This window comes from Neovison vison, chromosome 8, assembly GCF_020171115.1.
Source record: "Neovison vison isolate M4711 chromosome 8, ASM_NN_V1, whole genome shotgun sequence".
NCBI lineage: Eukaryota > Metazoa > Chordata > Mammalia > Carnivora > Mustelidae > Neogale > Neogale vison.
The window spans coordinates 129,285,953-129,429,006 of NC_058098.1; the positions used below are offsets into that span (position 1 = coordinate 129,285,953).

Below are 143,054 nucleotides of genomic sequence, written 5' to 3' on the forward strand. Positions count from 1 at the left end.
TAGAATCGGGATTGCACCCCAGCCCTTCCAACAGGGGAGCTGCCTGAACTCTCTGAGGAAGCCTTTGCATTTGGTGATCTGAGTGTTAGTGACTGCTCTTGAGAAGTGTGACGGAGGAGAGAGAGTTGTCCCCGGCCCAAGTTGTCTTCTGACCACACAGGCAGTCCCTCAAAGGCCTTCTGTGTTGGGTGACCACTTCCTTGCAGCTGCCCTTGCATTGGATCCTGCCCCGGGGCCTATTGTCGAGACCATCAGAACCCAGACATTGCAAATGCCCTCACGTGTCAGCTGCCTAGAGAGATTGCTGAGTGCAGGTTCCTAGGCCCAGTCCCCAACCATCTGCATGAGAGTATCTGGGTACCTGCCTTTTAATTCCCGAGCATCAGGAAGCTGCCTTGTAATAAGCCCCCGGAATGATTCTCAGACTCAGGTCACAGAACCTTGGCATTCGGATCTGCGCAATAGGCAGATCTGGCATGCGGAGTCAGAACTGAATCTGGGAGTTTCTATAAATTAGCACAACTAGGTGTTTTGGTTATGAATCAGTAAGTCCAGGATGTGAGAAAATAGCTCTTGGAATCCAAGCCTTGCATGTGTCCCGGGAGACTTTTGGAGCTGGGCAGCACCCCACAACCAGGAGGTAAGAGTGGGCATGGCTTTGGGGGGTGACTACTGGTCTGAAGGGGCTTCCATGGACATTTCCCAGTGGGTCTGCGCTGAAGGCTAGTGCAGCTCCTCTATCACGGGACGCCAAGCAGCAGGAACAAAAAACAGTCCACTGAGGCTCTCCCACCTGTGCAGCTGGAAAGCTGTTAGTGGTCAGGATTAAGGGCGCCTAGCTGGATCAGTCTGGGGAACATATGGCTCTTGATCTCGGGGCTGTGGTTTTGAGCCCCACCTTGAGGGTAGCAAGTACTTAAAAATAAATTCTAAAAAAAGAAAGAAAGAAAAAAAAAAGTTGGAATTGGATGGCCCAGAGGGAGGGGCCTCTGAAAAGCCGATCAGGATTCAGAGACCAAAGATTCTTACTGAATCTAGAGAGGAGACCTCAGAGCGCACCCATTCATCCCATTATAAAAGGTGTATAAATAAATTGTGCTAGGTTGTATTATGGTTTGCAGCAATTTGCTATAAAAGCCTTCTACTCCCCACCCTCGGACCTGGCTTGCTTCGGCCAATCACATATGAGTGGTTTTGAGGAAGGCCACTTCCTTACAGAAATGGTAAGATCTGTCATGTGGTTCTTTCATCTTTCATTTACTTCCTTTGGCACAAGACCACAATGTCTCAGATTGGGTCTGCCCCTTGTATAGGTTCCAGAATGAAGATGAGGTGGGGAAGAATTGCAGCCACCCTAGGAAGGACACAGAACAGAGCAAGAAATACATTTTTCCTGTTAGGAGCCCCTGAGATTTTAGGATCATTATTACCACAGCCCAACCTAGCCAGAGCTGACCAGTAAAGATGTACTTTTTTTTTTTTTTTTTTTAATAATTGTAAAAACAAAGTAGTAGTATTATAATGAATTTTTAGGGAAAACTACAATTATTTCCTTAGTCTAAATAGTTTTAATCTTTACATATGCCTACATGCAAATGTGCTGAAACAGACTATTACACTTTCTGTTGCTTGTCCCCCGGAATTTTCTTCAGAGAGGGAGCCGGGTGGTAGAGAAGGACCAACTCCCCACTAGAGGAGGCCAGTGGAAAGGACTGTCTCTGGAGCCAGTGTCCGGCCTAGAGCCATCTGTTGTCAGGTAGTGAAGTGAAACTGAGCAAAGCCATTTCCTCAGCATCCTTGGGCTCTTGGAAAAAGTGATGCCAGGTAATTTCTTTTCTCACAGTCTCTTGTGCCTGTTACTGTCCTGCCAAGACAGATTTCAATTCCAGCCCTGTTCTATGATCTTTCCTTTCCTAAGTTTTCAGCCCCATTGCAGACCTACATGCGTACAGACGCATGCCGTGCAGGCACTAGCTCTTCCCTTCTGGAGCCTACAGTCTAGTGGGAGGGATATAAACATAAATAAATGGAATATAAATGGAATCATTACAAACTAAGGAAGTCCCCCAAATGAAACACACAGGATGCTATAATAGATCAGAAGGCAGAGACAGTAGGAAAGAATCTATTTAAAACACAATTTTTTAAACTGCTAACTGGGAAACATTAGTGAACCACAAACTCATGTGCTCGTGATCACATTAAAAACAAATGAAACAGAACTGAATGGAGGTGAATAGAAGAGCATCAAATGCGGTTAAATGTTAGTATTGTTTTGTGGGTATATGTGTTACCTATTTATGTAGCTGCTGGCTCATAATGTAAAATGTAGTTGTTATCAGGGGGCCGTGGTAAAAATAAGCTTGAAAAACTGATTAAAATCTGGCCTCCCGGAAGGCTGCTCTGAGGAAGACATGAAACTGATGACAAGCTCGGTGTCCTCCAGGACACGGAGAAGGCAAGGCTGGCATGGTTGAGGCATGGAGAGCAGGAATATAGGTCTGGATGTTGGTCAGTGCTGCAGGGGGAGGTGGGATGGAATCTCCAGGAGCCTTGTTGGCCCTGAAAAGGAATGTGGATTTTACTGGAAGCAAAGTTGCAAGGAAGTGATTTTTAAGGTTACTGCGTGGAGTGTGCGTTTTAGAAGACTCACAGTCCGGAAGCAGGGAGACCAGGTTGGATCTGTTGGAACTCGCCTGCGTTGTCAGGTTTTAGGATCCAGCTCAAACCTCACCTGTTTCTAGAAGCCTTCCTACTTTCCTCAGGCAGAGACAGTCTGTTTTTCCTAAATTCACTATGTCCCCTGAGACCATTTATGCTTTTCTCCCAGTAGACAGTTCTCCGAGGGTCCCCTCAGGGGCCCCAAGCCCCTTGCTGCCACCATCGCTCTTCCGGAGAGGAAATGGGGTCTCGGGAGCGCCTTCGAAGCCTCTGTTGGTACAGGCGGGCCTCCCAGCTGCCAGGGGGTTCTCTGGGGAATGTATGTTTGACTTTCTATTCCTGGTAATATAAGTTCAAATGTTTACGGATGTTTGAAGCTGGGATGAAAGCGTTCCTATTCATGCTGCTAGAATCTGTGAGGCTTCTTTTTCTTTTACTGAGAACCCACAGCAAAATTTGGGTGACTTGGCTGGGGAAAGGAATGCAGTGTAAGGAGCGAGATGAAACCTCGCCGCAGGCACCGCTGGCGGGAGCGGGAAGACAGAGCCCGGGGGCCCCCTCGGCTGGGGCCGGGGGTCAGGCCTGCTGGGGCAGCGGGAGAGCGCAGGGCGGGCGGACTGGGCCGGGGGCTCGCAGGCCTGAGCGCAAGTCCCAGGAGAGGCGGAGCGCGGCCAGGAGGCGCCCGGCCTTGCCCACCCAGACGAGACCCGGCGGGGGCCTCCGCGCGCCGGACTTCGGGCACCGCGCCGCCGCCGGCCTGCCCCAGACATTCCGTTTCTGCCGCCGGAATGCGCGGACAGGATCCCGCGGGTCCCGGGCGCGGAGCCCGGCGGCTCCACCCGCGCTCCTGCGGTGGGCGGGGCGCGGGGCGGGGCCACGGGTGGGAGGGGCGCGGGGCGGCGGGACCTTTAAATTGGCCGCCTCGGCGCGGGGCCCAGGCTCTTGGCTGCTGGAGCGAGCGAACCTTCGACGACGACACCTGCAGAAGTGCGGAGCCCGCCATGCCGCGCCACCTCTCGGGACTGCTCCTGCTGCTCTGGCCGCTGCTGCTGCTGCTGCCGCCGACCCCCGCCGCCCCCGGCCCCCTGGCCCGCCCGGGTTTGCGGAGGCTGGGCACGCGGGGCCCAGGGGGCAGTCCCGGGCGCCGCCCTGTCTCTGCTGTCCCCACCCGCGCGCCCTATTCCGGGGCCGGCCAGCCCGGCGGGGCCCGAGGCGCAGGTACGCGGGGGAGTGGGACCCCCGCCTGGGAGGGACGCGAGCGGGCACCGGGGAGGGACAGCCGGCAGGAGGGAGGTGGGGAGGACCGGGCGGGAGGGACGGGTGGCAGGGGAAGCGGGGCATCCAACAGAAGCCCCGTGCAGCCGCCAGGTGTTCCCTGCGTCCCAGCCTGAGCCAGACTGCGGTGCAGGAGAAAGAATCCCCTCCCCGATGAGACCTGTGGGGAGACGGATCCAGGCAAGGGAACGGGATGTCCAAAGTCACTCATAGTCGGGACTCGAATTTGGGTCGCCCGAAGCTCAAACTCCAGCCACTTCCCTCTGCAATTTGGGCCTGGAGGATGGGGCGGCCGGGAACACAGACGACCTCCCCGCCTCTGTGCCAACCCCTACCTCTGTGCAGCTGAACGAACCCTTCCTGAGATTCTGCCTTTAGTGTCTGGAAATCACTTCACCTAGAGCCCCAGATCAGGGTGACCCTCCCTCTCCTGGATACACCCTTCAAGCTGTCTCAGTCCAATCTAGGATCTGGACCAGAATTTGGACTGGAATTCACACCAGGGAGTGGGGGTGGGAAGCCAAAAAGGAAACCAGAGGGGGCAGCTGGATGGCCAACGACCTCTCTTGTAACCATCCTGGTCTCCACGTCTTCTGCCGCTGACCAGGTGTTCTGCTTGAACTGACTGGGTCCCAATCCCAACCTGTACTCTCTCAGGTCCTCAAATACCCAAGACACTGAGTCTTTGGCAAACAATTTTCCATTGCCCTTTTGGTCAGTAGTTAGTTCCTGGGGCAGAGGTTCCTAGAGTAGCAGAGCTGGAAGACCACCCGTCACAGTCCCTGAAAGCATGTAAATTGAGGCTTACCAAATGACCCAGCAAATCTGTCAGGGCTCAGAACAGAACTCAGGGCTCCAAAATCCCACACAAGGATCTTCCCACAGCTACAACCTACCAAGCTCTTAAAATGGGTTTACATAAAATTTTATCTTCATTACGAAAATGTCCAGTTTCGGTCTTGCTAAAGAGGAGAGGCTGCACCAAACCATTTTCTGGGTGTCCAGTCTCATTCATGCCTCAGGTTGATTTACTGTGTCTATCCCCTTCTGCACCTTTCTGGATAATGTTGAGAAAGAGCACAAAGGATTCCTTCCTGCATCAGCCCCAAGGGGCTGGATTTGAAAGGTGACAGCATTGTCTTTGAGCCAGGGAGTACCAGGATTCACAAGGGTTAAATTTAGGGGGTAGCCTGCTTTGCTCCAGGCTGGGGTGGTGGGGTTGGGCAGTGTAGGGATGCCTTTCTTCTAAAAGGTAACCTTGCCTCTGGTCTTGACCCACCTCCCTTGGAGATGGGACTGGGAGAGGGAGGAGGGATTCCTTACAGGGTGTTCTGAGTTCCCCCGCATTACTTGGATCCAAGCTGATCTTGAATGATAATCCTTTAATAAACATTACGTTTCACCCTTTCCCAAACTCCCTCCCTTTTCTGCAACCAGAAATGGCTATGCTTTCCTATAGGCTTTTATTTCTAGCAGAACTATTAAAAAAATCAGCATAATTTTAAGTATGGAAGTCTTTTAGGAAATTTAGATTCTCACTTTCTTGCTTTCTGAGAATCAAAGTGCTGCTTTCTAGTATGGGGGAGTGAGACTCCAAAACAGTGACGTTGCAGAGGGAGTCCAAATCAAGAAGTAACAGATGCTCAAGGAATTTCCCATCATCTGAGTTGAGCCCCTGTATTAGTTTTCTATTGCTGCTGTAACAAATTAGCACAAACTCAGTGACTTAAAAACAATACACGTATATTATCTAAGAGTGCTATAGACCAGAAGTCCAACACTAGTCTCAGATGTCTAAAATTGTGTCAGTAGGGCTGTGTTCCTTTGGGAAGGGTCTAGGGGAAACTGTATCTTTGCCTAGTTCAGCATGAAGAGGTTACCTTCACTCCTTGACTCATGGCTTTTTCCCCATTTTCAAAGTCACTGAAAGAAGTTTGAGTCCTTCTCACATCTCATCACAGTGATCTCCTCTCCTGCCTCTCTCTTTTTTTACTTTTAGGGGCCTCTGTAATTAAAATTTAGGATCCACCCCTAAAATTCAGGATAAAATCCCCATCTCAGGGTCATTAACTTAATCCTTCTTCTTCTCCTCCTCCTCCTTCTTCTTCTTGCCATGTAGAGTAACATACGTCCAGGTTCCAGGGATTAGGAGCTGGATATTTTGGGGGGCAAGGGAGCTTTATTCTGCCCACCACACCCCCTGTAGCCTCCATAAAGGATTCCATGTGAGAAGGAAGGAATCATGCACATACACCATAAGAACATAACCTTGACATGAGTCAGGACAAGATTTGGGTATTTGGGTTGTCAAATCTAGGTCTCATATCGACATGTATTTTTCCTTTTATTCTAATTATGTACAAATACCTACATCCATGTCCAGGAAGGATTTTCAATAGGATTCTTCTTCCTTGCTCCTGATGCATGGTAATCAAGGGATGAAACGAGATTTGGGAGGGTTGTTTTTTTTTTTTTTAAGATTTAATTCCTTTTGACTTAACTAAATACATGACATATAGCATACATCAGGGCAGTAGCTCAAAATCAACAAGCAGTATGTTCACTAGGTACATGATATAATGTTGATTTTTTTGTGTGTGGTGGAAAATATGGTTTCAGAGAGAGGCAGCCATCCAGTGGAAAGCCCCTTTAGGCTGGGAGTCAGGAAACCTGGAGTCCCATCCATGACCTGCTGTTTTCTGGCTCACCCACCTTCCAAACCTCAGGCTTCTCACCTGTAAAATGGGTATAAAATCAACTTCTGCACCTCTGACTTCACAGGATTGGTTCTTTTGTGCCCTAAGATCTCTATAACATTATTGAAAGTAAAGTATGATTTATTTTCTTAATTGAATATGTCCAGGAAGCAGGATAAAACCAAGAGGATAGTTTTCTGTTTTTAGAAGAAAACTCTCTAGAGACATCATTCCTGTTCCAGATCATTCCTGTTTTTGGGTCACAAACTGTCTTGTGTAGGAGTTTGTTTTGAAACCATCTTTTTCCCTTAGCCACCGAGTAAACTGCGTTCTTACACTAGTGTTACCTGCCAGCCCCTGTCAGGAAAAGAAAGAAACTGGTTGATGCTTCATGCCCAAGCATCAGTTACATTTCCATTTAGGACTTGGTGTGTGTGACGAGTTGTGTGTGTGTGTGTGTGTGTGTGTGTGTGTGTAGAGGAGGAAGAATGACTTGAAAAAGATGTTTAGTAACTGGCTTTCCTCTCTTTTGGACTTGATTTTGGTGGCTAGGAGAGAGAGTTTAGGACAAGATTGGGGGAAAAGGAAGAAAGAACAAATGAAAATGAAGATGTGCGTGATTTTTTTTTTTTAAAAGATTTTATTTAGGGGCATCTGGGTGGCTCAGTTGGTTAAGCGTCTGCCGTTGGCTCAGGTCATGATCCTGGGGTCCTAGGATGGAGCCTCGTGTTGGGCCCCCTGCTCAGTGGGGAGTCTGCTTTTCCTCCTTCTGCCCCTCCCCCTTGCTCACGCTCTTGCTCTTTCCCTCTGAAATAAATCAGTAAAATCTTAAAAAAAATTTTTTTTTCTTTGAGTGAGAGAGAGAGGGCGTGAGCTGGGAGTAGGGACAGAGGGAGAGGTAAAAATCAGGCTCCACTCAGCAGGGAGCCTGATGCAGAGCTCCATCCCAGGACCCCAGGATCATGAAGGTAGACCCCTAACCGACTGAGTCACCCAGGTGCTCCAAAGATGTGTGGTGGTGTTACAAGGAGCTTGTTTTTTTGTTTTTTTTTTTTTTAAAGATTCATTTATTTATTTTAGAGAAAGAGAGAGAAAGAAAGAGAGGGAGGGACAGAGGGAAAGGGAGAGAGAATCTCAAGCAGCCTCTGCGGTGGGCAGGGAGCCAGCGTGGGGCTTGATCTCACCCCTGAGACCATGAACTGAGCCGAAACCAAGAGTCAGAGCCTTAACCTACTGCACCTTCCAGGGGTCCTGATGCTTGGTACTTTAGAGTAGGAAAGGTACAAGCTTCTTTGCTTTTGTAGCCTCAGGGCTAAATACATGGTAGGTCCCCCCAAATAATTTGGTGAATGAAAAAACGAAAGGGGTGACTACAAGAGTTTGGTGGGGCAGAGGAGAGACACAAGTGGACATCTCTGCTCCTGAAAACCAGACACGCAAAGTTGGATCAGATTGTCATTCCTCTTCTCACGTTTAAGTATCTCAGGCACACGGGGCTCCAGAGTTCACTAAACCTGATGAATGATGAGAAGGAGGGGGCACTTAGGGCTACTCTGGGTGCAGTTTTTGTCCCATTGGTGGAGGAGTAGAAGAAGGAAGCTTCCAGAAAATCACTAGTATGTTTGCCTTGAACTCTGCCATTGCTTGAGGTGTGTGAGGCCTGGACAGGGCAGCGAGGCTATTCAAGGCCACTGTCCCATTGTGCCATGGCTGAGGTGCCCAAGAAAGGTCTGGAAACCATTCATTCCTGGAAGGCCAGCGGAACCTTGGGAGCAATGCTGAAGCAGAGGGATGAGGTTCTAGGGGGAAATTTGGGGTTCAGCCAGCCTTAGCCAGCCTATTGGAGAAACTTCTCCCCTCTGTGTGAATCCTCATTAGGGAATTTGGAAGGACCTTGGTGCTTTTAGCATCTTTTTTTTTTTTTTTTTTAAGATTTATTTATTTATTTGACAGAGATCACAAGTAGACAGAGAGGCAGGCAGAGAGAGAGAGAGAGAGGAGGAAGCATACTCCCCTTTGAGCAGAGAGCCCAATGCAGGGTTCGATCCCAGGACCCTGGGATCATGACCTGAACCAAAGGCAGAGGCTTTAACCTACTGAGCCACCCAGGCACCTGGTGCTTTTAGCATCTTAAGGGAGGATGATGGTCTTGGCGAAAGGTAGCAGACAGTAGGGCCTCCAACTGCAGGGCTCTTCGGGTATGAGGACCGCCCCATTTCCGACTGGGATCACGTCATTGCTCAGCTGTGCCCATCCTCCACACCCTTCTTCGCAGGTGTTTGCAGGAGCAGGCCCTTGGATTTGGTGTTCATCATCGATAGTTCCCGCAGTGTGCGGCCCCTGGAGTTCACCAAAGTGAAGACCTTTGTCTCCCAGATAATTGACACTCTGGACATTGGGGCGGCAGATACACGGGTGGCAGTGGTGAACTATGCTAGCACCGTGAAGATTGAGTTCCATCTCCAGACCCACTCAGATAAACAGTCCTTGAAACAGGCTGTGGCTCGGATCACACCCCTGTCTACAGGCACCATGTCCGGCCTGGCTATCCAGACAGCAATGGATGAGGCCTTCACGGTGGAGGCAGGAGCTCGGGGGCCCACTTCCAACATCCCTAAGGTGGCCATCATCGTGACAGATGGGAGGCCCCAGGACCAGGTGAATGAGGTGGCGGCTCGGGCCCGGGCATCTGGTATTGAACTCTACGCCGTGGGCGTGGACCGGGCAGACATGGAGTCCCTCAAGATGATGGCCAGCGAGCCCCTAGATGAGCACGTTTTCTATGTGGAGACCTACGGGGTCATTGAGAAACTCTCCTCTAGATTCCAGGAAACCTTTTGCGGTAAGTCTTGCTCCCAACTAGAATATTCAAATATTGTGTCTCCCAAGAAAGAGATTTATTCTTTTTTTTTTTTTTTTTTTAATTTTTTTGGTAGAAACTTTATGGAAAACTAAAATATAAGCAGTGCTTTTCTTCAGTTTTTTACCAGCTTAAACACACCTTGTTGGTTTAGGAATATAGAGTTGCTTTATATATAACTTGGTTTGCTCATAAAAATCTTCGTGTTTGCATTAGAAATGTGAAGGTCTAGAAATATCCAGGATAAATGATCCTGCTGTTCCCTGATGGGGTCAGAAAAAAATAAAAATAAAAAACTCAAGACTCCTCTTTTCTCCCCTCCGCCCACAACTCCATCTTCCCCAGATATTTTCTTTAGCTTTACCATCTCCGGCTTTAACAGAACTCTGCTGTTTTCCTGCGGAAGACGGGGAGCAGCATCTGTCTGCCGGTGGAAGGATCTGTGGGCTTTCCAGTGTAACTGGCAGTTAGGGTTTTGCTTATTCTCTGGATCCTCTAGTTTTCAGATTCTGTTCTTCCTCCAATTATTCTTTGTGGAGGGACAGGATTAGGAATGGGCGTTGGGGGAAGGGTTGAGATTTCAGTTCACTTGGGAGATAGCGAGATGCAGATTTTTTAAAAAAGGATGGTTACTGTCCTTCTTTCTTTTTTCCCTTAGGATGCAGTTTGAATATGAGCATGCTAATTTTTTTTTTAAGATTTTATGTATTTATTTGAGACAGAATGAGTGAGAGAGAGCACGAGAGAGGAGAAGGTGTACAAGAGGGAGAAGCAGACTCCCCAAGGAGCTGGGAGCCCAATGCGGGACTCGATCCTGAAAGTCCGGGATCACGACCTGAGCCGAAGGCAGTCGCTCAACCAACTGAGCCACCCAGGCGCCCGAGCATGCTCATTTAATTGGAATTTTTAGCACGAATCAGTCAAACCCATGAATATGAATCCAGTTAAGGCGGGGCTTTAATCTTAGCCACTGATCAGAATTATGAATGTGTGAGACGCATACTTTATTTTTAGGTTTGTTTTTTCTTTTTAAAAAAGATTGTATTTATTTATTTGAGAGAGAGAGCGAGCGAGTGAGTGAGCACAAGCAGTGGGGAGGGGCAGAGGGAGAAGCAGACTCCGGGCTACGCAGAGAGCCTTGATGTAGAACTCGATCCCACGACCCTGGATCATGACCTGAGCTGAAGGCAAACACTTAATGGACTGAGCCACCCAGGCACCCAAGTTCCTTTTTTCCTTTGTATCCACTATGTTTTGTCTTTGTATCTACCCATATTCATGTTTTATTATTACTATTATTTTTTATTTATCATTTAGAGATACAGTCTTTCAAAGCCTTCTGTGGAATTACCCAAACAGGTGTGGGCAAATTTCTAGTTCAGGTGAATTTTAAAATGTAGATACCTACGCTGTGTAACCTATGCCCCATCTCTTTACTCGATACGCATTAATTAATCTGATGCACTGATGATGCATGGATAAAATATTCCCTCCATATAATTAAGCAGTAGTCTGGGGATGGTGACGAGACATGAATTAGTAATTACAGTTGCAAATTTCAAGGAGGCTTTATATTGAAATTAATGTGGAACTCAGCAATCACCCCAGTTTGTCAGGAAATGGGAGATGAAGTCTTGGTCTAGAGCCAACTTTGGCCTCAACTCAGCCAGACCTGGCTGGTGCCCCCTCGTCTTTCCTGTCCCAGGATACTGGGCCTTCACAAGCTGTCCTTGGCATTCATTGGTTTCTCAAAAGAACGTGGCTTTCTTTCTCCCAGGAAAACCCCCTGTGCTTGTGGGTGAGAGCTTTTCCATAAAGACGCCGGTCTGTGGCAGAGTTGGGTCTCAAAGCTAGCACCTGGGGTTGGGCTTGAAGGCCATAAAGTAGCAAGTGGTGAGTGGCAATCTTTTCCTTCTGGTACAAAAGAACTGCTTGTTCTGGGGGGAAAAATGTCCTCTCTATGAAAAGGGACTGAGGGGCAGCTTGTTGTAGTCAACGGGTTGGAAAGATCATTCCGTGAAAAGGCTCTTCTTGGGAAAATATTAACCTTGACCTGTTGCCAAAGCAGTCGAGGCTGGGTTACCTGCCCAGGGGTGCCAGCCTCCTCCAACAGGCCTCCTTGGTTTTCTCAGAAATGACTAAATTCATTGATTCTTCTTTCAAAACATGTTACTAGGAAAAAAAATATCCAACGAGATACAAACACCTCCAGGAGTGAAAAGGTGAGGCTGCGGCTTCGCTGACGTAATCTCGTTTATTCTGTTCTTCCTTTTCTTTTTACCTGCTCGCATGGAGCTTGTGAGTCCACGCTCCTTGCAGATACTAGAGGCCCTGAAGTTGCACACCTGTACGTTTAGGCTCCCACACCCCTGCTGCTCATTTGGAAGGCGGTTACCTGCCTTGTCCTCCACTGTTTGCATGTTCAAGTACGTATTGCCGCCCCACTGAGTTCCAGGCGGAGGGACATGCCTGTGTGTGAATTCGTTTTGACAGACACTATAGAGCCCTTGGAAAGCAGATTCTGGCCCCAGCAGGACAACGATCTCATAGACTTTCCAGAAGTGCACTGTAGTTCTCCCCGTTTCTTGCCGTTGGGAAATAAATTCTTTTTCCTGGGCTAGGTGGAGACATTGAATAAAACATCAAGTTGTGTGACCACGTGAGTGTTTGCCTTCGGCTCCAAATTCAGAATTTCCTTTCTCTTTAAGAAAGCTGAAACAAAAGCTGTAATTTTAAATTAGTAACATCATTTGTGTAAGAGTGGTGTTTCCAAGAAGCCAGAGGCAGAAGACAAAGGGCCGGTTTTTTATGACGAGCTCTCATTGAAAAGGAACGAGAGGGGGATGTCTTTTTGACAGGGAAGGAAGTATCTGGAACATTTCTTATGCGTTGATACTGACGATTGTCTACTTCCGGTGGGCAGCTCTGGACCCGTGTGTGCTTGGCACACACCAGTGCCAGCACGTGTGTGTCAGTGATGGGGAAGGCAAGCACCACTGTGAGTGCAGCCAAGGCTACTCCTTGAACGCCGATCAGAAGACGTGTTCAGGTGAGGCCCGCTTCGGGGAGCTTGCCTGACTGGGACTCAGCTAGAGACCTGCCCTCCGGGTTTGGGACTGGCCTTATGCTGTTCTCTTAACTGCCTTTTGGTTGGTTCATGGTTGCTTATCAATGTTTTTCCTCTAAAATTGTTGGAGAAAAGTGAGGTAATACATGAATCAGCATCTTTATAGTACTTATAATTAGTTTTCAAGAAAAGGGTTAGTAGGGAAATGGGTTAGTCAGGAAGGGAGCCAGAACTCTCAGTGTTTTTGAGGATTTTGGAACTATTCCTGGATTTTACTTAATTAAGTACAAGCTGCTCCTTTGTCTCTGAGACCAGAGCTGCTCGCTGAATTTAGATACAGAAGAAAATTTAGAGAGGTTCTCACTCATCTGGCATATGACTACTCACATCAAGTAAGTAAAGATGGGATCTAGGTCCATTTTTTTTTTTTAAATCCTCAGAAAAAGTCTTGAGAGGAAGGAAACTTAGAGATCATTTAATTCAACCTACTCATTTTATAGATGATGAACTTCAGACCCAGGGAAGGAAGACGACTTACCCATGTCATGGGGTCTGTTAGTGAAAGAGCCAGCACAGAAATCAGTTCCCAACCTCCTGTCCTGTGGCCTTTCTGTTGCGCTAGGCCACCTCCCATTTTAATACCTGTGTGTGTGTGTGTGTGTGTACGTGTGGTGGTGACCCGTAATTAATTTACCACGTTTTCCTGTGTTTCCATTTGTCCTGATGGTCTTTTGACAGCTATCGATAAGTGTGCTCTGAACACTCACGGTTGTGAACACATCTGTGTGAACGACAGAACTGGCTCTTACCACTGTGAGTGCTACGAAGGTTACACCCTGAACCAAGACAGGAAGACTTGTTCGGGTAAGTGGAGGAGGAGGCTTTCCTTTTGCTACCTCCCCGTCTGCATTGCCCCCCAGCCGGTGTTGGAGGGGTAAGGCACACTGACCGGGCACTTGGTTGATTTTTCTCTCTTGGGCCTTGTAGCCAGCCCTGGCAGTGCTTTCCAAATGCTAAACACAGTTTAGTAAGTTAAAATCGAAGAATGCTCCACAAGATACTTATTAACTACAACGGGATAAACAGTTCCTTCCTAGTGGAGAGACCTGGCAGACACCCCTTCAACCAGGTGACCAGAGGGAACCCCACTAGTCGTGACCCGCAGTGACATCATGCCTCTCCTCACGCGATGTCCTGAGGGCACAGTAGCACTTCTGTTGTCTTCTTTAAATATTTAGCCTCAGGAGGAAACTTCAAACAAACCCAAACTGAGAGACATTCTACAAAGTAATTTTCCAAGCTGTCAAGGTCATGAAAGGCAAAGATGGAGGAAGTGTCCCAGAGAAGAGGGGACTAAGGACATGTCACAGTGAAGTACAATGTGGACCCTGGATTGGGTCCTGGACCGGAAAAAGGGCGTTAGTGGTAGAACAAATGACAAAATTTTACTAAGATCTGTGGATTAGTTAATAGCATTGTGTTGGCGCTAATTTCCTGGTTTTGATAATTGTGCTATGGTTATACGGAACGTTAACGCTCAGGGAAATAGGGTGAAGTACAGAACTTTTTGTGCTGTTTTTGGAACTCTTCCATATGCCTGCAGTGATTTCAAAATGAAAAGTTTAAAGACAAAAAAAAATTATCATGTCCATGTACAGAAAAGCGCATTGAGTGACAGTTTGGGTCCTGAGTTCTGATGCTGCTCTCAGTCAGCTGGTCTCTCTAGATTCAGCCTCTTCACTTAGAACAGGGAGGGCTGAATTACAGTTCCTTCCAACTCAAATTTGGCATCTTTCTGAATCTAGTGGAATTAGCCACACAATCGTTGGTACACCCCTGATTCAGTGTAAATACAATAAACCTAAGAGGAATGCTTTAGTAATTACTTATTTATTTAGTATTTATGAGATACTTAGATCATAAAAACTCAGTCTGGATGATTTTGAAAAAGCAGTTGGGAAAAAGGAAGAATAAAAACTGTGTGTAGGATTTCTCTAAACACCGCTAACTTCTGGTATCAGCCCATAGTACGGATGGCTGTGGAAGGTTTCCAATAGGTTTGCCTCTTATATATTTCTAGCCACGGGTAAGAAGATTTCTATATAGGGGTAATAAAAGACGTCTCCACTTTTAATTGCTTTTCTCCTGAAATTTTCTTTGGTAGCTCAAGACCAATGTGCCTTTGGTACACATGGCTGCCAGCACATTTGTGTAAATGACAGAGATGGGTCCCATCACTGTGAATGCTACGAGGGTTATACTCTGAATGCTGACAACAAAACGTGTTCAGGTAAGGTCCACTCAACAAATTCTTTCCTAGCTGGCTCTATCTATGGCAGTGAAACCAACTTGCAATGGACACAGCAAGAGACTCTTAAAGATACTTAACGAATCAGACTCTACACCTTCTATCCTGCTTATAGACCAAGGCACGCATTGCTCAGATGGCAGTGAGCTCACTTGATTTTGCAAATATATCTCACTTCAGAAATGGGTAGGGAGTGAGGGATATGAGAAAAGCTAACTGAATGTAGGATCCTTATCCAGGAAAATGTTATAGCTCTGTACGCTGGGGACTTGTGAAGCAAATGGGAACTTTAGAGGAAGTTGGTTGAAAACAGTAACTATTTGGTGTGATAGGCTGAACTGATCTTTTTCCAATTAAAACTTGCCCTGGAACTTTTCTGTAGCATTAATCTTAAAGCTGGATCGTTTTAGTAAAGGAGACTTTGTCAATGACTGAATTAGACCCACACAGATCTTCCAGTAAATGTGAAGTCAGTTGTTCCCTAACGGTTTCTAGATGATCAGTCTTCTGTGAGTCTGAGCCTTATGTCTTGGCAAATCCTCATTAATTTGATTTAAATTCACTGGCAGAGCAGGGTGATATTTATAATGTAAAAACACTTCTGAGAGAAATTCCTGCCTCTCAAGGCTGTGTTTAATTTTGGCCATTTTATTAGATTTTTATGTATATGCTCCTGTCCCTTGAGGAGAGATATTATGTGACCTTTTCAAGAGAGACTAAGGGAAATGGCACATGACCAATGCCCTTAAAAAAAAAAAAAAGAATTTAAAGAGGACTGAGCACCTATTTTGTTCCCAGGACTGTGCAAAGCCCTGTGGGGATGTAAAGAAGCACATTTTCTGCCCCTGGGCAATTTACGGGCTGGGTGCAAAGAGAACCAACACCTTGGGGAAGCAGAGACTAGGCAGGGAGAGGGATGGACAGTAACGTAGGGCTGTAGAAGCCAGGGAGGCAGGCTGTCGGGGGAAGGGTGCAGACCATGTAGGCAGCAGGTGGGCCTCGAGGGTGGTGGAGGTTTAGACAGAGGACTGCAGAGACGGATGGCCAAGGGGAATGGCTTGTGTTGGTTTGCTCCAGGGGTAGGACCAAGTCAGTTGGGGTGGAGAGGGCACATGGCTGCGCTTCTCAAATTGGTTACAGGTACCCCACTTGGTAGCTTAAGCAGCCAGGGTCATCGAAGACCTTGAAAAAGGACACTAAAATTTACATTTAAACTAACAGATATTGGAGCACCTGGGTGACTCAGTCATTGGGGGTCTGCCTTTGGCTCAGGTCATGATCCCAGGGTCCTGGGATTGAGCCCCGCATTGGGCTCCCTGCTCAGCAGGAAAGCCTGCCTCTACCTCTCCCACTGCCCCTGCTTGTGTTCCCTCTCTACCCCTGTGTTTCTCTCTGTCAAATAAATAAATAAAATCTTAAAAAAAAAAAACCCTAACAAATATTATGGAATAAATGGAACATTTTATTAAAAAAAAAATCCAAGAAAATGTTCAGTTACGGCAGACTATTCCAGGCCTTGCTCCAAGGTCACAGTAACTAACTTCTTCAGTGCCTACTGGATGCCATACATGGTTCTAGGCAGCTCAGACACAGTCACACCTTTATTATTGCTCACAGCACCTGTATGAGGAAGCTGAGGCCCTGATAGGTTAAGTAACTTGCCCATGGTCACACAATTAGTGAGTCACAGAGTGAGGATTGGAACCCCGGCACTTGCTCTGGCGGTTACACATGTGATCGCATGCCAAGCTATCATGTTTCGTGGCTGTTGTATGTGGCTGTTCAGCCCAGGGCAAGACTAGATGGCGGAAAGTTAAAGGATTAGGAAGAAATATATCTATGGAGCCCAGTGCAGAGCAGTGTTTATACATTTTAAAGTAATAACAGCTACTGTTCTGAAGCTGGGGTACATAACATGGGTCACATCTCTGCTAGTGGCCTGCTTTTCCCCCTGCTGGGCAGTACCACAAGGCTTGTAGATTAAATATGGAGCCCTAGAGCAGGTCCAGGGGTGGAGGCATGGCCGTTGTTATCTATAGGGCAGCTTTAGGCTAGGATGAAGGGAAAAGTGGAACAGTCTACTGTTCTTTTTTTTTTTTTTAAATTTTAGAGAGAGAGTGAGCGAGCATGCACCTGTGCAGGGACAGGGGCAGAGGGGTAGGGAGAGGAAGAGAGGGAGAATCTGAAGCAGACTCCACGCTGAGCACAGAGCCCCCTGCAGGGCTGGATCCCATGACCCTGAGAACATGACTTGAGCCAAAACCAACAGACACTCAACCCACTAAGCCACTGAGGCACCCCCGACTATCCGGCATTGTGCTGGAAAAGTCTGGAGTAATGAAGGGGACTATCAGTGTTAGAGTTAGAAAGATACACTATGGAGAGACTTGCCTTTCACTCAAAGCTCTTTCATAGGCAATAGTGGAAGTTTCCTGTGGAAGTTTCCCAAGTGTGGAGGGACAAGCAAACAAGCAAACAAACTTGGTTGGTCCCTGGAATGACAGAGGAAGAACTTGTGTCTCCCGGGAAGAATTTCTGGGTTTATTAAAGGAGACCTGCTGTTTTCACTTATCCTGGGCCCCTCTAAATGTGGAATGAGCTGAGCATGGCACTTTTTTTTTTTTTAAGATTTTATTTATTTATATGACAGAGATCACAGTAGGCAGAGAGGCAGGCAGAGAGAGAGGGGGAAGCAGGCTCCCCATTGAGCAGAGAGCCAGATGCAGGGATCGATCCCAGGACCCTGGGATCATGACCTGAGCCGAAGGCAGACGCTTTAATCCACTGAGCCACCCAGGCGCCCCCCGAGCGTAGCCCTTTGCTCTCCATTCAGATTTGGGCCAGCCATCTTCCTCCTTGTGATAGATTTCTGGGACAGATAATAAGTGCTCCACTCTCCAAACCGACACCTCCCCTCACCGTCATCACTGTTGTCACTACCTCTGTGTGCATGGGTGTGCCGGCTGGTGTCTTCTGTCCTGCTTTGAACCCTTTTGAGGGCAGCCCTTGACCCGCACAACACCCACTTTATGTGCAGCGTCTGAGTTAGCTCCCTGTGCCAATGGGTCCCTAATGCATTGTTTCTGGTGATGGTGAAGATGGTCCCTGTGTGGCTGGAGATGCGGGAGGCACTTGGAAGCATCCAGAGAGGCCAAAGGTTAAGTTCCAGAATGTAATCAGGACTCGGTCCAGCCCCAGCACTGCAGGCAGGAAGAAGAGAGGAGGCACCCCATGTGCCTGCGAGAAATGCGAAGGCGAGCGGGGAGGCAGTCTAAAGGTGGGACCGCAGGGATGTGAGATGTAGGAAGGGACCACGCGGCGTTCTCCTGGAAGGTGGGCGCGGTGGCGCCGGCCGCGGACGGGTTCATTCTCAGCCCCTGTTGTGACTGCGCCGGAGCTTTTCTCTGCCAGAGATCTGGGTCTCCTTCCGCGCTGTGACCTGGGACTATTTTCTTTCCTGCCCCGCGCCCGGGTAGTTCGCAGCGAGTGTGCTGGGGGCTCGCACGGCTGCCAGCACCTGTGTGTGGACGACGGGCCCGCGGCCTATCACTGCGATTGTTTCCCCGGCTACACCCTGACCGAAGACCGGAGGACGTGCGCAGGTACGGACTGTCCCTGCCACCTGTTTGGTTTGCGAGGCTCGTCTTGTAGGAGGCAGCTTTCCTGTCTAAGGCCTAAGCGCCGTCCCGAGGGGTCCGAGGCCCCCGGAGGCTCCCAGCTGTCTTCCCAATGAAGCAGGTGTCGCCGCCAGCCGTTCTTCCCCCTAGGATTCCTTCCTCTTCGTTTTCCTTTGTGATTACAGTCTCTTCCTAAGTGGGATTGTTGCTGCAGTGATGGTATGATACACCTGACGTCCGATTTCCCGCTTTAACCGTTTCGAAGGGTCCAGTTCAGGCCCACTCCCCATCCGCAGAACTTTATCATCCCAGACTGGAGCTCTGCCCCCATCCCCTTCTTTCCCAGCCCCGGGGTCCCCTCTCCTTTTCACCCTGTCACTCCCTTTGCCCCGGGGCTCCCTGCTTCCAGGTCCTGGGCTCCACCGTGTGCACACCTGGCTATGCTAGGAACACGCCCTGCCCGTGTCCACCCTTTGCTGGGACCCCCTTCCCTCACCACTACCGCTTGCCAAAATCCAAGAACCACATCCTTACCAATATTTGGTTTTGTTGGATTAAATTTTTGCCATCCTAGAGGAGGCAAAAAAGTGTCTCCCTACGGTCTTTATTTTTTCATTTCCTGGCTACTTCCTGTATTTATTAGTCATTGGAGTTTTTTTTTTTTTTTTAATTGGGAAATGCTACCTATGCCCTTACTTTTCTCTTGGGTTTATTATATTTTTCTTACTGATACAATGGAACCCTGTGTGTTTCTGGATATAAAGTCTTTGTTGTTTTATGTGTGGCAAATATCTTCTAGTATTTCTATTTTTACTTAAATGATGTCTCTGCAACAGTATTCATGATATTTTAGTTCTTAAGTTGTATGGTAGCTTTATGAGTGTTTATTTTTATTATGCTTCATCACTTGCCTAAGTGTTCTCTAAATTGCTTTGTTTGAATCAAATACTACACAGTTGTGTTGGTATGTTTGTTTCTATAACTAAAGAACATGAATTAATTGAATTAATTAAATTGAATGAATGAATTCAATTAATTAACATAATTAATTGAACAGGTCTAGTTCAATTTTACCCCCTCTACCAGAGCTTCCCTTTTCCTTCCAATGAGCTCGGTTCTCTTTCAGCCCAGGACACCTTGTGCTGGGGTGACTTGTTCCTTCAACTGTTCCATCAACCCTTCCATCAGCAGAGCGCCTACAATTTTCTGGACACTGGGTGTATAATCGTGAACAGAACATGTATGGTCTTTGGTAACAGTCTAAGGGGAAAAGACAAGGAAATAGCTATTTATAAAGAAATGCTGTGAGAAAAGAACAGGGTCCTGAGCCCATGAGGGTTGGGGGACCTCCTTCAGGTTGGGAGGGGCTCTCTGAGGAAGTCACATCTGAGACCTGAGGATCAGCGGTATTTAGGTTGGAATTGGGGAGCTGGAGGAAGAAGGGAGAGCAGTGTCAAGGACTGCCTGGTGACTTCGGGGGAGCGGAGGAAATGGGAGAGGAGAGGAGGGGGAAGGGGGGGAGAGGGAGGGACTCGCCTGGTTGCCAGCGCCTGTGGCAACCACCACCAGCCAGGGTAGTGTGGTGTCACTTTGAAGTGGGACGCAGGGGCTGAGTCATGCTGATCTTCTGGGGCAAGAGGAAGGAGTTTATATTTTGTTTTATAGAAGATGGGAAGTCACTGGAGAGTTTTGAGGAATGGGGCGGTGTGATTCTGTTTACATTTTCACAAGTCCCCCTCGCTGCTGTGTGGGTCTAAGGGGCTGACGAGCTGGGCCGGGGGTGGGGGGCAGTCGGAGACTGTTGCAGTGGTCCCAGGTTGGGTGAGGAGGGGGACAGTGGTGATGAAAGCAAGCTGATTCCAGACACCTTCCTGAGGCAGAATGAACAGGATTTGGTGATAAACCAGATGTGGGGAACAGGCCAGGAGACAAATGAGGATGGCTTTCCTATTTCAGACTTGGTCAGAGTTTGAGGCTCGTGTGTTTATGCTCCTGGAGACAGTAACCTCCAACCCCTGGGGGCGGTCGATGTTGTCTATATTTCTGGCATCTTCCATAGCACCTGACAGTTACTAGTAGATATTTCTTCACTTGAAGTGAAGTATGGAACCTCTTCTTGGGGAGGGTGGGGATAGTAGGGAAGAGCTTGCTTTTAGGACTTGAATGTATCAGGGTACTAATATCTAGGCTACCCTATCTAGGGGTTTAATCCTCAGAGAACTCAGTCTTGGGGCATTTTTCTTCTCTTGGGAGATGGGGATTCCAGCCGCATTTATGTTGGATTACATCCTGACCGCATTGGCCTAGCCGTTCACTTCTTTGCTCAGCAAGCATTCATGGAGCTGCTCTTCTAGATGTAGTACTCTTTCAGGTCTTGAGGAAGGAACTGGGGACATACAAATGCTTTGTAGTTTGTAGTGTACAAGTCTTGCACATCATTTGCTAATTTTAATCCTAAATTTTTATTCTTTTTGATGCTATTGTGAATGGGTTCATCTCCCAACTTTCAATTGTGCTACAACCCAATTTTAAATTTTTCTGTGAGTGTTTTAATTAGACTACCCCGCTGAGCCATTGTCCTCACAGAACTTACAGTTTATCAGGCAAGAAGCACTGGAAAAGCATCATGAGTGCCAATTATATGCTCTGTACAGGGATGATGGGGATGTACTTAATTTCAGTAGATACTTTCTGGCTTACCGACTGACTGATTTGGGCTGCTGTCCCTAAAAGCCAACAGGATTTGGACAGGTAGATAGATTTTATTTGATCAAGTGAATTTACGGTCATCTTTGTTCTATATCCTATCTTTGTAGAATGTGGGAGAAAACATAGGAGTAAAAGACCATTCTCTGTCCTCCGATGACAATGAAAGATTATACATGGGAAATTACTCTTATTTCTGTTAGGCAACTTTAGGGGTTATGATAGTAGGGAGAGCTGCCTCACTGCATTTTAGAAAGAACTAGGAGTTAGCATTATCATTCTCCCAGGTTCTTTGCTTAACTGCTGATACAAACCTAATTTTTACTTCCAAAGTATTTATGGGTAAGAATGAGAACTCTCCATTCAGACCATTCAATAGAATAATTGTATAAGAAATCAGGAATTATCTACTTTTAATTCTTGAAATATTTTGACCAAAGAGAGAATTCTTTTTCTTATTTTCATTTCTTAATAGGGACACAGTACCATAATAAGATTAATTACCTTAGGTCTGCATTCTTGGCTCCCCCCTACGTCAACTTTTTAAAAATTTACTTTGTATCATAGAAAGTTTCCAACACTCACAGAAGTTGAGAGAATATAATGAACTCTCACATAGTCAATACCCAGGATTGATGACTGGAAACGTTTCCCAATATCTAATTCAGTTTCTTCTGTGACATTACTATTTCAGAATATTTCCTCCTCTTTCTGTGTGCTCTTATATCCTCTTACCTTCTTGAAAATGCATTTAGTTAAGTCTTAAAAATGGAAGGACTGAATTACAGATTTCCTGATTTCTACGGTTTCTGCTTAGCTATAACATTTTGTGTTACTGTCGTCATCAGCCATTGAAGAAGCACGAAGACTCGTCTCTACAGAAGATGCTTGTGGGTGTGAAGCCACCCTGGCCTTCCAGGAGAGGGTCAGCTCATATCTGCAGAGACTGAATGCCAAACATATCCTTTCTGGAAAGGTTTCTGCTTTAAGCCATCCTAGGTAGTACAACTGAGCCAAACTTTTTAGGACATTCTGGAGGATAAGGGCCCTATCCATTACATTTTAAGATGCGTGAAAGCAAAACAGTGTTTATTTTTTTAGAGTTCTTTTAAAATGTTTTAATAGACTATTTTGCCCACTCAACATTTACATGCTAAAAGCTGCCTATTTCTTCCTCTAGTGCTTTTCCATAGCAGCTTATGCTGTGTTATTAACAGGTGGAGCTCTTATGCTATGGTTCCTTCATATGGGCTTTCTTAGTTCAGAATTTGTAGGTGTACAGGAGGTAGCTGATTAGTGAGGAGATGGCTCAGACGACACATACTTTACATAGGCTAGCCAGCTGGTCAAAAGCAGATTTCAAAATGTAACACAGTCCCATCCAAGAAACTTTCAAAATCAGTTCTTTTTTTTTTTTTTTTTAAAGATTATTTATTTATTTATTTGACAGAGAGAGCACAAGTAGGCAGAGAGGCAGGGAGAGGGAGAGGCAGACTCCCCATTGAGCCTTGAGCCAGATGTGGGACTTGATCCCAGGACCCTAGAATCATGACCTGAGCTGAAGGCAGCCGCCCAAACACCCCCAAAATCAGTTCTTTAACTAAAGGAGTAATTCAGGAAGAGTACTTTTTCTTAGCTCAAGTTAACAACACTGTCTCTAGGTATCTTAGAGGTGTGGTGTTCAAATTGTGATAGTGGTATGGGGGGAGCACAGAAAGTTTTACAAAAATCAATTTTCAAATCCTTAAATTGGCCTAACAAAAATGCTCCAGGGGGTCAGCCAACATTCTCTTTTCCCATCTCTCACTTTGCATTGTCATTCTTCTAACTTTACAAAAGGAAGGCACACTTTATCTAACCTGAGTCTGGTAGGGTGAATTTCTTGGAAGGGCAAAATCTCTGGAAAGCCAAACAAAGGGATAGTTCAACTGTTTTTTTCATCAAGGTTTCATGAACTCCCCCAATTTCTTTCACTAAAAGACATTTTTCCAATGAAATTTTGCCTTTTATTTTTAGTAATTTTATGTCAAAATTTATAATTTATTTGTTTGATCAATTATGTGCTCATAATAGTTGTAATGATAATTCAACCCAGATGATTAAAAGAACTGGGGCCTTATGGTCAAAGAATATTAATTTAAAGGTAGTTTCAATATAAATGTATATGTGCTTGTTGTTTGTATAAATTTACCTCAGAGATGTCTCAGGGATCAAGAGAAGATTTTCAAGATTCAAAGTAGAATAAAACTCTGTGGAGAAAGTGGAAGGGAAATACAAATTCCTTTATTTTAAATATTTGATTTTTAAAGATGGATAGTATGTGTCCATTTGTATGGTGTTTATATATAGTGTACATTTGAAAGACTAATTTAGATTTTATTTTATTTTATTTTTTAGTTAAATAAAAAAAAGATGTATTTATTTCAGAGCGAGGAAGGGTGCGGGGAGGGATAGCATGAGTGGTGGGGAGGGGAAGAGGAAAATGGAGAGGGGAAGCAGCCTCCCTACCTAGTGCAGAGCCCAACACAGGGCTTGATCTCAGGACCCATGTGATCATGACCCAAGCGGAAACAGAGTCAGATGCTTAACCAACTGAGCCACCCAGGTGTCCCTAGATTTTATCTTAAAAAACCCTCAATACTTATGATATGGCAGAAACGGCATATTTTGTAACAAAATCTTACGATGAAAATTTTCAAATAATTTAAATATGCACAGATATCTCTTATTTGTCAAAATTACTTTAGGGGACAAGAGCAAAAATGTTTGAAGATAGATACTCTGTATCATCATCTCCGAAGACCACTGCTTTATAACATGCTCTCTAAAGAATAGAATTCCCGAGTTTTAGATTAAGGATTTGATGAGAAAATAATTTCACTTTTTCTTTATTTACTATAGAATGTAATTATTTTCTTTTATCTTGTATTGAAGTGTTTGAAAGTGTGTTTATGTTTTCTGATGTCTAAAAATAAAAGGCGTTGGCCTTAACAACTAGCCACTCGATGATATTTTGGGCAAGTTGCAAGCAGATGCGTATGGACAAATACATCGTTGAATTACTCAGATTTTTCACCTGGATATACGGAGAGCTTGGTCTATTTAATATTTTTGCATACTTCAATGTTCCTGCTAATAATTTGCCATTGCAAATGCTTTAATATTACTGGATAAGTAGTATGAGGATCTTCTAGAGAATCAGTAGGACATAAACGTTCACATCCTTAAGAGCAAACTTTAGTGTCTCTAAGCTATGACTGTGAAATGATTCATGGGGAATAGAATGAAAAGTTTGGTATCTCTTTATTTACCAATTGAGCCATTTAATTTTTAAATGTTTATATTAGTAAGATAACCATTCTTACAATGGGAACTTTTTATCTATTTTCTCTTGATAGTATTTATAGTATAAACCAGTTTTATTATTGAGAGTGTAAATTATACAAGTATTTACACATAAAAAAGTTCATATAATTGAGGTAAATATAATTTAGAACTGTTTCTTTAATGCTTTGTTTTTTGCTCACTTTTTGCTGGAATATCACTGAAGCTGTGATCAGGGGATTATAACACATATCAAGATCAAGTGAACACTACATGAAATATTGTAAGAAACACATAACTAAAGACTTTAGTTTTGAATTAAGTGTTATAACTTCTTACCAAGTTTTGGTAAAAAATCCTACATTATCTTTACTGTTTCACTTTAGGATTCAATCAAGAAAATTATATACTTATAAATATTGATCTAAAAAGTTAACAACAAACCCAATGTCGCCATTTTAAAGTTTAAGCTTAACTTTTCTTCACTTACATATTTAGTATATGTATTTTATTTTTCCGCTTGAAAGCTTATAGCTCTTAGGAGAAAACCATCCTTTAAATTGTGACTACTCATTTTTTCTGTTTGTATTGTCTTTAGTATAATAAAAAGTTACTATCTTTATACATTATTGTCATGACTTTTTTTGGTGACCCATATCAATTTCATCTATTAACATATTTCCTTAAACTGAACTAACAAGTATTGAATATATGACGATTTCTGGTCAAAGGACTCAATGTTGTAACTCTTCCTATAATTTATCTCATACTTTTAAGGTTAAAAATGTAAGTTCAGGTTAAATAGGCTTTTATCAAGAATGTTATGGGAGGGGGACTAAAACAAAATTATCTAAATTTGAATAAAATAATGAAGTATAAAAATATAAGCACCTGAAATGTAAATATAACTTACAGAGATAAACCTAAAATCAGTAAAAAATCTAAAGAGAAACTTCAAAGGGAAGAAACAAAAAATAAATATATCAAGGCAGTGTATATTATATGAAACATACACTGTCATTTCTCACCATTTTTGAAAGGTGACTTGAAGTAGTATTATTTTCCAAACTTCAACACAGGATCAGAACGTTGTTACAGAAGGAATAAATGACAGCTCATGTGCAAGCACTAGGGCAAGTTACTTAAAGAGGTGAATAAATGACAGCTCGTGTGCAAGCACTAGGGAAAGTTACTTAAAGAGGTGATTTTTCAAGAGTGTGACCATCTCTAGTTTCATCTCTTATACTTCACCGATTGATTGGAATCCATGGCTTAGGTAATTCTGATCTGTTTCATGAGCCCAGTATAGGGAGCTCATTGTGCACCCGTGCCAACATATCTTGAGAATCTACAGTCTGACCTTGAAAAAAGATACACATTTAAAAACAAATAAATTATCAGAATGGGATGGCCGTTAGGTTTGGAAGTAATTTCTCAGGCAGACCTGATTGGTACATTTGTCTAGGCACAATTGGCAGAGAGGGTAGGAACATCACAGGACATATAAAATGGCCTCTGAGGCACAAAGCATATTGGCTTACTTAGATGTGGGCACCATAGTGAAGACATTTCCCTATCTAAGGAAAATTTGAGCTAAGGTTTAGATTTGATGGGAAAGGCACTGGGACCATTGTCAATTCTTGAGTGTGCTGGGTGAGGCAACAGACTCACTTCAAAGATCTGAATGAACATTATTTGCCTGAAATAGGGAAAGACTAAGTGGGTGGAATTAGCAGCTGCTGCTACATAAAGTACAAGATAGCTTATGCAATTCATGCAATTCAACAGCAGGAGCCGCAGAATATGGTAAAAGGGAAAATCAGATACAAATTAAAAGATAAGTGAGACTAAAATAATTTTCATGGGAGTTTCTGCCCTGTGCCCAAACTGCGGTGCTTTGCAACTCTCCAACCATTCAAAAAGGACAAGGGAGAACTGAAGAATTAAGGTAGGAAAAGAAGAAAATAGAACACAGTCGACCTCAGGCGAGAACATACCAAACTTAACAAACACCAAACTTAATGATTCAAAAATGGAAGGTTATGCCCCAAAGGCAATTATATGCCGCAAAGGCCCAAAGCTCATGAACCACTGGGCTGCAGTAACAGCTTAAAGAACCTGTTTAAAAAGTTCTAAAACAAACAGTGAACACAATCTGGCAAGAGGGTTCTCCAATCCCCAAAGGCGTAGGGGAAGGATTGCTCCTTCATTTGGCAGAAAGCGCCAGTCCACCAAATACTGTAAAATGCCTTTCCTTTTCATAATGCTGGGACTCTGGGGCTTACAAAACACCCAATCATCTTGACCTCATCTGAATGAGCGCCTTTGATACTGAGTTGATACTGACACCTCAGGCAAGTTCCACGGCAACCGTCGGAGGTGTGACCTGTCCTCCGAGCCTATGGAAAGGAGGACCGCTAAGGCGACGAGGCAGGGCGCTGAGGTCACCCACCTGACCGCAAGCGCAGGGCAAAAAGGCCCAGAACCGGAGCGATCAAGCACGAGCACGAGCTCAGCCCCGCGTCTGCGGTACCTCCAGACCCACGACGTCCGCGCAGGCGCACGACGCCCGGCGGGGAGAGAACGGCGCCGGAAGTGTCCCTCCGCGCCCCGGATGCGACCCGGCGGCTGTGGTTGCCAGGGTGACGGGCGCTCCCAAGAGCTGCTGGTACTCGCAACTGGAGAATTAGAACGGGCTTCCTTGGCGGGCCTGGACGGCTGGGCTCGTCCTCTCGGAGTTCCCAGAATGTTCTTTTACCTGAGCAAGAAAGTGAGTTTTCCCGCGGGCGCCATCCCCTCCCCTTCGGCCTTGCGTCCCGCGGGCGATGCCCGCATCCACCGGCGGAATTCGGCGTCTTGATCCCGCTTCGCCTCCGCGCTTCCCACCTTCCTGCCTCGTCCCCCCTCGGACCGTGCCGAACCGCAGATAATTCTCGGCGGAGCCAGCAGCCCTCTCGCACAGCTCTCCCATTCCTGCCCCGGGCTCGGTCTTTTTTGGGAAGCCAGCAAGGCCGATCGTGGCGTGCTTCTCCACCCTTTCCCTCTACCTATTGTTGATCCAGGTGCCTTAAATTCTTTGGATGGTCATGGGCTGCCGGCCAAGAGAAAAGTCACAACAAAAGGGTAGCCCAAGGGTTGTATGTGGAAAGGGAATATGGACTGATGGTCTGGATTTATACCTCCGTTTCCCTCTTCCTCCCTATAAAACATTCATCAGGTGACTCCCCACTGGGTTCCTGCGGAGTCAGTGTCCTCTTGGGTGCACTTTTTTCTCTCTTTCGCAAATGGTAGGGCAGCTCAAGGGATCGTGCCATGCCCATTTTCATCACAGCTCACGCTCTGCAGGAAGGACCATTTTTCTTTTTGGGGGGGATTTTCTTCACCCTTCATGTGTAAGTCACTAACCAAGTCCTCCGTGAAAAGCTGTGAAAATGGTTGTGGTTGCTTTTCAGATTGCCATTCCCAATAACGTGAAGCTGAAATGTGTATCTTGGAACAAGGACCAAGGTTTCATAGCATGTGGTGGTGAAGATGGATTACTGAAAGTTTTGAAGTTAGAGACACAGACAGGTAAATGAGTGCAAGCCCAAATGTTTGAACTTGCTGGAAAATTGGCAAGTATGATTTGTTCAGTGAGATTTGCTCATGGTATTTGTCAGTATGCAATTCTAATTCTTTTAAAACAAACAAACAAACAAACACCCCCCCCCAACTCCCAAACACTTAGTGGTGCTTTTCGTAGAGTATTTTTGCAGTAAAGTTCAGAGAATATTTGCTGAAGTTCTTGATGGAAAAAGAAAAACAATGAAGAATGAGAGCTAAGTCACTATATTGCCTTGTTCTTGTCTGCTTATTGTGCTCTGTTATTTGGTCTAATAAAAACGATGTGAATCTACATTTCAGTAAGGTCGCAAAATCTCACACTTTGTCAGATTATTTGCAGGCTAAATCATCCTCTCTGCTTCTCCTTTCTGCTTAGAAAGAAATTCAGAAAGAAGAAGAATCATCCTTTCTGCTTCTCAGATGTGTTAATAATTACTCACCTAGTTTCCAAGAAGAGAAAACGAGACTTTTTAAACACATTTTTGTCCATAAGTTTCATGTGATAACAGCTTGCTTTCTCTTTTTTTGGTTCTCTGGAATCATAGCAAACAGTTTCACATTTCCTTTACCATCCATAATGTTGCTTTAGAATGGAGAGCTAGACAAGTCCTGGTCGATCGGAGATCTAGATGAGGAGATTGGAATCGGAATCTTAGCCATACTGAGTGACTTTCAGCAAGTTGGTGAACATCTTTGGGTTTTAGTTCAGTCTTCTGTAAGATAAAGGGCTGAACTAAATTCCATTTTGGATTCAAAGGTTCTACACTTCAACCCTGGGGCCTTTGCATTTGCTATTTCTGAGTCTGGACGACTCCCCATTTCCCCCCCCTCTTTTTCCCCACCTCCCTTGCCATCTCTAGTTTATTCCTCAGTCTCAGCTTAAATGTCGTTTCTTCAGAAAGCCTTCCCTGGTTCTCCCTCCCTCTAATCTAAATTAATTTCCCTCTTATTATGGCTTTACTTCCTCAATTTGTAATTTTACATATATGCATCTATATTTATGGGGGTGGGTGAGTGTGTGTTTAGTATCTCTGTCTCCTCAGTAGACAAGCTCTCTGGGGGGACGCCTATAACTATTTCATTTATTAATTTATATTCAGACGCTTCCACAGTGCATGGCACAATGTAGACATATAGTGAATGAATGAATGAATAAAAAATTCTGCAAAATCTGGTAAAAACTGATTTCCAAAGTCTTTGGTTTCTGGTCCCTCTTATACTTTAGAGTTTTCATTCTGTATGTCATAAATATTTCTATTTATGATCTTTTGGGACGGAATAATTAGTAATAATAATTACCAGTATATTTAATATATCGGGTAACCAATTTTTTAAATACATTTTGCTTTATTTTGCCAGAATAATATCTTTACAGGGGGGTACATATTATCCTATGTTTCTAGCATGAGAAAAATAGATCAGAATGAGGCATACTTAAAAAAAATCTTTTATATAGCATTCAGGAATAGAAACTCCTTTTAAAATAAGCAAGAAATGTCAAAGTCTTATGTTACTTTTATGTATTTGCTGTAATGTTTTTTTCCCCTAGATGATGCAAAATTGAGGGGTCTTGCTGCCCCTAGTAACCTTTCTATGAATCAGACTCTCGAAGGCCATAGTGGTGAGTCATGTAATTTTTAAAATCATATTCGAATAGTTTTTAGGCATTTAGAAACCATCTACTTAATGCAGAAGTGTTATCATTTTTAATAATGGTAATATTTAAAGTAATCATTTCTATTGAGCCATAATTAATTAATTGACCCTAGAGTCCTTCAACAACTTTTACATGATTAAGCAAGATCTTCAGTAAATCTAAAACAGAGTCGGTCTTACCTTATATATTAAAAAATACTGTTATTTGTCTATGGATAGAATATAATCCTTTTTTAGAATCTGACCACATGGTTCCGCATTAAAGTAGACTAAAGAGACATGACAACTGAATGTACTCTATGATCCTAGATTGGATCTAGGAATGAGAAAAAGAAGTACCTATAAAGGACATTATTTGGACAATTGATAAAATTTGAATGTGGACTACGGTTAGATAAATAATATTGTATCAATGTTAAATTCACTAATTTATTATGTGGTTATGAAAGAGAATGTCTTCTTAGGAAATAAACACTAAAGTATTTAGGGATTAAAAAGAAAACAACGCAAAAAAACCCCTCAGTTGTTCGTATAACTGAGAGGTTTAAGATACGCTCAAAAGTGTGTTGCTGGGGGGTGGGGGAATGGGGTAACAGGGTGATGGGTGCTAAGGAGGACGTGTGTTGTGATGCGCACTACGCAACTAACGAATCATTGAGCACTACATCAAAACCTAATGATGTACTATACAGTGGCTAACTGATCAAAGCCTAATGATGTACTATACAGTGGCTAACTGAACATAAAAAAAAGAGTGCGGAATGCCTGGGTGGCTGGTTAAGTGGCTGCCTTCGGCTCAGGTCATGATCCCAGCGTCCTAGTATCGAGTCCTACATCGGGCTCCTTGCTCGGCAGGGAGCCTGCGTCTCCCTCTGTCTCTGCCTGCCCCTCTCTCTGCCTGTGCTCGCTCGCTCTCTCTCTCTGACAAATAAATAAATAAAATCTTTAAAAAAAAAAAAAAAGAGTAAATTACAAATAGAATGGAAAACAAGAGGGGGAAATGAGAAATTAGGGCATATACTAACTACAAATAACCCCTTATCCCCCTAAAGAAAAAATCCAATGTCCTTTGGGCATTAGTATCCTTGGGAGTCAGTCCAGTTCGGTAAATCTTACTTACATTTGTTTCTGTCATCAGATAAATGGCAGCTCTTGCATCTGACCGTAATAGGTGCCTTTGCTGGCCCAAGATAGGAACAAACATGAAAATTAGTATCACACGTTGTGGGAAATGAGTGACAATAGCGACTACATCCTATGAATATTTTTGAGTGATTTATCAAAGAGTGGCTAGTTGCGTAGGAACCATGTTGATTTGAATGTGCTGTTGGTGTTTATTATAAAAATACAAATTTGAAGTTACAGGCTTTTTTAAGTTTCTAAATTGTTTTATAAATTTTTATAAAATTTTTTAGGTTCCGTTCAAGTTGTAACATGGAATGAACAGTATCAGAAGTTGACAACCAGTGATCAAAATGGGCTCATCATTGTTTGGATGTTATATAAAGGTATGCTGGGAGAGCTTATGGAACCTTCCAGAGTTTGGAGTCTGGGTTACAGTGTTTGCATGGGGAAACAGCATATTTGAAACAGGTTCCTTTTAACCAGCAGCAGGAATTCATCCCAACCGCACAGGGATTTATTGCTGCCTACTTTTCCTTTTAACTTTATTTTTTGTTTGAACCGTGAACTTGTATGAGGAAAGTGGACTAGGTGACTGTTGGTAATCTCCAAAATGTACTTAGGCCCTTAGTAGGATAGTTTCTATTTGAGATAATTTTTCCTCCCCCAGGTTTCCAGTAAGAATTATTCTTTGTGTGATCAGTGACTAGAGTTAGTCCAGTGGGTGAAAACATTTATTAAGAAGTCAGGAGCAAGAATTCATTCTCTTTATTGAGTCATTTAGCTTCCTTTTCTTTCATGGGTACAGATTTTATCTTAGCTCTGACGGCTGGCTCATGATTTGTACCTTTTGCCTACAAGAGAGAGCAAGAGAAGGATTAATTTAGGTGCATCACTATTACCAGAAAATAATGTGTAATACATGATCTCTGGGGCCTGTAGCCATCATCTTTAAATGAGAAGTCTACCTTAGTTTTTGTGTGTTGTTTTGAAAATATTCAGGGTATGCCATTTAAAAATTCTTATTTAAAAATATACTGTACATGTATTTATTTATGTTTTTCAAAGTTTATGTATGCGTGTGTATGTCTGTGCAGGGAGTAGAACATGAGAGTACAGGGGATTAGGGTAAACTGTCTTTTTCTAAAGTGGGTATTTTCTGGGCCTCAATCCTGACTCTGATAATGCCCTCCTCGACTAGTTATTTCAAATTATGGGATAATTTGGTTAGTTACAGGACCAGAATCCCTAATACCAAAATGGTGTAAAAGTAAAAGCAAAACAAAATAACCTTATGATTTGCCTCACATTCAGTTACATTTTGAGACCTGTCACTCTAGCCCTGTGTGCAAGAATGTTTTTTATCATTCTGCATTAGTGGTGTGAAATCACTGAAGTGATTTGAACTGTTGACATTTTTTTTTCAAACAGGCTTAGAGTTTTACCTAATGTACTTGTATTTAATATGCTTAGAATTAGTCATTAGAGAGTTTATGCATGCATACAAAATTACTGTGGTTATTTTGTTTTTTCCTTGGTTATCATTTAAGTTTTAGGCTTTGATAAAAATCAGTTACTTTGGCCTGTCAAAAGTGAATAAAGTTTTATTTTTTAATGGACAGAAAGGAAGAAAGAAAGAGAAAAAGTGTTTTCTATAATAATCTTTGAAGCAGTTGTTGGTCAAGGCCTCAGCTAACTTTTTATTTTGTTTTTGTTTTTGTTTTTGTTTTTTGGATTTGAAGGTTTTATAGCTTAACGTCTCAGATTGTAGAAAATTTTGCAGTTATTTATCCCACAGTGTGTTTTATGGAATGTTTTCAACTACGTGCAAGTTTTGACTTGTAATTTTTTAAAAATTTGTGCAAAAAGGCTCTTGGTATGAAGAGATGATCAATAATAGAAATAAATCAGTGGTTCGAAGTATGAGCTGGAATGCCGACGGACAGAAGATCTGCATTGTGTATGAAGACGGGGCTGTGATCGTCGGTTCAGTGGATGGTAATGCTTTGTTGTACATAGAGCTAAGATCAAGATTTGGTTGGCATTTTTGTCTTTAGAGGTTTAATTAATTATATGTTAGATTTCTGACAGAAAAATAAACATAAAAAGAGAAAACAGTTGATACACAATTTGATGATGTTCAAGAAACACTTATTTTTTTTTAAGATTAATTTTTTTAAGTAAACTCTCCACCCAACGTGAGTCTTGACCTTACAACCCTATGATCAAGAGTCTCAGTCTTTACCAATGGAACCACCTAGGTGCCTCTAAGAAACATTTATTTTTACATATACTCAAGTAAAAAATCTTTTTTTAAAAAATGTCCTAGAGTGGCATTGAAAAAAGAGTGAATTAATTTTTCAAGATTATTTTAAATATGTCTGCCTAGTTATACTTCATTTTTATACTTGTTAGGCTATTATAAATATGTAGATGTTAGTTTCAAAAAGAATGTAGGGATGTAACAGTCTCTGGTTATTTTTTAAAAATTGAACCATTGTGGGGCGCCTGGATGACTCAGTGGGTTAAAGCCTCTGCCTTCGGCTCAGGTCATGATCCCAGGGTTCTGGGATAGAGCCCCGCATCGGGCTTTCTGCTCTGCAGGGAGACTGCTTCCTCCCCTCTCTCTCTGCCTGCCTCTCTGCCTACTTGTGATCTCTGTCTGTCAAATAAATAAATAAAATCTTAAAAAAAAAAAATAAAACCCAGTTTAAAAAAAATTGAACCATTGAATATTATTGATATATAACGTTATCTTAGATGTACAGCATAATGGTATGGTACTTTTATATGTCATAAACTGATCATTTGGTCATTTTTTAAGAGACTTGAGCATGTTATGGTTACTTGTGTTTTGTAGCTTTAAAACCTGTGTTTTTTCAAATTGTAGTTATTTAGATAACTAAATTTAGATAATTGGAGCTTCTGAGAGGCTGTACCTTCACTTTAATGTGGAGCTCTCTAGAGAAAGAATTTATTTGAAAATGATTTTCATTTTTCCATTTGTTTTTTTCTAGTGTAACTTCATTTATTCCACAAATGCTTCTGAGAGCTTACAAAGTCATAGCTATAGTTCTAGGCACTAGGCACTAGGGATGACAAAAGAGATTTCAGATCTAGAGCAGGAGAAATGGATATGTAACCAGGCATTACAGTGCTTTGTGGTAAGTGCTGAGACTGGGAAAATATAGCAACATACAGTACAAGTATCTAACCCAGGCTTGGAGGGCTCAGGGAAGGCCTTTTTGTCACTACCTGTGACTACCTGCCACTGTCCTAGAAGGTGATGTGTGCTGAGGCATTAGGCACCAGGAAGGTTGGTTTGTAGAGTGTCCTAGGCCTAAGAAGTTGCATTTGAGAAGGTCCTTTGGGGTTGAACTTAGCCATGTTTAGGATATTAAAAAAATTTTGAGAGTCAGTATAGTATATTACTAAAAGGAGAAGAGTTGTGTGTGATGAAATTAGAGACATTAGCAGAAGCCAGATTATGCAGATCATAAACTATGTGAGGAGTTGGGATTTAAATTTAAGGGTACTGGGGAGCCAAAGAAAGGTTTTAAGAATGGGAGCAGGGTGATTGCCTTTGTTCTTTGAAAGCATCTCTGTGACTGCAACATGAAGACTGGAGGGAGGGAAGAAAGATAGGGGGCAGGTGTGTCAGTTAGAAATTACTTTGGTGATTCAGGTGAGAGGTGGTGGTAGATGGTGGCTGAACCAGGGTAGTGACAAAAAGGCTGGAAATAAGTAGACATATGCAGGAGATACTTAGGAGATAGAATAGGTGGGGCCTCATTATTGGTCATTTTGGGGATGAGGGCATGGAAGTGTCTAGAATAACAGCCAGGTTTCTAGCTTTGACAACTGGACAAATGCTGATGCCATTAAAATAAGGGATGTGGGAGGGGTGCCTGGGTGGCTCAGTTGGTTAGGTGTCTGCCTTCTCAGGTCATGATCCCAGGGTCCTGGGATGGAGCCCCATATCAGGCGCCCTTCACAGCGGGGAGCTTGCTTCTCCTTCTCCCACTCCTCCTGCTTATGCTCGCTCTCTTCTTTCTCTCTCTCTCTCTCTGTGTCAAATAAACAAAATCCGAAAAAAAACAAAAACCAAAACAAAAAAAAGGGATGTGGGAGAAAGACTGGTTGTGAGGGAACATTTCATTTTCAGACATGTTGATTTTGTCATGCTGTAGGACAAGTAAAATATGTCAGACCATAGTTACATGTGTGCATCTGGGCTACAGTCATACTTTTGGGAATCACCAGCATGTAGATGGTAATTTAAACCATTGGAATAGATGAAAAACCGAGGAGCCACCTGTGGAATAAGAACCTGCAACATAAGTGTTGGAGATAAGGAGTAAACGAATGCACAGAAACCAAGAAAGAAGGAAGGGGTGGTTAAAGAAAAGCCTGCAGTGGACCTAGCAACAGGCCATTAGGGACCTCATGAAGGTCATCTCAGTGGACGTATGGGGTGGAAGCCGGGTTGGGTTGGGCTCAGGGTTGAGTGGGAGGTGAGGAAGTGGTGACTGCAGGTGTGAACTCTTTCGAGAAGCTATAGGGTAGTGGCTAGAAGGGAACTTGGGGTTGAGGGAGATGTTCTTTGTTTTGTTGTTTGTTTTTATTTGAGGTGGTAGTTCGAAGAAGCATAGATCTGAGTATATTTAAATACTTGTATGAAAAGGCCTGGAGAGAAGAGTAAGAGAAAGTGTGAATAATCAGTGGAGATAGATCTTTGCAAATCTAGGAAGGGCTTGGACCAGTAAGTAGGTGGAGGGATTCACCCTAGATGGGTGTCTAGTTAGAGATACACCCCTTACTTTGTTTTGGGGGGCAAAGCAGAAAGGGTTCTTGAGGATTCAGTTTTGTCCTGAATGTTTGAAGGTGGAAATGAGGGATTTCTTTTTTGAAAGCTTTTATTTTCTTTCCAGGGTTGAAGATGAATTCATCTGCTAATTGCGAGTAAGGTCCTAGATTAGAGTTTTGAAGAGAAGGGGGAAAGTTGGAAACAGCTGCTATTTCAAATATTTAGTAGGGTGTTTGGCACATAATAGGTGCTCAGTAAATATTTATTGACTGCATAAATTGAGCAAATACATTGTGCTGTGAAGAATGTGAGTTCTCTTTAGGAAAACAGATTTTTAGGGCAGTTACTGGAGAATCATGACCTTGAACTTATGTTTTATGTTTTATTTTAGGGAATCGCATTTGGGGAAAAGACTTGAAGGGTATACAGTTATGCCATGTAGCATGGTCTGCAGATAGTAAAATCCTACTTTTTGGAATGGCAAATGGAGAAATACACATTTATGATAATCAGGGGAATTTTATAGTAAGTGCATGTATTTTCATATATTCATTAGTTTTGGTTACACCATTTTATGATTATTTTATGTATCATTCATATATGTAAATGCATTTATTATGATGGTTTGTGTCATCAAGAAGGTCTTCAATTCAGTATTTTTTTGCAGTCATTTAGATTTCTTAATTAAAAGAGTGGGACACTTCAAGGTAAATTAATGCTTTTCGTTTGGAATTCTTGGTAACTGGGAAGGACAAGATTTCAGTGTATTGAAGCTGAGGGGTAATGAGTTGAATGAGGTTCAGTTTAATCTTTGTGTCTTCTAATAGCAGAAGCCTGAGTTTACGTGAGATACCAATGATATATATGTATTTTTTTCCAATGATATTTTTGTAGCAAACTACTCAAGGCTGTTTGTAAAAAGAATGGAAGACTTCAACAGTAAGGGACAAAAAATCAGGTCCTGGGAAGCAGGCAAAAATAGAAGAGACTCACCTAGCATGATCTCAAGAAAAACTCTGGGTTTGTGGGATTTAGCTGTGTTTGATCTCTGATCTTACTTATGGGGCAGTTTTGTTTGTCGTGAAGCTGAGGACATTACATAAATCTATTTATTGGTGGAAGTGATAATAGCCAACTTTTCCATGACGCTTCGCTCTTTTTGAGGTACTTTCATATACCTCTTGTCATTTAGTCTCATAAATTTTCTGTGAATTTTTTTTAATCCTCATTTTGCAAGAGGGAAAAACTGAAACTCAGTTGAAGTGGTTTGTCCCAGGGTTGATAAATCAGTAAGCCGCAGGGCTGGCGCTTGAAATCAGATTTTTAAATCCCACTTTCAGTGTTCTTTATACAATACCCTAAGGTGATGGGTTTTAAAAGATGAACTATTAACCTGATTCTGTTTAGATGAAAATGAAACTGAATTGCTTGGTGAACGTCACTGGAGCCATCAGTATTGCCGGGATTCATTGGTACCACGGCACGGAAGGCTACGTGGAGCCAGACTGCCCCTGCCTGGCGATTTGTTTTGACAATGGGCGGTGCCAAATCATGAGGCACGAGAATGACCAAAGTATGTAATTCTTTTCTTTCTTTCTTTCTTTCTTTCTTTTTTTTAATGTGGAGAACTTAAAAGTATTTAAAAATTGTTCTGAAGATTATACAGTTCTGTAGGCTAAGTTTACCACAATTATTTTTTACTTTTAAAATTATTTATTTAATATTATTTCTTAATTTTTTATTTTTAATTAATTAATTAATTAATTAATATTACTTTAAAAATTATTACCACAATTGTTCTGAAGATTATACAGTTCTGTAGGCTAAGTTTACCACAGTTACCTCATTTTTTTTCTTTCTGAGTAGATCCTGTTTTAATCGACACCGGCATGTATGTGGTGAGTGTCCAGTGGAACCACATCGGCAGCGTGTTGGCTGTGGCGGGCTCCCAGAAGGTCGTCACTCAGGATAAAGATGTAAACACCGTGCAGTTTTACACGCCATTTGGTGAGGTAGACGTCTTTTTCCTTTCCTGTGTAGTGAGGAAGGCAGGGGAAAAAAGAATGGAGGTTGTGGTGTAAACTTGCCATATTTTTGAAAACGGTCTTTTTGAGTAAAAATGATAGAATATCATGCATCTTGTATTTGAATAATATCCTCACTTGTAAGTCTTGATAGTTGTATGTTATCAAATATACTCTGTCATTTCGAAAATGAGCTGTTTCACCTAAGAAATCGCTGTGCAGTAGTTATTTAGAATATTTTCTCTGTGATCTGAATGTGCATCTTTTTTCCAAGCTGGTTTTTCAGTTGTTTTTAATATAATTTCATTGTTTTGGGTTAATATTTTGGATTTTTAATGTGATTTCTAATAAATGTTAAACATACCTATCTGTCTCTTTCTCCTTCAGACTTTTTTTTTTTTTTTTTTAAGATTTTATTTATTTATTTGAGAGAGAGCATGCAAGTTAGTGGAGTGGCAGAGGGAGAGGGAGAGAATTCCAAGCAGACTCCTTTGAGTACAGAGCCTGATGCAGGGCTTGATCCCAGGACCCTTGAGATCATGACCTGAGCCAAAATTACCAGTTAGACACTTAACCAACTGAACCACCCAGGTGCCCCTCCCTCCTTCAGACTTCCAGCAGTTTTAATTTGTTGATAAAGAGCCAGCTATTTTAGGAAAATTTATCTTAATAACTAATCTTAAGTGATGCTGCAAAAATAAAAGGATTATTTTCATAAATGCATGTGTTATCCTTCTCAGTAGTAGTATTACATTTTTTATTTTTTTTAGATTTTATTTATTTATTTATTTATTTGAGAGAGAATGTGCATGGCAGAAAAGGTGGGGCAAAAGGGGAATTAGGGACAGGCTGACTCTGTGCTGACTCCAGAGCCCAAAGCAGAGTTCTCTCTCAGGATGCCGATACCATGACCTGAGCCAAAACCAGTTGCTTTCCCTACTGAGCCACCCAGGGGCACCTAATGAATTTAATTTTTAGGGAGAATTTTATTGAAGAACTACTAGAAAATATCAAATAGGAGAATTAATATATTGTGAATTCTAAAGAATTTGGAAAGTGAGAACTTACTACTAAGCTTAAGTAACTTTTTACCTGTTTTATTTTCTGTTTCTCGACTCTTATTTAGTCCCCATTGGTTTTTATAAATTCACCACAGACTTCATTAATATGTGTTATTGCTACATAAAAACCTTCCCCAGTTGTTTTAATATTTTAAAATACATTTTAGTAATTTCTGTGAGAGTAAGAAATGGTATCAGCTCATGCTTTTGAATTAATATCTCAAAATATCCAGTAGAATGTGATGTAGAGAATAGATTGTATATTGCCAGCTAATTATATTTCTGGTAGCTGTTAAAACCCAAGAGAAAACAGGAGTATAGTTCTCAAGGTTCCTAACTATTAAAAATCTGAATTTGTTCTTAATTCATGCTCTTTATTGGTTATTTTTGTCAGCCATTGGCTTATTTATCATTATATTATTTTGTCTGCTTATTTTTGTTAGTTCAATCTTTTTTTAAAACAGTAAAACATGGATTCTAAGGCCTATTTGTTTTATCTTGCAAAACAGTGTGTTATGTGTCAAATCGAAAACTGTAGGTTGGTTTGGCATGGTTGTAATTAAAAGTATCTAGTATAGTTCCTTAGGGTGTATTAGTCACTTAGTATATATATATATTTTTTTTTGAATGAGTGAATATTTAAGGGGCTTATTTTGGATCTATGTTATTAACATAGGAGAAGTAACGTGGAAGGAAGTTATTATCTAAAGATTTAAACTTAAGGAAATCTCAGGAAAGAATTTGCTTTTGATTCTGAAGGCCTGAGTCTTCTGGTTTTTACACTGTGGTTTTAGCCAGGGAAGGGGGTGACAGAGCTTGTGATTGGTTGTCAGGCTGGCCTGGCTTTGGTTGTGAATTCCATTTCCACAGTGTTGTCTCACTTGGAGAACTTATTTCACCTCTGAGACTCAGTTTACTTATGTTCTGAAATACAGGTTAACCTCATGGCACTGTTGTAATAATTACAGGAGGTAACGATGAGAAAATGCCTACCCCAGTGCTTAGTCAGTACTTACTGCAAGTTGGTTTTCTCTCCCTGTGCTGCCATCACCTGGCTGGCCTTATTCTCCTCCCAGTGAGGCTCATCACTACCATGAGTGCTGCTGGGAGAGCCGGCTCGCTCCTTTTGGTTTCGTGCAGGCAGCAGGACAGATAGAGTGGACCCTCCTAGGTTAAAACATTTTTACCCCCATCAGTTTCCCTGGCAAAATGGAGTTTAATACATTAAACCCTACTTCAGAGCATATCTGCTTAAGAACAAGGGATACCAGTATGATTTATTAAAATTCTTGGGTCTGTCAAAAAAGCATAGATTTACAATATTTTCTTTTCATGGCCACATTAAAATGTCTTTGTATTAATTTATTCATTTGTTAATTTAGCCATAAAAATGGGCTATTATTTTAAATTAAAAACTGTGAGTTGGTTTGATATAATAATTAAAAGTATCTAGCATGTCTTTACATATGAAGATATTAATTTGAATGCATGATACATTTATTTACTTAATAGATATTTATTGTGTACCTGTTTGTCAAGCAGTCCATTAAGGGATAGGGACATAAATGTGAATATGAGTTATGAATATAAGTTAGTGCTCTCTGGTAGCTCGCTTTCTGAATTTTCTGGACCTGTAGAAGGAAAGAGAAGGCAGGAAACAATATTAAAGTTGCATTTTGGAGGATGGAGACCATGTTCCAGGAGGACAAGGGAGAGTAAGGCTGGGAAGGCGTGGGGAGAGGAAAGGAAGATTTCAGACAGAAGGGATATTATCCAGGTCAGAGGTTTGGAGGGACAGTAGCTCTGTCATGAGGGAGAACACAGGAATCGTGGCTAAATAGTGAGGTACTGAGCCAAAGAGTATAGTTTTGAGCCAGATGGGAAGAGGCATTGTATACTCTGCTAAAGAGAGTGATGGTGGGAAGCTATTGATGTTTAAAAATTATTAAACATTTGTTTTGAAGCAGAATAAGATATGATTGGATTTGTGTTCCAGAAAGGTAATTTTGACAATAGAATGACTATTGAATTTGGGATGGTAGAGGCTGGGAATGAGAAAAGAGATAAAAGGCGAAGATCGCAGTTAGACCATTACCATAGTTCATTCAGCAAAGGAGGAAGATGGGAGCGAAAGCAGTAGGAATTGGTGACTGATTGGCTATGGAGCAGGAAAGAGAAAGAGGCCAGACTTAAAGCCTGCATTTACTGCCACAGGGGCGCCTGGGTGTCTCTCTGCCTTAAGTTCAGGTCATGATCCCAGGGTCCTGGGGTTGAGCCCCTATCGGGTCCTGCTCAGTGGCAGCCTGCTTCTCCCTCTCCCCCTCCCCCTTCTTGGATTCCCTCTTTTGCTGTCTCTCTCTGTGTTAAATAAATAAAATCTTAAAAAAAAAAAAAAGATTGCATTTACTACCACAATAATTCATTCATTCTGAGGGCACAATTTTTTAAAAAAGATTTTCTTTTAAAGTAATCTCTACACCCAACATGGGGCTCGAACCCACAGCCACCCACTGAACCAGCCAGGTGACCCCAAGAAGCAAAATTTTTTACAACTCCAGAATCAGAATGTATCTTATAATCAAAGTTATCCTATTTTAATTAGCAATGTGTTTTATTCTTTCCTCAGTTGTACATAAATATGCATATTTAGGTTCTAGCATCTTAGACTTGATGAAATTTAATACTGAATTCTTTCGCTTTTGTTTGTAAATTTCTCCTATCATAAGTACGCTTTTCACTATAAAAATTCAAGGAAAATGATTTTAAAGTGAGTAGTAACCTTTCACAAAATAATTTTTATAGCACCTTTAATTCCTATGAAGTAATTGGTGGTAACTTTTATTTAATTGTGATACTTTAGATTAAACATAATTATTGTTTCAGCATTTAGGCACTTTGAAAGTTCCTGGAAAGCAGATGTCTGCACTATCTTGGGAAGGAGGAGGACTGAAAATTGCACTAGCTGTTGATTCGTTTATATATTTTGCAAACATTCGACCTGATTATAAGGTGAGTATTGTGAGCAGTTGTTAAAAAAAGAGCTTTCTTAGTAAAGAATTTTGTTACAGCTCTAAGTATAATGTATGTTTCTTGCATGTGTTTGCAGCCACTTTATTTTAGACACCAGATGAAAGGAGACGTTTTTAGTGTAAAGATTTTAGAACCTGAAAACTTTCCTAGAATACTATACATAATTAATATAATACTCCTGACAGTCAGGGTCTCAGCAGGAAACAGATGGCACACTCAAAGGAATAACTGAAGAGAGATTGATGGAGGGTTTATTACAGACGTACGGGCATGGCTGATGGGTTCAGTAAGGGATGACAATGCAGGCATCTGGGCATTAGCAACAGTGGGCAAGATAAGAAAGTATTGTTTCTGGAACCCACTAGAGCTGTGGCTATGCAAGAGGAATTATCCTGCAGGAGCACAGCCTCTGCCGGCTGGCTGGGTAGAAACACTTTTGGGGAGGAAATACTTCAGTCCATCTCTCTACCTTCTATTGGCTGGACCCAACTGGAAACTGGAAGTCAACGTAGCCTGAGTGTTGCAGTTCATAGAAATCAGTCTCCAGGGAACAGCAGGATAGAGAAGATCAGAGAGAGGGAATGGATCAGGAGGGGGAAAATGAGAATAAATAGCATAATTCTAATCAATATTTAAAAAAAATATTTTACTTATTTATTTATTTCTGAGAGAGAGAGAAACGGAGGTGGGCGAGGGAGAAGCAGGCTCCCCACTGAGCAGGGAGCCCGATGTAGGGCTCTCAATCCCAGGACCCTGGCATCCTGACCTGAGCCGAAGGCAGATGCTTAATGGACTGAGCCACCCTGTTGCCCCAATACTAATCAGTATCTTATCTTATATTTAACACTTGACCCCAAACAAATTCGGAAGTATAAGGTTAATCAATCTGCTAAACTACTTAAGAATATTTGTTATGGAAAACCTGCTTCATTTTTAAAAGGCAAACCACCCTGGAGAACTGTCTGATTTTAGGACAAGGGGAGGGGAAAAATCCAGGATGAACCTGGAGTCTCTGATAGTGCCAGAGAGTAAGGACGTGCTCAAAACGGCAGGATGGGGCATATCAAAGAGACCAAGAGCCAACCTGGAAGAGCTCCCAATGGCCAAAACCGGAACACCCTGAGCAACAAAATAAATGATGTAACTTTGGATTGTAACCAAATTATAAAACCAAATTATAAAATAAATGTCCATGAGCAAGAGCTGATCTAAAACAAATTATTTAAATAAATAGAGGAGACAGAAGTATTCGAATTACTTAGATACTACTCCCTCCAGTCCCCTGCTTCCCTAACTTGAATGTGAGTTGCATTTAATGACTCACTCCTGAAGAGCAGGCTATGGAAAGGGGAAAAAAGAAAGTCACTGAGCGCCTGGGTGGCTCAGTGGGTTAAGCCGCTGCCTTCGGCTCAGGTCATGATCTCAGGGTCCTGGGATCGAGTCCCGCATCAGGCTCTCTGCTCAGCAGGGAGCCTGCTTCCTCCTCTCTCTCTCTCTGCCTGCCTCTCTGCCCACTTGTAATCTCTCTCTGTCAAATAAATAAATAAAATCTTTAAAAAAAAAAAAAAGAAAGTCACTTAGGGGCACCTGGGTGGCTCAGTGGGTTAAGCCACTGCCTTCGGCTCAGGTCATGATCTCAGGGTCCTGGGATTGAGTCCCGCATCGGGCTCTCTGCTCAGCAGGGAGCCTGCTTCCCTCTCTCTCTGCCTGCCTCTCCATCTACTTGTGATTTCTCTCTGTCAAATAAATAAATAAAATCTTAAAAAAAAAAAAAGAAAAAAGAAAAAAAAAGAAAGTCACTTAGGAGGGACCTAGCGGACACCACCTTGTCTAGGCGATCAAGGCTAGCATTATCAAGCGATGTCACATGGATCTCATGTACCCCGATGTGGCAGATGAGAAGAGCTCTTCGCTTCTGTGATGATCTCGCTTAGAACTGAAAATTCCACTCTAAACAGGAGAAAAACATCAGACAAACCCGAACTGAAGGACATTCTGCAGAATACCTGACCAGTACTCCTTAAAACCGTCTAGGTCATTAAAAAGAAGGAAAGACTGAGAAAGCATCACAGCCCAGGGGAGTCTAAGGAGATCTGACACTACATATAATGCATCCCAAATAGGACTCTGGGACAGAAAAAGGACATTAAGAAAAAAACGAACGAATTCCCAATAAAGTGTGAAGTTTAGTTGATAGGACTGGATCAGCGTTGGTTTCTTAGTTGTGACAAATGTACCACAGTAGTGTAAGATGTTAACAATAGGGAGAGGGGTATAGGGAGCTCTGTATTATCCTTGTAACTTCAAAAAAATTTTTTTTTAGACTGAGAGCATGTGCAAGTAGCGGGGGGCACATAAGGAGAGGGAGAGAGAGAATCTTAAGCACGCTCTACACTCAGTGCAGAGCCTGACACGGGGTTTGATCTCATAACCCTGAGATCATGACCTGAGCTGAAATCCAGAGACAGACACTTAACCAACTGAGCCACGCAGGAGCCCCTTATCCTTGTAACTTCTGTTTAAATCTAAAATTATTTTAAAGTGAAAAGTTTATTTGAAAAAATAATCATGGTATAAAAAGTAAGTGTGCCTTAGTTTTGAATAGTAAACACAGTCATAATAATATCAATTCTGAATGCTGATTAATTAAAAATTAGGTATGAATATATTGGGAGAGTTAGCCAAGAGAAAGAAGTTCCATTATGTTCTGTAAGTTCCACCATCAAACGTGTATGATACGGAGATAAATAACAAAACAGTCAAAGTTCAGAGTTGTAAATGACTACCCCTGGGAGGAAATTAGTCAGCGGGGTCTGCATTTTATTTTTGTTTTAAATTAACTACATAGAATTATTTGACTTTAAACAGTGTGCACATGTTACTCTGGTGAAAACAAATGTAGAAAATATGGATGGGGAAAAAAAAAGCAAAGCATCTGTTTTTGAATTTTGGCTTGGGGACCCAGAATTTGAACTTTTGATAGGGATCATTCTTCCCTGTTATCCCCCATGCAGCTGTTAATGACTATTGAAAAATCTGAAATTTTCGCCACTGAAGCTTAAATTTTACAAATGAAAATAAGGAAAGTTAAATTTATTTTTGTAGTACATTCTTCGTTTGATAACTATATTACTCTTAGATCATTGTTGTTATTTTACTGAGAAAAAGTATTAAGGTGAATGTTCAGTCCTTCTATCTTCTATTCCTGAAGAAGATATTTGGTCAGCATCAAAAAACCACGTATTTACAGTATATAATACGATTTTTTCTTTAACAGTGTTAAATGTTCTTTTTCTCTTTCTCTCCCTCTCTTTTTCCCTCCTGTTCTTTGTTCCTTCCTTTCTTCCTAGTGGGGTTATTGCTCAAACACTGTCGTTTATGCTTATACCAGACCCGATCGTCCAGAGTACTGTGTTATCTTTTGGGATACGAAAAACAATGAGAAATATGTTAAATATGTGAAGAGTCTCATTTCGATTACTACTTGTGGAGATTTCTGCATTTTGGCTACAAAAGCTGATGAAAACCATCCTCAGGTGGGTGTTCGTTTCTACGTTAAAGCTAAGATAGGTTGACCTCTACTTTTTCCAGCATAGCCTCTGTACTGGTAGGTACAGCAGAGTGTTGGGTCTACTGGCCGTGTCTATCTAGACCTCTGTTTTGAAAAATTATGTGGCTCCATTGACTCTCTGTCCCATTTTTTTTTCCCCCTCCAGTCAGCGAATCCATTAGCATTTCATATTGACCACTTCAGTATGGAAGCTTTTTTTCTTTTAAGATATATTTCAAGTGCCATAATCCTCTTCCAAGTTAAAATTCCACAAGAAAAAAATGAATATCCAGATGTCTAGTATAAATGCTCAAGAAATTATGTAACGATGGCCATTATAACATTTTGGGTAGCTTTGACATTGAGAAATATACTTTTATTTGGGATTATAGTGCTTTCAAAATCAATGTCTCAGAGTGTAAAATAAATAATGTAAATAATGCCTTTTTAAAAAGTATGCTAATAATTCAGATATTTGCAGAAGCATATAAATTTTTTTAAAAAGGGTTACCATTGTCTTTGGCTGGATTATAAATTATTTTATCCCATTAAAAAGTATAGAGTTTTTAGTTTAAGGAGGCCGTTTGAACAGCCACCTTTGGCTCTGTTCTCTCCTGAAACTCACAAAACAACAATAACGGTATTTTTTAAAAAGTCATAAGCCCATAGGGACCAGAAAGGGAGAGGAAATGGCAACATAGTTTTGGAGGTTAAAGAGTAGGTGGATTAGTGGTAATGACCTTAGCAGACCTAAGAAAGCTGAATCCTAAGTCATCAATGGAGAAAGCAAAGAAGTAACTGGTTTTCATCCCAGAATCCTGAAGAGACACAGGACAGGACTTAATAGTACCTGGTAGGAGAAAGAAACAAATGGAAAAACAATTTGGAAGTACTAGAGATTATGCAAGAAGAAGAGAGGAAAAAAAAAAAAAGGCATATAAAGAATCCTGTCTGAGGAATCTGACCCATTCAAGAGAAAAGACCTCTTAAAGTTACTCCTATGGGGAGTCCCCAAGGAAAGATCCCTGCCCCGTCACCTTACTGTGAAGACCAGACTCATGGGGCTCACTCATTAACAAATAGATTCCAAACAGCTTTTCAGTGTCTTTCTCTTAAATCGAAGCAGATAGACAAGGATTATCAGACATTTGAGAAAATCATCTCATTGAACAGACACAAAGAAATAAACACAAGGAGAAAAGGATTGGGAGGAAGCAGAGACTCTGCAGGGAGAAGAACAATGCTGAAGAATCATTTCAGATTATCTTCCTAGAGTTAAGAGATGCTACATCCATAAAAAGGAAGGGACTCACCAAAAAAAAAAAAAAAAAAAAAAAAAAAAGGAAGGGACGCTATAGAAAAGGAGGTTTTTGGGTATTACAAATATGATAAGAGCAATGAAAAATTTGGCAGAAGAGTTCGAAGATAAAATGAAGGAAAACTCCTATAAAGTGGAACAAAAAGACAAAGAAATTGAAAACATGAGGGAATAGATAGGAAAGTCAGAGGACCAGACCTGGAAGTTCGGTGAACAGGCAAAGTGGAGGAGAGTGATTCTGAAGAAAATATCCAAGAAAATTTCCCTTGAGTTTCTAGATTGAAAGTGCCTTGCTCAGTGAATGAAAATATTTCCACATCAAAGCACATTGTTGTGAAATTTCAGAAGACTGGGGGTAGAAAGATCCTTCATAAGCTTTCAGAAAGGGGAGCCTGCGTGGCTCAGTGGGTTAAAGCCTCTGCCTTCGGCTCGGGTCATGATCTCAGGGTCCTGGGATCGAGCCTTGCATCCGGCTCTCTGCTCAGCAGGGAGCCTGCTTCCTCCTCTCTCTCTGCCCGTCTCTGCCTACTTGTGATCTCTGTCTAATAAATAAATATCTTAAAAAAAAAAAAGCTTTCAGAAAAACAGACTTCACAGGGTCAGATGTCATCATGGCCTTCAACTTGTCAATAGCGATACTTTGGAGAATTGCTTCCGAAATTTTGAGGGAAAATGATTTCCCATCTTGAATTCTGTATGTTAAGCAAACTATAAATTACAGTGAAGGTGGGAGGCAGATTGTCCTTCTGGCGTGAAGGTTTTGAACGAGATGATGTCGCCCATGCTTGTCTCTCTGCTCATCAAGCTCGGCCACTACTCTGCCTGTTTCTTGGAGTTGCCCGTGGAGCCAAGTTCCAGTTACCTGAAACCTTAGGCAGAAGAGGAAAAGAAGAGAGCGGCTGAGGAGAAAAAGAAACAGGATGAACAGAAACGGACTGAGAGAGAACTGGCAGAAGCCCAAGATGACAGCATACTGAAGTGAGCCTGCCGGTCTGTGGAATGGTGTGGATGAATAAAGCTTTCTGTGTTGTGTGAAAAAAATAAAATAAAATGAAGGTAGGCAAAAGACATTTTTAGATGTACAAGGTCACCAGAAATTTACCTTCCAAGCTTTCTTAGTTACTTTAGGATACGGCCAATCAGAATGAGGAGTAGACCAAGAAAGAGGAAGAAATTGGTAACCTGAGAGCCATGGTGAAGAGTGGCCCGAGCTGACAGAGTGTGGCACGCCTGCGGAGTCACCAGTTGGCCGCGTGTCCCATGGTTCCAGAGGAAACTCAAGATGAAATTAACAGAACACTTAATGTGGTTGAACCCTTAAGAGGGGACTTAAGTTAGTAATCAATACAGAGAACGTAGCAAAGAGAAAAAATAAAGACAATTCCCAATCGCAGGGAAAAGTAAATGCACTTGAAAGGAGAATAAACCGTGACATACGTACAACTCCGTGATGAATAACACTTATATAGTCAAAATGATGTTTTTTAAATGAATTTTTTAATTAAGTGGATTTTTAATTAAATAGAGCCTTTTTATTTGGAGTGTAATGACCAGATTAACCCCTGAAATTCTGATCTAACAAAATGGTAGGTGGAAAGCTGGAGACAAAGGAGTGCGCCCATGTGTTGGGTGCTGGGAAGGGGGCTGAAAGAGAGTCACATACCTGTCGGTGATAGTGGGAAGTCGGAGAATGTCCCAGGTTGAAACTGAACAAAACAAGACCTAGCATCATAAACACATTACTTAGATTTGTGGAGGTAAATATTAAAAGGATGAGTTAAAGGAGCTGAAAGTTGTTACTTCAGGGAGCAGAAAATGGGAAGTTGGGAGGAACTTCTGTTTTTTAGTAAGAAGTCTTATGGAATTACTTCATTCTTTAACCGTGAGCATGTAGATTATATGTGGATTAAAAAATACAAGTTATTTGTAGCACTTTATGGCAGTAAATCAGCTTATTTTAAGTAGTGGAATAATAAATTATATTTCGATATAATTTTTGTCCTTTAGTTTCTTAAAAAGTTTTTGAAACATTCTTCTATTTTTTCATTCAAATTTTAATTTTGTTTATTTTTAAAAGATTTTATTTATTTGTTTTTAGAGAGAGAGAGAGAAGCCTGTGTGCCAGCATGTGAACGGGGCAGGGAGGAGGGTAGTGGGGGGGAGGGGGAAGGGCAGAGAGAGAAGGAGAGAGTCTCAAGCAGACTCTGTTGTCAGCATGGAGCCTGATGCAGGGCTTGATCTCAGGACCCTGAGATCATGACGTGAGCCGAAATCAAGAGTCAGACACTCAACTGACTGAATCACCCGGGTGCCCCTAAATTTTTAACTTGAATCCCAGTATTATTAACACACAATGTTATATTAGTTTCAGGTGGACAATATAGCAATTCAGCAGTTCTACACATGACTCACTGCTCATCTTGACAAGTGTACTCTTAATCTCCTTTACCTCTTTCAGCCGTGTCCCCCCCAGCCTGCCTCCATAGTTAAGAGTCTGTTACTTGGTTTGTCTCTCTCTTCTTTTCTTTGCTCATTAGTTTTGTTTCTTAAGTTCGTATGAGTGAGATCATATGGTCTTTGTCTTTCTCTGACTTATGTCGCTTAGCAATATACTCTGTAGCTCCAAGCACGTTGTTGGAAATGGCAGGATTTCATTCTTTTTTTTTTAATGGCTGAATAGTATTCCATCATCTGTATCAATACACAACATCCTCTTTATCCATTCATCTGTTGATGGAGACTTGGGTTGCTTCCATAGTTTAACTATTGTAAATAAAGCTGCAGTAAGCATAAGAGTGCATTTATCTCTTTGAATTCTTTTTTTTTTTTTTTCTATTCAGGAAGCATTTTACTGCTGCTCCAAGTTTAGGAATTTTTACCGACAGAAAATCAGCATGAATTCTTGTTTTTATATTTTTTGGGTAAATACTCAGTCGTGCGAGTCCCCAATCATGAGCTGGTTCTATTTTTAACTTTTGAAGGAACCTCCGTACTGTTTTCGACAGTGGCTCTGTCGAAAGTGGCTCTAATGGTTTGCATTCCCACCAACAGTTCATAAAGATCCATTTAGTTTATATTTATGAAATTAAAGAAGTCCTACTTGAGAAGCTGAAAAATGAAAGAGAAGGACTGTAAATAGTACATAGAGAATTAGTTTATTTGAAATCATTATTCTTTTCAGGAGAACATCTAAGTAAAACAGTATTCTTAGCACAAGATAATAGAAAAGGTGACTAACAGTAAAAAAAATGAAATTATCACTTTAGAATAATATGGTGTAAAGTGTGCATTATACTTGATTATTTTCCCTAATATTAATTACTGGTAATTGTGTTTGTGCTAACTAGCGGGCATTGTAATCATTTTTTGCTAGATTGGATTATGTTTTTTTCTGAGTTAACTGATTTTTTCTGAATTTTTTATATTGCTTCAAAGGAGGAGAACGAGATGGGGACATTTGGTGCAACGGTAACAAATTAGTTCTTATGTAGGATGAAAATGAGTTTTGAGGTTACAGTTGATCAGGAATTTTAGAAGTATAAATAATGAAAAGTAGTGTACTTGCGTTTCTTAGGTGGCCTCTTAAAAAACACAGTGTTCCATTAGTTGGAACTTGTTTTGAACTGATTTGAGGAATTAGCCTTGTTTTAATTTTAATTCATGTTTCTTTATGTTTAATGCTGTAGATTATGTTCTTTGCACTTAATAGTTTTATCAGTTATTTCCCAATTGTGATACTTTAAAGAGATAAGCATGATATTTTAAGCATTGTTTCCTTTATGGTAAAGAAGCAGAAATTCTGATACTCTGTTTTTTTGTTCACAGTTTGTGCTTGTTCTTTGTAATTCTATTGGCACACCTTTGGATCCCAAATATATTGATATTGGTAAGAAAATGTTAATGTCTATTCCCTCTTTAATCAAATTTTATTTGTAACACTAATTTAAAAACCTAACAATGTATTATTAATTAAAATGCTATTCTCCAAAATAAGGATGACAGTTCTTCCTGGTTTGCCAAGTCCAGCACCAGTTCATGCCTATTATCATGGTAAAATTACTAATAATGCTCCACTTCACTGTCAGAAGTCTCCTGTTTAATAGAATAAATTATAGATTACTGTATCTAAAAGCCACAGTAATCTCATGACCGCTGTACTGCCATCATTTACTTTCAATGGGAAATATAATTGTATAAGAATTGGTATGCAGCATAATGATTAGCATGTAATACATTGAGGATTATAGAAAGAATTTTGCTGTTAAACCACTTTTATTATTAATAAACTGCTTGTAAATACCTCTCTTCCATAAAAACACTTTAGCTGCTTGTAAAAGTGCATTTGCTCTTTCCAGATTTTTCTAATGAAATCGGTCTGTTAATAGGGACAGCTTTCAAAAATTCCTGACTTTTTGTTTTCAGAAGACATTTGTTACTTTAGATTTACAATTCCCTCTAGCCAACAGCTATGAAAGTCACCATTAAAAAATTGCATGTCTTACTCTTAAGTTTTTTCTTAAAAATCATTACCAAATATTTTGTTGCCATTTCACTGCAACTTCCAAAACTAACATTTTTTTTAAAGTGTGATAGTTTATTGGATATGGTATTAGAAAAGTTAATAGATTTCAGAAATTGAAAACCCATTGAATTATTTTCTGAATCTGAGAGCTCGTCTTTTTTTTTTTAGGTTTCATATTCAATCTTAATCAAATGTTATGTATTTTGCTAAACTTTTTGGGTGATACAAGCAAATGTGAGAAATACTGGCTTTAAAGAGTTTATGCTCTCTATTCAGGGTCTTGGTAACTCACTGTTTTATAGTGAAACTTTTCAACTTCATGTCTTATGTTCATTGTTACTTAGCTATATGTTTACATATGTGCGCACATGTATATGTTATTGTTCCTTGTTAAAAGTCTTCCCTGAAATTCTTACAGATTCTTGTTACATGAATGTCTTCTGTTAGAAACATAACAGTCTTTAAGATGTGAATTCTGTCAGTCTTTAGATTATATGCTTTTTCTTTTGATATCAAAAGTTCTAACATAGAATAATCATGATACGTTTAGCCACAAAGTAATTTCGATCACAGGTAGTTTTTTTTTTTTTTTTTCATAAAGCCAGATGTCAATCCCTCACCTTCATAAAACGGCCAATTCTTGAGGGCATGATTATTTGTATTTTTGAGTCTCAAAGCTTTTTTTTTTTTTTTTTGCCGTCTCGCTGGCTGAAATTTTAACAAACAGGTCTTTCATTGGTCTGCAGTAAACCCAGCCAAGGACTCAACATTTTTGTTTCATACATATCCTGTAAAATTCCTTTTTTTTCAGTTTGTATGCCAAATTTTCATGAGGACCAGAGGCTAAAACGAAAGAAGTATGCAACTGATGTTGTTCTGGAAAGTGTAATTTTTCTTGTGCTACCTACTCTTCCTCCTGACAATCTTTATAGAAACTTTTTAAAAGAACTTCATACTTTATTATAGAAACTTAGTCTATGTGTCTCTTGTTCTATACATAAAGGACTTAGGTACCCATTTTTGGTGCTTTTCCTATGCACCCTTAAAATACCTTTGGTGCACTTCTATTGACAGTATTGCTTTTTACTGGGCACTATGATTATCGATTTTCTTGTTTATCTTCCCCACAAGATTTTGAGCTTCTTAAGGATCTATGTCTTACTCATTTATGTATCTCCTCTACCTAACACTATGCTTACCCATAACAAATGTTTATTGAATGTATGGAAAATATTTATTTTCTATCACGAAAATAGAAAATGATAATTCATTTATTTAGCAATAAATAAATTCAGTGAGTTTCAGGTCCTGGTACCAGGGATCTGGAGTTAGAAGACATTGACTATGAAACTTGCTGTAGGATATTTGAATAAATAATGAAATATAGTTACTCCATTGAACACTGGCTTACTGCTTGCTCCCCATCTGTGTGTTCGGTTTTGTGCTGGGTATTGGATGAATGCATGTTGGTGAGTAAGGACACCAGGGACATCTTTCCTACTTAATTTCATTTGACCTGAATTTTGAAGATGAGTATTTCTTCAGGTGACTTTTTAAGGAGAGAAAACAGCATTTGTAGAGGATTGAAGGCATGGAAAGTGCCTGGAAAGTGCCAGGTGCCTGTCCTTCAGCCATTTTGGTGAAACCATGTCAGTGGCTTTCTAGTGATGGTCTCTAACACATGCACTGAGTCCTCCATATAATCTAGAAATAGGCAATTTGATGAAAACATGTCAGTGAAGTTTCAGTTTATCAGCTCTTTAAGGGGCTGAGAAATGAATAAGTAGAAAAGTAGGGGAACATTACAGATGTAGACATTTATTTCAGGCCTCAGCATTAAAATATTACAAGCAGGTTTCACTTATATGTGAATTCCTCGATTGTTTTAAGTTATTTTACATCCTTGCTTGCTTAGTAACTACAGCTTCTTAATGTTACAAAGTTCAGTTAATGGAAGCATTATTTTTTTAATTAGTTCCAGAGGTAGAATTTAGTGATTCATCAGTTGCATATAATACCTGGTGTTCATTATATCAAGTGCCCTCCTTAATGCCTTCCTTAATGCCCGTCACCCAGTTATCTCCCACCCACCTCCCCTCCAGCAACCCTCAGTTTGTTTCCTGGAGTTTACTGTCTCTTATGGCTTGCCTTCCTCTTGGTTTTCATCTTATTTAATTTTTCCTTCCCTTCCCCTGTGTTCGTTTTGTTTCTTAAATTCCACATGAGTGAAATCAGATGGTGTTAGTTTTTCTCTGACTTATCTTGCTTAGTGTAATACCTTCTAGTTCCATTCATTGTTGTTGCAAATGGCAAGATTTCTTTCTTTTTGATGGCTGGATAATGTTCCAGCGTGTGTGTGTGTGTGTGTGTGTGTGTGTGTGTGTGTGTGTGTACGTATATGTATGTACACACCGCATCTTTTTTATCCATTCATCTGTTGATGGACATCTGGGCTGCCCCTTCAAATCACTATGTTTGCATCCTTTGGATAAATACCTAGTACTGCAATTGCTAGCTCCTAAGTTAGCTCTATTTTTAACTTAATGAGAAACCTCCATACTGTTTTCCAGAGTGGCTGCACCGTTTGCATTCCCACCAAGAGTGTAAGAGGGTTCTCCTTTCTCTATATCCTCGCCAATATCTGTTTTTTTCTGACTTGTTAATTTTAGCCATTCTGACTGGTGTGAGGTGGTATCTCATTGTGGTTTTGATTTGTATTTCCCTAATGCCGAGCAATGTTGAGCGTTTTTTCATGTGTCTGTTGGTCATTTGGACTTCTTCTTTGGAGAAATATCTGTTCATGTCTTCTGCCCATTTCTTGACTGGACTTTTTGTTTTTTTGGGTGTTGAGTTTGATAAGTGCTTTATAGATACTAGCACTATACTTTCTGGATACTAGTACTTTATCTGATAAGACATTTGTAAATATCTTCTCCCATTGTGTAGGTTGCTTTTAGTTTTGTTGAGTGTTTGCTTTGTTGTGCAAAGGTTTTTATTTTGATGTCCCAATAGTTCCTTTTTGCTTTTGTTTCTCTTGCCTTTGGAGACATGTCTAGGAAGGAGTTGCTCTGGCTGATGTCAAAGAGGTGCCTGTGTTCTCCTTAGGATTTTGATGGATTCCTGTCTCACATTTAGGTATTTCATTCATTTTGAGTTTACTTTCGTGTATGGTTTCAAAAGAGTGGTCCAGTTTCATTCTTCTGCATGTGGCTGTCCAATTCTCCCAACACCATTTGTTGAAGAGATTGTCGTTTTCTTAAAATTTTTTTCCCCAACATTCTAGATATTTGAAATTTTTTTCCCAGATGATGAATAGTTGAGAAGGACATGGAGTGCTTTTATCCTGGTTGTGTTCTTTTTCTAAAATGGTCTGTTAAAATTTGGATTCTTTTTCCTGGAGGTTTAGTTCTAGGAAACTAAGAACAAATCCACCTGGATGGGGTAGATCTTTTAATGAAGATCTAGCACAATTTTTGTAGATAGGATTATCTACCCATATTAGTTTGCTGTAATTACAACCTGCTGGTTCAAAAGAATGTATGTTTCAGGTACATCTGTATTTGTTTTTTGTACTGATCCGTGGGTTTGTATGTGATTTTATTATAAAAACCTATGTAGGTAATAAAGGTAAAGACAATAATAGTAACCACATCTAATTCTTATTAACCCTTAATGAGAAGCCGTATGGTATAGTGGTTAAGGACATGGCTTCTGGAGACAGATTAACAGGTCTTGTATCCCACCTTCTCCCACTTCCCAGCTGTGTGCTTCAGCAAGTTATGCAATCCCTCCATCTTTCTGTGTCTTCATCTGCTACATGCAGATAATAATGCCTACCTCATGGAGTAGTTGTGTGAGTGAAAATAGATACTATGGAGTATGTTCGTTATATATTAACATAATTATATATTGTATATAGCTAGCAATTATAATTAGTATATTATAATATATACTGGTATATATATTTTATATATATAAAATATTTTATATTATATATAAATATAAATATATATAAATATATAAAATGTATATTATATAAATATTTATATATTTATGTAGATATAAATATATATTATATATAAATAATATTATATAAATATATATTTATATATGAACATATATGAATGTGAATATATATATGAATTATATATATATAAAATTCAATAAATACTGGCTTTGAAGTGATTATTAAGCCTTTATTCTATTCCAGGCACTGTACTGTGCTTTATGTTTACTATCTCTTTTAATCTTCAAACAACTGTATAAGCTTGGTATTATCATCTTCAGTTGCAGTGAAGGAGAATAAGTGATTTAGAGAATAAGTGATTTATCTAAGGCCACAGAGTTAAGCAAGTGCCTGTTGCTTGAATCTCAAAGTCTGACTCTTTCATGGAACCACTAACATTTTACTTTTGAATTAATCAGGCTAACGATTAGTTATTGTGATTATTTAGGATGTATCAAAAAGGAACCGGACTCCTGGGTGGCTCAGTAGGTTAAGTGCCTGCCTTCAGCTCAGGTCATGGTCCCAGGGTCCTGGGATTGAGCTGCATGTCGGGCTCCCTGCTCATCGGGAGCCTGCTTCTCCCTCTCCTTCCCCCTTGTGCTCTTTCTTGCTATCTCTGTTACTACCTCTCTCAAATAAATAAAAAAATCTTAATAAAAGAGAAAGGAACATGAATATAATTTAGTTGTAGGTAAACAGTGGATAGAGGAATAATTTTATATACTTAAGAAAAATTGTATTAGAAAATAGTTTAAGGTAAAAGTTTGTGATCTTCCTTCATACCATACTGAGGGTATAATATTTGGCATTAGAGTGTCTGTGGTAGAATTTACTAAACATTTAACAAATGTGTTAGGATTTAGTGGAGAGCGGGGCTCAGAGAAAGCTGAGCAAAGCCTGGGCCTGGCGTGCAAGTTCATCCCACTCCGCAATCTCCAGGTCTTAGCTACCCTTCTCCAGGACTGCTTTTCAACCCCTTGTCCCCTGTAGGAAAGGCTTCTGGCTCCCTCTAGAGTTCAACAATAGTATCTGTTTTGAATAGAAAAATCTTGACAATTATAATGAAAACAATTTTTTTTTAGTATGATTCAACTATACTGAATTACTTAGCATGTAAAAATTCTTGAATTTGAAACCCAAAGTTGGTAATCTACTCAATTAAGACTTTACCATTAGCTGGTTTCTAATTCTTTGTCCACTTTCTAAGTCTCTTACTGCCTTAAATATCTACTTGGACTGTGGCAAGAGCTCCAGAAATGGTAGCTGCTGTTAACACCAGTCCTTTATTCTGGCCATATGAATACTTTGCTTAGTATTTAGTAAAACGTAAGTTTTACCCTATTCTAATCATTCATGAGTTTAGAAAATAGATATGAAACTGATCTTTATGAAGGATTTTTTTTGTTGTTGTTTTAATATATTTTGTGTGTGCACGTTTAGTTTTATTATGGTGTTTAGTTTGTTTTGTGACCATGGGCAAGTTATTTTACTTATTTATTCCTCCATTTTTAAGTTTTTAAGATAGTCTTCGTAAGACGGTGTCATCAAAGGGCACGCAGTAGGGGGCGCCTGTGTGGCTTAGTGGGTTAGGCCTCTGCTTTCAGCTCAGATCATAATATCAGGGTCCTGGGATCCAGCCCTGTATCAGGCTCTTTGCTCAGCAGGGAGCCTGCTCCGCCCCCCCCTTCTTCTCTGCCTATGTAATCTCTCTCTGTCAAATAAATAAAATCTTTTGGAAAAAAAAAAAGGGTACACAGTAGGAGCTTAATTAAATGTTTTTTAAGAAACAGAACAGAAAGGGGCGCCTGGGTGGTTCAGTTGGTTCAGGGTCCTGGGATCAAGCCCTGTTTAGGGCTCTTTGCTCAGTGGTGAGCCTGCTTCTCCCACTCCCTCTGCCTTCCATGCTCCCTGCTTGTGCACGTGCTCTCTCTCTCTGTCAAATAAATAAATAAAATCTTAAAAGAAAAACAGAACAGATGAAAAAAGTTATATGTTTAGGAGAATATTTTTCAAAATTAGGAAGGGACTTCAGAGAATTTTCTTTTCTAAATTAATGAGGAAATATAAGACGTGAGATCAGAGGGAAGGATACAGGCCCAAACCAAGCAGTAATAGTAGTGGGGACAGGAGGAGGGAGTGGGATTTGATTTCTCTATTCATCAGTTAATGGACATTTGGGCTATTTCTACCTTTTGGCTATTCAAAACAATGCTGTTCTGAACATTTATGTGTGAACTTTTGTGTGGACATGTGTTTTCATTTCTCTTGGTTATGTACCTAGGAGTGGACTTGTTGGGGCATGTGGTAATAACTCTGTATTTAACATTTGGAAAAACTGCCAAACTATTTTTGAAAGTGGATACACCACTTTATTTTCCTACCATTTCTGTACATCCTTGGCAATACTCATTAATGTCTAGCCTTTTGATTCTAGATATTAAAACAGGAGAGTAGTATCTCATTGTGGTTTTGATTTGCGTTTGCTTGATGGCTAGTGCTGTTGAACTTCTTTTCCTTTGCTTGCTGGCTGTTTGTATATCTTCATTGGAGAAATGTCTGTTCAGATTTTTTGCCCATTTTAAAAAATTATTACTTTTTTTTTTATTAACACAGAATGTATTATTTGTTTCAGGGGTACAGGTCTGTGATTCATCAGGTTTACACAATTCACAGCACTCACCATAGCACACACCTTCCCCAATGTCCATCACCCTGCCACCCCACCCCTCCCACATACCTCCCTTCTGGCATCCCTCAGTTTGTTTCCTGAGATTAAGAGTCTCTTATGGTTTGTCTCCCTCTCTTGTTTCGTCTTGTTTCATTTTTCCCTCCCTTCCCCTATCATCCTCTGTCTTGTTTCTTAAATTCTTCATATCAGTGAGATCGTATGATAATTGTCTTTCTCTGATTGGCTTATTTCCCTTAGCATAATACCCTCTAGTTCCATCCATGTCATTGCAAATGGCAAATTTTTTTAATGGCTGCATGATATTCCACTGTATATATACTACATTTTCTTTATCCCTTTATCTGTGGTTGGACATCTCGACTCTATAGTTTGGCTATTGTGGACGTTGCTGCTATAAACGTTCGGGTGCACGTGCCCCTTCATATCACTACGTTTGTATCTTTAGGATAAACAGCCAGTAGTGTGATTGCTGGGTCATAGGGTAGCTCTATTTTCACCTTTTTGAGGAACCTCCATGCTGTTTTCCAGAGTGGCTGCACCAGCTTGCAGTCCCACCAACAGTGGAGGAGGGTCCCCCTTTCTCCGCATCCTTGCCAGCATCTGTCCTTTCCTGACTTGTCAATTTTAGCCATTCTGTCTGGTGTGAGGTGGTATCTCATTGTGGTTTTGATTTGTATTTCCCTGATGCCCAGTGATGTTGAGCACTTCTTCATTTGGAAGTCTTCTTAGAGAGAGTCTTCATTTGGATGTCTTCTTAGAGAAATGTCTGTTCATGTCTTTGGCCCATTTTTTTTTTTAAAGATAACTGTGTTTTTTTGTTTGTTTTGTTTTTAAAAATTTTATTTATTTATTTGACAGACAAATCACAAGTAGGCAGAGAGGCAAGCATAGAGAGAAGAGGAAGCAGGCTCCCTGCAGAGCCGAGAGCCTGATGCGGGGCTCGATCCCAGGACCTTGGGATCTGAGCCGAGGGCAGAGGTTTTAATCCACTGAGCCACCCTTTGGCCCAGGCGCCCCTTTGGCCCATTTCTTGATTGAATTCTTGGTTCTTTGGATGTTGAGTTTGGTAAGTTCTTTATAGATTTTGGATATTAGCTCTTTATCTGAAATGTCATTTGCAAATATCTTTTCCCATTCTGTCAGTTGTCTTTTGGTTTTGTTGACTGTTTGCTTTGCTGTGCAAAAGCTTTTTATCTTGATGAAGTCCCAATAGTTCATTTTTGTCCTTGCTTCCCTTGCCATTTTGTCCTTCATTTTGTCTTTGCTTCCCTTGCCTTTCGTGATGTTTCTAGGAAGAAGTTGCTGTGGCTGAGGTCGAAAAGGTAGCTGCCTGTGTTCTCCTCAAGGATTTTGATGGATTCCTGTCTCACATTGAGGTCTTTCACCCATTTTGAGTCTATTTTTGTGTGTGGTGTAAGGAAATGGTCCAGTTTTATTCTTCTGCATGTGGCTGTCCAATTTTCCCAACACCATTTGTTGAAGAGACTATCTTTTTTCCATTGGACTTTTCTTTCCTGCTTTGTTGAAGAAACTTAGTTGACCATAGAGTTGAGAGTCCATTTATGGGCTCTCTGTTCTGTTCCATTGATCTATGTCTCTTGTTTTTGTGCCAGTACCATATTGTTTTGGTGATTACAGCTTTGTAGAGCTTGAGGTCTGGAATTATGATGCCACCAGCTTTGGTTTTCTTTTTCAACATACCTTTGGCTATTCAGGGTCTTTTCTGGTTCCATATAAATTTTAGGATTATTTGTCCCATTTCTTTGAGAAAAGTTGATGGTATTTTGATAGGGATTGCATTAAATGTGTAGATTGCTCTAGGTGGCATAGATATTTTCACAATATTTGTTGTTCCAGTCCATGAGCATGGAATGTTTTTCCGTTTCTTTGTGTTTTCCTCAATTTCTTTCATGAATGCTTTATAGTTTTCTGAGTACAGATTCTTTGCCTCTTTGGTTAGATTTATTCCTAGGTATCTTATGGTTTTGGGTGCAACTGTAAATAGGATCGACTCCTTAATTTCTCTTTCTTCTGTCTTGTTGTTGGTGTATAGAAGTATAACTGATTTCTGTGCATTGATTTTATATGCTGACACTTTACTGAATTCCTGTATGAGTTCTAGTAGTTTTAGAGCGCAGTCTTTTGGGTTTTCCACAGAGAGTATCATATTATTTGCAAAGAGTGAGTTCTTTGCCTTCTTGACTTCTTTGCCTTGCTGATTTGGATGCCTTTTATTTCTTTTTGTTGTCTGATTGCTGAGGCTACTACTTCTAGTACTATGTTGAATAGCAGTGGTGATAGTGGACATCCCTGCCATGTTCCTGACCTTAGGGGAAGAGCTCTCAGTTTTTCCCCATTGAAAATGATATTCACTGTGGGTTTTTCATAGATTGCCTTTATGATACTGAGATATGTACCCTCTATCCCTACACTGTGATCAAGAAAGTTTTGATCAAGAAAGGATGCTGTACTTTGTCAATTGCTTTTTCAGCATCTGTTGAGAGTATCATATGGTTCTTGTTCTTTTCTTTTGTTAATGTATTATATCACACTGATTTGTGGATGTTGAACCAGCCTTGCAACCCCGGAATACATCCCACTTGGTCATAGTGAATAATCCTTTCAGTGTACTCTTGGATCCTATTGGCTAGTATTTTGGTGAGAGTTTTTGCATCCATGTTCGTCAGGGGTATTGATCTGTAATTCTCCTTTTTGATGGGGTCTTTTTCTGGTTTCAGCCTCATAATATGAGTTTGGAAGTTTTCCTTCCATTTCTATTTTTTGTAACAGTTTCAGGAGAATAGGTATTAATTCTTCTTTCAATGTTTGGTAGAATTTCTCTGGGAAACCATCTGGGCCTGGGCTCTTGTTTGTTGGGAGATTTTTGATTACTGCTTCAATTTCCTTACTGGTTATGGGTCTGTCAGGTTTTCTATTTCTTCCTGGTTCAGTTTTGGTAGTTTATAGTCTCTAGGAATGCATCCATTTCTTCCAGATTGTCTAATTTGCTGGTGTATAGTTGCTCATACTATGTTCTTATAATTGTTTGTATTTCTTGGGTGTTGGTTGTGATTTCTCCTCTTTCAGTCATGATTTTGTTAATTTGGGTCCTTTCTCTTTCCTTTTTGGTAAGTCTGGCCAGGGGTTTATCAATATTTTTTTTCTTAAGATTTTATTTATTTATTTGACAGAGATCACAAGTAGGCAGAGAGGCAGGCAGAGAGAGAGAGAGAGAGAGGAGAGGAAGCGGGCTCCCTGCTGAGCAGAGAGTCCGATGTGGGGCTCCATCCCAGGACTCTGGGACCATGACCTGAGCCAAAGGCAGAGGCTTTAACCCACTGAGCCACCCAGGCACCGTTACTAATTCTTTCAAAGAACCAGCTCCTGGTTTTGTTGACCTGTTCTTTTGTTCTTTTGGTTTCTATTTCATTGATTTCTGCTTTTATCTTTATTATTTCTCTTCTTCTGCTGGGTTTAGGCTTTATTTGCTGTTTTTCTTCCAGCTTTTTTAGGTAGGGTTAGGTTGCATATTTGAGACCTTTCTTGTTTCTTGAGAAAGTCTTGTATTCCTATATACTTTTCTCTTAGGACCGGCTTTGATGCATCCCAAAGATTTTGAAGAGTTGTGTTTTCATTTTCATTTGTTTCCATGAATTTTTAAAATTCTTCTTTAATTTCCTGATTGACCCATTCATTCTTGGTAAGATGCTCTTTAGCCTCCATGTATTTGAGTTCTTTCCAACTTTCCTCTTGTGGTTGAGTTCTAGTTTCAAAACGTTGTGGTCTGAAGATATGTAGGAATGATCCCAGTTTTTTGGTACTGGTTGAAACCTGATTTGTGACCCAGGATGTAATCTATTCTGGAGATTGTTCCATGTGCATTAGAGAGGAATGTGTATTCTGTTGCTTTGGGGTGGAATGTTTTGAATATATCTGTGATATCCATCTAGTCCAGTTTGTCATTTGAAACCTTTATTTCCTTGTTGATCTGCTTAGATGGTCTGTACACTTCATTGGGGGGGGTGTTAAAGTCCCCTACTATTATTGTATTATTGTCAATGTGTTTCTTTGATTTTGTTATTAATTGGCTTATATAATTGGTTGCTCCCATGTTAGGGGCATAGATATTTAAAACCGTTAGATCTTCTTGTTGTACAGACCCTTTAAGTATGATATATTGTCCTTCCTCATCTCTTATTACAGTCTTTGGCTTACAATCTAATTTATCTGATACAAGGATTGCCACCCCATCTTTCTTTGGATGTCCATTAGCATGGTAAATTGTTTTCCACCCCCTCACCTTAAATCTGGAGGTGTCTTTGGGTCTAAAATGAGTCTCTTGCAAACAGCATATTGATGGGTCTTGTTTTTTTAATCCATTCTGATACCCTTTGTCTTTTGATTGGGCATTTAGCCCATTTACACTCAGGCTAACTACTGAACGATAAGAATTTATTGTCATTATATTACCTATAAGGTGACTGTTACTGTGTATTGTCTCTGTTCCTTTTTGGTCTATGTTACTTTTAGGCTCTCTCTTTGCTTAGAGGACCCCTTTCAATATTTCCTATAGAGATGATTTGGTGTTTGCGAATTCTTTCAGTATTTGTTTGTCCTGGAAGCTTTTTATCTCTCCTTCTATTTTCAATGACAGCCTAGCTGAGTATAGTATTTTTGGCTGCATATTTTTCTCATTTAGTGCTCTGACTATGTCATTCCAGTTCTTTCTGGTCTGCCAGTTCTCTGTGGACAGATCTGCTGCCAGTCCAATATTTCTACTGTTTTAGGTTACAGACCTCTTGTCCCCAGCTGCTTTCAGGATTTTCTCTTTGTCTTTGAGACTTGTTAGGTTCACAATTAGATGAGGGGGTGCTGACCTATTTTTATTGTTTTTGAGGGGGGTTCTCTGTGCCTCCTGGATTTTGATGCCTTTTTCCTTCCCCAAATTAGGGACGTTCTCTTCTATAATTTGGTCCAATATACCTTCTGTCCCCCCACCCCTTTTCTGGGATCCCAATTACTCTTCTTTTTTTTTTAACATAAAATTTATTATTAGCCCCAGGGGTACAGGTCTGTGAATTGCCAGGTTTACACTTCACAGCACTCACCATAGCACATACCTTCCCCAATGTCCATAAAGGGATCCCAGTTATTCTAATACTGTTTCATCTGACAGTATCACTTATCTCTTGAATTCTCTCCTTGTGATCCAATAGTTGTTTATATCTGTTTTTCTCAGGTTCTTTATTCTCCATCATTTGGTCTTCTATATCACTAGTTCTCTCTTCTGTCCTAGCAGTAAGAGCCTCCATTTTTTATTGTACCTCATTAATAGCTTTTTTGATTTCAACTTGGTGAGATTTTAGTTCTTTTATTTCTCCAGAAAGGGATTCTCTAGTATCTTCTATGCATTTTTCAAGCCCAGCTAGCATTTTTATAATCATCATTCTGAACTCTAGTTCAGACATCTTATTTATGTCCTAATTGATTAGGTCCCTAGCAGTTGGTACTGCCTCTTGTTCTTTTTTTTGAGGTGAGTTTTTCCACTTTGGTCATTTTGTCCAGAGAAGAATAGGTGAATGAGAGAACAAAATTCTAAAAGGGTAACAACAACCCCAGAAAAATATACACTAAACAAATCGAAGAGACTCAAAACCAGGGGGAAAAGAAAGGAAAAAAAAATGTATGATCAGGCTGGTGAATAGAACAGAGCCACATACTTGATTTTGGGTATATTTTGGTCTGTTAGAAGAAACTGCCTCCTAAAATTTTAAAGAAAGAAAAACATACACACACACACACACATAAGGGTAAACACAATGAATGGATGGAATGTGACTGTGAAGATGAAAATTAAAAGATTCTAAAAAAGAAATTGACAAGCAGTTGGTTCAAAAAAGAAAGGAAAAAACATTAAAAAAAAAGAGAGAGAGAATATGATCAGGTAGGAGACTAGCACAAAGCCATACACTAGATTTAGGATATATTTTGGTCTGTTAGAAGAAACTGTATCCCAAAATTTTAAAGAAAGAGAAACATATATATACAAAAAATGAGATTAAGTACAATGAAGGGATAGAATATGAGTACAAAAATGAAAATTAAGATTTCAAAAAAGGTGTTAAGATGGTTAAAATAGGTAAGAAGATAAATTAAAAAAAATTAAAAAAAAATAAAGAAAATTTAAAAAATTTAACTTTGGAAGACTGAAGTGTCAGGGGAAAAAAGCCATGAATTCTCTGTGCTGTATGTCCCTAGCGCTGGAGTTTTGATGTTCTCATTGATCAGTAACCTTGGTCTTGGCTGGATGTTCTTGCTGATCTTCTGGGGGAGGGGCCCGTTGCCGTGATTCTCAAATGTCTGCCTGAGGCGAATTGTACCACTCTAGTCAGGGCCATGCTAAGTAATCTGCTTTGGAGGAGGGTAATGAGGATAGTGGCCTCCCAATATCCGGCCTGTAGGAGCTGAGAGCTCAGGGCCCACTCCTCAGTGTGCCTTCAGAGAAAAGTAGTCAATCCCTCCCATCTCCCTGGTCTCCGGCCACACTTGTGCTCACTTGGGCTATGACCGAGCGTTTCTATCTCTGGCGCACAGCCCTGTTTGGAGTGTCCAAACCCAGCAGATTCCTGCAGTGCACTCCCGCACTGTTCTTCCTGGTGGAGGAAAGGAGGGGTCTCTCCAGATCTGCCTCTTGTGGGGTCCCTGCTCAAAGAGCAGTGGCCTATGCCTTGGATCATGGTTTATGGCAACCCGTAGCTGAGAGCCCACCCCTTGGCTTCGTCTTTGCAGCCAGCTTTCCTGCTCCAATACCGGGGAGCTCTGTCACACTCAGACACCCCCAGTCTTTCTGTGACCTCCAAGGGTCCTGAGATCACGCTGTCCCAGCGAGGGCTCCACCCCCCGCTTAGCTACTGGAGTGATGTCCCTCCACAGAGCAGACTTCTAAAAGTTCTGATTTCATGCTCCGCTGCTCTCTCACTTGCCTGGAGCCAGCTAATGGAAGCTTCTTCCCCCGGCGGTCTATCTTCTGGAATATCCCCTCGGATTCACTTCTCTGCACTTCCTGCTTTCCAGAAAGTGTCGCTTTTCTTCATAGAATTGCTGCTATCCTTTTCTTTGATATCCTGTTGACTTTGTAGGTGTTCAGAGTAGCTTGATAACTATCTAACTGAATTCCTGGGATCAGACAAAATTAGGTCTTCTACTCCTCTGCCATCTTGATCCTTTTTTTTTTTTTTTTTTGCCCATTTTAAAATTGGGCTATTTATCTTTTTATTATTGAGTTGTAAGAGCTCTTTACATAGTCTAGAAACAATTCCTTATCACAAATACGATTTATACATATTTTCTTCTGTGGGTTATCTTTTCACTTTTTTGATGGTGTCCTTTGAAGCACAAATGTTGGGGTGCTTGGGTGGCTCAGTTAAGCGTCTGCCTTCTGCTCAGGTCATGATCTCAGGGCTCTGGAATTGAGCCCCCTGTTGGGTTTCCTTCTCAGCAGGGACCCTGCTTCTCCCTTTCCCATTGCTCATGCTTTCTCTTACTATCTTTCTCTGTCTCAAATAAATAAAATCTTGAAAAAAAGTCTTTTGAAGCACAAATGTTTTAATTTGATGAAGTCCAGTTTATCTCCTTTTTGTTTCATTGCTTGTGCTTTTAGTGTCATGTCTAAGGAACTCTTGTCTTATCCACCATCACAAAGATTATTCCTAATTTTTTTGTCTCCTCGGACTTCTGTAGTTTTAGCTCTTACATTTAGATCTTTGATCCATTTTGATGTAATGTTTTTGTATAGCTCTATAAGCCTTTGATTCTTTTTTGATTTCAGAGACTGTGTGTGAGGTATATTGTCTGAAATGTGGGGTTGAACGCAGTGCTCACTCAATTCCTTTGTAGCACAAACATTCTGTGTTTCTATGTAACTAACTTAATTGTCTTAATGCTCTTTTTAATAGTACCATTATTTGTTGCAATGACCAAAACCCATGTGATAGCAGCTTCGAAAGAAGCATTTTATACCTGGCAGTATCGTGTGGCAAAGAAGCTCACAGCATTGGAAATTAATCAGATCACGCGGTCTCGAAAAGAAGGGAGAGAAAGGTATATCTTTTGATGCATGGTTTTTAGTAGCTCAACCATATCACATTTAAATCAGACATAGTTAATTATAAATTGTCATGCTTGAGAACTGTAAATTGTTTTGGTTACTAAAAATAATATTTTTCCATTAATTTCAAAACCTTTCAAATTATTTGTTTAAATTTTTAAAAATAAATGAGAGGTAGCGTGGTGTAATAAAAGACAGCCCTTGGAGATAAAGAGTGGAAATCTGTGTTTTTATAAGGAAATAGCTATTCTTACTCATTTACTCTTACCATATTAGGATAAACCATAAATATGATTATTCAGTTGAAAATCTAACCAAAGCTTCATTCTTATGGGTTAGTTGTATGGGTCTTTCCAGAAGGGTGGGGGTGATTCTAGTATCAATCTCCATAGGAGAGGCAGGTTTTTAGGGAGGAAGTCTTCAGGTGGGGCGAAGTGGTCACTTGGCTTCTTTCTCTTGCCCTTGATTCGAGGGGGACTGGGGTTAAGTGATAGAGGGGGCTCTACCACATGGAGAAGTTAGGAGCTAGGATGGGGGGAATTCCCTTTAGTAAGTTTCAAGGTGCAGATGCATTTACTGTGTTTTGTCAGTTAAATTGTCTCTGTTGGTGATACTTTTTTTGGCCTTTTGTTATTACCCTAAGCCTTTAAATAAAGCATTTTGTTGACTGTTCTAAGCTAATAATTCTTTTTTTTTTTTTTTAAAGATTTTATTTATTTATTTGACAGAGAGAAATCACAAGTAGATGGAGAGGCAGGCAGAGAGAGAGGGAAGCAGGCTCCCTGCTGAGCAGAGAGCCCGATGCGGGACTCGATCCCAGGACCCTGAGATCATGACCTGAGCCGAAGGCAGCGGCTTAGCCCACTGAGCCACCCAGGCGCCCCTAATCTAATAATTCTTAATCAGGGCATAGGCCTGTGTTGGTGGGAGTGGGCAGCAGGGGTCATGTCAGATCATCGTCCCTCACACATGCTTGAGATCTTAATGCCATCTTCCCTTCCCTGTAAGACTCACTCTTGTACTAAGATCGGAGAAATGTCCCTAGTAAATATTTTAGATACACGAATTCATGTGGAAGCAAAACAAACAAACTAAAAAACCCCCAAACAAAACAAAACAAAATAAAAAATGTTGAGGTGCAGCTGGGTGGCACAGTTGGTTATGTGTCTGACTCTTGATTATGGCTTAGGTCATGATCTCAGGGTTGGGAGATTGAGGCCCCGCGTCTTTCTCTGTGTTGGGCATGGAGCCAGTTAAATTCTCTCTCTGTCTCCCACCCCCTTGCCTCCCCAACTTCTCCCTCTCTAAATAAAACATAACAAAACTCCCAGAATAGTTGAAAAATACTATATCTTGCTTTCTCAGTAGTTCTGAAAGTCTAACTAGAAAGAATCTTTGGCCTCTTTCCAGGAGAGCATGTGACAGTGGTAGCCATAATAAGTAAGAGAACCACAGTCTGCTGGGAGGTCTTAGGATAAAGTTGGAACTGAAAAGTCTAGTCTCTTCATAGAGTAAGTAGAGTAAGTTCCTCTGAGAGCCAGCTAAAGATATTCTGGTTTTAAGATGGCAGCATCTCCCTTTCTTTCTATCTGAGATACACTTACAAGTTCTAGTGATTGGGCAGGTTCTATCTGGGCCTCAATTTTCTCATCTGTGAAATATGGTGGATGATGGTAAGAAAAGCCATCATTGATTGAATACTTCTAATGAGCTAGATACTACAGTAAGCCTAGTCAGTACTCTTATTAATCCCGTTTCAGAGAGGAAACTAAGACACAGGAGCTTAAATTATTTGCCAAAGATCACCAGCTGATAAGTAGAAATGGGACATAGATCTGGTTGATCTGGTTGATCTGGCTTGATCTGGCTCTGAAACACTCAGATTGGCCTTTCTTGTAGTACTCTACTTGTTTTAAGAGATGGAAGGTGGTCACATGACCTCCTGGGAGACCTCGTATTCTGACCTTTGACTTTTATTTTGTGATAACTAAGTAGAAGTAGTAGCTGCATATACTTAATAGCAATGTATTACAGTGCAGAATCCTGGCACCTCTAAATTTATTTTCTTTTTTAAAATATATTTTCTTTCTGCATTTAATACATTTCTGTTTAACATTTGATCTCATTATACTGACAAAAGTATAATCACGATTTCAATTTAACAGTGATAAAATTTCATGATACTTTAAAGAGAGAAAATGACTTAATTTTGTTGTGGCTATATTCCGTCTATGATTTCTTGATCAGGCTCTGTTCATGTTTTGCTTTACAAACATCATTTTATATATGCCTCTTAAAAACCCTGCAAATGTTGCCCTTATTCTCCACATGGAGAAATTGAGGCTGAGAGGCTTGTCCAGGGCCTCATAGCTACTCTGTGATGTATCTTCCCTATTCGCCATCATTCGTTTTAATATTTTCCCAGCAAACATAGTGCACCTGACAGCGTGTCACACTGTGCTAGGCACATAGTCTTTGCCTCCTCAGCTGGTGGGGGAGACAAGTAAAGTGGAGATGCTGTGGTGTGAATAGTATTATATTGAAGGTATTGAAGGTATCAGATGGGGAAAGTCCAAAAGTAGTTCATCCTCACAACACAGGGAACATAAGAATGATTCTTTATTTCAGAACAAAAATCCCATTAATTAGAGCTTCCCAAATACTTTTAAGCTTTACCTTTATTAAGCACATTGACAGAAGGAAAATTATGGAGAAATGACAGAGAAACTTAGTGTATTGAAGTTATTTCTGAGTGATGTTCATTTGCAGAGTAAGGTAAAATAATCTGTTGGGGCTTAATAAAGTGCATTGGAAATATGTGATTCAATGTCCAAATAAGTTTTTGGCATAACTTTCAGGAACATATCATTTGCATAACTAGTAAACACCTGGCAGGTAGTTTTTACCTTTATGGGATCGAGCTGTGTCAAGGACTCTTTAAAATAATCGGGACATTTATGTTACGTAATAGTATTCATTGGTGTCATCCAGTCCTTTAATTGTTCTAGAGATTGTGAAATGGCATAACCTGTACTTAGACCATCTTTGAAATGATCACCTTTTTTTTTTTCTCCCAGAATTTATCATGTTGATGATACTCCTTCTGGATCAGTGGATGGGGTGCTTGATTATAGTAAAGCAATTCAGGTAGGTGATTGCAGCAAATGTCAATATCTGTAAGTTTTGAAATACTGTAATTTTATTTTGACATCTGACAAAGAATTATTTTTTTACTGAATAGCATGTTATTCTAGTAATTCTTTAAAAAATGTCTATTCTGAAAACCTTTTATCTCAGCCTCCTTTTTTCCCCTTGATTTTTAAAACCATTTTTGAAATAATAATAGGCGCTCGGGAAGTTGCACAAATATAGCGCGTAGAACCTTTTACCCCGCTTCCCTCAGTGGTAACATCTTCTATAACTGTGGGATAATATCAAAGACAGGAAATTGCTATTGGGAATGACACTCTTAACTGGACTGCCACCTGATTCCTTACTCAGTTTCACTAGTTTTGACATGTACATGTATGCACGTAGTTTTATGTAATCTCACCATCGGGCACGGACTTGCCTCATGCTAGTTCTCCATTTTTGCACTTGCTCTCCACCCTGTCCCTGCCCCGCGACAACCATGAATCTGTTTCCGTCTCTGGTTTTGTCACTCTGAGAATTTTTCAAATGAAGAGAATCATATAACGTGTAACCTTTTGAAACTGACTTTTTCGCACTAAGCATCTAAGCCCTTGGGATCCATCCAGGCCGTTGAAGTGCTGTGCCACTACTTCCCCTTCCTCATTCTGGCACGAGCTGTCTGTCCTTCCACCATCTGTACTTTTACGACTGAGCTCAGGGTTTTGCCTCCCTGTGCTTTTCTGTGTATGTGAGATGTTCCTTCCTGTCGCTCTCGTAATTCCCGAGCACATCTCTACTTGTGTCATACCGGACTGTAATAAGGTGTCGGGCTTGCTGTCTTCCCCAGGAGGCTTTTGAGGAATCCCTGAAGGGAAAGATTTTATCTGAGTGTCTCCAGTGCTTAGTTCAGTGTCTAGCACATAGTAGGTGCTCATTAAGTAAATGTTAAGTCAATACATATATTGGAGAATTTTTCTAGGTGAATTGCCTACTACCTTATGTCAGATTAGTCATTCTATATTTGTTACAGAATAACGATTTATTTTAGGGTACCCGGGATCCGATTTGTGCCATAACTGCATCTGATAAGACACTGATTGTGGTAAGTTTGAAGCAAACTGATTTTATGAATAATAATTGTTTAAATTATAAATATAGGTTCCAGTAATATGTTTCGGATTTGAAAATCATCTTGTGGGCACCTGGCTTACTAAGTCCAACATGAGAAGTAAGAAAGTTTTAAAGATTGCTTCACAAATTGTTAAGCATTTGCAAAAATAGCTGTCTTGAAAATTGGCCCGCTGGGGAGAGTTTGACACTGGGTTGAAGGAGCCACACAAGGGTTGGCGGGTGCGGGATGGATTGGACCGTGGTAGCAGGTCTTCGAAAGCTCCCTCTTCTCTGTGGCCTTCTGTTTTGTGTTAGAGAAGGGTTTTGGCTCAGCTGCTTTCATAAAACGTAAAATGAAGAGGTAGTGTGTTTGCTAACCAGTAAAGCGAAGAAGTCTAGGGCAAAATCAAAACAGTGTGAAAATCACTGTTACAGTGTCTTTTCTTGAGCTCTAACATTTGAAAATATTAATTTTAGAACTAAATGTTTACTTTACTTTAGTAATGCTGGTGGAGCCCTTGAATTTGAATTATGTAATCAGAGCCTTAATAGTGTGTATTTAGTTACATTCTTTAGCCATTAGATAATTTTGTGGGGGACAAAGTCCTAAGAAGGTAGTATTTGTTTTTCCTCATCAGGATTTTTATAGCATTTTGTCTTACAGAGCCTTTTCTTTTCTTTTTAGATTTTTTTGTTGTATGGCAGGTTTTGTTGTTATTGCTGTGTTAGCTGTGTTTCTGACATTTGCAGAAATAAATAACACGCAAATCAAACTAATCACAAAAACTGACATAATTCTTAAATGACAGAGTCTACCTAAAGAAACGTACTCAGATAGTTTAATACCAGCCAGAAGTTTAATGGAGAAAATATCTTCTGCACTTTAAACTTCTTTTCGCCATTGAAATGTAGAAGGTTTTAGAACGATTACTTTTTCAAACCTTTGAAACCACAGGACCCCTTTTTTCAAAAACAAAATTTTATTTCATTCTCCAATATGGTAAACCTTCAGAAACCCATACTGCCCTTCTGTACATTAAAAAATATCCCCCTCCCCGTTCCAGGCTTTCTGGTTGGCCCCTCTTGAGAATCATGCTGCAAAAACAATGCCACTCTGATTAAAATGGGGAGCGGGAAAGATTGGCCGAGTGGGGCCCTCTGCTTTCTCCTGTTGTCATGGCCAGAGGCAAGGAAGGGTTTGAAAACCACAGTTCTCTCTTGATTGTTACACCAACTGTTCGTCTGTTAAGGCTTGCACAGAGTTGCTCAGTAATTTATACTGTTTTATTTATTTATTTATTTATTTATTTGAGATTTTATTTATTTATTTGCAATAGAGAAAGAGCATGAACCAGGGGATGGTGGAGAGGGAGAAGCAGACTTCCCACTGAGCAGGGAACCCAATGCAGGGCTCGATCCCAGGATCCTGGAATCATGACCTGAACCGAAGGCAGATATTAAACTAATTGAGCCTCCCAGGCGGCCTTATATTTTATTTTTAGACCCATTTAAACTAATACTCATTGTATCATTGCATTCTGATCATCTCCCTTTGCCACTAACTAGTATCAGATAGGTGGCTATAGATGAAAAATACAGACTTAATTTCAATAACAACTGTTGCATATGGTGATCTTGTATGATTTTATATGAAATTTAATTCAATAAGTGCGTTATATTTTAGCTTTTCATGTACCCTGCATATTAACCTAGACAACAAATGTAAACAGCCCTTGTTATTTCTTTCTTTTGATATAAGCATTTATGTATTATGGAATAGCTAGATTTATGACTTCTTTCTTGAATGCTACATGAAAAAAAATTAGATCACCTTCAGCCACTTTGACAGGGTTTTGATTAAATTAGGAGGTACGTCTGTAATCAGTAATGTGATTTAACATCAGAATTGGGAATTAGTTATGACAGCATCACTTTGGTTTTGGAAACAAATGTATGAACATATAGAGAGACCTGTATTTATAATTTAATTTCATTATGTAAATATACTTTAATAATCAAAAATGATTTCCATAGGGTCGTGAATCTGGCACCATTCAGAGATACAGTCTTCCCAATGTTGGTTTAATTCAAAAATATTCCCTTAATTGTCGAGCCTACCAGTTATCCTTGAACTGCAACTCTAGGTAAGTCTGAAAATTCTCCTTATGTAGTTGTTGGGTTTAGAAGTTATCAACTAGGATTGTTGGATTTATATAAAAATACAAAGATGTGTGTTTGTTTTAAACTTGCTTACAGTTCATGTGATTTTACTATACTATATTTATATTTCAGTAGTTGTATTATACTTTGTTGATGTTTTTCTTTAATTGGGCAAAATATAGAAATTCTGATATAATACTTTAAATTGTTGGCATGTCAGTTGCTTTAATTCCCTTGGATATCTTTTCCTCACAAGGAAGCAAAATGGAGAGTAGTCCAAGTCGTCTATCGAATTTGTAAGAATTTGTTTAAAACCACTTATTTCTTGAAAGCCATTTCTGCCTTCTTCCCAGATTCAGATGAACTGATTTTGCAGAACAGTAATGGGTCATTATATTTGTGATTTCTGATCATCATTTTACAATTTTGTTTCCCTTCTCCAATGCCATTATTTGTAGTCGTCTGGCTATCATAGACATCTCAGGCATTCTAACTTTCTTTGACTTGGATGCTCGGGTAACAGACAGCACAGGACAGCAAGTCATTGGCGAGTTGTTAAAATTGGAGCGGAAAGATGTCTGGGATATGAAGTGGGCCAAAGACAATCCGGATTTGTTCGCAATGATGGAGAAGACAAGAATGTATGTTTTCAGAAACTTGGATCCTGAGGTAAACACAAGAAAGGAGCGTTAGCAGTACATAAATAATAAGCTAGATACCGAAACCGATTTCCCTTTTGCTTCCTTAAGAGGTTGGTGTTGGTTGCATGAATTTCTGAAAATAAATAGAAACATCTCTGTGGAGTTGTATCGTGTTTGGTCTTAAGTGGGAATAATACTGATTCTTTAAATAGTCTCTGCTTTCTCTGAAAGGCACTTCCTAAGCATTTATCTGTTCTTTTTGAAAGATGGAGCCATGGGTCTCTAATATATAGTCTTTATTTTTTCCTTGTCAGAGTTCAGGAAGAAAAGAAAATCAGTAGTAACATTACCAAAATTGCTCAAAACAACCTAACCAAAGAAATGTGGTTTTGAAATGCCTTTGTGCTTTTCTTCTCTTTTGCCTCTCTATCCACCTGAATTTGTGCTGCCTTGGTCTTATTTATATTCATAACCGCTCTCTCAACCATGAATCCTGGCCTTTTTCACCCTGGTAATTTTATGAATATGCAAGTGTGGAGTGATTAAACTGCCCTATCTGGAGTATCAGGAAGCCCCTTGCTCACTAATTTTTAAGTTATTTTTGGATTTTCTACTTGCAGCTCACATCAGCTAATTTTTAAGCTTGGAATTTTCCTGTCACTTGGTCTGCTCTGCATCAGCTGTTAGCATTCGTGTTTAGGAAATTCAGAATAATTTGCGTGGTAGCCTAATCAAAGCATCATTGAAATAAACCTTTTATGTAATTTTTGAATAATTAGTGGATTTTCAGTTTGGAATTTTCTCTATGTTTGCTATACCCAACAGAAGTAAATAATAAGAGATAAGTTGATAAATGCTATATGTCATTAATTGATGTGTGGATTTACAGTTTGATTTTTGGAAAGAAATAGCATGCTTGGGCCCCTGAGGTGCCAAAGATCTTCTAGGGTAATTTATTTAGTGGTAACCTATTTGTCCCTTTAATATCCTAAATTATTTTCACATTTCCCCATTTTGGCTCTACTCATGATCTTTGGGTTGTGAAATGACCTGATATAAATCGCTCCCAAAGGCTTTGTTAAAGCTTTTAGGAGCCTTAAGGATCTTTGTAATTTTTAGTCCCTGCATTTAACCTGTAAGCAGGGGCTTCTGTCAAGGGTCCAAGGGAAATTTGATGCTTGCCACAAAACAAGTGTGAAAATTTGACATGTAACCACAGGATTACCCCGAGGAAGGGAGAGGAATACTTTTTGAATGTGGGGGTCCTTTTTCTGTCGTGGGCCCCATGTGTACTAAGTCAGAAATCATATGCCCGGACAAGTAGAGTGTTACGCCTGGCTTTCACAATGTGTGTGTAGCACACATGCTGAGTCTAGCACCAGGGGAAAAGATATCTTGGCCTCGTGCAAAGTGATTCTTAGTTTTAACTGATCGGCTTTTTTTTTTTTCTTTTTCTTTTTGAGTTTGTTTTCTGGCTTGGCGAGTAGTTCAGTTTCTGTTGGATTTAGAGCTAGATGCATTTCTTTCAACCTTACCACTGACTGGATTTCTTTATAAATCCTGCTGTTCTTTTATTCATGAGGACACTGGCTGACTGTGATGCCTGCTTGGTTAGTTACTGTGCTGTTCATTCCTGTAGCTGCTTATTGACTGATCACGTAAGGACACACTTTTCAAATCTGAATTTACTGGGGCTGCTGTAGGGCATCATATTCTTTTGTTATTCAGGATATAGGCTATCATTTGGCAGATAATAGTTAATGTATTTTTATCCATTTGAGTGTTACTATGAATTCTAGATTCATACTTTTAAGTTGTAGAGTTTTCTTTTATATGCCAAAAAAAGGTGCCATTTGTATGTGAAGTTGTAATTCACTGATAAAGCACATTTTCTTTGAGAATTTGGAAATGAGTATTTGATGTTGATATTCCCTGCTCGATCATTTTTATCTCCAGTGATCCTCTCAAGGTACTAATTCAGCTTTTTAGTCTTTTTCTTGAATCTTCCCTCTCACTGATGCTATTTCATATTCATATTCCTTTCATTTCTCATATTTTTGTCACTCACCCTCTCATTTTTACACACTTCTTTACCAAGCAAGGGGTTTCCAAACTTTTGTATGTATACCTTCATATGTGCATAATTATTTATTTGGAAATTATATACATGATCTACTATTTAATACAAGTAAATTATGAATCACATCCCTGAAATAGAAATTTTAAAAGACTGAGAAAAAAAAAAAAAGAAAGTAAACTTTATTTTAAAATGTCATGGTGTTATGGTTCATGCTACCTTTAGCTAGTTTCTCAAGCATAATGTACACTTTAATAGAGTGTGGAATTATTAACTTAGTGTAGGTCTCAAGTTTTATAGTCTTGTTGATAATTTTCATTTTTTAACCGACTTTTTGTCAGACCTGATTAGACTGTCATTGTTTTCACTTTGTAATGTGGCTAACCTGGAGTCTGGGCGAGAGGTGAGGGAGGTGACGTTCTGCCTTGTCTTGTTTGCTTGTCCTTGCATTATCGCGAGTCTGCTAATCCCCAGATTCTTTGTGGGAGGATTTTTAAACCACATGTCCAATTTATGAGGGTTAGTTAAAAATGAGAAACTATAATCCCTAAATCCACTTAGCTAGGTATGTACAAACTTCAGTATGTCACAATGGGCTAGGATTGAGGGAATCCGCACTTGCCGGGTACCTGTTATATTTTACATGTTATGAGACCTTCTGACTTATGTACTGAATAAGAGGACATAATATAGTATAGATTAGTGAAGCTTTAAATACTTTCTTGATAAAAATAAATTTCTTGCACACTGCCTAGGGCTATGTCCTGCTTTTGTCAGCCAAAAGCTGACAAAACTTCATATTTAGTTGAAATGTGGGTGGATATCTAGTGAATTTTGGAAAATAAAGATAATTAGTTGATATCAAGAAGAAGTTGACGTTTTAAAAAAGATTTTATGTATTTATTTACTTGAGAGAGACAGAGCACAAGTAGGCAGAGCAGCAAGTGGAGGGAGAGGGAGAAGCAGGCTTTCTGCTGAGCAGGGACCCCAACATGAGCCTGAGATCATGACCTGAACCAAAGGCAGCTGCTTAACTGACTGAGCCATCCAGGTGCCCCAGAAGACTTTTTAAAAATCTGAATTACACAAATATTTGCAGATTTGCTTACATGCCAATAGATTATTTTGGAAACTCTTAATTTTCTTATTTCTCCTCCTTCCTGTATTTTCTTCCTTTCTCTTTATTTTTGGTGTAACTTTTTATCCACACATCATCTTTTATGACTTTATTTTTTGGCTACCTTGCTTTGTTTTTTCATATAGCCAAATATAAAACAATTTTGTAGGTATATTTGGATACATATGTATCCAGGTAAGCAAAAGGCCTTTATAATTTACAAGAAATATGTTATTATATTCTTTTTTAAAAAAGATTTTATTTATTTATTTATTTATTTGAGAGAGAGAGAGAGAGAATGACAGTGAGAGAGCATGAGAGGGGGAAAGTCAGAGGGAGAAGCAGACTGCCTGCCGAGCAGGGAGCCCAATGCAGGACTTGATTCCAGGACTCTGGGATCATGATCTGAGCTGAAGGTAGTCGCTTGACTAATTGAGCCACCCAGGTGCCCATATTCTTTCTTTTTGAATTAAATTTTGTTCTGATTCTCTCTATGTGTTCATTGCTCATAAATTATTTGCCTTTACATAGTACAATTTTTTTCAGAAATAAAGGTTTTTTGTAAAAATTTCTCATAATCAACAATTTTTACTTTTCTTTCTTCTTCTTCTTCTTCTTCTTCTTCTTCTTCTTCTTCTTCTTCTTCTTCTTCTTTTTGAGAGAGAGAGGGAGCACAAGCAGGGAAAAGGGTTAGAGGGAGAGGGAAAAGCAGTTGTCCATTGAGCAGGGAGCCTGATGAGGGGCTCAATCCCAGGACCCTGAGATCATGACGAAAGCATATGCCTAACTGACTGAATCACCCAGGCACCCTAACAATTTTTTACTTTTTAAAAGAAAATAATCACTTTAAGACTCAAGAAACACATATAGTATGTATGCAAGAGCCTTATTTTTAAACTTTGACATACTAAAACTAAATTTGATTCAATTTTTACCTGTAATTTTCATTTTTTTAGTATCTTCCTATAATAATTTTTTAGTTTCTATATATAAAGAACTAAGTTTCAGAGTTATAAATTCAATATGTTATTTTCTTTGGATTGTGCTTACTTTCTGTTTCATGATATAGATATATATACATACATTTTTTTTAAAAATTGCATTCTGGTATTACTTCCATTACTAGATATTATCTTATCCTTTTTTGGAGATAGTAAGTATATTGAGAGTTTATTTCTTTTTGTTTACCTAATATTTATACCTACTCTTTCTATAGAGATTTAGGGTAGCTACTTTACATTGTAATATGCATTTACTACACTTTTTTTCTATAAGCCTGTATAACAGTAGAATAAGAGACTTGTGTAACAGACTTGTGTATTTACATATTGGCAAAATAAGTCTTCTTATATAGAAAATCTATCAGGAATGCTCTCTGACTAATATTACAGAGGATGGACTTTTCCGTATGGTACAAGATTTCTTTGATATATGTGCTTACATACAACTATAGTGTTTGTCAGTTTTATTAAGAATTAAATTTAATGTTGCACTGCATGAATAATAATTATCTCATGGTATCGGGCATTTCTGGATTGAGAAAAATTGGACTGATATTAGCTGCTATTAGGGAATTAATATTGATTACATAAGGTATAATAATAGTAATGTGGCCATGTAAAGAGCACCTTTTTTTTTTTAACATCTTTATCTTTTAGAGATATGTACTGAAAATTTAGGGGTGAAAATGTCATGATGTCTATCCATTTACTTGATTTACTTTAAAATACTTCAGTCAAAAAATTGACTGAAGCATATTTAGCAGATTGTTAATAATTATTTAGATGATGGGCATATAGGTGTTAATGACATTCTTTCTACTTTTCTGTTGGTTTGAAAACATCGGTAATAAAATATAAAATCATATATTAAAGGAAGGAAAATTTTGTACAATTTAACATAACATTTGTTTTTATCTTTAAAGGAGCCCATTCAGACTTCTGGATATATTTGTAACTTTGAGGATTTAGAAATTAAATCTGTTCTTTTGGATGAGATAATGAAGGTAATTATTAAAAAGCAACAGTATTCTGTTGCTAGCTTGGCTGGGATTTCCTTTTTCACCAGACAGTGTAGTGTCCCTGTTAGGAATGTGGACTGACCCTCCTCTGTCAGTTGCTCCACTTTTAGACAGGTTCCTTCACCTTTCTGAGCTTCATTTTCCTTTCTTGAATACAAGCCTCATTTTTTTTTTTTTTGCCTCTATAAAATGTGAAAATAGTAATACCTATCTTCCAGGATTATTATTGTATAAGGTAATGTGTAAAAAGCACTCACCACAGTGCTAGGATCATGAGCTCAAACAGTGGTAGCTAGTTGTTGTTGTCATTGTTTCTATATTATTAGCAGAGGAACTGAAGAAATATTGAAATATTTGACAATTTAGTGTTTTGTAGTTCTAGGATACTTCCATAGCTTTGTGTTTGCAGGGCCACTATCCTATTTTTTTTTTAGGCTTTATACAATAATCCATTTCTGATGCCAGATACCCTTTTGAACCTCTACTTTGGCCTTCACTGACCATCTTTTGAGAATTTTTTTCCCTAAGACTGTATTGAAAAGAGTTTTACCTTCATTTTGTGCAAAGCATTTCCTTTGCATTATGCAAAAGGCATTTACTACCATGCTTCGTAGATACTACATAGACTTCACTTTCAGCTGAAGAAGGCTCTTAGTGGGTAAAATGATTTGCCCAAAGTTCATCTGTTCATTGACTCAGGAAATGCTTACTGGCAGTCCGCACGATGCAGTTCCTGGCCTCAAGTAGAGGGACTGGGAGATAGACAAGAAACTCAGCAACCAGACAAGGCATGGGGGTGCTGTAGTCTCTTTGGCAGTTGTATCCCTTCAGAGGTCTGCAGCGAGAGTGCCCTGGGTCCGTTCTGAGTCAGAGTGATGAGAGTAGCACAGTTGGGTGTTGTCCTGAATGTTCGATGTGTGTTATCTCTTCCAATCCTCACAACTCCAAGGAAGTAAGTTTGATTATTATCTTCATTTGTTTGATGAAGAATTTGAGGCTTGGAGAGATAGACTAATTTGCCAATGACATGCAGTTAGCAGTAGACAGAGACATGATTTGACTCCCAAGTCGTCTGGCTTCAAAGCTGGTGTGTGTAATTGGTAGCACTGGCAGAGATCAAGAAGGGGAGCGGTCATGGGGGAGCTTGGCCCCGCTTGTAAGAGGCCTTGTGTGCCTTCTGTGGAGTTTGGACTACATCCTGGAGTCACTGGGGGCGTAAAACAGGAGAGTGACATGATTGGGTTTCTATTTGGGGAAGATGGCCTTGGCTTCCTGGGTGGGCACGGGAGGAGGGGGCACACTGTAACACGTTTTAGAAATACTTGTCACGTAGCCAGTGAACAGTGGCATTGGGATTTAAGCTTAGGTCTGTTTAAATCCAAACCTCATGCTCTTTTCATACTGCTTTCTTTCTGTCTTGTGCCAGGGAGTTCCCGGAGAACTTATTAGCTTCTGAATGCAATAGTTTAGTTGCAGGGTGAGGAGGGGCACACGCAGCTCAGTTCTGGGAACCATTGAGGCGCATGTTTCACTTTTTCTTTTCTTGGAATATGTAGGATATTGGTGAGTTCATTATAACTGTTTGCCCACTAGCTAGCTCTTTCCTGCAAGGCTGGCCTTCAGAAAAATTTGTTTTGGAGGGGCCAGCTTGCAAAATTAAGAAAAGGAAAGAGGTGAGGAAAACGAACCCTTTTTCTTTTATTTGTTTATCTGCTGCCCAGCAGCACAGGGAGCAACAGTTTCATTGCTCCTGGCAAGGAAAGAGTAGATTAATGAGTGAGGACAGGGGGCTGTGGGTAGAGGCCCTGGCACACGTGTTTTCTGCTCTGATGGAAACCACAGGACTCTGGCCGAGAAGAGGATAGTGGTTCCTGGGAACATGACATTTAAGCGAGGGAAACGAGGCTGCGTAATCCTAAGACACCCCTTCTTCCACCACTGCCTTTTCCCCGTGGGCAGCCTCATAGCAGCAGGAGGAACTTCACTTGTGGGTTGTGGGTGTTTTCCAGACAACTTGAAAGACCCACACACTGGAATAGCTTTTCTTCGCATTGTGGTTTACGAGGTGGTGCAGTTTGTGTGTGTGTGTGTGTGTGTGTGTGTGTGTCTGTTTTATTGTAAAAAAAGAAACACATGCTCTAAAGGCAGCCATTTGACTGACTTTCTTCTCATGTTCACTTTTAGAATCCCGAACATCCAAACAAGGATTATATAATTAACTTTGAGATCCGGTCCTTGCGAGATAGTCGAGCATTGATCGAGAAGGTTGGAATTGAAGATGCATCTCAATTCATAGAGGACAATCCACACCCCCGACTTTGGTATTTAAAAATAAAAAATCTTCCCAAATGACTGGTGTATGCTTTTAAAGTCTCAGCTCGATTGTCCCCCACTCTTGTAGTAGCCTTCATGGGGGCAGACGCCCATTCCTGCTCTTCTGTTTAAAATACAGAAGTTCACTTCAGATGTGGAAGTACTCAAAATGAGCATAATATTAAGTGAAACATGTATAAATGTGTTCGCCGCTTCCCACTGTGTTTGACGGGAAACAATAGGGATAGTAATTGAATTCTAGTTCAAGACCCGCTTATCGGTAATTGCAATGAGCTTTTCTGTTTCTTTTTGTAATGAAGGCGCCTACTGGCCGAAGCAGCTCTTCAGAAACTGGATTTGCACACCGCAGAGCAAGCATTTGTGCGCTGCAAAGATTACCAGGGCATCGAGTTTGTGAAGCGTCTGGGCAACCTGCAGAGTGAGTCCATGAAGCAGGCGGAAGTTGCCGCCTACTTCGGCAGGTTTGAAGAGGCGGAAAGAATGTATCTTGATATGGACAGAAGGTAAGTCAGGAAGGTACAGGCACCCTGAATGCTTCGGCATTCGTGATCTTGTGCAAATGAGGAAGGTACTGTAGACTAAATGTCTTTCTTTCTAAATGTCATACCATTTCTTTGGAAAATAATTTCAGTTTGGATGACTGGCTGGAGATTGAACAAGCCCCACATTAATTTACATTTTGTAATTTGGAGGCCGTTTTCCTTTCTATTTTTACATATATTAATGACTGACCATTATTTGGTAGGAAAAACACAAGTAGGTTTTCATTTGGTAGGAAAACATAAGACTACATTGACTGGGGGCTTTTATCCTTTATTACGCAGCCCAATAGTTGGGTTTTCTTTTTTCGTTTAGGCCTTTAAGTTTCTGTCAAGGAGTTAAGTCTGTCAAGGAGCATGAAATAAAAATGAATGGTACTTAGGGATTGGTTTTTATTCCTATGTTTATTTTAGACTTACATAAGATAACATATGAATTTCATTTTAGCTGTAAACATTACGTCTAATGTTTATTAATATTATTTGTACTTCCAGGAGATCCCTAATACAGCACAAGCCCCGAAAAGAAAGATAAAACCAAATGTGTTTAGAAGTGTGGTTTTTATTTTTTTTTTTATTTATTTTTTTTATTTTTAAAGATTTTATTTATTTATTTGACAGAGAGAGATCACAAGTAGGCAGAGAGGCAGGCAGAGAGAGAGGAGGAAGCAGGCTCCCTGCTGAGCAGAGAGCCCGATGTGGGACTCGATCCCAGGACCCTGAGATCATGACCTGAGCCGAAGGCAGCGGCCTAACCCACTGAGCCACCCAGGCGCCCCTAGAAGTGTGGTTTTTAAATAAGCCTCATTATGTCTACGAGATTGATGAAAAGAAACGATTAGTATTTAAATCATTATTTTGCTAGAAAATTGGAATTCTAAGAAAATGCAAGGCAGGAAATCATGCTCTTTACCCTATTTCAGGTTTCCCCCATTGCTTCTTTCCTGGTTAAGTTTCTAAAGTGTTTGGCAACGTACATTGTCTGTCAGTTCACTGCTGTGTATTCTTGTTCCTTGGACTTGAATCTGGACATGGTGAGCAGTTGTTAAATTATTTGTCAAATGAATAGATGTTGTCATTTGTAGAGATCTTGCCATTGGCCTTCGGCTGAAATTGGGAGATTGGTTCAGAGTGCTCCAGCTCCTGAAAACCGGATCTGGTGATGCGGATGACACCCTCCTAGAACAAGCCCACAACGCCATCGGAGACTACTTTGCTGATCGGCAAAAATGGTGGGTAACCTGTGGGGACCACCTGCCCCATTCAGGCGGCACTTAATATGGTAGCTGCCCAGTAGTTCCCCGGATGCTGGGGATATCGAAGGCCGCCCTCCCAGATCCTAAAATTCAAACAGCTTAGGTCCACACTGAGGAGCTAGAGATCCTTTGCAGTTTTCATACTCAAAAAATGTGTGCCTAGCTTCAGGCCGCCTTCTACTATTTAAGACCACAGTGTGCATTTCAGAGACATTATATGATTTACTTCTGAAAAAGGTATAAAAAATATTTTTTATTTGGTTGCTTTATTGTAGATTGTTTTCAGCTATCATTGACTTTGATTCTGAAGTTTTCATTTTAATCAATATGCTTATTTATTTACGTCAGTGTTTGGAACCTGTATATCAGATTACAGCAGTATTTCTTAAGAATAGCCAAAGGATGTTGCAGCTAAAATATGCTTCCCAGTCGTTAGACTTTTTTCCCCTGCACTTTATATGCTTCAAAGACATACAGTAACTGAAAGTGGTCACTAGAGTAATACTAGTAATTCTAATGAAGGAACATTTTTGGTGAAAATGCTTATTTACCAGGAGATTCACATTCATTTTAAAAGTTTTTGCTTTTTAAAATTTTCTGTAGGTTGAATGCTGTACAATATTACGTACAAGGCCGGAACCAGGAACGTCTAGCTGAATGTTATTATATGTTGGAAGATTATGAAGGATTGGAGAATCTTGCCAGTTCACTTCCAGAAAACCACAAGTTGCTTCCAGTAGGTATTACAAATTGTAGTTTTTAGAGTTGTTAGGTTATTTTATAAGGTTTTTATGTTACAGTCAGGAAACATCCCCTGCCACAAAGAAAATTTAAAATGAATCTATAATCTTACAGTTTCTTAGATGTGGAGTGATACTTTTAATTGAATAATATGTCAGTATTACAGAATGCTTGAAAATGGAGGGAAAATTAGTCATATTCCCACAATTTAACATGTTCACAATATTCTCTAGTCTTACCAGTTTTATAAAATTGCTTTTAAAGTTAACTGAACAATGGAGGGCATGTATTGCATGGAGCACCTGGTGTGGTGCATAGACAATTAATTCTGAAACACTGAAAAGAAATAAAATTTTAAAAAAAAGTAAAGTTAGCTGAACACATGAAATATTTCCAGCAAAAATGATTTCTTGTCAGATATTTGCTTCAAAATGATCTGAGCTGTGTATGTATATATTTGAAATTTGCTATAACAAAAGTTAAAAAAGATAGCTTGACTTTTATTAGGTTATATTACCAATAAAGTATTTAATGTTAAAAGAAACAAAAAGCAGAGTTTTGTGGAACTTTGTTTCAAATGTTCTTTTTAAGCATCTTAATTGCTGAATGATGTTAATGAGTTTATATTTTATTTGTTTTATCTAAAATGTAAATTAATGAGTTGTAAAATACCTGTAGAGTTAGCCTCTCTCAGCTGCAGGGTCTAGACATACATCAGTTGTGAGTTCTACCTCAAAAATTTTATCAATTAATAGATGAGTGAGTAGTAGAAATATGATAATTTGGTTTTCTCTATTGTGAATCAGAGCAGTTATCACTGTAATAATGGCATTTTCAGGTACCTTTATTCTCAGTCCTGTGCTTTCTTGAGTAGGAGAGAAACTGAAATTACTTAAAACCCTGGGTATTAGAACAGTGTATCCTACATAAATGTCACCAGTTAGGTGTGTCTGATGATGCAGAAAAGAATGTTGCTATAGAACATCCAGAAAAGTATTCTTACTGAGTAAATACTAAGTAATTATAGCTATAGATAATAATTAAATAATTAAAATGATTAAAAAGTTTTTAGTGCAAATTTTAAAATCATGTTTTTGGAGGAGCTTTTTAATAATATGGTAAAATATGGTATAATTTTTTTTTTTTTAGTATTGTAAACTTTAAATCAAGTTTTTGGAGGAGTTTTTAGTAATATGGTAAAATGTACATACTATTTAAGTGGGGAATTCAGGGTGCAGAACTATGTATAACACGGTCATGATGCTCTTAGAGCAGCTCACACATACATACAGTTTTATAGGACAAAGATGTTAGGAGATGACATCAGACTATTGAGATAGATTTCCTATGGGTAGTAAGATTATGAGTAACTTTACATTTTTGTGCTTTCTAACTTTTTTTTTTTTACTGTGAGAATGTGTAACTTTATAACCAGAAAAATACAAATATTATTTTTAAAAAGATAATTGGATCCAAAATGTACTTTTATGATTTTCCCCATATACTTTTTTTTTTTAGATTTTATTTGTTTATTTGACAGAGATCACAAGTAGGCAGAGAGACAGGCAGAGAGAGAGGAGGAAACAGGCTCCCTGCTGAGCACATGTGGGGCTCGATCCCAGGACCCAGGGATCATGATGTGAGTTGAAGGCAGAGGCTTTAATTTAACCCACTGAGCCACCCAGGCGCCCCATCCCAAATAGTTTAGAAATGAGAGTAGGGAGAGAAAAGCTTTGATTAAGTAGCTATTCAGAAAGAAAAAGAACATTGATTTTCTGAAAATGGAGTGTAAGCCAGATGGGTATGGTCGGCTTTTGTTGTGGTCTCCCTCCTCACCACTGCCTTGCAAGGGAGCTCTGTTTGGGATCTAGCTTCCTGAACTAACGAATGGCCAGCTTGTCTGGGGTGCTTCTTTGGAGAGGTATGTGAAAGCGCTGTGAACGTGAGATTTTCCTGAAGCCTCTAACGACAACCATTGATTATACCATCGGTTGCTCTAAATGTGTTCTTCACACACTGGTATGGAGTTTGTTCCAGAACTTGACATTTCTGTAAAGTTGCTACTATACTGGGAGAAGGAAAGAGTGCGGTAAGTTCAGGACCTGGTTAAAATTCAAATCTGTGGCGTGAGCCAGTGAAACACTGTTTTTTTAGCATCCTTTCTGGTTTGTAGCCTCTGTCCCTTTGTATGTTTCAACGAAGAAATGACTGTAACCACCAGTCAAATTAATAGTCATATGTCCCTGTGGAGTTTTGTAAATGAAAATATAAGTGATTTCCTTGGTCTGTGAAATCTGAGAGTAATGTTCTGTCCTTACAGGAAATAGCACAGATGTTTGTGAGGGTTGGAATGTGTGAACAAGCAGTGACTGCATTTTTGAAGTGCAATCAGCCAAAGGCAGCGGTAGATACCTGTGTACATCTCAACCAAGTAAGGAACTGAAAACTGAAGTCCCTGTTCATCCTCTGAGGCTGTTGCCAGTGTAGGGTTGAGGTGAATTTTGTGAAAGGAGCTAGATACACTCTTACTTGGCTGAGGACCTAGAAAATGTTGGAGTTTGCACTTACCTCTTGAAGTGCTACCATTAAGGGTGACCTGCTCATAACTAACTCAATATGGGGACAAACCCTGTGCTGCTAGTCTGGCAAGTTCTTGTCTGGAAGTAATTTCATAATCTGTATTTTATTAGGGTTTTGTTTCCAAAGAAGGACTAGTTGATGGTCATTGCAAGAGGAAGGAATTGGGTTACCTTATCAGTATTTATTTTGGCAAATCTATTTTCCTGTCTCTTTTTAGAAAACATATATTTGGTATTTTTAAGAGCTGGAATTTAACTAAAGGTGCAGAATTGTGGAAATTGCTGAATATCAGTGTATTCTTTTAAGTATTGAAGTATTTTATAAAGCTCCATTTACTTTTTAAAAATAACTTTTAAATGTTAAATCTGATAGAAGATTTTCTTAACTGATTACCTGTCTTGTTTTACTGTAAGCAAATGTAGTTTTCTTACTCCTTCTTGGTGCAAAACTGAACTATAATATTATGATTATAAACTTCAAAGTTTTCCTTTTCTGATGTATTTCCTATGTAAATCAAAATCTTACATCATTTAATCATTTTGACACACATTAAACTTCTAGAATCTGTAGTTGCTCTGATTTTAATTAAACTTATTTAAAAAAATAGTTTTTAAAAATATTTGATGTAGTATTTTTAATTACTGCAAACTTAAAGCTTTATTATATGAACTTTATGACATCTGTGACTATAAATGTTTGGGTAACTGAATGGTATATTTTTCCCCTCTAGTGGAACAAAGCTGTTGAATTAGCTAAAAATCATAGTATGAAAGAAATTGGATCCCTGTTAGCGAGGTATGCATCTCATTTATTGGAAAAGAATAAAACTCTTGATGCCATAGAACTCTATCGGAAAGCCAATTACTTTTATGATGCTGCTAAACTGATGTTTAAGGTAATATAATAATCTTGGTAAGTCTGTGATATGTTCTAGTTACCAATGTTTTCTTGTGTATTAAAACATTTTCCATTTTCTTTGAAAACAAATACTTGTGATAGTAAAATCCCTCTGGTTTTATTACTGCTATATCTATGTGTTATCTTAGTGTTGTTACCTTTTACTAAAAAGTCTGTTTATTAGTGTTAGCACCTTATTGGTACCTAAACAATTGAATATTAATCTTGAAGTTAACAAAGAATTACAGAATTTTCAAGGAACATAAAGTATAAATTCCCTTAACTAGGAATTAAATCCTGTTGATAATAGAATTTTGAGTCCTTTTAAATGTACACATTTTAAAGACATTACATTTTTTCATAATATGCATTTGGAGGGAAGATGACTAGTATATGGTAATGTATGCAAAATTTACATTGTGTTCTATTTTTTCCCCTTTGAGTTAATGAAAAAGGGAAGAGAAAACTCTCCTCAGTCTTCTAAATAAATCTTCATTTCAGAAGGCTGTACCATGTTAAAGTCCTGTTATTTCAGTATACTTGGAACATCACTTATAAAATCTCATGGAAAATGCTTACCCCTTCCATGAAAACTTTCTTTATTGTGACTTAAGAGCATTTGTAATTTTCTGAGATTGTTATGAGTTGTAACTCCATGGCCAAATGCTAAGGAAAAAATGGAGTCCTTAGTAAGCTAAAGAGAAGAATGTGGGTTTTAAAATATTTATCATAAATGGGTGGTACTTATGTTCCATCCCACTGGTTTTCTCTTTTTATTAAAGATCAAATTTCAGAAATGATTATACAAATATAAGTTGATTAAGGAATGTCTTCCCATATTCTTTAAATGTTTCAAGATTGCAGATGAAGAGGCAAAGAAAAGAACCAAACCATTACGTGTCAAGAAGTTGTATGTCCTATCAGCTTTACTCATAGAACAATACCATGAACAAATGAAAAATGCCCAGAGAGGAAAAGTTAAAGGAAAGAGCTCAGAGGTAAGGTAGAATGTCACAGAACATGAAATCACCTCATGTGTTTAAGGGAAAAAAACAACAATCAATCAAACTTGTCTTTATGGACAGGCCATTTAATTTGCTTGTCTGCATTTATTTTCTTAAATGGGAGGAGAAAAAGGAATGACTGACTTGGAATTAATACTCAAATTTAGAAATTTCCACTTAGGAGTACTGAAAATGTTTTCTGTAAGACTAATCTGTAGCCTTTGCTTTCTAACCAGTGAGTTTTAGAAACTTTCCTAGAATATGTGTATTATTTTAGGTATAATGAATCTCTTATTAAATTAAAGTTTATACTCCATTCTGTTTTCAAATTTGACCACATCATGGGTCATGGTGTATTGTGTGTTGGATCACCACGAGGTACACTTTTACTATCTTACAGTTTTATTTGTCAGCTACACCTGAGTAGAGCTGAAAGAAAAATTTTTTTAAATATATGTTTTATGTATTTATTTGTCAGAGAGAGAGAGAAAGAGAGAGAGAGCGCAAGCACAGGCAGGCAGAGTGGCAGCAGAGGCAGAGGGAGCAGGCAGAGGGAGAAGCAGGCTCCCCGCTGAGCAAGGAGCCTGATGTGGGACTTGATCCCAGGACGCTGGGATCATGACCTGAGCTGAAGGCAGCTGCTTAACCAACTGAGCCACCCAGGCATCCCAAGCTGAAAGAAATTTTTGATGATACTGGCTTAAAAAAGATGAATTCTAATGGGGAAGTTAAATCTGTAATGATAGTTTTGTATTGATAAAATCTGCTTACTTGGGTATTTTAATGTGTAAGCATTTCAGAAGCTGTCTTTATTGGAATGACAGTCATGGTTGTGCTGACAGAAAATGTGGGTCTGCTTGACTCATAGGCCACTTCTGCTTTGGCTGGTTTGCTGGAAGAGGAAGTTCTGTCTACAACTAGTCGTTTCACAGATAATGCTTGGAGAGGGGCCGAGGCTTACCACTTCTATATACTTGCCCAGAGGCAGCTCTACGAGGGATATGTTGACACTGCACTGAAGACAGGTGGGCATATGACTGACGGTATAGAATATGTGTAAAAATGATCACTTGCATATGAAGGGCCGGCTCCTTCAGTTTGCCCGTATGTTAATTTCAATAACACTTTTATCTGTGGATTTATTTTCGTTTTTGAAATTTGCTATCTGTAATTTGTTTTGTGCTTTCCCCTTTTTGAAGCACTTCATAATTTTTTAAATACATAAAAAGTAATAATTATGGTTCACATTAAAATCAGGAGTTTGAGGGGCACCTGGGTGGCACAGTGGGTTAAGCCTCTGCCTTCCGCTCAGGTCATGGTCCCAGGGTCCTGGGATCGAGCCCCACATCGGGCTCTCGCTCAGCAGGGAGCCTGCTTCCTCCTCTCTCTCTGCCTACCTCTGCCTACTTGTGATCTCTGTCTGTTAAAAAAAAAAAAAAAATTAAAAAAAAATCAGGAGTTTGAGATAAGCAAAAAAACTGTAGCGTTCACTATTCTATTCATTTAAAGTTAAACACTTAATAACTCAGTCCATATGCTTTTGAACATATATCTAGTTTTTGTTTGTTTTGCTTTTTAAATAATATTAGGAGTATAACAGGCCATACTTTTATGTCCTTTTTGAAAAACATTGATATATTCTAAGATATTTCCATATTAATAGCTCTCCATAGCATTTGCTTTTTTTTTTATTAAAATGACACTAATGTAAAAAAAAGATGTAACAATTTAAGTCAAAACAGAAAAAAATACAAAGAAAAAGGTAAAATAATCTAATAACTTGTAAAATAATCTTCTAACTTTGACATAATGATTGCTAACATTTAGATGAACTTCCTTTTAGACATTTCTTCATGCCTACAAAATTGTAGATAATTTTCCTTAAAATAATATCATTCATGTTGTTCAGGAGCTTGCTTTATACCCTGTGGTATATGTTGCAGTCATGTTTCCATGTTGACAAGCAGAGATCTGTGTTATCATTTGTATTAGCAAGGGGACTATAAAGCTTTTTTAAATTGGTTATTATACACAGGAGCCATTTTTGTTTTTGTATATTTATAACTGACCTTCACTTAATTTTAACTAATTGCCATGTGGTATAACTTATGCAGTTATGTTTAAAATGGTTGTATTTTATATAACTTATGCACAATTTCTAGACTTATAAGGAAAATTAGAACTTTAGTTTGAGAGTTTTCACCTACTGGATGAAGAAATCCATATACAATCTATTAATTCTGTAATATATTTTAAAGAAAGATTGTATCTCTAGCATAGAAAAGGTGAAAATGAGATATGCCAGCTGTCAAAATAAATTTTCTGAACTGACAACTTAATAGGCTCATTGTCACTTCTTTTTTTCTCAACGTTCGGTTGTTTTGGTAAGATAAGCAAAAAAAAAAAAAAAATCTGTTCAAAGACATGCAAAAAAAAAACACGATTTCATGGTGCTTTGCTTTTTTTCCAAAAGGAAACATGATATTATCTTGAAAATTATGACTAACAGTATAGTATTAATTTACTTTTTCTGGAAGGCCACAGAAATTTCTAATATATTTATATGAAAAAAAGATATGTTTTGACAACAATTTTTATTTTTTTGTCTGCGTGTGTACTTCTAACCAGTACAGCATGTGAGTCATTTGATGGTGTTGAGTTTTGTGGCACCTGAGTTGTTGGCTAGCGTTACAGAACTATGAGATCACATGACTTACTTCCTTCTACCAGTCCTTTCTAGTCCTTTGAACGCCCACCATTTTTTTTTTAGTTCATAAAAGTTCATGTAGGTTAAACTAACACAGCTTAACATAGATTCTTTTTCCATGCATGATCATGATATTATGATTACTTTCCAAAATCTAAATTGTCCTTTTTTATCTAGCCCTTCACCTGAGAGACTATGAAGACATCATCCCGGCCGTTGAGATCTACTCTCTGTTGGCGCTCTGCGCTTGTGCCAGTAGAGCATTTGGTACTTGTTCAAAAGCTTTTATTAAACTGGAATCTTTAGAGACCCTCAGTTCAGAGCAAAAACAGCAATATGAAGATCTTGCTTTAGAAATCTTCACGAAGCATACTCCAAAGGATAATAGAAAATCTGAATTGGACAGCCTTCTTGAAGGGTAGGCTGATTGTAATTAATGTATATCATTCATCCAATTAGAAGCTGGATTTCTGTAAGTTTAATAGTGTGATATAATACTATAAGCACTGAATTTTGAAGTAATTTTCTTAAGATTATACCCTATGTTATTTAGTCTTCTAAGTACATTAATGCTTTATTTTCTCATCGTAAGAAAAGTTTTTAATTGAAACTTGCCTGGAGATGTTTTTTTCATTCCTAAATTTTTTAAGTGTAGTAAGTAGTTTAAGTAATTAGAAGTTTTAAAGTATAATTCATCATTTTTCTCCTTGTTTTTACAGAGGGGAAGGGAAACTGCCAACCTGTGTTGCCACGGGAAGCCCGATCACCGAGTACCAATTCTGGATGTGCAGCGTGTGCAAGCACTGTGTGCTGGCACAGGAAATAAGTAACTACAACTTCTGTCCCTTATGCCATAGTTCAGTGGGATAAAGACATGACAGATTCCTATATCTGTAAAATACATGTAGCATATATCCATAGCTGTGACTGTGTATATAATGATGGGTTTTCATACATTTTATATGAAAACCAGCATCATTATTTCATAGTTGTGTTGTTACACAAAATTATATGTATACATAATACATACACATATATATATATCATACAGATGTTATATATATATATAACATAATTTTGTGTAAATATACTGCTATGAAATATGATGCTGATTTTCATATAAAACATATGGAAATCAGTCTTATTTCCTTTCTATCTGTTATGATTACATGATAACTATGAAAATATTCCAAATAAGAAATTTTTCTCACCGTTTCAGGCTTACTGACTCATCAGAAACCTTGGTGGGGTTGGGTGATGAGAAAGCGGGAGTGGGGCAAAGTTGAATTTAGGGAATTGACATAATCTGTATTAGAAGGTTAAACAATTGTAATATTAAAATGATCTCTATTGTTAGCTGTGTTTCATTAAATAAGTATCAAATGTCTTCTATATTTTATTTTCAGAAGTGAGAAGGCACTTTAAGCTATTTTTTTATAATTTCGATGGTTTCTAATAGCCTTATTTTTTTGTATAGCCTTTCCTTTTTTATCTACCCTTTTGGCCTCATCTGAGAGATGGCATTTAACGTGACTCTATATTATGCAGAAAACTTGGCTCTTTTTATAATGATAAAATTTATACAACAACATCCATTTTGTAGTTACAGTTTTAGTTGAAATGTTGTCTCTAAGCAGGGCCCTTCCTTTAAACAACTCTAGGGTGCGGGGAATGATTCTTTCTGGGTCATGTGTCTTTTATCACTTATCATCATTAATTAAAAAAGAAAAAGTGGTAACCAGCAATGGGTACTTTCTTAACCTGTTTATGTAACTCACAGCGTTCTCTATTTATTTCTCATGAACTTCGTCCTTTCATTTTTGCAGCTGCAGGCTAAACTCTAGCACTGTGTCATCACCATTATTTGCTCAAGTTTGGCTGATGGCTTAGTAGAGGTAATGAATAAAAATATGCCGCATTGCAATTGCAGCTGTGATACGTAGGCTAGTCACCTCTCTCAAAGTGCTATGTGTTGGGTGCTTTAAAGACAAATTAAGCCCGTTGCAGATTGAGAATAGTGAGCTCAGAGAAGAGGTTTAGAGCCTAGATGAGCTTTCGGCAGTGAGCTCATATGCCTAAATAAAACGAGAGGACCAGAAGTCTTAGAAGTCTCTGTGTTCAAGGGCCTTGTGGGAAGTTACCATAATGCAATGTTAGCCTCCAAATATACTACGAAGCAAGCCATTCTAGAAGTCATGGAGCAGAAGAGGGTACAGACCAATGAAGATGCTTTAAATAACATGGTTTATTTTTATTTATTTATTTTTAATAACATGGTTTATTGAATCAATTTGAAATGCACGGTGATGGACAAGGAGAAAGTGACCGGGCAGATTAATACTGGTGTTAGGGTAAGGTGTCAGTGGGGTATAAAGATTATATTACCTGAATCCTGAGTTATGTTCTGTTCTTGTGTCCCGACTCCCATTCTGCCCAGTCAGCTCCCCGCCACCCCCCTGCCCTGCCCAATAGTATGGTTATAAAGAGGAGTGGAGCTGAGGTTTGATCCACGTGACCCAGTCATATGGAATGTGCCTGAAGCTAGTGATGGACACTTGATCTACAGAAGAGGCCATGGGGCAAGTATACCAGGTCACAGCCGCAGGTTGCCAGTCTGCTGAGCAGTCATGGATTTGATTAGATTGTATTTCTTGGGCAGAGGACTGGCCAGAGTAAGTGTCACCAATGGCTAATTATATCAAGATCTCACACATATCGAACACTTTATAGGTCTTATGCATATTAGTGCGTCATGAATAGTATGTTGGTTGTCTTTATATTTTTTAGTGCCTCTTTAATATGAGGTATGGTCATACATTCATAGTCTACTTACTTTGTCTAACACACCCCATAAATTACCTACTTATTTAGTTTAACACAGTTTCATCTAACTGATTTGTTTTCTTCTATGACTAGTACAGGATATTCAAGCAGACTCCACACTGAGTACAAAGCCCTTCGTGGGACTTAATCTCATGACCCTGAGATCGTGATCTGAGTGGAAACTAAGAGTTATATGCTCAATGGACTGTGCCCCTTACTTACATCTTTCTATAAGACTTTCTCTTTTCAGGATAAAACTATTCTCTGCTTCATCAGTGGAAGAGAAAATCTTTTTTTTTTTTTTTTTTTAAAGATTTTATTTATTTATCAGAGAGAGAGAGGGAGAGAGAGTGAGCACAGGCAGACAGAATGGCAGGCAGAGGCAGAAGCAGGCTCCCTGCTGAGCAAGAAGCCCGATGTGGGACTCGATCCCAGGACGCTGGGATCATGACCTGAGCTGAAGGCAGCTGCTTAACCAACTGAGCCACCCAGGCGTCCCGGAAGAGAAAATCTTAAGGATGTAGGGTGAAGGAGTCCTTCATGCAGAAGGACTGCATGTTCAGAGTTCTGATTCTTAGTCCATGGTCTAATTCCTGATATATCTTTCTCTTTTTCCTTTCCCATCCCAGGAATCAGCTGAGCACTTGGTTAGATTATCATTCCTCTAGACCTTACTGTACTTGTTGATTACATTCCCAGTTGCTCCAATTCCAAAATCAGCTGTTGGCTCCTCAGGCCTTTCCTAACATATTTTTGGGAACTCTCTTTTGGAGACTTCTCATTTGCCACGAATTCCATGTTGCTTGAACCCTAGAATTTTTCTTCCAACAAATTATTTCAGATCCTGAGTTGCTGTCACTACCTCTTGTTCAGTTTAATTCAGAAACCACAGTCCCTGAAAACAACTGTTAAACTTTGTATACCTAATTATCATATATGTAGATGTATGTGTACAGACATATCTTTTATATTATTGTGACAGCTTATGCCTGTTTGGTATTTATACCTCTGAAAGTTTTAGTGATCTGCCATAATGTCTTGGGGACTTTTGTCTTGCTTAAAAATAGTACTAGGGAACGACCTCTAGTATGGGTTGACCTAATTCAGTTTGTTCAGCATGAAGGAAATTTCAGGATAACCCACCAACAAACTCTGTCCTGATGAAAGGAGCAAACAGAAGTAAAATTGTCTGTATGTAACAAATAGTTGGGGAGAAGTTGGGCAAAATGAAGCATATATTGAAGACATACAATGAAGCAGTTATATTGTTTCTCTTCCTGTAAGAAGCATGTCTGACTCCATTTAAGTAATGCGGAGTTGTTCTTTATCACAAAACTTGGCCTGAATTATGTGAAGTTCCAAAACAGAATTATATTACATTTCAGAGTTTCAAAATACTTTGATAGGTCAAAGTATTGAGATGATGGGACTAACTGACAAAGTTTATAGTGATAAGCAATGTGTTTATCAAGCAACCGAATAACATTGTTGACCTATCATGCACAAATGCTGATTTTATTACTTTTTTTTTTTTGCTAAAATACATTTTGAAATGATCTTTTTGTATTCTGAAAGCTGAGATTTTAGGTTTTGTGTGGCATTCAGTAAAAAAAAAAAAGAAAAGAAGTATTGAAGGAAAAATGACTTGTATTTATCCCATTTCCTTTATCTATAACTTAAGGATAACATGGTATTTGTTTTGTTTTGATTTAAATGTTCTGGTGGGGGTTGGTTAGGAAAAGTGTTGGGCTTCAGAGTGGACAGGGGAGAAAGGGACAAGGAGGTCCAGTAGATGTATAATGTCATATTTTGCTACCAAACAGAAAAAACAACTTAGAAAGGTAACCGGTAAATGTCAGGTAACTGGAGATTGCAGTGAATTACTCTAGAAGTCATACAGAGTTCTCATTTAGAAATGGGGAGAAATTATTTAGCAGACTTGTAAGAGAACATGGGAAGTACTTATTTGATAATGTTGTAGCTCCAAAATATTGCTACTGAGCTTCTAAAATGAAAATGACAATATTATGTTGCCCCCTACTGTCTATTCTTATGATTATTCTCGTTATTTTTAAAGAAATTATTTTTTGAAAATAAACATTTTTAAAGAAAACATATATCCAACTACAAAAATACATAAAGAGCTTTCATGAGTGATGAGAAGTGAAAATGGCCTTAATAACCTCTTTAAAATTAAAGGCATTAATTTATGTTTTAGTTGAATTTAGAAGAAGGAAAAAACAGGTCAAATTAAATTGCTGTACTGCAAGTTTTCTTCATGACATTAAAAGACTTGGAGTTAATTTTTTATTTACTCATTTCTTATTTGGCATAGCTTAAATTTCTAGTTGGTAAAATCTAGAGAAAAATGGGATACCACTCACACATCCTGTCATAGCTAAAATTAAAATTACTAAGTAGTGAAAAGGATATGGAACAACTGAAACCCTTATACATTGCTGGTGCAAATGCAAAATACTATACCCATTATGAAAAAAGTTGAGTTTTAGTTCTCTATATATTCTGGGGGAAAAAATGTATGTATATGTGTGTGTTTGTGTTTTTTTTCCCCACTGCCGTAGTCAACAAGAGAGAAGCTTTACTGAGGCCATGGGGCTCAGGCAAGTGGTGGCACTATAGGGGAAGGAGGAGCCCAAGAAGGGACTTTATTTGACTTTCTTCTCAGGGCGTGGGTGGTTGGTGTCCCCGCACTTTTTGTAGCAGCTGACAGAATGAGGTTGCAGGCAAACGTAGCACTTCCAGCAGACTGTCTTCTTGTAGCTGTAATTTCTGGGTGAGCTGGCAAAGGGGAGGCTTGTTGATGCCACTTCCCAGGCAAAGCACAACCTGCTGGTGGAGTCTGTGAAGATAGGTGAGAGGGAGGGACAGCAGCTGAGCCTGGCCCCAGCACCGAATCCTACAGTAGGCTCTCGTGTCCTCTCACCAGAGCTTCTCAAGTGTGACAGAGACAGTGTCGGAATCCTTTGTGTGTCTTAGCAATAGGTGGACACGCCAGCCCAGCATCTTTCACATTTCCCATATCAGACTCATGATTTTTGATGTTTTCTCCCATTCTCTGAGTTGTCTCTGTTTTTAGTCTTAATGGCACAAAAGTTTTAAATTTTCATGAAGTCCAATTTGTTTATGTTTTCTGTGTTTGGGGTCATATCCAAGGAGTTGTCAAATGCAGTGTTACAAAGCTGTTGCCTTATATTTTCTTCTAAGAATTTTGTATTTCAGCTCTTACATTTAGGTTTTTGATCTATTTGGAGTTAATTTTTTGATATGATATTTCCATCCAACTTCATTCTTTTTCATGTGGTTATCTAGTTTTTCCAGCAACACTTGTGCTCGCTTCGGCAGCACATATAGTTTTTCCAGCAACACTTAATTGAAAAGATGTCTTTATGCCAATACCACAGTGTTTTGATTGCTGTGGCTTTGTAGTTAAGTTTCAAAATGAAATGGATTCCCTTCAACCTAATAGTCCCTTTATCTTGATCATGGGATGTCTTTCCATTTATTTATGTGTAATTTTTTTCAGCACTGTTTTGTAGTTTACATTATACTAGTCTTTCACTTTCTTTTAATTACTAAATATTTTATTCCTTTTTGATGCTATTTTAAGTAGAATTGTTTTGGTAATCTCCTTCTCTGGATTGTTTTTTTACATAATTATTACTTTAAAATACTGCACTTAATAAATCACTATCTGGGTTTCCCTGTGGCAATAACAGCCAGGGAATGTAAACTAACAGACCGTCAGCACAAAATATTATTTAATGGATCCTTACGCTGTTCCAGAGGACTGAGAAGTGTGCAGTCTAGGCCCTGGGAGCTAATAAATGGTAATCTGAATTCGGACAACTAAGCTCGAGGGATTTCTACAGTGTCTCAGAGTAACCGCAGCCACCCTCTCCCAGAGGTCTTGGTAAGAGCGGACGCTGCAACCCCGAGGGGCGTTAGAATCTGCGGGCCCCGAGCCATTCGTAAGAAGCCAAGCTTGCTCCTGCTTCTCGCATCGTAGGGCTCCCTCCCCCAACAACTCGCTGTGACATAGGACAAGCTCTTCGCAACATCAGTCGACCGACACGGAGACCAGTTTGGGCCCATCAGTCCACTGCTCTTCTGGAAAAGGAAGCATGCAGGACCGGCAGCAATAACGGCGCCGCATTTCAAAAGGGTCCGTCCAGGCTCTCCCCCGCCGCTCGAGTTCCCCGCCGGCGCCGTGAGCTTGATCTCGCGAGATGATGGGTCCTCCGAAGGTACAAACTTCCCCCTTCGCTAAGCGCCGAGGTTTTGCGGTCAAATTAAATTCCGGGAGTGCGGAAGTGGCTCTGTGGTGCCGCCTCTAAACGCCCAGAAGTCAACCCCCTTTCTACACGGAACGCTAGGCCTCCGACCGCTATGGATAGGCAGCAAGGGCAACAAAGCCACGCGACGTTGGCACTCGCCCAAGCTCACTTCGAGAAAGGCGACTACGCGGAGGCCGAGGCGCTGTACTCCGCTTTCATTCGCCAGTACGCCTGTGCGGGCTCCGTGGGAGCGGCGCCCGGCAGGTAACTATCGCGAGAAGTGGGGTCGCGGTGCCTCCGAGACGTGGGTGGCTGGGGATGTCTGGTCCACGGTTCCGCCGCCTGGGCTCCCCTGGACCAGAGATGCGCGGGGCGGAGCGTTTGTCTTTCCAGAGGGCGGCGAGGGGCGCGTGCTGCCCCCCACCCCGGGGGTTCTCCTACGTTACTCACTCTGACCCACGACTTAGAGCGGATAGGGCTTTTCCACCTGACATTTAAACGGGCGGGTGTCTGAGACCTGGAGACGGCGAGGTGACTCGCTAGGACCCGGGACCGCTACTCCGGCCGCCACATCACCGCAAGGGTGTTTCGTTTTTCACGTGTGTGTGTGTGTGTGTGTGTGTGTAGTGGGGGAGGATATCACTCGGCCTAAATATTACCGTTTCACCCCACAGTCATCCATGGATATTTCAAAAAATGCATTTCTAAATATTAAGGATTCTTGCGGAAACAACCACAGTATCATTATTATTACATGATTCCTTACTATGAAATATGCAGTCAGTGTTGGTTCCTGATTGATTAATAACGTTTTTGTTTGGCTGATGTGTTTTTTAGCAGTTGGTTCCAGTCAGGATGCACACCAAGTCTGTAAGGCTCCCCTTCCTTTTTTCCCCCCTTGAACTTTGTCGAGGAAGCCAGTCCTGTGTTTTGAGAGTTCCCCGTATTTTGGTTTTGCTGAAGTCATCCCCCTGATGTCATTTAATACCGTCCCCTGTCTCCTACACTGCTTGTAAGTTGGTAGTGAACTCCTGAGGTTTGATCCGGTTCAGATCCAGTATTATGGCGATCATATGTTAGGTGGTGCCGTGTACCTCGATTAGAAAGCTGATAATGTCTTTTTGTGATATTAGCCACTTCACCTGCTAATACCTGCTTGTCCAGAGAGCCTTAGGTTTATGCCTGGATGTGTAGCATTTGATGGTCCTCCAAGTTTTGCCTTTGTTTTTGTTGATGGAGTGATGTGGACCAGAATGAGAAAACAGAGGAGTAGAATGAACAGCTTTTTGACGGTTTTGGAATTGTCTGCACCATGACTCTTCTCTCCCTTCAAGGATTTGGTTTTTCTTGACAGCATGCCAGCTTGTCTTTTGTATGAGACTTACGATTTTTTTTTTCAAAGATTTTTTAAAAAATTATTTGACAGAGAGAGACAGTGAGAGAGGCAACACAAACAGGGGAACTGGGAGAGGGAGAAGCAGGCTCCCGGCTGGGCAGGGAGTCTCATGGGGGGCTCAATCCCAGGACCCTGGGATCATGACTTGAGCTGAAGGTGGACACTTAATGACTGAGCCACCCAGAGGCCCCAAGGCACAATTTGCTAAACTCATGGAATTAAACCAGAAAAATAAAATTCCTTTCGTGTTTTGATAATATACCAAGGTAACAGTAGAAATTTCTGAACAGGCAGTAAGACAGCAGCACCATCCCCTGAGCCTCCTCCACCCCAAGAAAAGATTAGTAAACATAAAAATGTAGTTTTCCATCATTTCAAGCTCAAAGAGTAACTTAGCTAATAGGTTTCAAAAAGTATTCATCAGCAATAGGTATACTGACTCCATCTAGTCTCCTTTGTACATTTAGCCTAAGAGCACCAATGCGTTTATAGTAGATGTAATATCTGCTTCTTACCAATGCAGGAAAGAAAACCTCCATGGTTTACTAGAAGCTCGCTCAGCATGCCTGAATGAACCTTCTAATTTCCTTATCGTTCTGAAATTCTTCTAGGAACTTATGAATTTAAGATGAAATCTGTCATTTCAGACTTGTTTCCTTAAATAGGTCTTTTAGCTTAAATTTATTTTTTAAAATAATGGGTCACTGAACCATTTTGAAGAAGCATTTGCAATTTTTGCATGCCTGAATGGTTTACATTCTTTTTATATCCCAAAGTGCAGCCTTAGTCATAAACCTAACTTCCCCCCCATTTTTTTTGATAAAGCTTGCAAATGTAAAAGAATCCACATTTGTATTAGGAAGTTAAATTCTAGTATGATAAATACTATCATTACAAAAATCTTAATATTATCAAAAACATTTCGGCTTCAGTAGTTAACCCACATCTTTAAAATATGAAACAGTTTCCACATGAAAAATAGGCTTTTAGAATTTGTTGTAATGAGATCTAATTCTAAACCAAACTTTTTATGATCCTCTGAATATAAGAAACTCACAACAAAGTTTTGAAGCTTAAAAATGGACGGTCTGAAACCTTTCTGGAGTCCTGAGGCTGCATTTTTCTTAAAACCCTTTATGGGGCAGCAGTTCACCTAGTATCATAACAGAGAGAGTTGAAGGGAGTGCGTCCTCCTGTTCCTCCAGTTTCAAACCTGGTGCTAGTGGCGTCTGGAAGTGGTCTTGCACCCAGTCTCTGTCATAGCTCCTGGAAGCAAGTTTTCTCATGCTGCAGTAGTTTTGTCCATCGTTAGTAAACTTAGACTTGAAGGAGACCCCGGTGCATACCTTTTGTGGTAGCAGTGGTTGCTGTGCCTGTCATATCTCAAGGGTCTAGATATTAACAGAAGTCTCTTTTGCTGGCACTGACAGCAGTCACAATGTTTTCTGAGGACTGTACTTTGTACTAGGGGGCATAATGAAGAAATGACAGATGAGTGTAGCCTGCACCTGTTCTCTTTGATTCAATTGTGAGAACCACTTAGGAAAAAAAGGAAAACAGAATTGTCTCTGACCCGGAGCAGAGTCCGTTGATGTTCTCTGCATGAATTGTCTGGCCTGGAGGTGGGGGTGACCTGCTGCGCCGGTGGCTGGTCGGAGATCCCTTGCTGGAGACCCTGCCCACTCACAGCTCCTGGGGAAGCCTCTGGAGCTTTCAGAAGCAGAGTCCCTTTGGCACACAGGATCCCCAGAATGAGCCTGAGCCCCGATGTCCTCCTCACAGGAGACCAGTGTGGCCTTGCTGGGGCGATCGTAGCTAAGATGAGAGGGAGGGAAGCTCCATCCCCTCCTTGGGCAACAGCATGTTGAATCTTCACTTTTGGTCAGCTTGTATTTCTTTACTGGTGAAACATGATTTAAAAGCTCATTTTTGGTGGGATCACTTAAAAATTTGAGAATAACATTGATGATTCATTTTGTGATACATCCATTGCAAACTGGAGCTCTGGGCTGGCTTTACCTCCTGGCTCAGGGCGAATCTGGTTTGTCTTCTTTGCCCTGCTGGCTGGCGTGTGCTTAGAAAATGAACAATTTCTGAATGTTGCATTCTGCAAAACAAGTTGACAGGCACGGGGCTCTGAACACACTATAAAATGAATGTGTTTTTCGGACTGACAGGGTAGTGCTGCCGCGCTATAAGGTAAGTAAAGGGATTAAACAAGAATTGATTCCTCTGCCTCTTTTTTTTTTTTAAGATTTTATTTATTTGACAGACAGAGATCACAAGTAGGCAGAGAGACAGACAGAGAGGGGGGAAGCAGGCTCCCCTTTGAGCAGAGAGCCCGATGCAGGGATCATCGATGCAGGGCTCGATGTGGGGCTCTATCCCAGGACCCTGGGATCATGACCTGAGCTGAAGAAGAGGCTTTAACCCACTGAGCCACCCAGGCGACCCTGATTCCTCTGCCTCATTTCTTTGCACTTTGTTTCTTCACTTGGTTTTTCCGGTGTAGATACCGCGTGTCACAGGCTACGAAGCTGGACAATACCCAAAAGAGAATGAAAGTGGAAATGAGAGGAATTTGGTAACACAGGTTTTTAATGTGAACTCTTTGTTTAAAGCAAATGCAGCCCTGAGGATTTGGCTACTGCCTACAACAACAGGGGGCAAATCAAATACTTCAGGGTTGATTTTTATGAAGCCATGGAGGACTACACATCGGCCATACAAGTCCAACCCACTTTCGAAGTTCCGTATTACAACAGAGGGTTGATACTGTATAGGCTGGGTAAGAATCATCTTTTTTCCCTTTTGCCCTTGACTTTATGTTACGAATTCAGAGCCCTCAAATGCGAAACTAATGTAGTAGACTTCAAGTCTTAATGTCACATAAAATTTGGGTGTAGTGCCTGGAACAAAGGAAGCATTTATTTTAGGCTTTTGGTAGGCTTTACAGTGGAGCATTGGGGTGAGGATTGGACCTGGAGACCGATGAGCCGTTACTTTGTGCCTGTCCATTCCCAACTGTGAAATGAACTCAGCACGGATGATCACCTGTGAGCTTTTCTGAGTTCAAATTTTTACAGGCACACAAGACAATATAAAGTGAAGGGATTTTAGATCCTTAGATCCTTAGATTAAAGGACTAGATTAAAGGACTGTAGGTACTGTTTCTTTTTTAAAGTGTTAAAAGGAATACCAATTTTCTGTTCCTTAGTGATAGGATTTTGTTGAGATTTTATGACATTTTATTCTATTTCTCTGTTAAATCTCAAGAAATAAACCCAGAGCTAATTTTAAGGGTTCATTTAAAGCTAATTTAAAATTTTAATTTTAATAATTCTGTAAGGGCATGCAAAATTACTTTGATATACACATCCATATATCATTATTAAGAAGAAAAAAAATCCTTTACTAGGTATGGTTGAAAGCTCATAAATACAAAAGCACGTGTATGTGAACTTTGTTATGAATAATATATAGAAATACTCAGTTTTATTATTCTTTTTCATTTTTTGGGTTCTGGTACAGGATACTTTGATGATGCTTTGGAAGATTTCAAGAAGGTATTAGACTTAAATCCTGGATTTCAAGATGCTGCTTTGAGCTTAAAACAGACTATTCTAGACAAAGAAGAAAAACAAAGAAGAAATCATTGAAAAAATTTTTGCAAGTTTTAACTTAATTAAAATATTGACTCATGACCCTTCTAATACCTGGCATCTCATTCTTTATGATGTAAAGTAGGTGTTGAGTGATTACTATTTTTTTTTTTTTTTGGTGACAAGCTATTTTGATATATATTTAAGATGAAGAGATTCATGCCTTAGCACTGGAAGTTAAATAATATATTTAAAGTAGTTAATTTCAGCTTGAGCAACTGTTGAATAACTGCTTTTTGTAAAGTATAAATAAATAATATCAATGCATAGTTGTATATGATTACAGTAAAATATTTAAAGAAATGTGTGACATTTTCTTCATTAACGTTATATTTTTTATTATTTTCATTCCCAACTTTTTTTTTTTTTTTAAAGATTTTATTTATTTATTTAAGAGAGAGACAATGAAAGAGAACATGAGCGAGGAGAAAGTCAGAGGGAGAAGCAGACTCCTCATGGAGCTGGGAGCCTGATATGGGACTCGATCCTGGGACTCCAGGATCATGACCTGAGCTGAAGGCAGTCGCCCAACCAACTGAGCCACCCACGCGCCCCAATTCCCAACTTTTTAGTTAAAAAATTTGACATCTGGACTGAGCCACCGAGGTGCCCCTTCTCTCGGCTTCTATTCGCTTTTCCTTACTCTTGACTGGGGTCGGATCGAAAATGAAAAGACCAAAAACCAAAAAAACAAAAAACCAAAACCAAAAACCAAAACTCCGTAAAAGAATTTATTTAGTTTCTCGAATTCAATGATTCTTCATCCTTTGTCAGAAAAAAAAAAATAAAATCACTGAAGGTCAGATTCAGTACTTGCTAATTAGAACCCAGATGCTTATTTTTCTCTTGTCTTATTACTGGAAATAACTGAAGGATAATATATTTTTATCTCTTGATCAAAACTTTAGGTGATACACAGATTCTAAATTTCTGATTTACTAAATAACAGCTTTGTTATGTGCCTTCAAGCTATTCTCTTATGTGTGCTGTTGCTCTGATTTCTCCTATTTTAGCATTTCTACTAAAAATATACCCAATTGGTGTCGTCTTCCAGCCTTTCTCTCCCTGAAAACAAGAGAGAAAATTGTGGTTTGTTACAAAGGAAGGTAAGAGAGTAAATGGATGGAAGTTACTTCTGAGCTGAGAGAATTACTTTTACACCAACTGAAAACCTGGAGCTATTTATGCTTTTTTTTTTTTTTTTTCCTGAAATCCAGAACTGAATGAAGCCAACGGATTTACTTTCTGATGGCAAACTACAGCCGGCTGGTGGAACAGGAAACTCTTTCCCAGTCAGGAAACTCTTTTCCCAGTCATTACCGATTTTGCCCTCTCCTGGATCTTCTCTCTTTTTTTCTTTCTTTCACTGACTTCTCTAACCTCCCCTCACTCACTACCTAGTCTTGCCCGCCCACTCCCATCATTTTGCTGGTCTGAAAGTCTTTCTCAGTGGGTGTGGTGGAAGCCAATCTACCTTCAGGGCAAATCAATTTGGCATTTGCATGGATCTTTGTAACCTCTCTGCCAAACCTAATTCCCCCTTAAAACTTTAACTCAGTTTCCTAAACCTCTTTCTTGCCTAACAAACTTAATTTGTCCCTAAAAATGTTTCTAAGTGAAAAGCCATTACGTGAAAAAAAAATGGCCATTTTAAATTTAATTCTTTTAAAAAAAGATTGTATTGATTTAGTTGACAGAAAGAGAGTGTGTCCATAAGCAGGGGTAGCGACCCGCGGAGTGAGAGGGAAGAGCAGGGAGAGGGAGAGGCAGAGCAGGGGGCTGGATGCCGGGCTGAAACCTAGGACCCTGGGATCCTGACCTGAGCGGAAAGCAGACGTTTAACTGACCGAGCCACCCAGGTGTCTCAAAATCCGTTAATTTTAATGGAAAAAATTTATGAATTCCATCGTAGCCCAAGATACCCAAATACTTTTCACAGTTAGAAAAATATATTAATTAAGCAATTAAGCAATTAATACAAGTATAAGTAAGTACTAGTAATTTGAAATTACATAAGTACATTTACAATAATTTCATCAGGTACACCATTACAATGGCATGAATGCTTACTACACTCATTTTTTTTCTTTCTGTACAATTTTTTTAAAGGACTTAAGTGAGATATAATTTGCACAGCATACAGTTCACACTTAAAGTGTACAGTTCAATGTTTTTTAAGTGCATTCAGTTTCTCTACTGCTTTTAAAACCAATTTTTCAGGGTTTTTGGGTCTCTTGCAAACTGCACTTGCTGAAGTTATAACAGAAAAACACTTTTGGGGGACGCCTGGGTGGCTCAGTGGGTTAAGCCTCTGCCTTCGGCTCGGATCATGACCCTGGGGTCCTGGGATCGAGTCCCACATTGGGCTCTCAGCTCAGCAGGGAGCCTGCTTCCTCCTCTCTCTCTGCCTGCTTCTCTAACTACTTGTGATCTCTGTCTGTCAAATAAATAAATAAAATCTTGAAAAAAAAAAAGAAAAGGAAAAAGAAAAACACTTTTGGGCAAATGAAGGGCTACACATTACAGAGTCCTCCACAATACCAAAGAGTTTACAGACACAACAGATGCAAGGTCCCAAAGGATCCTCTCTCCCCCTAAGGAGCACAACACCAACCGTGCTGGGGAAATGGGAGGGTATGCCTCGTCTGAGGCTAAGACACGGAAATTTCATTCTTCTTTTAGCACATTTTAATTACTGTATTTGAGTGAACAGGTTGCTATTTACAAAAACTGTTGAATAACATGCGGTATAACTTATCAAAATCCTAGTGAAAAGTGAACTGAATGATCACTACATGAACTAAGTGTGTTACTGTGATAGCTTCCAGGTAAATTCATGTTTTGGTATTTTCTGTATTTCTCGAAAATGCGGCAAATTATGGGAAAGTGATTCCAGTTTACGTGGCATTTGGTCAGAGAGATTTGTTAAATTTCACATCTAACATTAGGGGACTTAAAAAAAAACCACTGTTATGTTCTTTTCAAAAAAAGGAAAGAAGAGAAATACTTTTTTTTTTTTTTGAGACGCAAAGCCATTGGTAAGATTTAAAAACATAGTTTATATCTCTTCAAATCACAAGGAGATAAAAGGACACATCCATATAGTAAAAGACAAATGAGAAACACCCACAAGGGAAGCCCCAAAAGCAGAAATTATGAGCTGTGAGTGTACATTAACGCAGTGAGGGAAGAACTCAGCAGGACGTTCTCGGCTCGTGTCTGTCAGCATCTCATCTCACATGCAATAATGCAGGGAAAGTCTTATTTTTCATAGAGGATGAAGCCGAGGCTAAGAAATGCAGTAACTTGCCCAAAGTCATGTTCCAAAATCCATGACAACATTCGAAACTGTAGTTAGTTATCAGTTGATTTTTGTTGTTGGCATCAACTCAAAGCAGACATGAGAACTCTTTTTTCCCCCTTTGATCCTGATACAAAATTTAAATTGCCTGTGAGTTGTTTTAGCATCCATCAAGGTGAGTAGCAAAACAATATTAAAATTAGCTTTTACCATGGAACATTATTGCAATTCTAAACTTGCTTGTTGGTAATTTTCCTTCCTGATTGAAAACAGACACAGAAGATGGTGAAAAGCAGATTAATATTAAGAGTAAACTCCATTTGGAAAATGGAAACCCTCAGCTGCCAATATGTAAATTTGTATCTTATGTTAAAAAAAGTATCCAACATCTATAAGCAGGGCAAAAGGAAGATTGCATATCCTTTCAATATGCTGAGCCCAGTTTAATAGACCCACCCAGGGACTATTAAATTCTCTGAGATTACATGTAACTTACAGATTTTTGTCCAGAGAACATGCAACTGATTTCTTTCTGGTAGAAATGGTATCATGGTTTTATCACCCTGAGGGACATTAACTAGTTATGATTCTAGCTTAACCTAGTGACTTAATTCCCCAATTAGTCATTGACTGTAAATACTCAGTTCCTTAAATGCTCTTTGACCATCCGGCTGGTTCTCTCATTCATGAGTCGAATAGATATTTGTCATGTGTTCGTTCTGTTTTCTTAGAAGAGTCATGCTTACTTTTAAACAGTTTATATTTGGACACGTCTATTGAGAAAACAAAACCAACTTTAATAGACTTTGCCATTATATCGTGTTTTATTTCTCACAGGACTAAGAGAAAAGAGGGACTGGAATTTTCTACTGCCTGTTTATTTGAAATTTCAATGATTCTTGTTTGGATTAGGAGATGTTTAATTGAGCTCTGACTGGAGCAGAGTATGGGGAAGACCTTAACCTTAAATTGTAGCACATGGAAGTACTCCTTTGAAAAGTAGGCAAAAGGGCAGAGAATGTAGAAAACAAAATTCCCCCCGTCCCCCACCCTCCACCCCCAGGCACTTTCCCTTTCTCACGTGGCAAAAGGGGCAAAAGGAACCACTTGAAGTTGTATCTATCCTTCCAGACCTTTCTCGATCGATGGACAAGTACACAGACACATGTGTGCGCGGCCATGCACAGATTAATGGCACACGTATCATTATGCAGTCCCTTGAATGACTGCTGATCTGGGACATTCTTCTCAGTAAGAACAGAGCAATGGGCCTCATTCTGCTTGGACCCATGATTTAAAAAAAAATACATTAAGAATGCTTGCCGATTTTCTGATATGAAATTAATAAGGTATACAGTAATAAAATTTAAAAATTAAAACCATACAGGAGGGCTAAGTGGAGACTAAGACCCCCGACTCCTCCAGAAGGAACCGCTTTAACCAGAACAACTGGAAACGAAGTGTCAAACCGCTCACTTTCCTGCTCCCACCGCTCACATCTTTAAAACCTCAGTTTGAGTTCTTTTCACCACCTTCATAGATCGGTGCCCTCTAGGCAATTTTGGCCAGTTTGCACCAGGAATACCTCTGACTGTATCCTCTTGGCAGCATGTCTTCCTGAACCCATTTCCACTTTTTTAGGGTGCCCTCTTTAAGATTGGAGTTGCGACAGTGCGGCCTGAGCTTGTCCCGGGCTCTCCGGGCTCCCCACTCTGCTCCCTGCTACCACCCCAGGCCCACAGGACCCCCTGCTCCCCCCCACCCCCAACCTTTTCTTTTTGCAGGTCTCCCAACCGGTCTGCCTTGGCTCTTACCCCGGAGTGGCTTGTCTGTCGGAGTAAGCAGCAGTTTCCCTAAAGGCCTTTGCGCAGCTGCTCCCTCCCGCCCCTCATTCAACCTCTGGCCCTGGCCCCAGACGGTGGGGCCCTCTTCTGACTGCCCTCTGACTGCCTTCGGAGACAGTAAATCCCCATCACACACCTCACCTCACCTTTTCTCTGTCTACCCATTCCACGTGTTTATTCCTTTTGTCTCCCTGTCTTCTCCCACCGGGAGGTGGGCTACCCCCTGGGTAGGGACCTTCGCCTGCTTTGCTCACGCTCCATCATCAGCGCCTCGCAGGGAGCCCGGGACACCGAGGGGCCTCAGATATGGTGAGTGGATTAATGAGTTCATTATCAAATCTGCTTATTAAGTTGCTATTTAGATCTTACAGATTCATTGCTGGCCAAAAGGTGTGGGGTGGACAAGTGTTTGATCCCTTGTTTTTCAGTTCCTCTTTAAAAGGGCCTGATTTTTAGTTGTTTTTATTTTAAACAGCTCACTGTTCTAGTTTTAGAGGAAGAAATTCCTCTAGAAGACCAGGTTGATTCAGCAAGGACTTTATGTTTTAATAGGGCTTTATAACAGGTACCTGTTACGGGTTGAATTGTGTCCCCCAAAAGATATGTTGGAGGTCTTAACCATCGGTACCTCTGAATGGGATGCTGTTGGGGAAGGGGGTTGCTGTGATGTTAAGTAGTTGAGGTGAGGTCATATGGGGGTGGGGGAGGCCATTAATCCAATGTGATCGATGTCCTTATAAGAAGGGAATTTGGACTCACAGGGGAGAAGGCCATGTGCATATGAAAGTAGCCACAAGCCAGAACCAGCTGGAGCCAGCAGGAGCTGGAGGAGGGCAAGGAAAGATCCTGTCCTGGAGCCTCCAGAGGGAGGACAGCCCCACGGACACCTCGAGGTCAGACTTCCCAGACCAGGGAGAGAATGCGTTTCTGTTGCCAGCAGCTCCACAGTCTGTGGTGCTTTGTGATGGCGGCCCTGGGAAACTGAGTCAGCACCTGACGTTAGTTCAATTTCTAAATGACAGGCGTCTTACACATACGCTTCCTTGCACCCACAAATGCCACTCTGTGCAAGGAGGAGTAAACATTTGGTGACAATGAGCCTATCAACTACAGATGTCCGAGGAGGGGGAGTGGAGGAGGGGGCCTCATTTCGCTTTCTCCTGACTGAATCAGGAGAGGGGCTCGTGACCAGGGACCCTACAAAACATGCTGGTTGGCCCTGGCTGTCCGCTGAGAAGTTCACAGCCACCCTGTGTGCCTTCAAGACACTCAGCTCTTGGAGGACAGAGGCTCCTCTGGCTTGAGACTGGAAAGACAAGTGGGAGTCCCTGAGGCAGCCAAGCGACAAGCCAAGCGAGACGCCATCCGAGCTGGCTGAGCGGCAGGCCTGGGAACTGTCACCGGGGCTCGCAGAACCATCATTTCCATTGCGAAGACCGGCGGCCAGTAGACTGCCCGGGACTGGAGCAGCCTCTTGAATGGGAAGGAGAGGGGGCGGGCGGACGGAGTGAGGTGGCACCCGTGGCACCTGTCACGGGTGCCAGCGCGTGACCGTGGCCAGCGCCGTCTCCTTCCCCGTGTTAACCTCCTCCCACCCGCCTGCCTCTGCTCCTGGTGTTCTCTCCCAGAACGCGCTCTTTCCCTCATTTATTCAAGTTTTGCCCGTTCTTGAAGCTTCAGCAGCTACCGTGAACCCTTCCCTGTCAATATCAGCCCAGACTCAAGTCCTCGTTCTCCAGGGTTTCAGTACGGTCTAGACGGAGCACCTTTGCCACTGAGCGTGGCCCGCAGACCCGTAGCGTCGGCAGCAGCTGGCTGTATCTCCGAGTGTGTATCTCCGAGTGTGTTTCACCCGCCCCTGGAAGACGCCGGTGCACACCGAGGCCTGGGGACCCCTCGTCTACATCGTTCAGCTCAGCATCTGATTAGGCTCTTCCGTTTCCTGCCCTCACATGGAGCTGGGGACCCTGAGGACAGGAATCGCATTTAGATGAGTCTTTCTGGTACTTGGCCCAGGTGTAAGCCCAGGTGCCTGAAAGCCAGGGCTGTCTGATCAGGCTCTCTGCCCCCATCCGTTCTATTCGTTCTATTTGAGCAATGGAGGAAGGAAGGAAGAGGAGGACAGGACAGATGCTGGGAGACTTCCCGCGGCTCCCCTGACTCTTCCAAGGACTGGAGTTTCCCGGGGAGGGTGGGTGGTATGTTTCCTCTCTCAAACTGGAGAACACATTGGTACCGTGGAGTTTGGCATTCTGGATAACACTGAATTATCACGTCGGGGCCTGCCTTGATCCAGGATTCTGTCTGCAATAGTTTTATGTGGGGTTTCCTCCCTGGAAAAAGTCATCACTCTTGAGCAAATCAAGCAATGCTGGCTCACTGTTCCTTTTTTTCTGGATCAATGGGTCCTTCGTCTGGGCAAGTAGCAGTGGCTAGCTCTGTTGGCTCACGGTACCCGTGAGAAGGATTTTCAGACATGACTAATGTATAGCCTCCTCGAGCTTCCTACTCCCGGGCTCTCAGGAAACACTGCCGTGCTCTGTCCTCATCAATTACCACCGCAGCCAGCAGTCCCGGGCTGGGGAGCGGCCTGCCCTCGCCTCAAGTGCTCTTCCTCCTCCGTCTGCTCGTGCTCACAGATCTAGACATAATTCCTTTTGAATTGCTTAATGGGCATATAATTTTAATCAGAGTCATATGATACTTGAGCTGGAAGGAACTTGAGAAATCATCTCCTTGATTTGTATTTATTTATCATTTGCTTATTGAAAAGACTTTTTTTTTTTTGTAGAGTTCTAGGTTTACGACAAAAGAGGAAGGTACAGAGATGGACGTACACTTTCTACCCCGACGCACGCATAGCCTCCCTCATGACCAACATCACTCCCCAGCGTGGTGTTTTTTGTTTGTTTGTTTGTTTGTTTTGTTTTGTTTGTTTGTTTTTCAGACCAAGGATGAACCTACACGGACAACATTCTCATACCCAACGTTCAAAGCTGACCTTAGGTCACTCTTCGTAGGGCACATTCTGTGGGTCTGGACAAATGCCTGAGGACATAGGTCCCTCATGATATCACACAGAGCATTCTCACTGTCCTACAAATCCCCTGCGTTCTGCCTTTTCCTTCCCTGCCCCGTCCCCGGTACCCTTTATGTTATGGGTAGACAAAGACACGCAAAGGTCATACAGATAGTTAAGAATAGAACTTGAGTCCATCTGAGCTCTCCCTTTAAGAATAACTGTGGCTTCTAGTTAGTGGAGCACTTTGGTCTGTACCTGTTTTCACTCATCTTGACGCCAAATCTACACTTGCCTCCAGATGGAGCCCCGCGGCCCCAGCCCTGTGGTGAACTGTGCGAGGGGCCAGAAACCTGATGCAGAGAAGTGTTAGGTACAAAGACACCCAGATCACTCCCCTAAGTAGCGAGGGTGCCCCAAGGCACAGACAGGTTGTGGGGCTACAGGAAAGGAAGCTGGTATAAAGAACTTTGGGAGGGTAGAGGAGAAGGGGAATGGAGACCCAGTGGTGTTTCCACCCGTGTAGAGACAGGTGATAATTTAACCTGCGATCATGGGAAGGGGAACGGTAAGTTCACGTGAAACTAGAAGTGCAAGAGGAGGAGGTCTACTGGGATGAGGGTCAAGGACTAGTTAGAGAAACTTCCAGCGACACAAGGGCCTGTCATCTTCCATGTGTTCTCACATAGGTCTCATGATATCTCTTCCACATTGACATTTCTAATTGACATAAAATTTCTATTTTACCGAAAGGAAGAGTCCTGACTTAACTTAGACTTTAATTAGCCTATAATGAGGCTGGAGACCAAGTTCATAGAAAGTTCCAGATTCTTCTTTTCCTTGTACCTAAGCTGCTCTGGGGTGACCAGATTGTCCTGGTCTGCCCACGACTTTCTTGATTTTGAGACTGGAAGTCCAGCGCCCTTGGAACCCTCTCAGTCCGGGGCAATACTAGCTCCTCTTTCTTTTTGCACCCCCAGGGGACAGACCATCTTGATGGGAGCCCCACTTGCTCCCGAAGGGCCTGAGTCAGGCCTGCTTGGCTCAGCGGACTGGCGCCATCGCCAGGGCAGGCGGCCGGCTCCCTGGTTCTCTGGCGCGGTGGGATGGAGTCCGCAGCCCCGGGCGGCCAGCGGCCGGCCAGCTCCCGTCCCACTGCGTTTTGTCACCAACAGGAGGGAGGCGTCTGGTTGTTCTATTGACGCCCAGACGGAGAGGTTGACAAATAGGACAAGAAGTGACTCAGGCATTGGGCAAACCAATTCCTGCTGTTTCCACCTTGGGGCAGATTTAGGTGCAAGGATCAAAACTCACTCAGATTCAACTCAAGTCAAAACTTTATTTTAAGGATATAAGTTTCTCAAATGGAGGGTTGCTGGAGGGGAGGGGGCTGGGACCCCGGGGGGGTGGGCATGAAGGAAGGCACGGGATGGAATGAGCACTGAGTGTTGTATGCCACTGACGAATCACTAAATTCTACCTCTGAAACTAGCAACACACTGTACGTTAATTAAATGGAGTTTAAGTAAAGATAAATGTGTTAATTAAATTAATAATAAATGTATTAATTAAATGTATTAATTAAACAAGAAAGGATACAAGTTTCATGGGGTCCAAGAACAAGCTGCTCGGGCAAGCCCGGGGAGGGGAAGGTGTGGGCATGGGCTGCCCGTCTGCCAGCTCTCCCGGCGCAGCATCCCCGGTGTCTTGAGGGGCGCAGGAAATGGCCCTGGGGTTCGAACCAACCAGACAGGCACATTTAGAGGGGTTGTTGGACTTCTTTGGAAGGACTAGGTTGGAGGATTTAGCTTAGAGAGAATGGAATGCTTTTCCAACAACAAAGCCTCAGAACTAGGATACCTCACCCGCCCACAGGGGCACTGCCTCGCTGTGGTCTCTGGTGAGACTCTCGGTGGGGAGGGGACAAGAGAAGCAGAGGCTGCTAGTGGGCTGCTCCCGGGAGAGTGAGGGAAGGTGGACCAGTGAGGCAGCTGGGTCCTGCACCCCCTGCTCAGAGATGTGGCTGCGAAGTGTTGGGGGCGGGGGGGGGCTGCTGCGTGAGGTTCAGGGGGTGAAGGAGTAGAGGGAGGGCCTGCTAGTAGCCCCCCCACCTCCAGGGGAGGAGGGCTTAGGGGCCCGGGAGCAAGTCTCCCCTCTCCCTCCAGACAATGCGGCTGCAGCCGTCTTGGGTCAGGGCCAGGATCCACACCACGGGCGGGGCGGGCTGGGCCTTGAGCTCCTCAAGCTTAGAGACTTTCACCTTTCAAGAAAGCTCTGGATGGCTACTTCCTGGCTGAAGCCTTCCTCCCTCTCCTCAGAGCTACTCCCCCTTCTCTGAGTTCTTCTGCCAGGCCGTTTAGACCCACTACGGGCGACCTTTTGCTTTTTATTCATTTTTATTTTTTATTTAAAAAATTTATTTAAAAATTTTGATTTTATGTTAGTTACCATACAGTACATCATTAGTTTTTGATGTAGTCTTCCAAGATTCATTGTTAGTGATTACATGCAAATCCTGTCTTCTTAGGGCCCCTGTAAGAATCTCCTTTACGTAAACCAGTGCTTGCACTTAAACGGTATTCTTCCTTTTCAACGTTCTTGGTGTTTCTAAAACCTTGATAATGACCTGGAGGCCTGAGGTCTTCAGTAGGAAGAAGCCAACATCTTAAAGCCCTTCTGGCCCAGCAGGGGTCGCAGCGCCACCCTCCCTACCCCCCCCTCCCTGTGCCAGGGACATCTGCGGCCCGGGCTCTTTATGGCCCAGGCCAAGAGCGCCCCCCCCGCCCCCCCCGCCCTTACCACTAACCAACCCATGACGCTCAGCTGAGTTAACAAGATGGACCACCCATTTTTATAGTGAGAAACATCGCCCTCCTGAGACAGTTACGTGGGCCAGGAAGCAGAGTGGGGGCCCAGCTGAGGGCTCTGGCCATGACAGCATCCTCTGGAAGCGAGACAAGTTCCGGAACGGGGCCCCAGGGAGACGCTCTTACCGCCCTCCGCAGAGACAGCTTCAGGACCCGGCCAGGACGGGCCCCAGCAACAAGAGGCCCACAGGTTGGGCCTCAGATCACACGTGCAGGAGGCAAGAGCCGTGCCGAGGATCATCTCCAGGGCCAGGATGCATGCTGTGGACTCCCAGAGCTGAGTTAAATAGTGACCCTGGGAGGCAGGGGGTGGTGACGACGGTCATGCGGGCGACCCTGGCCAGCACGGTGAGCAGGGGCACGGCTGGGCTCACAGGTCGTCCCTCACAGGTGGGCAGACTCACGAGAAAGTGGGGACGGGCTGGGGGGGCTGTGTTTCCCGGGCAGCTCTCCCTCCCACTAACGACCTCTAGGCTGCGGGGGGTAACTCGCCCTGTCCCCACGTTCCTTCCTTGCCCACAGGAAAGCAGACGACTTGGCGCTGGTCCTTCAACTCATTTTATAAAACAAATGCTAAGGCAACGAACTTGGAGGGCCTCTGCCACGGAGCACTGAGAGCAAGACCCCCGAGACAGCACCTCACCCTTGGGGCAGTGGGGGCCGTGTGCTTGGTGAAGTGTCTTCACACTTGGAAGTGGTTGACATTTGTGGAGTGACGTACAGGCTGTGTTGGAGAGTTTCAGGGCAGTGGTCACTGCTGTGACGAGGAAGCAGAGCGCCAGCCAGGACCAGGGTCAGGACTTCTGAGAGCGGCCCTGTGAAGAGGGAAAAGGCAGAGTCTCGGCTGGCGGCGGTCTCAAACGACAGGCTGTCAAAAGTTCCCATCTTAGATCTTGACCATCTGGCCAGCAGGCACAGTGCCTCTCATAGTCCCTGAACCCAGGCTGAATGGTCAAGTCCATTTTCCTGGCCCACGTTCAGGGTGGATGTGGGCTGGGGGTGTCACTGAGGCAGGAAGACTTGAGATTTCAGGCTCCTATGGACTCTCTTCCAGGACTTCCTTCTTCTAGAAGGATAACCAGACTTGTTAAACATCCCATAAACCGCCTGCAAATTAGCATAGCCAGACACTAGACAAGCTTGATGGGTGAGAGCCAGGCGGTTTTTTGCCAAAGAACCTTCAGAATTCACCCAGATCTGCCTGCAAGGCCTCTTCAAGCAAGAGTTCCTTGGACTGACAGAACCAAATGGCCCTGGCCAGATGCAGCCTTGATGCAGGGTGCTGTTCAGACAGCTCTGCAGGAAGGGTAGTTCAGAGTCTGGCTGGGACTGGAGGCAGTTCTCAGAAGGCTGGGCTCGTCTGGGAGGCTGGAAGAGGGTGGTGGAGATGTTCATGGGCAGGAATGTGAGCAGAACTTCCTGGTGTCACCACTGTACCCCATGGGGTTCAGGTGTAGCCAGACTCAGGCGAGGTAGTGTAGACACATGCTTGGACAGAAGTGGGGGGGAGGGAGACTAACAGGAAGTCCACCTATTGGATGGTTTACCAACAGTTCTAGAGTCTTCCATAACTGTAATGAGGTTTAAGTCCCCATTTTGCAAAAGGAGGTGATGAGGTTAAAAAAGGGGTCGTAACTGGTGCAGTTTACACACGTAGTAACTGGCCAAGCAGGAGATCTCCTAGAGGTCCAACTTAGGCCAGGCTGCCTCCCACACTTAGTGCCAGTTACTAGTTACCTACCTCCTGCTGGACTTGAGCTCTGGACGTTGATGCCAAATCACCAAGCAGTACTGGTGAGCCAGATCTCTTCCAAAAAAACTAGAAAATACTCTGGGCCTGGGACTCCCCAGGGACTTTCCTCGGTGTTCCCAAACTGTCCATATACCTGGAAGTCTAGATGCTTGCTTGAACCTTCGTGGTTTTCCCAGAGTACCCCTCTTTGGGTTCAGATGCGATGGATTTCACCACCAGGCTCCTGACCAAGGAGTGGTACAGGATTCTCTCACTCTGGGAGACAGAGAGTAACGTCCAACAGGTTACTCTCTGCAGCCGTCAGGAAGAATTTGGAGACAAACAAGGTGGGAAGCACTCCGGAGAAACCTTGTGACCAACAGCACCAGCCTTCGGCCCATCCTGCCCCTTCTTACACTCAAGGAGGTCTGCATAGGGCTGGAGGCAACTGCTTGGCAGTCAGGGGAAGATCCTGACTGAGAAACTGCATGGGGTGAATGGATTAGTCTTTTGGTAGGCTCAGGTGACACTGAGATCCCCAGGGAGATTGGATCCCCCACTTGAGGGGTCTTGCTCTGACATATAAGTTGTCCTTACGGAATCTTTGGCTTTTATATCCAGTAGGATGCAGTTTCTTGTTCTGTACCCTCAACTTTAGCTTTTAGCTGAGTAGAAGAATAGCATTAATCTAGGGTAAGCATGGAATCGAGAGCAGGTTCTTTGGTTTGTGGAATCACAGAACAAAAGAGGACTCAAGGTAGCTCTGCTTCATGGACATGGGGACCTGAGGACAAGATAGGGTTAGAGACATCACCAAGGTCCCAACTTATGAGTGACAAAGATGACAGAGTTGGAGTTTGAGCCCAGCACAGACAGCCTACTGTGGAGACTGGTTCTATGGGTCTTTTCCGTTGGCTGGTGGGCTGTTCTCTTGATGAATCATGATCTAGTCACATGGTAATTTTTTTTAGCAACATCATGTAATCTTCTAAAGGAGGGGGTCCATCAATATTATTCCAGTTTACTTTTTCTCCAATATAAGCCAGTATCTGGTGAGGAAATAAGACAAAACAATAGCTCCAAAGGAAGAAGGAAATCAACTACAGAATCTAAAGCCTTCTGACCTGTTGAGTCCCTCATGCAGACTCTTCTCCAGTGTCCCCTTCCCTAATCAGGTGAGGCTCCCTTTAGATGGGGTGGTGGGAGCCATGGGGCTAAGCTCAGGGATACAACCAACCTTCTTCCAGAGAGTGGCCATCTTACCTCTAGTCCATCAGGGTCTCTCATGACTGTGGGCCATCCCTTCACAGCAAGGGCTTCTTTCTCACAGACGACTTCATTTTCATGTACAACATAGTCACCTTCAAAGTAAATAACCTACGATTTTAGGGTATACTGAGAACATGGGACTGAGAAGGAATGCCATCGAAGCCGTTTTAAGAACTGGCAAGAGCAGGTGGTCCTTGCCTTCCCCTCACAGAGGTACAACAGGGGGAACATTAAACTGGAAGAATGCTTGGGTTCTGCTAGACTCTCTTGGTTTGCAGGTGTGGTTCTTCAGTGGGCCTTGCCTGCCAATGGGAGGGTCTGTGGCCATCAGAGTGGAGATGGCCACCCTCCTTTTGGGGAAGCACACAAGAATACCACCATGGTTCCACAGCCATTCCTGCTCCCCGAGCAGGCCTGTCCCCCACTTCACCTGGGACTTTGTAGACTGGATCTGCACTGAGCCTCTGTGCTGTTCTGTGATAGGACTGACTCCCGACCTGAGGTCTTATCCCAGGTGACCTCAGGCATACTGATTTACATTGTATCCTAAGGCCCTTGAGTAGGTGGTGACAAATATGGTACTTGACTCATTTTCACACACATTTTAGGAGTTGAATGCCAAGGCTGAATGCTACCAGAGGCAAAGATCATGGCCCTACCTTCAAGGAGATCCATGTGGAAGGGAAAATAAGGATAGACAATTAAGGGCAACCAACCAACCAAGGTAGCATATGGTTGTGACTCTGTGATTATGAGAGTTCAAAGGAAAAGGAGTTGGGGGTGAGGGAAAGAAGAGAAACATTTTGTGGAAGTGGCAGAATTTGAAATGGGTTCTGAAGCCTGAGAATTCACCTAGGAAGAGATGGGGGTGAGTTTCATGGAGAAGGTATGGAAGTGACGTGAGGTGAGTTTGAGCTGTGACAGTCTAGTTCCTCTTCTCCAGTGGGGTAGAGAGATCAGTGCGTCTGGAACTGGAATCCACCAAGGCAGATGAGGCAGCTGCTCAAGGTCTGCCTCATTCGGGATGGAGGGAGATGCTGTGGCTTTGAGGGAGGGCCGGCAGTGGGCCTGAAGACAGAGTTGGAAGATGGAACCAGGGAGTGTGGAGATCACAGGTCCAACTGGATGCAAGGGTATGGGAGGCCCAGGAGGCCTCCTGAAACACCAAGAGGGGTTTCCATGAGCGGAGAGCCAGAGGCGTTTCTACCTGCCAATGGGGTCTGTAGAGGGATCCACACGCTTCATGGAGGAGGCTTCTCTGATCTCCAGCGTAACCACTTTCTTCAGGGCCACGTCACACTGGAGGGAAAGATCCTGGGACCCTCTGTCAGTGGGGTTCAGCTTCCTTACAGGAAGGTGAGGCCCAGCCGTTCTCACAAGAGGCAGATTTGGCAACTTACACTCATCGGACCTAGGACCTCCAAGAGCTGCCTGCTTGCCTGAGGGGGCCTAGGATCTGGAAGCCACTTCTTCTGGTTCTAGGGGTTAGATTGGCATGCCACACATCAAAACACAGGCCATTCCTTGTGAGCTCCGTGCTAGGCTTGTCTTAGAGACACAGGATGTTCCCTCCACGAGAGTTCCCAGAGAGAGACGGCTCCGGCCTGCACCTCACTGCTTGGAGGCAAGCTTCAGATTCTGGCCCTGCCTTGGGGCTGACATGCCGACACATCCTTTTTGACTGACGGCCCCAGACCCTGCCACACACCTTCTCCTTGCCCTCCTTGGCCCACCAGCTCAACTGCTTTCAGAGATCACCTCACAGTGCCCCTGGGGAAAAGAGTTGTACTGTCTACAGCTGATGGGTGATGTTATTTTTTAGAAGGGGGTCCTGGCCCAGGGCTCAGGCCCTGGTGTTCCATGTAGAAGTCCCGAGTGCAGAACAAGCAGGTCCCCGGGACTGCCGTGCCCAGTTTCTCGGGTGGCAGGTGCGGAGCAGTTCTGTGGAATGTGCAGAATGGGTACACTGGGCTCTGGTTGGGGTCAGATCTTGTTCATGATCTTGTCCTGGTCCCGCGAGACGGAAGGGCTAAGTATTCATTCGTCATCATGCTCTTCGGTCTTTTTGCATCTCCTGTGAATGCTAGTGAGAAGGCCCTTAAGGGATAGGGTTTGGTCTTAAGCAAAAGGATTTATCTTGTGGGGAATCTGTAGGAGAGCCGGAGGTGGCAAGGGGGCAATGACAGGGCCTCTCAAGTCGCAGCTGGGAGAGCCCCACACTCAGCCCTGGCTCTGAATTGGGGTCGGGGAGCGGCTCAGGCCCAGCTGCCCCTCTTCGCCCAGTGCCACTACAACTTTGGCTCGTCTTGCAGAACCGTGGGGGGTCAGGGGAGAAAGGGTCAATTTCCAGAGAGCATGTTTGTGCTCAATGTCCTACCCATACTCAGGGTAGCTGGTAGTAGAGAAATGGGGGCTTGGAGAGGCTGGGTCCCTGCTTCCCCTGCACCCAGAGCTCTCAAAGGCCAACTATGGAGGCTTTTCCAGAACCGTCTCCTTCCTTGCTCTGAGAGGGTCAGTGAAGCTTGCCCAGGTTACTCTCGGCTCATTCTGGAGTGGGGAGCCACAGGAACACCCTGGCCGGAGTGTCCTTGCAGCTGTGGCCCAAGTAGGCTGTGCCACGCCCTGACACCACCATCCTCCTGGCGGGGGGCTCGCGCCCCATCTGCCGTGGCTTTGAGCGGCCTCCGGAGCATGGCGAACAGGAGTGGCGGCACCTGCGTAATGAATTTCAGAGCTAAAAGCTGAAGACAAGGTTGGGAATGGGCACCGGCTACTCACATCAAGAGGCCCACATGGGTTCTTCCTGGAGAGGTGAGATCCTCCTTCCAAACTCAAGGCAAGTACTAGACACTTTACCAAGTCAGTGAAGGGGAGCCCTCTGCAGCCTGAAGATGGTGCCCACCCTGAACCCCCTGGGGAACGCTGGGCTGAGGGCCCGCAGGCTGCGTGAGCCGTGTGCCACATGTGGCGGGCTCACTGCCCCCAGCTGGAGCGGAGCCCAGGCCAGACGACTGGCCGAAGAGGCCAGCACGTGCAGCGACCTGCGCTCAGCCTCCTTGCCTAAGCGGGAGTCTCCTGACCAGAGGCAAGACTGGCAGAGATGGGGGTGCTCCCAGGTGGGCATGGTGGTACAGGTATGGCTAACCCCCTCCCGGGTCCCAGAAGAGCACAGCAGACGCCGCAGGCCATGAGGTGGTTTCCAGCTGGGCTTCGAACGTGCCCCCTGGAGTGGGGCTGTCTATGCTTCGTGTGGGAAAGAGGCTGTTGGATTGAGCAGATTGGACAAGGACGGCCTGGCCCGTTCCCAGTCCTCCCACGGGGCGCAGCCAGCCAGTGCCGTGACTACCACAGCTCGGGGTCCCGAGTGTCAGAGGCCCCGGGCACATAGCTCTTCACGGACGGCTGTCGCCAAGTCGGGTTCTCCGGTGATAGCGGCACACGGGGTGCGGGTGGGGATCTTCCATCTCTGCCCAGACCGCTCCCACCTTGCAGGGCTTGGAGAGGCTTCCCTGTGTCTGCACTTCATGAACCTCCCTTGCCCACAGTCAAGTGCATCGGAGCCTCTCCTTTGGGTCACCTCCTCAGCAGGGCCTCTGTGGTTCACTCACATTCCCGGCACCTGGTCCAGCACGAGGGCCTGCACTGGCCCCATTACGCCTCCCAGAGAGACAATCTGGCCAGCGTGACAGTTGGTTCACGTGAAGGCCCTTTCCTGTGAGGACCTAGATTCTCTGTCGATGTCCTAAGGGAGGAGGGTCTGGGGGGGGCCGGCAATGTTTGTGCCCAAGGCAACAGTAGGGAGCCCCCCAAGTCGGTAGAGACCGACTTGAATACACCTTAAATACTCTCTTGTCTTCTAAGCTAATCAACGGTTGCTTGTAAGTCTGAAGTATCAAGGGACTCCGTTCCATGTAACTCTCACAGAATGAATGACGTCCTTTCAGCCCGGAGACCCAGCGTCCTGGCTGCTGTTCCTCGTGCTTCCTGCACTCGACTCAGGTCCTGCCCGTCTCTTCCCAGAGAACCTCTGCCGGGGCCCCAGAAAATAGGAACCGGACAAGGCACAGTTGCAGGTGGTTTCTTTGGAGGTTTCCGCAAGCGCAGACGTCTTTATGTTCACACTGGCGGAAGAATCACTCATCAACCCACAAGGAGGGCAAGAACGCACGTAAGTCCCAGGAAGACTTGGCGAGGGTTGAGTAGAGCGGTGCCACCAAGGCCCGCCCGTCTCGGTGCACTGAGGTCTTAGTCTCTTGTTAGTAGATAGACGGGTGGACGTGTGCAGGGAAGGAGCAGTGTGACCGAACAGAGCAGGTGGACGAGAGCACCTAATTTCTGGGGCGCCGGGCTGGCTTCGTCAGTAGAACATGTGACTCTTGGTCTCATGGTCATGTGTTTGAGCCCCGTGTTGGTCACAGAGATTACTTAAAAATAAGATCTAATTTCTTTTTTTTTCTTTTTTTTTCAAGATTTTATTTATTTATTCGAGAGAGAGAGACAGTGAGAGAGAGCACGAGCGAGGAGAAGGTCAGAGAGCGAAGCAGACTCCCCATGGAGCTGGGAGCCCGATGTGGGACTCGATCCTGGGACTCCAGGATCACGCCCTGAGCCGAAGGCAGTCGTCCAACCAACTGCGCCAACCAATTTCTAATTTCACCTGCTCTGTTTAAGGAGGGCCAGCAGCTCCCTCTGTCCTCAGCTCCCCAAATCCCACATCCAGGCCATGGTGGGGCTCCGGGTCTGGCTTACCACCACACTTCCATTTAGCCAGACCAACAGCTTTGGCATCGCACCCCGATCGCGGTGACCTGGAAAATCAGCAACCCTGAGCCTCCCATCGCCTGCCTCACCTGAACTCCTACAGCATCCCCACAGCCCCTGTAAGCGGAAGCTGGCTCTCCTGGGTGCGTTCTACAGAGCTGCTCTGCTCATGAAGTCAGCCCTGTCAGGTGGAAACGGAGCCATGCGGGATTCCCCGATGTCCTGCGCTCCAGCCTGGGTATTCTCCCGTGTGGAGATGGGGGATTTGTCTTGGCTGTTGTTTGGGGTTGGGACTTGGGCTCCTGTTTCTTGGGGCAGTTGAATGAGAGCCCCAGCACAGAGGCCAGGAACACAGGGTTTCCCCAGATGTATTCAGACGGTGCGCGGCCAAAGTGGGAGGACAGCTGGGCATCCGGGGGATAGCAGTCCCCCATACGGGTCTGAAACGGAAGAAGCAGGGTGACCTTCCAGCCTGGGGCAGTGTGGCAGACCTCAGTGTCCCTGGTACTAGGATCACATAGGGCAAAGCTCCAGGCTGATGCTGGGGAGCAGACCAGGGCTCCCTCCTGGATGGGTGGGCGGGCAGATGGATGGAGCGACAGGGGCTGCCCCTGGAAAGTGGGCTGCCGTGGAAGGTCCTTTGACTCACCAGCTCACTCCCTCCCAGCCGCACCAGTCTGGCCAGTTGGTTGGGGGAGGGGCAGAGAGCTCTGCGGGGGTGGGGGAACGGGCTGTAAGAACCCACAAGTTCTAGGGGGAAGGTTTTGCTTTTCAGGAAGCTCGGGATAGATGCCTACAGAAGATCCCGGCCATGCTGCTGCCCTCCAGGAAATGCAGGAAGACCCTGGGAGAGGGACCCCTCCCTGCTCCCCTTGGGGGAACTCCATGTGGTACTTCCATCCGATCCTTGACGGACCTGGGAGGCAGAAAGAGGCTGTCTTGGGTGTCCCTAGATGGAGCCCTGGTGAGAACAGGAACAGCAAGGTGAGCCTGGGGCAGGGAAGCAGGGGAGCAAGTGGGGGGGGGACACTAACCCTGAGAGCATGGTGAGCAGGGCTGGGCTGGTCAGGGGATCCAGGTGGGAGGCGGGGCCACCTGCGGGGTGGGCTAGGGGGTGGGGTTGGTGTCGGCTCCAGGTGAGCTTGTGGGCTATGTGGGGCTATTGCTGTTGTTTGGGGACAGGTATGGGCCCCTTGTTGACTGCTGCTCTGTTGGCGACCCTGGAGCTCATGACCCCCGAGATGCACAACAGACCTAGTGGGGAGGTTGGTCTGTGGGACCACCCCTGGCTCCACGCTTTTGGCTTTGTACAGGGGGTGCCTGTGGAGAGCCGGCGACAGAGACAGGCGGTCAGACCATATTTACCTATAGGGACCTAAGGCCTAGGGACTTCCTTGCATTCACCCTCTTCAGGACTGTGTGTGTTGGGGACCATGCACTTCATGAAGGTCGGGGGGAGAGATCGCTGCAGTGAATCAAGTAACAGGTCTGGGAGCCCTTCTAGGCTCTGCCCCAGATGGGAGTTCACGCTCCTGGGGCAGTTGGCGTTTACTGCCACTGCTGAGGAATTGGATTTTTTAAAATAGATTTTATTTATCTATTTGAGAGAGGCGGGGAGGAAGGAGGAGGGAGGGGAAGAGGAAGAGGGAGAAGCAGACTCGCTGCTGAGCAGGGAGCCTGATGCTTGATCCCAGGACCCCGAGATCATGACTGAGTCACCAAGGTGTCCCAGGGATGGAATTTTAAATTTTCTTTGAATTAACTTAAAAAAAAAATACTCAGTTCAGTTATTGAAAAAATTTAAAGGGTGTTTGGAACAACAAATTCACTTTTAAAATGTGTGAATCTACTTTTTCAACTGCAAAGTTTATGAAATCTAAATACAGAGCAAGTATTTTTGATGAAAATTTAGTGTTCATACTGAGTTACGTTGTGTTTTATACACACACACACACGTCAGATTTTGAAGACTTAATAGCAATGAAAGCGCAAAACAATCTCACGAGTAATTTTTATTTGACTCTGTGTCAAAATGGTAACATATTTGAATATATTGGGTCAAAATTAAATAACATTAAATTTAGTTGCACCTGCTTCTGGGGTCTTGAGGGCGGGCTGCTCACAATGACTCAGACAGCCTCTGACTGCAAATCCCCAGCAGTGGTTGACTGTTACTCCATCGGCTCCCCATCTTTAGGGTTGGGGTGCCTCAGCTGAGGTATGGGTGGGGGCTTGTGTAGGTTCTGGAGCGGAACCTGGCCTAGACCCCGGGTTGCTACTGCGTTCCTGCTGCCACCTGACGCTGGGCCGGCTGGGACACGCCGGGAGTCCTGCTGTGTGTGTTAGGTGGCGGAACCTCCTGTTAGAGGATCAGTCCCACTGTCCACCGTCAGCGGGATTCGGAACTCATCTGAACTTTGGGACTCAGCTGCCCCCTTTGTGGGCATGGTTTGGTTCTTTTTAAAAAGAGCTGTGCAGGCAGTTATAGGGTCCTGTGAAGGTAGAGGAGTCTTTGCTGTCCCTCCAGTGACCTGGAGTCTCAGCTCGAAGCCCAGAGGGTCTGGGACTCCAATCAGACACAGCCACTTGCATACACATGGCCTGAGCGTCTTTTCTCCCGCTCAGCCTCTCTCCGCCCTGGGCCTGAGCATGCAATTTCCTGCATGGACACAAGGTGTCGCCCTCGCCCCACAAGTGGGCCCGCCTCCCTCCATCTAGGGGTCCTTGAGGGCTTACTGCGTGTTGGCCCCAGGTAGTTCCGGGAGGGTGTGTCCCCCCCTGGCGCTGAGCTCGAGGCAGTGGGCCTGACTTCGATCTTCTGGGATCAAACTTTGACAGCGCGGTTGCTCCCTGAAAGCACAAGCTGTTTGTAGGCAACATCAGGAATTAATTGGTTGTTTAGCAGAATGCTTGCTTTCTGTGCAGGTCTCAACCTCAGGGTTTCTGAGGCTTACCCGTGGGTGTCACGGAACTCTTGAACCCCGCAGTGTCCCAGCTCCTTGTCCGTAGACCTTGGGAGTGTTGGTGACTTGACTTGGCTCATGCCTTTATTTGAACAGGGAGGGAGGTCCTGTGAGATCTAGTGAGGGGAGACCCTGCTGAGACCCTGCTGCTGGCCCCCAGGGTGCCTGCAGAATGCAGATCTGTCCTCATGGGCCCCCTGATGCAGGGATCAGGTGGAAAGGGACCATCACCCACGTTCTCTAGGCCACAGATGAATAAATGAGGGTCAGACTGGGGAATGTCTTGCTCAGGGTCACTCAGTTGTCTTCTGACCCAGTTCCTTCCCAGAAAAGGTGCCGGTTATGGGTTGAATCTGTCCCCCCCAACCCCACACCCCCCCTTCGTGTCACAGTCCTAACTCCCAGAACCTTAGAAGGGACCTTATTTGGAAATATGGCTATTGCAGGTATAATTGAATAAGACGAGTTCTTATTGGACTCGGGTGGGCCCTAATCCAATGGGATGGGTCCTTAAAAAAGGAGAACGTTTGAACACAGACAAGCACACAGAGAGAATGCCACGTCAAGGTGAAGGCAGAAGTTGGGGTGATGCTTCTATGTTACCATTTTGCCAACGGAACGGTAAGCTGCCAACACAGCGGCAGAGGCTAGGGGAGGTGCCTGGGACAGATGGGCCCCCAGAGTCCCAGAAGGAGCAGCCCTGCCAACATCTCGATCTCCGACATCTGGCCTCCAGGTCAGTGAGACAACAAAATTCGGTTGTTTAAGCCGCCAGTCCCCGGTACTTCATTAGGGCAACCCTCACACATTAATATGGTGCCTAAGTCTGAGAAGCTATTTTGGATGCTCAGTTCTTCCCCTCGGGGTCTCTAATGTGATCAGAGGCTTCTCTCCTTTGTCTCTTTATTTGGCCTTCTGACTGAGCAAGTCCTCTTCCTCTTCCCCATTCTTCCCAGCTTCATATTATGCCCCTTGTTCCACAATGACCCACCCTGTATTAGTCCCCTACAGAATCCATTCTTTTGGGAAGATGAATTCTACCAGAAGGCAGCAGGTAAGCGATTTGATTAAGCTGATTCATACTAAAGGGTGAGTGACTAACACCTACATAATGTGATTCTAGGGAGAAGCCTCCTGTAGCTCTCCCGCAATTAAGTGTTTGAGAGGAGTTCAACTCAACACTTGTCGAGTGAAGAATACTTCTGTCGTGTGTCTGCCTCTAAGTGATCCAGTAAACATGTCTTGTGTTTTCCTTATGATGAAGGCAGAACTCTAGAGCCTGTGTGTGTGCTGCTGTCCCGGAAGCCCAGGAATGTTCCCCCTTCTTCACAGGTGGAGGATTTCTGTGCAGATCCACCCCTAAGCCTAGCTATAGAGGCAGTGGGAAGGACCAAGACCTGAGCTCTGCCGGCCCTCAATAGCTCTTCTGCCCACTTCTGCAGCTCTGCTCTGTTCTTTTAAAAATGGGTTTGCTCACAGGGCTAGGGCTGTTTTGTTTTTTTTTTTAATTTATTTTCAGGGTAACAGTATTCATTGTTTTTGCACCACACCCAGTGCTCCATGCAATCTGTGCCCTCTCGAATACCCACCACCTGGTTCCCCCAACCTCCCACCCCCTGCCCCTTCAAAACCCTCAGATTGTTTTTCAGAGTCCATAGTCTCTCATGGTTCACCTCCCCTTCCAATTTCCCTCAGCTGGGCTAGGGCTGTTTTAGTCGCTCTGACCAGACAGGTTGCTCCTGGGGATGGATGGTGCTGGCATCCAGGACTCGTTGGCTTCCTGGGCGTGGGACTAACTGGGCACGATGATAGCACCAGCAGGCCACCCTGCCTGGCTTTAATGAGGGGTGACCTATGGTCTTCAGCTTCAGGGAACTGGCAAGGGGCAGAGAGCCAAGGGGTTCTGGGAGGAGGGCAGAAGGTGCAGCTGCCTTCTGAACTGGGTGCAGGAGCTGCTCTCTCCAGGAACCTTGCAAAAAGTGGGTAGAAGCTCTGGTCCCTGGGCCAAGGGCTAGGAAAGTGAGAAGGGTCCCTGGTCGGTAGAGAAATGGGCTGGCTGAATGGCCCCCTCTCATGCTATTCCTCCTCAGGCTCTTCCTGCAGTGTTGGCACGCCTGTCCTGGAGAAAGCCATACTGTGGGGGAAGCTCATGGTATAAGAAGTGGCCCACTTGTGGTGATGCTGTGAACCCATTAGATGCTTGCCCCACCTGTCACAGCCCTCAGTGGGTGGATGGACTGGGCAGAACAGGGCGTACACTGGGGGAATTCAAGGAAAGCTTCCTGGAGGAGGTGGAGTTTGAGCAGGGCCTTGAGGACAGAGGCACTTGTTCTGGTGGAAGGGGCTGGGAAGCCATGCTGATGAGGAAGCCCTCAAGTGTGGACCATGTAAGCAGCAGGCTGTCCCTCCAGGCCCTTCTGGAGCCCTTCCAGTGTGGACAACATCACCATGGGTCTATTGATCCTAACTTCTGCACCCACCTCTGGATTCCCTTCTTATCTCCAGCGTGCTCATCGTGTCAGTTCCTTCTCTTGTCTCTGCACATGCCAGCCCCTGCCTGCTTAGCTTTGCCATGGTCCCTCCACCTTGCACTCTCAGGCTCTTGCTGAAATCCCGCTATCATGTCTGGCCTCACTCCTAGCCAGTTAGCGAAACTTTCCCTGATTTCTCTCAGCCCAGCCTCCACCCTGGAAAGCACTCCTTTGACCCCTGGCTTCCCTCTGTCACCATTCAGCAAACACTGGTTGAGGCTCCAGCTCCGATGGGTGTTAGGGCTCCTTGCCCTCAGCCTGCAGAAGGTCACAGCTGTGGGGACCGGAAGACACACGAAGCAGTCCGCATTCGATCTGGCCAGGTCTGGTTTGTTGCGAGATGCAGATCTGGCCAGCTGAGAGACTGGGTCCTTGCTGAAGCCTTGGCCACCTCCTTTGGCATCTGGAAGTCATTGGGCAGGGGGTGCCCCAATTAGCGAAGTCCTCTTGCTTGGGTGCATTCTTTTTTTTTTTTTTTTTTTTTAAAGATTTTATTTATTTATTTGACAGAGAGAGATCACAAGTAGGCAGAGGGGCAGGCAGAGAGAGGAGGAAGCAGGCTCCCTGCTGAGCAGAGAGCCCGATGCGGGACTCGATCCCAGGACCCTGAGATCATGACCTGAGCGGAAGGCAGCAGCCCAACCCACTGAGCCACCCAGGCGCCCCTGCTTGGGTTCATTCTTGTTGTTCCCTGAGGTGTTAGGCCACTCAGGTTTTAGGACGGACCATACTTGGAGAGCCTGGCTTCCGGGTACAAAGTGGGAAGCCGAGGAGGATCAAGCCTGCTGCTCTCAGGGGCGACGCCATCGGGAACGAGATCGCGTTTCTGTTTCCCCACAAGCCTTGGGAATTGAAATATGTGCACAAATATAATTCATACATCGATGGACTTTCTTTTCCCTGTTCCCAGGCTTTAATTTCCAGAAACAAGACGTGAGTGTTATGGCTGAAATTCTCCTAGTTTTAGGAAACCCACCATAACCCAGATTGTTTATGCATAGTTCGCATATTACATGACAGGACTGGTTTGGGGAGTAACGGAGGGTCACGGGGTTACGGTCACACTGGAACAAGACGATCTGAGTGTGGTGACCCGTTATTCATAGTATTTAGAAGGCAAATCCTGCCCTTAACATCACATCCTCCTCCCTCCCGCCCCCCCCCAAGAAAAACGGAGGGAGTGGAGCTTCTCCTGCAAGCCGAGGCTGCAGGGCACAGCCACGGGCTGTCACTCACGGAGAGCTGCGCATGCGCCCGTCCGCGTGAGGGCGCCTGTGCGCATGCGCACCAGTGCACGTGGTCAGCGTGGGAGAGAAGGTGGCTGAGTTGGGGGTGGTGGGGGCGCAGGCTTCCTAGTAACGCGAGCCCTCCCCTCAGTCTCCGCATCTGGAACATGGGTGTGTGATGACCTCCGAGTGCACCTGGGGGTTTTGTGATACATGCGTGTGTAGAGAGTGCAGGAGGAGGGCTCCCAGGCCTGCTGGGGATTCCGAAGGCTCCGGGATCCTCAGGACGCTGCTCTGGGTGCACAGCCGCCAGGCAGGTTGGGCGAGAGCGGCTGCCATCCCTTCGGCTCCCGGCGTGAGACCCACTGCGCAGGGCAGCTTCTGTAGTGTGGGTTTCCTCCCACCCTTGAATACGGTGCCCCCAGGTGAACAATATGCATCGGCTCTGTTCATTTTACTGCAGCGCTCAGCTTGCTGGATGCTCTCTGCGAGGACGGAAACCTGCCGCGGCCTCCACGGACAGCTCCGACCACCGCTTCTCAGGAAATCCGGGTCTCTGCGACGTGAGGCCGGCGACGGCTTCCCTCTCGAGACTGTGGCAGGGATCGCGGGTGCTCTTCTGGAAGGTGTGCCCTGGACAGGTGGCAGTGGGGTTGGGGGGCACCTGGCTAGGGCCCCTCCCCAGGTGCAGAGCCCCCAGTGCATCCGCCTCTGCCAGGATTCCCAACGCCCCACTCCTGCCCTTTTTTGGACCCCAGAAGAAGGTTTTCAAATGGCAGAAGCTGGCCGAAGCACTAAAGATCATAATTTGGGTTGTTTTGACTAAGTTTCTGCTTTCACCTAATAGAACTCCTAGTCTGCCGCCCTCAGTGGAGCCTCAGTCCTGTCTCCGAGGTGTGCAGGGCACCGTTGTTCTGGAAGATGGCTTTGTAGCAGTCCCCACTCACCATTGCCCCCCACCCCCACCCCGCATCCTTGTGAGGGGCAGAAATGGTGCAGGGAACGTAACTCTTCAGAACTGGAGAGGTCACCTTCTAATGGGAAGAATCCATCGTGGCCTCTGGCACATGTGCTCTTGATGTGGCTGATACACCATGGTTCCTTCCAGGACCAGGTCTCAGTTCAACCAGATACATGCCCACCCTTTGCAGCCCGTGCCTGGCCCACCTGGCTGGCTGGGATGGATAGGGAAAGGGTTCAAGCTCTGTCGGAGCCCCTTCTCCCTGCAATCGCAAGCTGTCCAGGGGCACAGCTGGAAAATCAGATAGTTCAGAAGGGATTGAACCTTGAGTCCCTTCCTCTACAGCAGACTGGTACAGGAAGGAGGAAGGAGGAGAAACTTGGAAGTCACTGGGCTGCTTCTCACCAGCCCTGGACCCTCTGGCTTGGCGACTCAGGGGTCATTGCTTTGACGCATGGACTGGGAGTTCAGTCCTCGTCCGTAAGCAGTGTGGAAAGCCTCTCCCTTCCAGACGCAGCAGCAGCACCTTAGTACTTGCCTTGTGCACAGACACAGCTTTCTTCTTGGAGAAGGAAAAAAGGCCATTTCACAGTGAATCTTGCTTTATTCGTCGTAAGAATAACGGTGAGCCTCTCTCTGAAAGCTGCTTAATTATGTGGCAAGCGCCCTGCTGAGGGGCGTGCTGCAGAGGCCTCCCGGCCAGGCCCCCTCCCCTTGTAAGTGGTAAAATACACAGTACGATTAAGTAGCACGAAAAACTCGAGTGTTGTTTCTGAAGACATCAGTCCCTGTTTGGATCGTTCTGATTTATTATTAATTTGGGGAGTCTGGCTTCTCCTTGAAAAGCATGGAATGTGCACTTTTTAAGTAATTGCAATCAAATCTCTCCCTGAAATGGGCTTTCTAGTTCCCCGGACACCGGGCAGCAGTAGTCTGGGGGCGGGATGTGTTCACTCTGCAAAAATATTTTCCTGAGTGTTCTTTCAGCGCCGTTCTCCCACACTTCTGTCAGGAGAGGGCGTGTTGCTTCCCAACCCCAGATTCTCTCTTCATCTTTGAAGACTTCCCGGGGTCTGAAAGATGGAGCAGGGGGCCTGTCTAGGCACAGCACCGCTGTGGAGCCTGCCCCTCTGCGCCCTTCTTGTAGGATTTCCTCTGGTTTGAGGAAACTAGGGAGAACCCAGGAGGTGGGTGCACATCTGTGTTTGATGAAAACTGACCCAGCGCTCCCCTTGCGGTGGGGTCTGCTTTAACTTCCCTGGTGCGGTTGGAATTGATAAAATGGGTTATCGAGTTATTCTCCTGATGGGGCCTGCGGTGTCGGAACCAGTCCAGGGGCCAAGAGGTGAACTGAGACGGGATGCAGGCTTTGCTCCATTTGGTCATGGAAACCGGGCGCTATGCAAATCTGGGAGAAGTCAGTATAGGGGCGGCAGGTTTTCGGCTGAATCGTTCGGGGAAGTAAAGTGAAAACCCGCATTTTGAAAAGTTCATGCTAGGAGAGGAGACAGAGGAAGCAAAGCATTTTTATTTTTTCCTTTCGCCTTACAAGGTAATTTTAACAAATAATAATTACCCTTTGAAAAGTTGCCAGCAGCGAGTGAATGAAAACCAGTGAGGGTTCAGCAGTTAGAGTCCTACTCTAGTTTCCCATAAGGTACTTAATGGTCCTTTCCCATCATTGAGCACAAATACATATCCCTAAAATTTCTCCGAAATTCGATTTTGTTCTCTGTTCCAAGGAAAAAGTGTTGTGAACAGCCTGAGCCCGGTTTCCCTGGCCATGGCAAATTGTCATGAAACTAGCGTACAGGAACTGGATTTTCACAGCCCCCTTCGGAGGGGCCGCGTGTCCCCAGGCAGTGGGGAGCTGCCCCTGATGTGGGTTTCTGGGAGGGGGTGCTATGTGGTGGTAGGGGGAGTTTCATACAAATTGGATACGAATATAATTGATATTTAAGTCTCTCCCTGGGAACTTAAACTTTGATAGTTTATGTCTCTGCTTAATAGTATATTAAATCATTTTATAGCCCTTAACAACTGTTTAATCTTTTTCATTGTTGAAAAATGATGTAATTGATCTAAGCCATGTCAGAATATGCCAGGAAAAACTTATTTAAATGTACCACCCTTTGCCATGGCATTCGGGGGATTCGAGGGACCTGTGTGTGTTTTAGGGGGGCCTGCCTCTCCCACAATGAGGTCTCACCCTGAACCGGCTCAGAGACAAAGAATCCTCAGTGGTTGGAGCCTGCGGGAGGCCAGTGGGGGAACGGCTGAGCCTGAGTTTTGGCCCTTACGCTATGGTATTGCGGCCATCTAGGATTTTGGCTTCTAATTGGGCATTGTTGAAAACACGCGTTTCTGGCCGACAGCATGTTCTATGATCTCTCACTGTGTTCAGCAAGGTTGTTAGCGCACCATCACAATTGGAGTGCTCGTGGCCGGAGTGAGGGAGAGTGAGAACAAGAACAAGAGAGCAGGAGAGAAAGTGCTCTGTTATTCCAAAAACAAGTATGCCTTCTCCTTGGGAATGACACCAAAGAATACCTTCTAAATGAAGTATGTTTCCCTTCAGAGATTACAGCATCAGTGGATCAAAGTCCCCTGGAAATAGCTTCTGGCAGCTCCAAGGTTCTCTGTAACTCTTCTTTGACTTGAGCAGGGCAGCCCTGTGCTGGGAGTAGCAGCTGACCTGCCTGTGGAGGCCGCGGGGCTGGGGCTGGGGACAGATAGGTGTCCTGTGGATCTGTTGACCGCTCTACAAACGCTGTGGCCTCATGTTGGTTTGGGGTTGGTTTGGTTGGAAGTGGTTTTGTTGCTCTGGAAAATGGATTGTGGCGCACGGGCTGGCTCTCTCCGTCCAAGTAATGCAATACAGGCATCTTCTAAACTTAAACAAGGCTTTGGCAATGCTGGTGAAATGTATTGTCGTCAGCTCCATGTCCTGACATCCTCCATAGACTTGAGGAATGTTTGGCCCTCGGCCCCCGAGCCCTTTCTGGTTTAAGTTTAATGAGAGTCCGGGCAATCCAAAAGTCTACCTGGCAGCAGGGAAGAGACCCTTCACGTTAATTATTGCTAAGCTCAACTGTCTCCTTCCAAGCCCTATATACAACCCTACACATTTGTATACATTTTATATGGTCGATTTCCATTATAAATTGCCCATAAATTAAATACAGATTTTCTTGGGAACATCTTAAAAAAAGGGAAAAGATCCGTGTGATCCACGTTTCTGGTATTGGAGGTGATGTGGGTTACAAAGGGGGGAGGGTGGGCTGTGCGCTGACTCCCCAACATGGAGGTCATGCGTCTGGGTTAAGGCAACCTGAGTGGTGTGTGAACGGATATGCAGTGTGCCTTTTCTCCATCTTTCCTGTTGTGAGCTGCATATCGTGATTTTGAAAAGAATGGAGACTGATTGATTGACCTAGACAGACTGGAGCGGGTCCAGAGGAGGACAGGAGGACAGTGAGGGATGGGAGTGCTCCCCTCTCTCCTCCAAAGAGAAGGCTCGGCTTGCTGTGTTTGTGTGGAGGGGACCGCTCTTGGCATTGAGTCATCATCGTTGTGAGGTGTGTTTTCAGCACAATCCGTGGCTAGTAAGGAAGTATTGATGTACATTAAATAAGAAGTTAGAGCAGATTCAAGGTTCATCTTTAAAATGTTCTTCTCATTTCCACATCCTTACTGAGTGGAGAGCTAAGGGGGAAGTTTTAGCTGGACCCCATAGAATTGTGCCCATCCTCAAGCCCGTGTTCCCTGTGCTCCAGCTTTTGTTACCTCAGGGACTTTGCACGCATTGCTGCCTTCCCTCTTTAGGTCTCTACTTGATAAGGTCTTTCTGACCACTCTATTTAAAATGTATTCTGAGTAATCTCTCCTCCTTTATTTTTCTTTATCTCTGTTAGACATTCTGTGCACTTTATTTATTATCATTATAAGCAGTAGTAAACATAGGATCCATGAGGTAGGGGTTTTTGTCTCTTTCATGCTCTTTTCTGTTCCAGTGCATAGCACCTGGTAGGTGCTCAGTGAAATGTGTTGAGTGAATGTATGAATGAATGCCCACCCTTATGCATTTGGAAGTCATCAGTTGCATGTTACAGAGGAAACAAATGTTGCAAACATGTAAATACAAATTTCCACCAAGGAATGAGCTGACTTCCAGGGGTGGGAATGCCTGTGGAGGAAGTGTCTAAGACAAGGGAGGGTGTCTGCTTGTCACGGAGGTTGTTGAGAGGGTAGGATTTTATGATCCAAGGCAACCTGTCTCTCCTTCTCCATGATTTTGTTCAAGGCCTTAAAATGTTCTCTCCTGGGCTCTCCTATAATTCAGGATCTTACAATTCTGGGTGCTTCAGGGGCACTTGTCCTGGATCACACAGCTCTGGTTGGGCTGAGCCCAGGTGGCACAGGTATCTTGCTTAGAATGGGAGCTGTCATCTTGCCGTGGATGGGGTGGCCTCTGGCTGGCCTCCAGCAGGTGGTCTGGCCCTGGTGGTCTCTGGGCCGCCTTTATCATTGTCTCCTGGACCTTTTCCCTAGGTCCCAATGGTACTGCAAGTTAATCTGTTCCCAAGTGAGGTATTCATTTCTTTATTCTCCATTTAAGTGACCATTATGTGTTATGTTCTCGCCTTGAGTCTGCTTTGGTGTGTAGGGCCCCATTCCACCAGGTACTGGACTCGACACTTTCTCCCTCCTCCTTTCCTGCCAGCCCTAGCTCAGACCCTCTCAGAGTGGGCGGAAATTCTGGGGTTCAGCAGACCAGTTAGGATGTCTAGGCCTGGGCTCTGCAGCTTTAGAGCTTAGAGAGGGATGAGAGAGTTTCTAGTAAGGCTTCACTGGGGGAGCTCAGCTGGAGTCATGCCCTGGAACAAGAAGAAGCCGGCTCTGTGAGGACCCAGGGCTACAGAGCTGGGAGCAGAAAGCCCGGCTGGTGGATGCAGTGCAGGACACCAGACCCCTCATGTGTGCAAGGAGGACCAGCAGCCACCCGCTTCCCCATCTTGAGGGCAGGCCGTGTATCAATGTGGGGCTCAGGAATTACAGGAGGGATGTTGGGCATCCCAGCACTCAGATGCAAAGTGTAGAAAATGCCTTCCAGGGGGACCACTCCCCTCGAGTGTTCAGAGTGCCTGGGCTCCTCTACAGGTGAGCTGAGTGACCTTGGGCAAGCCATTTGACTTCTCTTACTGCAGTTTCTCCATCTGTAGAATGGGGACTAGCCTCTAATCATGAGATAATTCTTTTAATGTTAGATGGGAGGGGCTTTTTCTTTTTATTGTATGACTGTGTGCTGTTTGATTTTTCTAAAATTTTATATAGGCATAAGTTTGATTTTAATAGTAAAATAGGTATTTGGATACATTCCTGAAATGTTCTGTGAATATGTCAGTCTCTGCTTTGTATCTTGGGGTTGGAGATGGTAATAATCAGCTTCTGGAGTTCTCAGTTTCTTCTGCCCAAGTCCTTATTCTGAGGCCGTGACACCCAGAAGTTCCCAGGAAGGCCTTCATAGAACTCAAACAACTCCTCTGCATTGAAGCCTAGAAGCACGTGCTTGGAGGGAGCTCCGCTATTCCAGCCCAGGGCCCATGGGGTGGTCAGGAGTCCCTATGCTTTATGGCCCTGGGTGGTGCATGAAGTCTTCTCCACTTGGGCTTCATAAATTATTCTGTGGGATCCATTAGAGCTGGGTGGGGAGCAAGAGAGTGATTTTATGGGTGATTTACACACTTTGAGATCCCACATGTTGCCAGCTGGACAGCGGCTTCTGGCTGCTTCCATGGCAAAACCTTGGCCCAGAGGGGTCCCCACAGTGTGACATCACTCCACATGACCTGTGGCGGGGTAGAGGGGCTCCAAGACCCCACAAAGAGGTCGCCTCCAGCAAATCCAGGAAGGAGGTAAAGTCACACAGCTCCATTTCTCCATTTGTTTTCAGGAGGACTTAGACTTTAGTCCCCAGGGTTGACATGGCTTGCCCCACTGGAGTAAGAGTCCTCTCAGGAAGAATCATGATTTTTGAGCCAGCTGTACCTTTCAGATCATAAAACCCAGCTTTGGATTTGACTGTGGGATAACAGGCTTAAGACATTTCTGAGGATCATGTTGTAGGTCAGCAACAGGGCTGAAACCAAATCTCTTTCTCCTCCTTCATGTTCCCTTTTTGGACCAAGGGGAAGGGGAGCTGAGCGTGGGAGAGGCTGATGACTCTCCCTGCCTAGATGGCAGTCTTCCAGAGACCCTGAGCTTGTGGGAATGTGGTCCTCCTGCCTGGGTGGGGTGTCTGAGGTTGCCTTCCTAGCCTGGAACCCCACCCCCCACCCCTACACTGGGCTCGATGCTGCTGGGATGTCCTGGCACCTTCCCTGAGGCTGTCTGGTATGGCCAGGGTTGCCAGAGCAGTCAGCACCACGGGCTCCTTCCTGGACTAGGGTGTGCAAGAATGACTCCTCCCTCACACGTTCTGTTGATGGTGGCAGCAGCTGGGTGCTGGGGACTCATGGCTTCAGCTCCATCAGTGTCCCACCTGACGTCGGGGAAGGGAGGAGGCCTGGCCTGGGGAATGCACTTGTGCTCCTCTGGCTGTGTGGCTTTGAGAGAGTCCCTTTCCCTGAGCTTTTCTGGGAACTGTTACTTCTCCTCGGGGGCATTCTAGGCCTTGATTCTATAGAGGTGTGTATGACGCCTCCCTCTTGCCTCTGCTTCCGTCTTCTTCTCTGCTTTGTGGGTTCGTGCCTGAGCATTTATGGAAGAAAGAAGTCCATCTTGAAGTTCTTTGTAAGTTTTGAACAACAGGACCCACATTTTCAGTCTGCCCTAGGCCTCTGGAGGTATGTAGCTGGTCCTGTCCCTACCCCCAGCCAGTCCCCACTACCCCTCATGCAGCTCAGATGGGTGACTAGGGAGGGCTGGGGTAGGGACAGAGCAGAGGGCACTTCTGGGTGGTGGGGGCACTTGCCGGCTGGGATGCAACAGGGTGGGGTTGACTTCCAGAGACTCTGAACTTGGCAGAGCTCTTCTTGGTAGCTCACAGGTCCTGCTTTTTGTCGCTCTTATCCCTTTGTTCTCCATTTAGAGTCCCCACATTCTGCTAATTTCTTACCCCTTTCCCCAAAGCTTCTGTTTTGGGGACGGGTTTTATGGAGTTCACCATTATAGTGGTGGGGTTAGGTAGCAAAACGACCTGGAAATGCGGTTTTAATACAGTGTTTTATTTCTTACTTGGGCTTTCTGTCCATCACAGATTGGGGGTGGGGATTCCGTTCCATGCAGTCACCCAAGGTCCGGAGCTGATGGAGGCTCTGTCTCTTGTACCCATCCTGGCTGGGACTGCACAGTCTCTTGACTGCTCTGGCAGGAGAGTGGCATGAGTGGCCCCAACTGCTCTTGTATGCTTCAGCTTGAAAGTGACATGCTCATAGCCCTGTTGGCCAGGATTAGTTCTGGGGCTCATCTCACTGCAAAGGGGCTGGAACATGGCATCTTCTACTTCTAGGCAGAAGAGAAGAAACAGATACCGAGGAGCACCAGATATGTCTAGTAAAGTAGGCCCCAGAAACTTCTGTCCAATTGGTAAATAAATGGAAAGAAAGAGAACTACTATGCCCCCATCTCTTCACCTAGAGAGAATTGTGTTTAGTCTTTACTTGAGAATATTTCTAGTATTTGCTGATGACTTACTGAATGTAAAGCCCTCAGCCAAACTCTAAATGTCCCTTGTGGCAGAAAGACGCTACCCATCTCCTGTCGTAGGGTCTGGAATGTTAGTGAGCCAGGCCTTCCCTGTGTGTGTAGGGGATCTCCTGGGGTTGAGCAAAGTCACAACAGAGGAGCTGATACAAAGCAAGTGCTTAGTGCTTAGTATGTGTGAGTGTAGACTAAAATTTGTTGGCAAATTTTAATTCTGATAAACTTAAAAACAAGTGTAACCAGTATGAATTGATCCATACCATTTGGGTGTAAGAACTGTCACATTTATTTTTCTAAATCATATTTGGCTCAGTCCTCAGCCGCCTGACTGCTGGGATGTCTGAATTTGTCATTATTTATGTCCCCATCACTCCTGTCCGCTTCCTCCTCTTCTCTCTTCCTTCACTCCTGCAGGGATGGATAAGAACAGGCTACAGAGAAGTGCGCTGCAGTTTCCTCTTTGCCATTTGTCTTTGCCCAGGACTGTGTTGCCTACTGGGAGACAGGAGGTCCTCAGGTAGCCGATTCCCCTCAGTTTTACCCTCAGAATGGGGGCCCCACCGTGTCTCAGGGGACTGTGTTTCTCAGCACTGGATGTGGTGGCACTCGTGAAGCTAATCCTGCAGCCAGGGCCAAAGTGGACCCCGTCCTCCTTGTTCCCAAGCCTCCCCACCCCAGAGCCCTAGTCTGAAGTCCCTCATCTGTGGAACGTGGTGGCTTTCCGCCCCATGGCCACTTGATTGAGGGAGGTCTGCCCGTTCCCCTGTGTCCCTCAGTTCCACCAACACTCAGGGGTATTAACGACCAGCCAAAGTGTTGCCAGAAAATTTAATTATGAGTTACCTCATTTCATTCACATTTATGTGGCCAAAGCCCATTGCAGACAAAACACCAATAAAAGCCGAGGCCCAGGGAAACGCAAGGGTGTAGAGCCGAGCAAGCAGGGCTGTTCTCATGGCCCAAAACTTGTGTCTTTTTTTTTTTTCTTTTCCTTTTTTTGGCAAAAGAGAAAATGAAATAAGTTTAAGAACAATGTACAGTCCACATTTGATGGCTGTAGAACGCGTATGGCCTTCAGCTGCTTCCAGCAAATTATTCATGATCTATTTGAGCGTTAGCTAGACGCTGACACCATGTCTCCGTACACTGACTCAGCCCCCGATGGGGCCCTGTGTGGGGGCTTCTGCTCGGGGCCTTGACAGGCTTCCATACCTGAGCCAGGTAACTCCCCTTAGGAGCAGCTCACGCCTATGGATGGGCCCTAGAAAGTGAAGGGATGGGCCCCGAAACTGGGCTTGAGGACGTGGGCGCCGTCAGTCTGTCCTGGGAAGAGTCTAGAGCACAGGCACACGCCCAGGCCCCAGGCACCCTGGCCAAGCCCAGATTGTGATGTGATTTCCATCTGAGGAAAAGAGCCCTTCTATTTGCATTTCTTATGGTTCACAACTGGGGAGTAATTGCCCCTTACCTCACCAGCTGTCTCCCAGTGCAGCACTTTTACCCTAAAGTGGTCCTAAAGCTTGGGTGAATTGGAACTCTGGCCCTTCATTCAGGAGATTTCTAGAGCCCAATCTGTGACCTTTTCCAATTCCCTTTTCTGTCTGGGCCCTGATTTTATTTTGTCTTTCAAAAAGCAGGAGGTATCCAAAAAAAAAAAAAAATAATTTTTTTTTTTTTTAAAAGATCTGCAGGTGCCATTCTTTAAGCAAAAAAGCTCCATATATAGAATATATAACCTCTCAATTCAGGGCCTTTTGAGAGGGCAGGGCAGGGACCATGCTGCTCATGCCCTGTCCTACCTTGTGCCTGCGGTTCCCATTCCTGACATCTTATTAAGAACTCTGTACCCTGAAGGGCTCCATCCTGCATCGTTTGAGAACCACCAGGGTGGGTCATCTGTAAGGACACAGCGATATGTGACATTTGGATTCTTACCTCATCCCTTCCTGGATAAAACAAAATAAAACCAAAATGGCTACAGAGCTCCCATTAAGACCCAAGGATTAAGGCAGAGAAAACGAGTTTTCTCTTTCTCTTCTGTGGTTTGAAGACTATGTGTTGACCACTGGATGGCCTCCATTCCCTGGGCCTTCCCTTGTCAGCCAGGCAGGTTTGTTTTGGTTCTCGTGGTCATCCCTCTACTGACCTAGGGGAGCTGTCAGAGCCTTCTGTGACTTGGAAGGCCTCGGTCCTTGAAATTCTCAGGATGGAACACTTGGAGGGGTATGCTGTCAAGGTTTCCCTTCTCCTTGGGAGAGGCCTCCAACCCCCACCATGGCAGGAGTAGCCGAAGGGGGTACGTGAAATGGGGGGTACCAGCAGCTGGGCATTTAGGAAGGCATAATTTTTCCTTCAAATTCTAGTTGGGTAAGGGCCATCTGCTTAGTTTATAGTAGATGATTAATAAATATTTATGGCATAAATGAAAGTGGGGAAAAATAAGAAGGCAGATTTCAACATACGGAAGAAAATGCCTAGATTGTAGTCGTTCCCAAGTCTTGGCCACTGGTGGTCCTGAGTCAGTGTTTGGTGGTCCTGTGGCAGAAGCTCAAGGCTCAGAACACTGGAGGGGGTTTGTGCTCGAATGGCTCCCAGTCTGCTTTCTCCCCTCACCACTCCTGGCATGGAGGTCTTAGAATCCAGAGAAGAAAGATGGCCCACTTTGGCTATAGCAAATGCCTGGACAAAGTGACTTTCCTTATCCCAGGAAAGCTGCCTTACTCTTGCCCAATTAGCCTGGTGAGGACTAGCCTAGGGAAATATCCACTTGTTAATGGTGTGGAGACTGAGCGGACAGAGATGTGTGTGTCCTGGGAGGCTCAGCCTGGAATGCTTCACTGCAGGCGCCAATCACAGGGAGCCCCCCATTGGGTGGCCTAGTTCTTTCACTGGGTCAGTGCGGTGGATCTTGCTTTGCTAGGCTCATGTTGCAAGTGAGTTTTCAATTTCTGGGTTGGGAGGGAGGCTTGGTATTTTAGCTTGGCTTTTCTTGGGTGAGGAGTTGCAGCTAAGTTGTTGGCTGTACCTGGCCTAGGAAGTTTCCTTTCTGACAAAGAGCTGCTTACTCTGTGATGTTTGGGTCTGTCCATCAGTATGCTGAAACTTGATGGAACTGGACAAGAATCCCCTAGTGGCCTTAAAGACACCTGGGTCTGGAAAGGCTGTCAAAGCCCCTTCCTTCCTCCCTTGCACACTAGAGAAACGCCTAGTGAGATCTGTGGCAGGTGGCCATCTAGTACTTGGGTCCATCTTGGAGACACTACCTTTCGAGATGGCCCGTTACACTCTGTATTGAGAATACAGATATGGATGCATCTTGTAACCCGAAAAAGGCTATAGATTTGCAGGTATGACACCCCTATAACTTCCTAGTAACCTGTAGCTATCCCTGGGTCCTGGCTCTGCCTTCTAGGGCCCTGAAACCTGTATTGTACTCCTTTTGAACTGGGAAAGCCCTTCAGGATCTGTAGGCAGCAAGGACCCCCCCAGATCCTCAGCCTGGGGCTGTGTGAGACTATGAATCAGGATGCTCTTCTCCTCTTCTCAGGGAGGGCTACCAAGGCTCCCAAACAAGGAGGGGTCTCCCCTCCTGGTATTGCTGTTGTGACAGGATTGGAGCCCCAGCGGAAGGGTGCAAGAGACTTTGGGTTCTGACCAGAGGGAGTGTCTTTTCCAGGAGTCTGGGAACTTGGACTCTATCTGCTCCTGGCACTGGAAGGGGCTGACATGCTCTCATCCACTGGGGTAGCCTTCTCAGTTTGGGCCCTATCTTCAAAAGTATCCTTTAGTCCGCTGGTGTGAAGTGCTAAGGCTTTGCTCAGATTGGCGAAAGAAGGTAGGAGTGGGAAGGGGCAGTATTTATCGAGTTCCTGTGGTATGCTGGATTCTTCTATGTGGTGTCCCCCATACCACGCACTGAACTCCATGGGCTAGTGCTGTTCTTATTTCACTGGAGAAGTTGGTGTTGACCTTGGCCATGGTGGGTTTAGATTGAGCTTAGGACCACCTGTCTCCAAAGGCTGGGTTCTCAGTTGCTATACCAGCCTGGATTCATGGTCCAGCTTTGAACTGCTTAGGACAGACCTGCCTTTTCTCTGGGTCTCAGTTTCCCATTTAGAGTAATACCCTCTTAGAGAGCCATCATCTGTGAATCCTACCCTGGAGTTTTCCTGAAAGTGAGTATAGCCTGCAGGTGTTTGGGGAAGCATCAGACTCTTTCTGAGTGGACAGTGGCATGTTCTAGAACTTTCTGGTCTGGAGAACAGGCAGTTGCTGGGTTTGCCTCTTTCCTCTGTCACCATTGATGTGTTTCCCAGTCATAAAGTGATCCTCAGCATCCCTGTTGGCATTGCGACTCTCTCCCTAAGCTGGAGAATACCCCAACTGGCTCATCCTCTGTGCCCACAGTGGGTCTCCTGGGCTGGCAGTGTTGGCTGAGCTCCAGGAGACTTTTGGTAGCCAAAAGAGCCCCAGGTCAGGGCTCATGAGTGGATTTGCAGCATGTAGGTGGAAGTGTGTGAAGGTTGGACATCTGGGGTGCAGGCACTCCTGTCTGAGAAAGAAGATACACCGAGGCAGGGCTCAGCTCAGAAGCCAGGAAGCATGGTCCCTGGTCAACTCCCAGTAAAGGACCTTCTTGTGAGGATCCTCTGGTGGGAAGATGCATCTTGGTGCTAGATTCTGGCTGGGTTTCTGCTTTTGCTGGCCTTAGGATATGCTTAGCAAAAAGCCTCCAGTTGAAAGAGGAGCCCACAGGAGTTTTTTGGTCCCACCCCACCTTTTACTTCCTATAGTTCTTCCCTGACCACCGGTAGCTACCTCTAGAGAGAGCTGGCTGGAGCTCACAGGGGATATTGATTCCTCTGTGTGTCTGAGGGCTTTGGGATTTAACAGACACATGTTTGTTGTTGCAAACATGTACCTGGGGCTTAGGTGCCAGTTGCAAAACTCCATCACACACCTGGGCTCAGTGAACATAGACCCTCTCCTGTAGAGAGGGATCCTTATGGGGAACAGATGACTTGCTTTAACTCTACACTTGGATTTGCCAGTGGGAAAAGGGACATTAACTCTTAGCATAACTAAAATGACTTTTCATGATGATGGATTTCTCAGGAGTGTGTGTAGTGAGAGTCCATGAGTAGGTTCAATATCCCACTCACAGATGGGAAATCAGAGGTGTCCCAGCTATATGGGGAGGCTGGGCTCACTGGGACGTGCCCATGTATGTGTATGGGAGTCTGTGTGTTTGTGGGGTGACATCCACGGGGGCTGATACGGGGGGTGCCATCCATGTTGTTATCCATACCCATTGAGACACGTATCCCTCACACTTGGGGCCAGTCCCAAGGCTTCCATTTGGACCTGGACTCCATGGGACATTTGCCAGCATATCTCTGACATGTGTGATCCTCTGCAGAACTTTCTGGCTCAGTGGGGGAAGGTCGCCCAGCAGGAACAGCTTCCTGGGAGACTGCACAGAACTCCTTCAGACCTCTGTCCTGGCCATTGGCCAGCCCTGGGTTGGAGGGAAGGGCTTAGAAAAGGCTCTTGCCTGTTGGCCATCCAGTATGCCTGAAAGGATACCAGCTTGATGAGTGAAGTTACAATAAATCAAGACCATGTGGTCGGCTCCCCCTTGAGATGCTCCCTGTTAAAGAAATTGGTGGGTGGGAAACATATTTGGCAATCAGCCTTGAAGCTTCTCTTACATCCCCTTTCTCTTTGCTCTTCAACCCTCAAATTGGAGAGTCATATGGTTTATTTTTAAAACAGAAACAGCCAGGGACTCTCATGTCTCCGGGGCCAAGAGCATCGCTTCTCATCATTCAGGTCTAGCCTGGGAGCAGAACACATCCTTGGTGTGAATGCTGCAGAATTCAGTGTCATGAGGCTTGGGATAATGGAAGTGGCGGGGGGGAGGGCATCTTTTGTGCTTACAGTGGGTTAGATGATGTAGGAAATCCTAGAATTTGTGTGCCGTGGCATTGGGAAGGAACTAAAACCCCAGAGTGGAGAAACTGGCCAACATTGTCAAGGGGAGCAGACCCAGGATTGGCTCGTACCCTTACGTCTCCTGCTTTCAATTTAGACTTCTTAACATTGAGGAGGCCGAGACCTGAAGGTTACGTTGGAGTTTGGTTTGAAAAAGAAAAGCCTTAGAGAAAGAAGGGAGAGGAAAACCCTTTGGCCATAGAAATGGGAGGGAGAGGGAATTCTGAGAAGCTGGGAGAGAGGAAGTCTAAATGGCCGAGAGAATTTGCTGGAAATGTGAGGGCATCCTATGATCTTAGCGTCACTGGGATGGCTGAGGTGAGGGTGAGTCAGGAAGTAATTGGATCAAGCCTGGAAAAGGATCACATTTAACTCCATAAAG

The 143,054-nt window shown here is 42.8% G+C and overlaps 3 protein-coding genes and 1 pseudogene across 5 annotated transcripts; all 4 read left to right on the plus strand.

Moving 5' to 3' along the window:
• The first annotated feature begins 8,338 nt into the window (after positions 1 to 8,338).
• Positions 8,339 to 24,812, plus strand: MATN3 (matrilin 3). The gene is made up of 8 exons (XM_044262255.1): positions 8,339 to 8,360; positions 8,821 to 9,474; positions 12,416 to 12,541; positions 13,298 to 13,423; positions 14,724 to 14,849; positions 18,344 to 18,469; positions 22,039 to 22,149; positions 24,193 to 24,812. Exons 1-8 carry the CDS (start codon positions 8,339 to 8,341, stop codon positions 24,246 to 24,248), a joined length of 1,347 nt encoding a protein of 448 aa, XP_044118190.1. The 3' UTR covers positions 24,249 to 24,812.
• Positions 24,813 to 27,152: 2,340 nt separating this feature from the next.
• Positions 27,153 to 92,065, plus strand: WDR35 (WD repeat domain 35). Of its 2 annotated transcripts, XM_044262023.1 has the most exons (28): positions 27,153 to 27,284; positions 27,967 to 28,084; positions 29,667 to 29,738; positions 31,189 to 31,281; positions 32,765 to 32,893; positions 36,094 to 36,227; positions 37,110 to 37,275; positions 37,569 to 37,714; positions 41,671 to 41,796; positions 45,168 to 45,353; positions 50,121 to 50,153; positions 50,511 to 50,571; positions 65,858 to 66,002; positions 69,087 to 69,156; positions 70,190 to 70,243; positions 72,286 to 72,395; positions 72,870 to 73,080; positions 78,171 to 78,251; positions 80,451 to 80,587; positions 80,900 to 81,103; positions 82,225 to 82,371; positions 82,999 to 83,131; positions 85,457 to 85,567; positions 86,447 to 86,611; positions 87,471 to 87,611; positions 88,486 to 88,642; positions 90,502 to 90,742; positions 91,044 to 92,065. In XM_044262023.1, exons 1-28 carry the CDS (start codon positions 27,261 to 27,263, stop codon positions 91,192 to 91,194), a joined length of 3,546 nt encoding a protein of 1,181 aa, XP_044117958.1. In that variant the 5' UTR covers positions 27,153 to 27,260; the 3' UTR covers positions 91,195 to 92,065. The 2 variants fall into 2 exon arrangements, with proteins under 2 accessions (XP_044117958.1, XP_044117960.1); XM_044262025.1 differs by lacking the exon at positions 50,121 to 50,153.
• Positions 47,247 to 48,391, plus strand: LOC122915286 (annotated as a pseudogene).
• A 2,243-nt stretch (positions 92,066 to 94,308) lies between the features above and the next one.
• Positions 94,309 to 102,799, plus strand: TTC32 (tetratricopeptide repeat domain 32). Of its 2 annotated transcripts, XM_044262027.1 has the most exons (4): positions 94,309 to 95,022; positions 97,444 to 97,706; positions 101,460 to 101,626; positions 102,370 to 102,799. In XM_044262027.1, exons 2-4 carry the CDS (start codon positions 97,555 to 97,557, stop codon positions 102,495 to 102,497), a joined length of 447 nt encoding a protein of 148 aa, XP_044117962.1. In that variant the 5' UTR covers positions 94,309 to 95,022; positions 97,444 to 97,554; the 3' UTR covers positions 102,498 to 102,799. The 2 variants fall into 2 exon arrangements, with proteins under 2 accessions (XP_044117962.1, XP_044117961.1); XM_044262026.1 differs by lacking the exon at positions 94,309 to 95,022 and having other exon boundaries at positions 97,392 to 97,706.
• Positions 102,800 to 143,054: the final 40,255 nt, after the last annotated feature.

What these genes read in the sequence shown, in the direction of transcription:
- MATN3 (XM_044262255.1), top strand. Translation starts at nt 8,339, where the DNA reads ATGGCTGAGGTGCCCAAGAAAG. An exon ending in ATTCCAGGAAACCTTTTGCG is followed by an intron (nt 9,475 to 12,415) that starts GTAAGTCTTGCT and finishes TCCGGTGGGCAG; the next exon opens with CTCTGGACCCGTGTGTGCTT. An exon ending in GCAGAGACTGAATGCCAAAC is followed by an intron (nt 22,150 to 24,192) that starts ATATCCTTTCTG and finishes ACAACTAGCCAC; the next exon opens with TCGATGATATTTTGGGCAAG.
- WDR35 (XM_044262023.1), top strand. Translation starts at nt 27,261, where the DNA reads ATGTTCTTTTACCTGAGCAAGAAA. An exon ending in CCTGTGTACATCTCAACCAA is followed by an intron (nt 85,568 to 86,446) that starts GTAAGGAACTGA and finishes TTTCCCCTCTAG; the next exon opens with TGGAACAAAGCTGTTGAATT. An exon ending in TTAAAGGAAAGAGCTCAGAG is followed by an intron (nt 87,612 to 88,485) that starts GTAAGGTAGAAT and finishes CTTGACTCATAG; the next exon opens with GCCACTTCTGCTTTGGCTGG.
- TTC32 (XM_044262027.1), top strand. Translation starts at nt 97,555, where the DNA reads ATGGATAGGCAGCAAGGGCAACAAAGCCACGCGACGTTGGCACTCGCC. An exon ending in GTGGGAGCGGCGCCCGGCAG is followed by an intron (nt 97,707 to 101,459) that starts GTAACTATCGCG and finishes CTTTGTTTAAAG; the next exon opens with CAAATGCAGCCCTGAGGATT. An exon ending in GTTGATACTGTATAGGCTGG is followed by an intron (nt 101,627 to 102,369) that starts GTAAGAATCATC and finishes GTTCTGGTACAG; the next exon opens with GATACTTTGATGATGCTTTG.